The 144,179-nt window shown below is 40.0% G+C and overlaps 3 protein-coding genes and 1 non-coding gene across 4 annotated transcripts; 3 read left to right on the plus strand and 1 right to left on the minus strand.

Moving 5' to 3' along the window:
- The first annotated feature begins 15,806 nt into the window (after positions 1–15,806).
- On the plus strand, positions 15,807–21,028 carry LOC148999116 (glutamate receptor 2.7-like). The gene is given in 6 exon segments (XM_089141456.1): positions 15,807–15,902; positions 16,668–16,854; positions 17,856–19,195; positions 19,286–19,598; positions 20,276–20,682; positions 20,852–21,028. Coding segments are annotated over 6 exon segments (2,478 nt in total). The 3' UTR covers positions 20,987–21,028.
- Positions 21,029–45,305: 24,277 nt separating this feature from the next.
- LOC148999117 (glutamate receptor 2.7-like) lies at positions 45,306–53,148 on the plus strand. Its single transcript, XM_089141460.1, has 6 exons — positions 45,306–45,656; positions 48,373–49,706; positions 49,801–50,113; positions 50,518–50,924; positions 51,039–51,569; positions 51,739–53,148. The coding sequence occupies exons 1-6, from the start codon at positions 45,371–45,373 to the stop codon at positions 52,573–52,575; spliced, it is 3,708 nt and encodes a 1,235-aa protein (XP_088997586.1). The 5' UTR covers positions 45,306–45,370; the 3' UTR covers positions 52,576–53,148.
- Positions 53,149–83,896: 30,748 nt separating this feature from the next.
- On the minus strand, positions 83,897–89,510 carry LOC148999118 (glutamate receptor 2.7-like). The gene is given in 6 exon segments (XM_089141458.1): positions 83,897–84,628; positions 84,730–85,017; positions 85,019–85,137; positions 85,493–85,805; positions 85,915–87,254; positions 89,430–89,510. Coding segments are annotated over 6 exon segments (2,610 nt in total). The 5' UTR covers positions 89,434–89,510; the 3' UTR covers positions 83,897–84,082.
- A 32,766-nt stretch (positions 89,511–122,276) lies between these two features.
- LOC148999119 (small nucleolar RNA R71) lies at positions 122,277–122,382 on the plus strand. Its single transcript, XR_016171018.1, has one exon. It is a non-coding gene; the product is annotated as a small nucleolar RNA R71 (small nucleolar RNA).
- The last annotated feature ends 21,797 nt before the right edge of the window (positions 122,383–144,179 follow it).

Below are 144,179 nucleotides of genomic sequence, written 5' to 3' on the forward strand. Positions count from 1 at the left end.
ACATATAGGGGATCTCAAAACACTAATCAAATCAAGTCATCAAGATACAAATTAGGAAACAAAAAGTTACCATAATTAGATCAATCATGGTTCTTGAAGAATTCAAGATAGAAATCAAAGACAAGAACAATAGGAGAATGAATCATTGATTCAGGTAAAGGTATCATGAGAAGCATACTTAGATCTTCAAGAAAATAGACCTAACAGCATAAATCTAAATAAGGAAAAAAAAACCTACCATATATGTAACTATCATGATTCATGAAGAAAACATGGTATGGTAGAAGAGGAACAACTAGAGATTGATAGATCATGGATCATGAAAAGAAAACACAGCAATTGACTACTAACATGATCAATATAGTAGATCTAAGGAGATCAGAATTCAAATCAAAAGATAAACAAAGACTAGATCATGGTTTGATCATGATTCCTTCAAAAGCTTGCAATGATCATGGTTAAGATCATTGCATTAGCCATTAATCCTTAGGAAGATCATGAGAGACAAGTCCAGAGATGTTTGCAACAGAGAATGCAGCATCTCCTCTACTGTCTCAACTCAAAAAGGAAAGAAAAACAGAGATGGAGAAGAAGAAGAGAGTGTAGACATACCTTTGATGCAAAAGGAAGAGTTTTGACGAAGATCCGTCAAGAAAAACACCAAGGATGCAAGGGAGATGACTTGCAGAGGTCTTTGGTTCGTTCCAAAGAGTTTGGAGGCAGAAAATACGAAGTAGACTCGAGATTGGACTTAAATAGAGCAAGCAAGACCTAATTGCCAAAGACAAGCACCCATTGGTCGAGTGGATTGGTCGACTGGTCCAGTCGACCAATCGACGACCAATCAGTTCAAAGAACTCCTAAACAGGGAATTGAAGACCCAGATCAAATCCAATCCTAAAGGGGTTTTGCACACATATCAAGTGACTTACCTAATAGGTAGAAATGCCTTCAAACCATGATAGAGAGCACTTCAAGTCCATCAACTAATCCGATCTTCACCAAGATTCAGTTTCCATAAATAGAACCTCATCATCAACTCTCATGGATTCAAAGCCAGACACCAAGTCCTCCACTGGGATGGCCCAAAGCTGACTTCTTACTTTACTTCGGGTCACTGGACCTACAAATAACAAGGTTTCCGGGTCAAGGTTAGGGCTGGGTTTTACACTCGGTTATCCTTCCCCTAGCCAACTGCCCTAGTTTTTGATTGATGTTGGCCAATTCCTGACCAGTATGAGTCGAGTGATCTTCAGCATTATGATCACGACCTCGAACAACACGATCTTCACGAGCTATCTGATCATCACGAATGGCCCGTCCGTCACAAATATTCCGCTCATCGCGAACTGCTCGATCATCACGAACGATTCGTCTAACAGTCGGGGAATGAGTTCTCACCCTTGTATCCAACCTTGTATTTGATTCGGTCGTACTTTCCTGTGGTCTGTCGAACCAATCGTCCCGCCTAGGTTTATCATCAATCCTCCTCGGCCCTCGGTCACCTTCACGAAAGTTCTGACCGACATTCCGATCTTCAGTCAATCTTTGATCACGCGGCAATACGCGCCTCCCTGAATCGCGATGATTAGGTTCTTGTGGTAATACCACTCATCTGGTGAGCACGCGGAGTGCTTGACTCACCTCTAAGAGTTGAATCTTTACCTGATTCAATTGATCTTGGAATGTCTCTGGAGGACCATGTCGTCCTTGACCAACATCTACCTCCAGAGGTGCTAAACTTCTCTGGGGAATATATGGGTTATTCTCCCCAGGAATTTGAACACTGGTATCACGTTGTGCAGCGGTTGCTGCCGATCTAGTCACCATGGCTTTACAAGTCGTTCCCACAGACGGCGCCAAATGATGCGTCCAAAATCTGATCAGCCCTTAGATCTCCTTGTGATGACCTGCAAAACGAAAGCGTCAGACGTGGCCCGACCGCTGGGGTCGGGAGTCCACCTCCGAAGGCTAAGTCAGTTGATGAACTTAATCACAAACGGCTCTGCTAGAAGCACAGAGCTAAGGAAAAACGGGGAAAGTGATCTAGATCGTAAGCCTCTGATAGTTTACGTCTACCAGTGTGTATGTGGATCTCAGTCCTCCTCACCTCGTAGGTAAGTAAGGTTTATATAGAGTGTACCTTCGAATCTCCTTCATTGGATGCACTCGAGCCTTCTTCAGGTAGTCATTGGATCTTAACAATTAGATCCGTTGAGCGATAGACTTCTACTAGTTTGAACTAGTAGAGGACTCCTGAGATAACCTCCAGGTTATTTGATGATTATCCCTTCGATAATGATAAGTGACAACCGCCAATTTGTGCCTGCCGTCATTAGGGTAATTAACCTAATCCATAAGTCGGATTAGGGCGTGCCTGTAGCTGATTTAGTTTTCTTCCTCAGCAAGCTATCTTCTGGATCCGGTTCGCTCGGAAGCGAGTCGATTCCCTCCATCTCGACCGGGGTCGAGGGTCAAGCCGTGTATGAACCTTGTTCGATCATATTTCCTCCGTATCAGGAGCCTTCTACTTTTTTTGACTAGTCGAAAGAGTTGCTTCAATTCATAAGCTAGAGCCTCACCAAAAGCAAAAATTGCTTCAATTCATAAGCTAGAGCCTCACCAAGAGAATAAATTGCTTACATAGAGCCTCATACACGATACTAATTGATAAGCATTTGAGTTGTGTTCAAGGTCCCTCCTTTTAAGTGTCTTAATATTAGGTGTCTGAAATCACATTTGTATGTTTTGAAGAGTATTAATGTTGTCAATTGAGAGTTGAGACTAGTGACCAAGGTTTTAAGTTCTGTAGATTGCTAATGGTTTCTCATCATTTCATGTTTGTCGGACAATTTTCAGTTGTTCTCTCAAGTGTGCACTTGATTAATTTTCCATTTAGGCATTGTGGATTTTTGAGTATGACACTGTTGCGTCTCAGTCACACAGGTATCCTAATTCTGAATTTGTAAAGGAAGAAAGCTGTAGATGGTAAGATTTCAGGAATGCTTAGTAGGATTTTATGTTTCTGGTTGAGCAATGTTGGATTCTTTGTATCCATTTTGCTGTATCTGTACTGTTGTTCATGATTATCCGTTCTCTAAAATTCTGATTTGTTTGGCTTCGTTTGATCTTTTGATCTCCTTGTTTTGGTACTGCCACTTGTTTCCTAACTCAAGTCACCATCTAGCCATTGAAAGCTTTGCGAGACTTAGCAAACGAATCCACACCATTCCACTGACAACCATTAAAACGCCAAATGAGGCCAAAACTTCACCTTGAAGAGAAGTGCGACAGTGGCTTCAGGCAGTGTCTGCAAACGAGGCAACAGGCCGGAATCGCATCGAAAGAGATAGCACCATTCCACATCTCCTCTCCGTCAGCATCAGCAGAAGCAATCATGGTAACATCAGGCAACAAAGCCGAAGTTCGACGATAACCTCCACCCTTACGGTGCACATGACTCCTACGCTTCTCACCGTACTTCCTGATATAATGAGGCGAATCGCTTCTGTCCACCGCCTCCTCCTCCTCATCTCCTTGCTCTCATTCAACTGCCTTCGCAAATTCCAGCAACTGAGACAAAGTTTTCCGGTGCATGTAGTAGGTAGACACCGCAACAAACGACGCTCCAACCAGAGCCGCCATAGCAAGATGCAGAGCATAGGCATTCATTTCTCTCCAACTACGAATCCACACTCACTATCTCTCTCTCTCTCTCTCTGTTCAATTCGATTTGTCGCTGTAGAATTGAAACCCTACGATGTTGAAGCCAATGGGATTGAATAAATGAAATCGGAAGCACGCGCGAATGAGAGAAAATTGTTACTGGTTACTCAGGAGAGTTCGAGAGAGAGTGAGAGATTGCAAGAGATTGCGCGAGACAGAGGGATTGCGAGGGACTGAGAGAGTGAGAGAGTCAGAGGGTTGGGCAAGTGAATTAGGCGCGGGGTTGGGCGGGAGAAATAAGGGAATGGAGGGAAGTGAAAGGCACATACAACGAGCGTTTTTGAAATGCCGTTAAACAGTGTTATATCATTTTTCAAAAGCCGCTCTTACAATACCATGGGACATACGACGACGTTTTTGATAAATGCCATTACAAATATATATACAACGGCATTTCTTAAAAATGCCGTTAAAAAGTGTTATATCCTTTTCCACAAAACACCCTTTCAGAGTGCTATACAACACCTTACAACATAAGTGAAGGGAACATACGACGATAAACGCCGTTAAAAGTGTTATATCATTTTCCACAAAACACCCTTTCAGAGTGCTATACAACACCTTACAACATAAGTGAAGGGGACATACGACGATAAACGCCGTTAAAAGTGTTATATCATTTTCCAAAAAACACCTTTACAGAGTGTTATACAATACCTTACAACATAAGTGAAGGGGACTTACGACGGTGTTTTTGATAAACACAGTTACAAAGATGTATAGAACAAGTGTTATATCATTTTCCAAAAAACACCCTTACAGAGTGCTATACAATACCTTACAACGTAAGTGAAGGGGACATGGACGACATTTTTTATAAACGCCGTTACAAAGCTACATACAATGGCATTTCTAGAAAACGCCGTTAAAAGGTGTTATATGACCCTTCCAAAGTGCTACATAATGGGGTAGAAAAGGGGACATATGACGGCATTTTTTAAAAACACCGTTACAAAGCTATATACAAGGGGGTTTCTTGTTAAAAAGTGTTATACGACTGCATTTTTTGGGAAACGTCGCTATAGGTTAACATACAGCGGCGTTTTATGAAAACGCTGCTGCATCCTTATCCAAAGTGCCGCCATATGCCCGTTTTCTTGTAGTGGCATGAGCAACGTGAGAAGATGCTGGTGAACGAAACTACAGATGCAAGTCAGAGAGAATTATGAGAGAAAAAAAATCCGAGGAGGAAAACGAAAGAGGTAGCATTACCACCTCCAGCTCCGGTAATGCTGACGCATCAAAAGCAGAAAGTCCTTGGAGATCATTCACCGCATCTTCTACAAATTCATAATCAGCAAGAATGGCAACCGTCAGAAGCTCCCGCAACAACATCACTGCCAGGATTCGATCCACATCCAATCCTGTTTTAGATGGAAAGTATGCAATGCCAGATTTTGGAAACTTAAGATCTGACAAGATCGTACATCCAACAGATTGGAATTCCAAAGTCAACCTAAATTCCAGTACATACACTGTCTGTGGAACACAAAACTCCTTTTCCCAGTTGATGCAGTTTTGAACCAAATTCCTCAAAAGCAAGAGTCGAGTACCATCTGAAAATCTTAGATCTAATCAAAGTAGGTTGTGGAGAAAGTTCAGATCCACTCTTCGATACACTTCCTTTCGAGTTGGATGATTAAATCTCAATTGGAGAAAATAGAAGAACTCAACCAAGCCAAAGCGAAAAAATCAAAACTCTTGGAAGCAGGAGAGATAGGAAAGAGAAAAAATGAAAATAAGTTTGCAGCTATTCATAGGTCCATGGATCTGAAATTAGTAAGAGATTTTGGATTCTTAATGATCAGATCCGACGACTAGTAAACAAAGAAAATGAAGAAAACATGGAAGAGTCTATAGATTAGAATCCATTTTCAAAGGAGATAATGAAGACTCCATTAACTCACAACTTCAAACTTCCAATGTTCACAATGTATGACGGGAATATTGATCCGCTAGAACATCTAGCTTAGTTCAACTCAGTCATGATGTTAGCTGGAGAGTTAGAAGCTTTGAATTGTAGGTCATTCCCTTCTTCATTAAAAGGACCTGCAATGACCTAATTCTTCAGCCTAAAGCCAAATTCAATTGGATACTTCAAGGAGTTGACCAAAATCTTTCTATCACGCTTCTAGAGCAGCATGAAAAGCAGCAAAACGGCATACAATTGGCAGCAATCTGCCAAAGACTAGGAGAATCAGAATGCAACTACATGAAAAGATTCAATCAGGAGTCAATTCAAATAAAAAAACTAAATGAGGCAATAGCTTATGACGCGATGTTCAGAGGTTTAACTGATGATCACATGAATTTCTAATCATGAATAAACTAGCAAACATTGCGGAGTTAACTTCGTGATGCAATTAGTATGCAAATATGAAGGATATATTACAGGCCAGGAAAGAAACTAATAACGATGGAAGTAAAAGGAAAGAAAGTGGAACGCTACAATCTGACCAAAAGGATCGAAGGAGTAATAGAAATTACTCAAGGAATGATCACAGAAGTAGAAGATGACCAACCATGACTAGATCCAGATCAATACACACCACTGAATTCGGGTTCACCTCGATAAAGTCCACTAAACCTCACAAATTTCATAGGTATAGAGACAAGTATAATGAAAAATACAAGTCTTTTGAACCCTACTAAAAACCCCATAAATACAACTCCAACAACAAATACCGTAAAAATACCCCACCAACAAAAAAAAAAAAAGAACATTCCAAACAAAATACAATTGAATAGAGAAGACCATTTACTGGAAAATGTTTCAAATGCAACAAAGTTGGTCACTTGGCCAAAATATTGCCGAATGGCACAAAAGGTCAATCTGATTACCGATGATGAAAAGATTCGGAATTCAATCCTCCATTTGTTCGCTGAACTAGATAGTTCATCTGATTCCGAACATGAAATCAACAACATCAATACGGATTTGAGCAGTCTTTCAAATGACTCTAAGGCCATTCTCTTCACATGTCCCTATGAAGGATCAGGAATATGTGAATGCTCAACAAATACCATCAATATGATTAGGAATGAAACTATTCCAAGTTTCTTTCTTGATTTTTTTGATCAAATACAATATCCTGAATTAAATAAGCAATATCTTGAACAAGTTAAAGAATCTTTAATTCCTAAACCTATTCCCATACAACATTCCAATTACAATCTTAACAACATTTACAATCGGTTTAAACCGTCATCATCAACACCATCCCTCTCAAACAATGATTTCGAAATTCAAGTTCTTGGGACATTGACCAATGGTCTTAGAAGAGAAGTTACTCAAATAAAACAAGAGTTAAGCCTTCTCCAAGACCAACTCCCCAAAATTTCCACACAAAAAAATACCAACAATGCTGAACTAATCCTTAATCATTTTGTCGCTAACCAGGACTTCACCCAATTAATCAATAGCATCCATTTCCAACAATGGCATGTTCGAGTTCATCTCGTTATCAATGAATCCTTTACCCTATCTACCATTGCCCTAGTAGACACTGGTGCAGCCTCTAACTGCATCAAAGAAGGATAGGTCCCTACCTATACTATGAAAAGACTACCTATAGGCTTTATGGCGCCAATGGCCAAAGTCTAGGTGTCAATTACAAGCTGTCAAATGTTAGCATTTACAACAATCAAATATGTTTCAATACGTCTCCGACAGGTTTTTGTCCAACCCGTGAGAGGACAAGAATCACATTGTGAGGGCCATTCATTGGTAGGGTTGCATGTGGTAGACTTGGGCTCGTGGGCTCTTGAGATTGCGGGAAGCATGAGAGGACATGAGAGCTTCCCGTTTAATATGTGTAGATGACCAATAGGGTTAAGAGTCTACGTAGTCGGGAAGGAGACGGTGACTCTAGTGGGAAAGGTACCAGAAAGGATCGCAGGAAGCAAGGAATGGACGTATCTAACCCTAAGTGGATGTGACTCAGTAGATGACTTGCATTGGGCTAAGATTAACTTTGTACTCGTGCCAGTACTTAGACCAAACGGTGATGTGAGAGAGTGTGAAATCCAGCCCTAGCTTAACCCTAACCTTGACCCAGAATCCTTGATGTTTGTAGGTCCGAAGACCTAAAGTTGAGGCAGGAGAGATCTGTGGGCCCTCTCAGTAGAAGACATGGTGTTTGATTCTGAACCCATGGACATTGATGATGGTGCCCCTTACTTGGATGCATTGTCAGTGTTTGGTAAGAAGCTGCACCTTGATGAGGGGGAGATTAGTTGACGTACCTAATGCACTTCCGGACTTGGTTCAAAGGCAATTCTCTGATCTAAACTTGTTGATTGAGTTATATGAGAAAGCCCAAGTGAATTTCAGCTGATCTGGCCTTCCAATTCCCTATTTGAAGTTGTTGTTCTTGCTTGGTCGACTGCTTGGTCGACTGGGCCAATCGACCAGCTGGTTATTAAATACGAAAATTCTGATTTTTGGATTATTTTATGCCCTACTTAAGGGAACCTCATAGTTAAAACCCTATTCTATTCCTAGAGCCTCCTGAGAACATGGAAAGAGCCTCCTAAGACCTCTCCTTGGTAGTGGTGAAGTATTCTTACAATAATCATAGTCTCTCTTCTCAAATTTCTTCTACAAGGTATGTAATCTCTCATTCTCTCTCTAATCTACTCTCACCTCTTCTCTGTCTTGCTATTGAGACTATGAAGATGGTGTTGCAACCTTGCAACCACCTCTTCTTTGTTTTTCTCCTTGCATTTGTATAAACCCCTCTCATTCTACCCATGCTATGCTCCCCATATTGATTCTCAACCTTGCAGTCTTATGATTTTCTTCATAGCAACATGATTTCATCTCCTAAACTGATTTCTATAGTATACTAAGTTTGATTTTATGTTAGTAATTATTCTAATCTATTGTTCATCATTCCCTTAATTGATTCCCTGATTTTCCTTGCATTTGCAATTGATTTCATTGAAGAACATGATGTTTAGCATTTAGAAGCTAGGGTTTCAAATTGGGGATTCTTAATTTGACCATTGATTGATGTTAAATCTTTGCTAGATAGTCTTCATTTACTGCTCCTAACATTCCTTTCAAATTTCAAAGTGATCCGAGTCCTGGAAGCTAGGTTTCGGATAATAAATCTCATTTCAGCCCCGTTATTGTTCACTTGGTCGACTGAGTCAATCAACCAGCCAGTCGACCAGCTGATTACAGCTTTGTTGCATTTGCCCGATTTGATCCGTCTGACCTCTGATTTGCTTGATTCTTCTTCTGATATTGCATTTATGATTGTCTAAGGTGCAAGTACTAACATTGGGACCATTCTAATTGATTTTTGGATTATGTTCAATTCGATTTAAGGTAAGGACGGTTATTATCATAATTACATAGATTATGTGAATCTTGCCTCTATGTTGGAAACTTAGTAGATTCACTTTCTTTGTTGTATTCTTAACATCATATGACTGTTGTATCAAGACAGTAGTACCATGTTTATATACTCTTTTGTTATCATGATTATTCATTCTTGTTAATTACATATGTGATTGATTATGTTATGATATATCTTTTTATATGATGAAGTATCATTGTGTATGATATGATGGAATTGGGAATGTGATTGGATAGGTATGATTTGGGATTGAGGAATCCTATTGACATTTCTGTCCTTGGACATTAGAGGGAATAGTATGGGATGTTTTCAATGATGCCAATTGACGCTTTTCTAGATTATTGGATGTCATACATAGGACTTGTCTAGTGGTGTTGGCTAGGATGTCCTTGTTGTATCAGACCTGAATTGGAAGGGTATTGAGACAGAATGACCTGTGGTAGCAATGTGGATCTGTGGGCGCTCAAAACCGGTGAGTCATATCCATGAGAGGACATAGATCACATTGCGGATACTCGTGAGCGGCCATTTATTGGTAGGGTTGCAAATAGCTAGACTTGGGCTCACAGGCGCTCAATTCCGGTAACCAATCCGTGAGAGGATGTGAGAGCTTCCCGTCTATTATTTGTGGATGACCAATAGGGTTGATAAGTCCGTAGTCCGAGTTGGTTGTAGCCATAGGATACATGACTTTGGTGTTAAGGATACTGAACCGAGTTGGTTGTAGCCATAGGGGAAGTATCTGGATCTGACTTGATACGACAAAGTAGATGACTTGCATTGGGCTAGGCTTTACCGTGACATGCGCCAACACTTATACTAAATGGTGATGTGAGAGAGCGGTGACTTAAACCCCAGCCATGGATTGTCCCGAGAGATGCATGACCCATTACCTACCGGAGCTGAGTGACTGGACTTACCCAAGAAAGTATGGTGCTATGACTTAAAGCATGTCTGCCATAGAGACTAGCATACATAGAGTTAGATTCATACATGCATCGTTTTTCTTATATCATCTTGCATCATGTTATGTTTTGTATCATGTATTTATGTATTATGGAATGACTTGCCTTGCTGAGTTCTTTTAAACTCACTCCTTTAGTGCAAATGTTTTGTTAGACTATCTTGCAGGAACCGAGGAAATTGATGGCCAATTCTATGAAGCGTCCTTTGATGAAACACACTACCATCAAGGTGTTGGCGATCACGAAGACTACGGTGAAGATCCCTCGTTGGATTATGCTTCGTACCAGGACTAGATCTTCTCGGGAGCGGATTCGGCCATGTCTCGTGTCTGATCTTGTTTATGTTTACGAGGATATTTTGTATAAGATTGAAGAATCATTTGTTTAGATGTTTACCCCTTTATTTTTCTCTTTTGAGACTTGGATTGAAAACCCTTAATTGTTACTTGAACTACTTTCTGCTGCGACTTAGGGAGTGATTTCCACTCACTCTCTTCATTTTGATTATATACACATTAGTATCATTTACTTCCGCACTCTGATTATATTGTCTCTCTTAATCTTGTCTTGATCTCATTGTTTATGTGTTATTACATGGATTATATTTGTTCTTAATTATGTTATCGTGTATATGGGAGGCATGGTTTCCTCGATACTTGATCTTCGGAGCTGTGGATCACATACCCGGGTATGATAGGTAGGGTACCGGCTGGGTGGATGTGACAAAGAGTGTTGACCTGAACCTCAGTCATGGTATGTCCGGGAAGGTTTCAGAACCCATTTACCAAACGGGAACCCAAGATGCCGGGAAGGCTGAGGGAGAGTGATTTGAGACCCACCCAAAGGAGTATGGTGTTATGACTTAAAGCGTGTCTACCAATAGAGACCAGCATACATATACAAAGTTAAAAGCATACTTGCATGATTGTTTCATATCATTGCACTTATGTTTGCCTTTGATTGTGTGAAGATGCTTACTATGATTGGATACTTGCTAAGTTCTTTTTGAGCTTACCCTTCGGGGGACTTGCTTTTAGATGACCTTGCAGGTTCGGAAGAGAACCTTGTGCTCAGTACGGAGGACCCTTCCTTATATGGTGTAGCTCGAAAGTCTCTTGGAGAAGGTTATGACCAGTGGGGCAGCCAACTCATAGGTTTGGACTGTTCTGATGGTTCCTATTGATGGTAACCGGCATCGTCTTGTTCGCCGATGAGATCGTGAGTTAGATGCTGACCTGAAGCTACAAGAGAATGACCCGACGATGAAGAAGATGAAGATTGAAGAAGAAGAAGAAGAGCCAACAGAAGATGTTGATTAGATTTCTCTTGTTTCTTCTAGACCTTTACTTTTATTTGTATTAGACTAGGCTATACTTTAGATTTTGATCTACCTTCCGCGTATTGTTGTGGGGTATATTTCTGCTATACTCTATAGTTGTCTTTTATTTGGTATCGTTATTTCCGCACTCTGACATTCTTTTGTGATCCTTCTGAGATCCTTTCTTGACTTTAGTATTAAATTACTTGAATACAATGATTTGTTCTTGCTTTTGATTATGTAAGTGGATATGATCGCTCCTAAACTTTATCTTCGGGGTTGTGGATCACACACTCGAGTATTCCAGATAGGGCACCGGCTGGGTGGATGTGACAACAACAGTTGGGTTTTTGTGTACAATGGCCAAACCAAGTGGGCAGCGTTCTAGTTCTCCATCAAATGCAGGAGCAATCTAGTACGGCCTAATAGCCATGAAAACCGGTTTAGAGTTTTGTTCGATCGGGAGAAAAGTGGGATAATTTTGTGAATTTGAATTTGAAAATCTTAGGAGTTGATAGTTGTAATATTCAAAAACTCTTTTTGAGGAAAGGGAGCTTTTGTTATAGTAAATTATTTAGGCCAAGTACAATCCTTTTTTTTTTGTGGGGGGTGTTAAGAAGCAATTCTATTCAAATGAACAAGAACACACAGGCCTAGGAGACAACATTTCTTGGATCCATGGATTGGATAAAGGCCACTCTATTTTTCTTGAAACAGCCTTCAAACTCCTCTCTCAGGTCTTTGATATCCTCAACAATGCTTGAAGTCTAGAGACTACATCCAATGTTCACCTGGGAATTCAGCAGCCTTAAAACCTCTTCACAATCAGATTTCACCCTTACCGACGACCACTCAAGCTCCTTTGCCAATGGAAGTGCCTCTTTGATCGCCTCCGCTTCCCCCTGTTGTGCCGATAGCAGAAAAGTAGGAATAAATATCAACCTACAGACCTTTTCATTATCCCATATCACCAAGACTAGCCCACTTTTCAGATCGTCCTCCATATAAGATGCATCGCATTGGATTCTCTTTCTTTGTCTATCTATTTTCACCTACTCTTGCATCTCTTGATTTTTCCTTTCATCTTGACCTCCTATTGCCATACAACCTGCTAGCAACCAGACTTCAGCAAAGGCATTTTGAGCTTTCCTAATCACTTCCTTCGAGCTCCAGACCACCTGGTTGTGCACCAAATCATTTCTTGACAACCATAAAAACCAGCATATGTATGCAGTATGACTAAGAACCTCCCTGCTGTGATGCTTGTTATTGAATCTAATCATCCTCCATTTCTCCAACCAAAAATGAAATGTTGAGTTTTCCTCTTCAGGAATGATGAAGTTGACTTCCAAACCACACCAACTTTGCAAATACAAATCCCATAAGAATATGATCAATTGATTCAACAAGAAATTCACTATGAGTGCAGCTATGTTCGGTTTGGATCTATTCGGTTCAAATATGTCTTGCTAGTAGGTTCTCCCCAGTTGCCAACGCTTGTGCACACGAGCGCCATAAAGTTTTTTTGATCTTGAGTATAGTGTTACTATTCCAGATTAACTTCTGAACCTTTGGCTTCACTTTGTCCCATTTGTGAACTTTAGAGGATGGGGCAGCAGTTTTATTAGCTCTTTCTGTGCAATTTGTAAGAAGATGATAAGCTGATTTTGTTGTAAAGTGACCAATTTTGTTTGCTACCCAAACCAGCTTATCATGCCATGAAAGCATGCTATTCTCATGAGTTGTATCGCCTTCTTATCTTCCTCATTGAAGAATTGCTCCAAAATCTCTGTTCTCCATTGTCTGGTAAGGGGTTTTATAAGCTCAACCACCATTTGCAAAGAACAATTTTTGGGCCCTACTGTAGACACTTAATGATCCTCCTTAGAATTCACCCACCTGCTGCTCCAAATATCCACTTCTTCACCTAAAGCCGCATCCCAAATAAGACCCTCTTCTAGTACTTCTTGACCCATAAGAGCACTCCTCCAAGCCCACGATGGCCTAATATTAAAAATTCTAGCTTTCAAAAATTCGGTCTTCTGGAAGTAGATAGCATTCATGAATTTTTCCCATAAGGAATTGGGATTTTCGAACAACCTCCATACTACAATCTGAAATATTTCCCAATGGAAAGATGAAAATGCAAACAAGATGGCATCAAGGGAAAAGGAAATCTCTTGAGGGCTCTGCATGAACCTTGCAAGAAAATCAGCACACATATTAGTCTCACAAAATACATGCACAACATTACAACTAAGGAAAAGGTACCTAAGTTCCCTAATTTCAAGCACTATGTCAAATGTGCACCAAGAGACAGAGAAGTCATCCAAGATTGCCTAAATGGCCATCATCGAACCAAAACGGAGCTCCATATCTGTGACAACCATGGACAACGCCTTCTCCATACCCCCTTGATGGCACCAAGCTCCACATGGTTGATATTATCATCTACCACAACCCTTGCAATGGCAAAGAAAGGCTTGCCTTTGTGATCATGTGCAATGACACCATACCCCAAAGGCCATCCTTGACAGAGCTGTACAGTATAGAGGAATCCACCTAGCTGCTGGTCGATCCACCTGCAAATAGATAGAACATGGATGGTGAAATGTCACCTTTATGTTCCACTGATTGTATAAATTTGTGAAATCCCACCTAAACCTAATCCGAAAATCCATAATGTAGATCCGAAGACCCAAAGTGAAGGAAGAAGATAGTTGTGGGCCATCCAAATTTGAACTCATTAGGTCTGACCTAGAACCCTTGGAGGTTGATGATGAAGATCTTAGTATGAAAACTCCGAGTGAGTTTGGAAGATGATATGATTAGAATGAATTTTGACTAGAAAGGTGGACCAAGATTTCGGTGTTGACATCTTTGGTAGGTCCTATAAAGTCAGGTAAGACCTTTTCTTAAGTTGGTGAAGGACCCAGGTGAAGCTTGTGGCATTCGGAGATCAAAGACCTGTTTCTAGCCTTACTAACCACTTTGGTTTAGGTCAATTCCTTGGAAATTAGGTTTTTGAAGCCCTATTTAAGTGTTTTTCGTTCTAATTCATCCCATAATGTTCCAAAGCCTCTAGAGAACGTGGGAAGAACCTTAGAACCTCCTTTTAGAAGCTAAAGAAGATCCCCAAGCATCCGTAGAGTTTCTCTGTCGAATCTTCTTCTACAAGGTTAGTAATCAATCTGTATCTCTCTAGATTTACTCTCGAGGAAGGTCTCATGCCATTACTATGACTTTTTCTTCTATCCCCGTGGTTTTAGGGTTAATCCCCATTCACTCTATTACTTTGTGAATCTACACATGATGATTTTGAGGGGAAATTCTAGTGTAACCTTCAAGAATGTGTATCCATTCAAAGGCTTTGACTTCTACTTCTTATTAGATCCTCCCAATGCTAATGTTTGATTATGATCCACTATCGTCTCTTTCCTAGAGTGAATCCCCTTTCTCTCTAGTCTTTTCGTGAGATACACAGACTGATTTTGGTAAAATCCTATTTTATGATTTAGTTGGAATTCCTATCCTTTGACCTTTTGAGATGTCTAGATCATGCTAGATAGTTTTTTTTACTATTAGTAACCTTCCCTTGAAATTCTGAAGTGTTTCAAATCCTGGAAAATGAGTTTCCAATCAAAACCTAGGGTTTTTGTCTGTACAGGAGCACTTTGGTCGCTCCAAGTGACCAAGCCTGACCGATTCTGAAATAATATTAGAACTAGATATATCATAACCTAAACATCAATCAATGCAAAAGAAACAAAAACCTAACGAATCTTAGGTTAGGTCTTTTTCGAAATCAATCCGGAAGAACACGAATGAACTAGAATGAAAATGGGGATCCACTCTAGGGTAAAGAGAAAAGATGAACTAGGTTGATACAATAACTAGAAGCCTTCTAGTAGGTCTATTCAGTAGAGAAAATCAACGACAAAAGAAAGTTAGAAGAATGGGGATGAGTACTAACCTTAGAGAAGATTAATCGCAACATGGAAAGCTTTTCGATAGATCTCCACACTGTTTCTCACCTTCGCAGAGCACTCTCGAAGAGCTCCTGATGTCCTCTGATGGCTGTCGATCATAATGACACATCAATAGAACTCCCAACCCAGCATCATCTCTATCTACTTTCATTGGTTCGGACTCCAATCCAATGGTCTCTACCTGAATGACCCACAGTTGCCTTCTACCCGCACTCTGGGTTCTTAGACCTACAATAAGGATTTATAGAGTAGGATCTTGGGGGATTTCACACAATCTATGGAAGGTGTACTAGGAGTAAAGCCCTACATTCAGAGATCAAAAAAACTTGAGAGATTTAGAGTTTCATGGAAAAAGAGATTCTTACAAAATAACCCACATATGGTCAATGCAAAACTAGGTATTTTTGAACTATGGAGATACGATGCTGCTTGGGCACTAGCGATGGCAGGAGAAAGAGTTGAAGGGTTCAAGGCTAGCTCACAGCAGTCTAAACTTTCCTTAAACATTAGCATTGTAGAATCTCTTTGTGTCTCCCAAGTAGGTGTAGAACTTCGAGAAGCAATTTTGAATACCCAATTTAATGGTTTGAATGGGGAATTTAAACTTGTGGATGGGCAACTACAATCATCAATTTTCCAATTTCGAACCCAACCTCCTTGGATTTGTCTTTTACATAAAAGGACGATTGTGCTAGAAACACATTCACAACTTTTCATACCCAAATTGTGAAAGGTTGAGATTGACCTCTATTAAATGATTTGTTGTCATTACTTCCAATTGTGAGGCAGGCTTCCGTTGAATTTTTTTTTTATTTTTTATTTTTGAAAACTTAACTAGCCAGTTATAGGGCCAGACCTTCTCCTCAAATGTTGTTTGTTGCCATATTTAGTATGAGACAAGCAGAAATCCCTTATTAAATGCTTATATAGACGTATAAAACTAGGGTTATTGAGTGAAAACTGAAAACTGAAAATTTGAAGTTTTCTTCAATAAACAAAGTTTAAAGTTTAATTATCTCTTCACGTTATGAGCTGGTCAATATAAGGAGTAAGAAAGTAGAATGATGTAGTCATGTAACCCAAAAACGCGGAGAAGAAATTTATCCTCTTGTCGTGGCTCTAATTCATCACTCTTATAAGCAGCCATCTTTGGGGTCTTCATAGACGAATGATAGTATAGTCCAGAACTTGACTGTTCTGTTCTGGGTGATTGATGAAGATGAAGAACCCACTCCCATTCTTCTTTCTTTTACTCTCAATACCAAATCTCCTTTTGTTTCCTGGTGAATGGGTTTCCGCTCAGAACAACTCAACTCTGCCCTTCGATGTTGGATTGATTCTTGACTTCATTACGGATGAAGGGAAGAAATCTAATACCTCCATCGCAATGGCACTGGAGGACTTCTACGCAATAAACAATTTCTACAAAACAAGACTAGTTCTTCATACCAGGGATGCACAGCAAGATACTGTTACTGCTTCTTTCATGGGTATTTCTCATCCTCATATTCCTTTCTTCCCTTATCACAAATTTATGTGTTTTAAAGGTTTTCAACTTTCATTCCAATGCATTTTTCTCCACTTTGATTGGAATTGAGGGAACCAGTTATGCTTCTTGCTCATCATGTAATGCTAGGAAAGTTTGATCTTGAAATTCAAAAACTTCGAAATTTTCTTATTTTCTGACTAGGAATCATGATAAACTTAAGAGGGAACAAAGACTTTCTTTTTTGTTTAATAATTTTCTGATGGGGACCGATGACGCTTTGACAAAAACTTGTGATGCATCCCTCTCTGACTATTGACTTCACTTTCAGAATGAGAAATGGAAACATTATTCAAAGAATTGACATTCATTTCTTTACAAGATACTTGCAATTGATTAATTAAAATTTGTAAGCTAGTGAAAAGCCAAAGAAACTTCACTTCAACTAAAAAGTATAGTTGGAGGGATTTTCTAATTGACATCTCATGCGAAATGACGATATTTTTCTTCGTTGGTAGTTAAGTTGGTATTTGGTGCTATGATCTCTCACTTGTGGTGGGAAAGGAATCTTAGAATATGGATGTCCAAATCCAGTTCTTTTGACTTGATTTGGAAAGCAATTGCTTTGTAGTCTCTGCTAGGCTCTAGATGCTCCTCCATCCCCCTGTCCTTGATACTCCAGGAACGAATTAGTTGTTGTCATTTTGTCTCGGTTCTCCATTTTTTCCATTTAATAATAATACTTTTGTTTGCCCCTTGGTTCGTGTTGTATCCCTAGATCCTTGTTGGTTCTTGCCCCAACTGCCTCGTTCCCCTTTGTACGTTTTCTGTCCCCTTCAGGGGTTCTATGGTAACAAAGTCTTCATTCATCCAAAAATATTTGTAATGAGACAATTGCTTTCTTTGTTTACTTTTGCTTGTTCTAATGTTTCTAAGTTAATCCTAAAGTTGTGAAGGAGAATTCATCACTGAATTCTGTACAAATTTGTTTCTATGTACAAACAGCCATGGACCTGATAGAAAATGTACAAGTCCAGGCAATTATAGGACCAGACAGCTCAGGACAGGCCAAGTTCATGGCAGATCTTGGTGACAAAGCTCAAGTGCCTATTGTTTCTTTTGCTGCAACAAGCCCTTCACTTTCTTCTGCTCTGACCCCTTTCTTCATCCGCACGGCATACAATGACTCTTCTCAAGTGAAAGCCATTGCTGCAATTGTTCATACATTTGGTTGGAGGGAAGTTGTACCTATCTACGTAAACAGTGAGTATGGTAATGGAATTATACCATATCTGGTTGATGCTTTCGAATCAATCAATACTCGAATCCCCTATCGAAGTGTTATATCTTCCAATGCATCAGATGATCAAATTCTTGAAGAGCTATACAAATTGATGACAATGCAAACTAGGGTATTTATTGTACACATGCTTTCTCCTCTTGGGTCTCGCTTATTTTTGAAGGCAAAAGAAGTAGGAATGATGACTGAAGGTTATGTCTGGATCATCACTAATGATATGACGAATTCTTTAAATGCATTGCATCGTTCTGTTATCCAATCTATGGAAGGTGTACTGGGAGTAAAGCCCTCTGTTCAGAAATCAAAAAAACTTGAGAGGTTTGAAGTTTCATGGAAAAAGAGATTCTTACAAGAGAATCCAGATATGGTCAATGCAGAGCTAGATATTTATGAACTATGGGGATATGACACTGCTTGGGCATTAGCGATGGCAGCATAAAAAGTTGCAGGGTTGAAATCCAGCTCACAACAGTCTAAACTTTCCCTCAACATTAGCACTGTAGAATCTCTTCGTGTCTCTGAAGTAGGTATAGAACTTCGAGAAGCGATTTCAAATACCCAGTTTAATGGTTTGAGTGGGGAATTTAAACTTGTGGATGGGCAACTACAACCATCAATCTTCCAAATAGTGAATGTGATAGGCAGTGGGAAAAGGGATATTGGGTTTTGGTCACCAATAAATGGACTTTCTAATGAATTGAATGTGACTGACACACCAAAGGATTCAAGCTTAAAGGGTAGGCACCTTCGTTCTATAATATGGCCGGGTGATTCAACTATCGTACCCAAGGGTTGGGAGTCGCCTACAAATGAAAAGAAGTTGAAGGTCGGAGTTCCAGTGGCAAATGTATTTCGAGAATTCGTGAATGTTCAATGGAACAGTACAACCAATGCATCTATAATCAGTGGGTACTGCATTGAAGTGTTCAATGCTGTAATGGAGTCATTACCATATGCAGTTCCTTATGAGTACATTCCATTTGCAAAAGCTGATCACACAAGTGCTGGGACTTATGATGAGCTGGTTTACCAAGTTTATCTTCAGGTAAATAAGATGTGGTACTCTATGGTGGTGGAATTTGTGTTTCATGGTATACAGTGTTCTAACCCTAATGCTAAAACTAATACTGGACAGTAATACTATGCTGTCGTGGGCGATGTAACTATTATTGCAAATAGATCCTTGTATGTAGATTTTACGCTGCCATATACCGAGTCCGGTGTGACAATGGTGGTTCCAGTCAAAGAAAACGATGGGAAGAATGCTTGGATATTCTTGAAGCCTCTCAGTGTAGATCTTTGGGTAACTACTGCAGTTTTCTTTGTTGGAACAGGATTTGTGATCTGGGCCATTGAACAGAGAATAAATAATGAGTTTAGAGGTCCTCTTCATCACCAATTGGGATTGATCTTTTGGTTTTCCTTCTCCACAATGGTTTTTTCACACAGTAAGTTCTCTTTTCTGCTTCTTATTGCTTTTTCTCCGTCTCTTTAATATGAAGAAGTGTCTTCCAATTAGGAAAATCACATTATTCCATGGTGATAAATCCCATGGGAATGTCAATTCACATCGTCTGCTTTATAACTATAATCTTATACCGCTATTTCGATTCAGTGTCCATGAGCTTGAGTTGAGCATGAGAGTTTTACACTTAGATGATAAAAAATCTACTTGCTTACACTAAGATTATCGAAAATCTAGTCTTTTGTACTCTAGGATGTGCAACAGGCATCCCAGTATCCTGTTGTACACTAAGAGCGTATGTAAGTGTTGGAAGGGCAGGTATGAAATGTAAACAGGGTTTGTAAATGTACTCCTGTAAACTCTACCATCCTGGAATACAATTTTTTGTGTTGTTCCCAGTTTCCACCCCACACAAAAAAAATATTAATAAGAAAAAAAATCACTTCGTCTTTATTTTTCACGATATCATTCTAATCAATCATATAACATAGGTTTTACTTTTTAGTTTCTAGTTTATTATGTGTAATCAATTCAGAATGTTCTAGAGTATATATGCGAAAGAACAAAATAGAGAGTGGTTCGACTCTGCAATAATTAAGCATTAAAAATTCCAATTTTGTTTCTGAAAATTAGTAATTGGTGTTTTTTTAATGGGTGCAGAGGAGAAGGTGATTAGCAACCTTGCGAGATTTATACTGATTATATGGCTATTTGTTGTCCTCATCCTCACATCAAGTTATACAGCAAGCTTGACATCAATGCTCACTGTTCAGCAGCTCCAACCGACCGTAACTGATGTACAACAGCTACTAGAAAATGGGGAGGCTGTTGCTTACGAGGGGAACTCATTTGTATATGGGCTCTTGAAACAGATGGGTTTTGAAGATTCGAAAATTAAAGTGTTTTGGAATGCAAAAGATTTGGATGATGGTTTATCCAAAGGCACAGCCAAAGGTGGATATGCCGCAGCTTTTGATGAGATTCCATATCTTAGAATCTTTCTCTCAAAATATTGTTCCAAATACAGCATGGTTGGCCCCACAAACAAGACTAGTGGATTTGGCTTTGTAAGTCTATTTCTATCTTCTGTCATTCACTCCTTTCCCACCACACACACTGATATGTAGTGTTACTGGTCTTTTAAGTTGTATGAATGTCTTCTTCTATAATGTTTTCTTGTTCTATCAAAAAATTGTATGAATGTCTGTTAACTCCTTCGATTCATAACTTTCTTAGGTCTTCCCAATAGGTTCTCCTCTGGTAAGTGATGTTTCAAGGGCCGTCCTAAATGTAACGGAGGGAGACAAAATGAGACAGATTGAGAAAAAGTGGAGTCTAGCACCACTACATCTTCAGGCAGCCTTACGGTAAAGAGCTTTTGGGGCTTATTCCTCATCACTGGAGCCTCTTCATGTATATCATTCCTTGCATTTTTGGTTCATTTCTTCTGGAGCCATAAACATATATGGAGGAATATGGATAAAAAAACTAGACTTTGGCAGAGAATTTGCATCATGGCAGAACAGTTTATCAGTAAGGATACCGAAAGTTTCACATTCAGGAACCATGAACTCCAAAACCGAACTACTCCAAATATCATGGGTGCTAGTAGGAGTCCCTCAAGCATCTCTCTTGATAGAAATGAAAATTTTGATCAAGCAACAACAACCCCTGGAACCTCTCACCCAAGTTTGACTTATCCAATGTGTGAAGAGATATCATCTGGTATTGAGCTTTGCAATCAAGCAAGTAACAAGTCTGAGATCCCTTCTGGTGGCTAATGGAAAATTTAAGATTTGTTTGACATTTTCTTTATCTAACTAAACGAAGTAAACATGTAATATCAATCCTCTTTAACTCTCAACTTTATCTTGGTAATTAGGAGTTGTAATATAATTATTGTACAATGTGTCAGTGATATATCGCCCGAGGCACGGGGGGGCCCCGGGCCCCCGGGGGGAGAAAAATAAAAAAAAATAAAAAAAATATGGGTTTTTTGGGTAAAAAAAAAAAAATGGGGGGGGGAGATAAAAAAAAGAAGGAAGTGGGATTGAATACCTTTTTTTTTTTTTTTTTTTTTAATTTTTTTTGGGTGTGGGGGGGGGGGGGGGGGGGTGAATCAGTGTCTTCAAAAATTCACCACAATGTGGCTGGGTCTACCAGACAGTGTACCACCACTCTGCAATCAAGGCACTCCAATATGTGCAACAAAGAAAAATAAACAAAAACGCAATGCACCAGAGTTTACGTGGTTCGGTCAAATTGCCTACATCCACGGAATAATACCCTACCTAGGGTTTCGTATATTACTCAATACACTCTTAGATATTTTGACTGCTACAACAATCCAGGAACACCAATCCCTGTTATAGTCTAAAATGCAATTCAGACAAGGGCACCAACCCCAACCCCCTAGACAAGCTCCAACTTGCTAGGTCACATTATTTTGACTGCTACAACAGTCCAGGAACACCAATCCCTGTTATAGTCTAAAATGCAATTCAGACAAATGCACCAACCCCAACCCCCTAGACAAGCTCCAACTTGCTAGGTCACAATGTAAACCAATAATTCAAGTTCCCCAAATTACATTCATGAGATAGATTCTTCATCACTAAACATAACCTCGAAAATAATAGACAATCACTTGTGAATACGGGTTACCTCAACTTGTGTAAGATGCATGGTAACAATACTTGTTTCTCTTTTTCTCCAACTCTTTTTTTTTTTTCTCTTTTCAATCTTTTTCAGTTTTCTCTCTTTAAAAAAGCCATACAATCATGTTCCCTTCTTTTCTTCTGTTGCTTCTTTTTTCTTCTCTTTCACTTTCTTTCTTGTTCAGCAAAACAAAAGACTTCTTTTTTACAAGCTTCAGATCTCCATAGCCAACCAATGTCTTCTGGTTCGACCTCCACGCTATTCCCAAGCTCCTCAAAACGTCCTCCTCTTTTGCTCTCCTTTTATAGATTAATTTAACTCAGAGTTTGAATCAAACTCAGAGTTCCTATCTGACTTAAACAATGAGTGTTTTAACGTACAAATCGGACTAACTTCGAGATCTCCAATGAACAATCCCACCGTTGGATTTGAAGATCAAGAAGTCGTGAAGCTCTCCTCCAAAAAGCAGCTCAATCGGACACTGGATTACCATCCGATGAAGAGGTTGATCAAAACTGGACTCAGAGTTTGAGTCAAACTCAGAGTTCCTATCTGACTTAAACAAGGAGTGTTTTGACGTACCAATCGGACTAACTTAGAGATCTCTAATGAACAATCCCACCGTTGGATTTGAAGATCAAGAAGTCATGAAGCTCTCCTCCAAAAATTAGCTCAATCGGACACTGGATGACCATCCGATGAAGAGGTTGATCAAAACTGGACAGAGACCCTCAAAAACGGGATTCTTGAGTTTTCTTTATTTGAATTGGATTCTTTCTCTCGGAACCTTTTTGTGTGTTGCTGTACCATATCAAAACCCACTTAAGTTGCCAACAATGACAACACCTTCATTTTAGGCCAATGGAACAACAATCTCCCCCCTTTGGAATTGTTGGCAACTCAACCTCCTTTTCTCTTTTCTCTCCCCCTTTGACAACAAGTACAAAGGATGCTTTGTGCTCCCCCTACCATAGAGCTCCCCCCTACATAGACTCTTCCATAGGAGTGCCCACCGCACCTTCCTATCCTATGGAGAAATGAGGTTCTATGTATTTTCTCACTTACTCCCCCTTGGAGCCACAACCCCAAGCTTTACTCTTAATCTCAAAACTATGTTTGGACAGTGGTTTTGTGAAGATATCAGCCACTTGATTTTCTGTGAGAACAAACTCCAAACTCACTTCACCTTTTTGACATGGACCACATACATGATTTGAAGGCCTTTTAATCTTTGGAAGATCTCTCACAACTTTCTTTTTACTAAGCTTGGCAAGATTCTTGAGATTTATATGCCCCAATCTCCTATGCCATAACAAGCTTTCATCCTCTTGACTCACCATGCACCTGTCTTCACTAGTGTTTGATAAAACATATAAGTTTCTGGTTGTTCTGGTTCCTAAAGCCACTGCTTTGCCATTTTTTGGCTTCTTGATTTCACAACCTTCTTTAGTAAAAATAACTTCATATCCACCATCACAGATTTAGCTCACACTAAGAAGATTGTGTTTGAGCCCACTCACATATAGAACATTATTGGATTTTAACTTTCCTTCATCCAACTTAACTGAGCCTCTACCTTCAATTTTGGCCTCATCATTGTTGCCAAATCTCACTGAACCACCTTTCACTACATCAAGGCTTGAGAACCTATTCTTGTCACCTGTCATATGTGTGGAACACCCACTATCAAGAATCCAAGGTGTCTCGCTACTATGAGCCTTGAAAGCTGTTTGAACTACCAAGGAATTTATCATTTTCCCTTTTTGTCCTTTCTCAACCCAAACTGCTTTATCTGATACATCAATAGGTTCCCTCGATTTTCTTTGAATTGTTTGTGTATGTCTTTGAGCTAGCTTTTGGGGAAGGTTTATCTCCTTCTGTGAAGGAAGAGCAGTCCAACAATACCTTGCAATATGTCCCAACTTGAAACACCTGAAGCATTCTTTTTTAACCTTATCCAATGGAGCAAATCTGTTTATGTTGTTGAATGCCACAACCTTGTTTTGTCTTCTACAGTTTGCCACTTTATGTCCAAAGTTGTTGCATCCATAACAATACCCATTAAAGCCTTGACCATTAAATGTTTTATGATAAGCTCCAGTATTGCCTACTTTACTAATCTTTGGCTTGGTCTTCCCAATATATGGATTCTTTTGGTGCTCCTCATCAAGACTAATTGGATTTGTTGTATTTCTATTTTCATTGGTCTTATTTACATTTGAACATTCCCCCTTTGAGTATCCAATACCAGTTTTAATATGAGGTGACCTCTGAACACTCAAGATCTCATCTAGTACCTTATCTCTTCCCCAAATATAAGTAAAATGAGTAGTCCCTGTCACTTGATTTTCAACTGTCTTGTCCTTTAAGTTCAATGTAACTGGAGTGGATGATGTGGTAGCTTCTAAATAACTCCTCTTTTGTTCTCCTTCAAGTTCTGATCTTAACCTTCCAACTTCTTTCTCAAGTTCTTCACACTCTATACACTTGAGAGAGAGGCAAGATGATGAGTCATTTATAACATGCTCCAATTCACTAATTGTGACAGTCAACTCCTTGATTTTTGTCTCAGAATTTTCAAGTTGATTCTTCATTTCTCTATTTTTCTTCCTTTCCTTTTTGAGATCAAGCAAGGCAGAGTACAACTCACCAACATAATCAATTTCACCTTCAGTGTCTTCATTATCATCAGACTTTTCTTTAGTTTGAGGTGATTCATCATCTTCAATAGCCATAAATAAAACCTCATCAGTTGAGTCATTGTTTTCATCTGATTCTTCTTCAGAGGAGTAGCATTCATTTCTCTCTTCCTCTTCATCTTCCTCTTCATCTATGTTTCCTCTCTTAGGACATTTAGAGGCAAAGTGTCCTATTCCACCACAACTGAAGCACTTAAAAGGTGTTTTTCCCTTGTGTTTACCTGTTCCTTTCTTAAACTTTCTAGCTAAGTAAGCTATAAGTTCATCATTAGAGTCTTCAGATTCTTTTTCTTCTTTGACCCTTAGCTTCTTCATTGCTTTGAATGCTGCTTCCTTCTCTGTGAACTTTCCCTTTTCAGTTCTCATCTCATAGGTTTTAAGTGTTCCATGTACTTCATCAAGAGTGATTGTATCCAAGTCTTTGGCTTCTTCAATGGTTGAGACTTTGGAGTCATATTTGGGAAGCACAAATCGGAGAATTTTCTGACATATCACAGAATTTTTAATTTTTTCTCCAACTCCTCTGATGGAGTTTACAACCTCATTTACTTTGACCATGTAGCTGTCTATGTCTTCTTCTTCAGTCATCTTAAGACTTTCAAATTGTGCTCTGAAGATTTGCAGTTTGGCTTTCTTAACTTTGATGTCCCCTTCATAGATGCTTATCAACCTGTCCCAGACTTTTTTAGCTGTATCACAGTCCATTACTTTAGCCATGACTTCTTTATTCAGCCCAAACATGATAGCATTTAACGCCCTGAGATTGTGTGCATAAGCCATTTTTGCCTCATTGTCTATAAGCGGAGCTACTGGTTCCTCATAGCCATTAATCACAGACTGCCATACATCATACCCTAGAGATCCGATGTATATCTGCATTCTTCTTTTCCAAAAAACATATTATGTACCATCAAAAATAGGAACTTTCCCAAAGTCTTTGGAGCTGCCTTCATTTGTGGCCATTCTTACAAACTCTCTGATCAAATCCCGAAATGGTTACACTTCTCTTCACGGGAACTTGGCTCTGATACCAATTGTTATTCCCAGATTGACACTGAGAGGGTGGGTGAATCAGTGTCTTCAAAAATTCACCACAATGTGGCTGGGTCTACCAGACAGTGTACCACCACTCTGCAATCAAGGCACTCCAATATGTGCAACAAAGAAAAATAAACAAAAACGCAATGCACCAGAGTTTACGTGGTTCGGTCAAATTGCCTACATCCACGGAATAATACCCTACCTAGGGTTTCGTATATTACTCAATACACTCTTAGATATTTTGACTGCTACAACAATCCAGGAACACCAATCCCTGTTATAGTCTAAAATGCAATTCAGACAAGGGCACCAACCCCAACCCCCTAGACAAGCTCCAACTTGCTAGGTCACATTATTTTGACTGCTACAACAGTCCAGGAACACCAGTCCCTGTTATAGTCTAAAATGCAATTCAGACAAATGCACCAACCCCAACCCCCTAGACAAGCTCCAACTTGCTAGGTCACAATGTAAACCAATAATTCAAGTTCCCCAAATTACATTCATGAGATAGATTCTTCATCACTAAACATAACCTCGAAAATAATAGACAATCACTTGTGAATACGGGTTACCTCAACTTGTGTAAGATGCATGGTAACAATACTTGTTTCTCTTTTTCTCCAACTCTTTTTTTTTTCTCTTTTCAATCTTTTTCAGTTTTCTCTCTTTAAAAAAGCCATACAATCATGTTCCCTTCTTTTCTTCTGCTGCTTCTTTTTTCTTCTCTTTCACTTTCTTTCTTGTTTCACAAAACAAAAGACTTCTTTTTTACAAGCTTCAGATCTCCATAGCCAACCAACGTCTTCTGGTTCGACCTCCACGCTATTCCCAAGCTCCTCAAAACGTCCTCCTCTTTTGCTCTCCTTTTATAGATTAATTTAACTCAGAGTTTGAATCAAACTCGAGTTCCTATCTGACTTAAACAATGAGTGTTTTAACGTACAAATCGGACTAACTTCGAGATCTCCAATGAACAATCCCACCGTTGGATTTGAAGATCAAGAAGTCGTGAAGCTCTCCTCCAAAAAAAAGCTCAATCGAACACTGGATGACCATCCGATGAAGAGGTTGATCAAAACTGGACTCAGAGTTTGAGTCAAACTCAGAGTTCCTATCTGACTTAAACAAGGAGTGTTTTGACGTACCAATCGGACTAACTTAGAGATCTCGAATGAACAATCCCACCGCTGGATTTGAAGATCAAGAAGTCGTGAAGCTCTCCTCCAAAAATCGGCTCAATCGGACACTGGATGACCATCCGATGAAGAGGTTGATCAAAACTGGACAGAGACCCTCAAAAACGGGATTCTTGAGTTTTCTTTATTTGAATTGGATTCTTTCTCTCGGAACCTTTTTGTGTGTTGCTGTACCATATCAAAACCCACTTAAGTTGCCAACAATGACAACACCTTCATTTTAGGCCAATGGAACAACATAATTTATCTCTCCTCTCAAAACTTCTCTAAAGCCTCTCTCTCTTAATTCTTTTTTTTACTGTTTTTTGATCAAATCTTCAACATCTACGAGTACATCTTGCTTCATTATTGCCGGATATCACATTATTTCTATTAATCAGATGGGTTTCACACAGATTTGCAAGTTTTTTTATCTTACAGGTAATCATTATTCTCCAACTAATTTTTTACAAATGCATGCCATAATATTGTTGGATGGTTATGAAATTAAAATATGTTAAGACGGTGAGCTAATCTACGAGTTCACGGAGTAAAAAAAAAAAAAAATGTTCACAAAGTTTTTTTTTTTTTTTTTTTTGAGTAAAAAATTATATTTTTAACACTGAAAATGATTACCTTTTAAGTGACATAAATGTTGTATGATGATAGAAAAAACATATGTGGAATTCTATAAGCTGATCTACGGACTCATGGAGTTAAAATATTTTTTTCACCCAATAAATAATTATTTTATTTTAAAAAAATATTAAACATCAATAAAAATATCAATAATTATGAAAAAAAAAATGGAAAATATGGGGGAAAATGTTTTGAAAATTATGGAATAATTATGTAAGTATTTATCAAGTGTTGATTGTATTGCCCATGTGGCTTCATCGCCGGTTTTGATATGGACAACCTTTTTTTTTTTTGCCAAAAAACTTGTAAATTCATTTTATATTTAAAAGAAAAAAATGAAGAAGTGCTAGTTAATAGTAATACACTTATACAGTTATACACTTATACTTAGGTACATGACATATTCACATCATACATTCAATATTCATACTTGATTGTTTATTTTTGTAGAGAAAATTATTTTGGTGTTGTTCACTTGTTTAGTGACTTATGCAATCATTTTGAATGCACAGTAAATCATATCTGCTGGTGGGAGTTAAAGGGGAGTTGGTTCTTTATAGGGTGGATGTGGACAGCCTGAGAGACTAGTAGCAGGAGACAGGAGGGAGGATTGGCCCAGTATTCCAATATTGTGTGGCTATTAATGGAGATAAGAATAAAACACTATGTAATTTTTGTGGGAAGAGAATCTACTCACGTGGCATCAGTAGGTTTAAGGGTCACATCACCAGGAGTTCAAAGGATGTGACCACATGCACAGATGCCCATCCAGATGTAGTAAAGGCACTTAGGGATTTACAGAAAGCGAAGGGGAAGAAGAAAGATAATCGGAGCAGAGTGAACAAAGCACTAGATGATGCAGTGCGGGGACCGTCATCATACGGAGATGATTCAGATGATGATCAGGATATTGATCCTGTTGATGTGGCGAGAGATCAGGAGGAGAGGGACATGCTGTTGGTGCTATTTCTGCCGATCGCCTTGAACCGTAGTTTCTCGCACCGAACTCCTCAGATCTAATTCGATCTGGTTTGCTCTTCGATCAATCAACCTCTCACTCCTGAAAGAAACTGGATTACAGCAAGAAACTGAGCCGATCGTCTTGATCGGGCGCTCTGCCTCCGACGGTCTAGTCGAGTATGGTGTCGATGGTGTTTACAGAGCTCTATGGAGCTTCTAAAATGCTAGTAATGGAGTTCAATCAGAGTGAGCTTAGAGTTTTGGTTGATTCCAGAGACTTACCTTCCTACGGATCTTCCCTTGCTTTTATATTGGCTTTCCCGCTTATAATTCTCTTTCAATTATGACCATCAGATCATTGTTCCTTTTTGGACGTCTTTGATCATCTTGCCTTTATCTCTCAATCGAACCCGGTTGAGGTTGGTTTGACCGGTATAAATCGGTAATGGATATATTAGTTACAACATAAGCCCCCAAACCTGCTGATCAGGTTGAATCTAAATGAGACTCTGATCAGCAGGTTTTATCCTTTTCATCAAAATCACATAGTATTCCTTGTCCAGCTATTACGCCTTTTCCCCAGGTAATCCTCGGTTTCTTCAAAACCTTGATGACGAGTTATCATATCATATCATCATTATCTTGAAAATCTGCTTATAACCATATCTCTCATGAAATCATGTCCTTTGTATTGGTTGAAATTATATTACTGTACTCAGCCCCCAAGTTATCTTAAAACCGGCTGAAATCACTGTCTTGTCAGATCTTTTCTGAATTTTCAAATATAACTTTTTAACTTCCTTAACGTTACCGCCGCTTGATCACTGACTTCGTCTTTTTCCCATGCATTACCATCATATTGTTCCCTTGCCCTTTCACACATCATCTTCATTCTTTTCAACTGCTGTTTTTCATGCGTTAGCCGATTAATCCCACGCGTCGGTTACGAAAGGTAATGACCATTGATTTTGAACCATCGTGTATTTCCCCCTCCTTTCAAGAAATCCTCTCTCATTCTTTATATATATTTGTCAACTGTCGCCTTTTCCTTTCCGTACTCTGTTCTTCTTCGCGAACATCAACATACCTATCTGCTAACTCCTTTATTACTCCTTTTCAGATTTTACCTTTTCAATTTTCTTCTCCTTCCTTTCTTATCTCCGCCATGGATCCTGCTTCCAATCCTTCAGTACCCAGTACCTCTTCCCAACCTGATATACCTCCAAGCAGAGAGCAAATGAAAAACGTGTCTGGTGCTTCTTCCTTCTCTCAACATAATCCTTCAGACTGGAAACCAGTCCCGTATGCTCATGACGAATCCATCCTTCTTTATACTCCTGTCAACATGTCCAGAGAAAAAATGGACCCAAAGCATGCTGGTCCTAAATGGTATCCCACTAAAATAAAGAAATCCACCTGGATTCTTATTTGGAAAGTTACCATTTTCCTTCTGATGCTAGAGTATGGGTTCCTGACTCCTCCGACCGTCCTTACTCAGTTGATCCTGGTGTTATCACCGTCTACCTTGATCACCTTGATTCAGGTTTTAGAATCCCCCTGATTCCCGTAGTTCAATCTTTATTGGACTATTATCATGTCTGTCCTTCTCAGCTTACTCCAAATAGTTGGAGGTCTGGTTTCATCGTTTTTTTGCGTTTATTCTCCAGATGAATCGTGTCCTGTCTGTTGATCTCTTCAGAAATTATTACACCTTGAAAGTATCCCGCGAACGCGGATATCTTCACTTTGCCAGAAGAACCTACATTTTGGCTGAACTGGGAAGAGAATCCAAAATTTTCATTGATTCTTCCATTCCCCATGACAACAAGCAATGGCGGGAAAAATACTTCTTCTGCTCTATTCCAAATCCAAACTTCCGGTCTCGATGGTGTCTTCATTCCTTGGAATCCTTATCTCCTCTAAAAGTACGTCTTGTGCTTACTGAATATGACCGAATAACCTAGAGTATGATTCCGACCGGAACTCCCATAGATGCGGCCAAGTTGAAGACAGATGTAGGTCTCATTAGTCACGGCCTTTTTCCAGGTAAAGATAATAACTGTTGTATACCTTTCTATCTTTTTGTAATCCTTACTCGTTATCATATATTTTTGCCATCAGAAGTAATTGCTCGTCCCATCCTTGATGTTGCTTACCTACGGAGAAGTGTTTCAGAGGAAAAGAAGTCTGATTCTAGGGTTATTAAACCCTCCAAGAAAAGAAAACACAGTGCCCGTCATCCTTCGAAAAGAAAAACTGCTAAGAGAGATTCCCCTGATCAAGAGAAAACTACCCCGGCTCTAGAAAGTGCCATCAGAGAAGATGCTGATGTGCAAATTGTGAAAACAGTTGCAAGTGAAATCCCTGGTCCCAAGATGAGGACCTCCAGAACCTCCAATACACTGAGATGTAGACTTAGGGTCTACAGTGTCCGATCTCCGACCGGGGCCCGTCTGGCTCAAAGAAGAAGAAGTAAAGAAGAAAAGAAATTCATACTGCCCCCATAGAAGTTCCCACTGTTGAAGATAATCCACGTGAAGAAATTCCTCATGATACTTCCGTCTTCCCAGAAAAAATGGTTGAGGACGAAGGTCAAGGTAAGGATTTATTTGACTATTCTTCTGACCATCTGAAGAAAATTGCTGAAGACATACTAACACATGTTGTAGGTGGTATTATTGAAGAAATAGCCGATCAATTATGTGATGAAAATGTTGATGTTCCTGTCTCTCCCTTGGATGTTGTTGCCGAGGATCGTGTGAATGAAATTTCCGTTTCCGTTTTACCTTTATCCATCCCTGTGTTGGATGTTGCTATCCCAGATACTGATGTTGTTGCTGCCCCAGATACTAATGTTGTTGCTCCTCCAGATATTGATGTTCCCCCTCCTGAGAAAAGTGATCAAGATGTTCCTCCTTTGGAGGAAAATAACCAAAATGTTTCCCATGGAATTCATGAAGTAGCTCTCCCAGAGAATAATCTTGTCCCTCCTGAAGCTCTCATGGTAATTGACCCTCATGTCGGTCATGAAGACCAAGAAAATATCATCATGCAGACTGGTTCAAATGATGCTGCAGTGAATGTTAATCCTGAGAATATTCTTGAGATAGCTGATCTCCAACCAGCCCCTGACCAGGTTGATGATACCATGAGCAATGCTGATTCCGGGAATCCTTTCCACCCTGAGTGGTTTTTAAAAGAAAATCATACAGACCGCCCGTAATTGGGAGGTCGCTAGAGAATGGGGTACAAAAGGCAGAATCCCTCGTGACAAGAAGAATACTGCACGGATGTCTGATTCTGATCTTTATTCTCATGGGTGGGGGTAAGAATTAGACCCTTTTTTTATTTTTTTATTTAGAACTAATTTACTTTTGATCTGATTATTTATATTGTCTTTAATATATATATATATATATATATATATATATATATATATATATATATATATATATATATATATATATATATATATATATATATATATATATATATATATTGATTGATCAACAGATGTTTTGGGGCTGCCTTCAATGCATTTTCTGAAGTGTTGGAGAGAGAAAAAACTTTGTCTCAGGAAAATGATGAATTGATCAAGAAGAACTTCGAATTGGTTAATGAGGTACAGGATCTTCGAAGAAAATTGGGATCTTCAGAGAAAAAATTAACAAGAATTTGAGTTCAGAGAAATAGATTTGATGAATGATCTTGATAGTTTGCATAATGATTATGAAATTTGCTCTGACCATTGTGCTGAATTGCAAGAAAAGTTTCTATGTTGAGAGAAGCCATTTTGAATCATAGGAATGAGCTTTTTCAACTTAAAATGTTAAAGGATGATGCCCTTGACAGGGCCAAAATTGCCACAGATGAAAAAGAAGATTTTAAAGGAAAGCTAACCAGAGCATTGGTCTGGTCACAAAGTATTGAGAAGGAAAAGAATGAACTCCAGGAGAAGTTTGATGAGATTGAGAAGCTAAATACAACTTTAGAGTTGGCACAAGAATATCATGTGAAAGCTTTCAGTTCAATTCTGCTGGAGAAGTCTGCTTTGGAGGATAAGAGTAATGGTTTGGAGTTAAGACTCGATGAGATAACAGCAGAAAAGGATAATCTCGATGCTTCCTTTAATTTGGTTTCTAAAGAGAAAGAAAACCTTCATGCTCTACTGGATGAAACTTTAAAATTCAAAACTTTACTGCATGAAGACTTAGAGGCAGAGAGGAAACAGTTTGAAATTGAAAAGAGAAGAATACAAAGTGAAAACCAGATAGTTTTAAATTCGGTTACCTCCTCTATGAAGGAAGTTGGAGATAATCCAACTTTCCTAGGGTTTTGCAAAAATATGGTAAAGGACTGCTCTGACCAAATTTTTTCAGAGATCATTAAGACTCATCCTGGTTTAGATTTCAAGTTGTTATCCCCAGAATTTCTCCCTTCTAGAACCTTTTTTGATCTTAGGAATTTGAAGCATCCCAGTTCTGATTGTTCATCAGAAGATGATTCTGATAATGATATGAGTGACTCCTCCAGCTCTGGCCCAGATCATTCTGCCAGTGGTTCAGATGATAATGATGATGATAATTTACCTGCTCAAGGAGATGAAGATATTGCTGCTAATGATGCTATTGATGTTGATCCGTCTGGTAATGCTACAGATGTTGATCCATCTACAAAATCACACATATGAAGAAAACACTCTTTTTGCTTTATGAACTCACCTTTTTCTTTCTTGCCTACCTCTTTTGCATATGATTGAAATTTTCTTCCCTCCTTCTATTGTGATTATTTTTATATTATATATACTGCTGAAATACCTCTGATGAAAAAGTATTTGAAAGGAACTTTAATACCTGATCAGATACCTTGAGATGTTGATTTAATACCTGATCTGACCTTTGAACTTCAATTAATAGACCTCAGTGTAACCTGATCCTTGAGTTATTTTACTGATTAATTCCGTCGTACTCGATCTGAATGCTGCCTTAGAAAGATGGCTACTGGAGCCTGACTTCGGAAAGTCGGGATCATTCCTCGGAAGGAACAATCCGGGATCATCCTTGCGAAAGGAATGATCCGTGATCAGCTTCGGAAAGCATGACCAGGCCTCGGAAGGCTGGCTACTTGAGCCTGACTTCGGAAAGTAGGGATCATTCCTCGGAAGGAACAATCCGGGATCACCCTCGCGAAAGGAATGATCCATGATTAGCTTAGCATGACCTGGCTACCTGAGCCTGACTTACGTAAAGTCGGGATCACCCTCGGTACGGAATGATCCATGATCAGCTTCGAAAAGCATGACCAGGCCTCGGAAGGCTGGCTACTTGAGCCTAACTCACGAAGAGTCGGGATCACCCTCAGTATGGAATGATCCGTGATCAGCTTCGGAAAGCATGACCAGGCCTCGGAAGGCTGGCTACTTGAGCCTAACTCACGAAGAGTCGGGATCACCCTCGGTGCACGGAATGATCCGGATCAGCTAGCATAATCACGCCTCGGAAGGTCTGGCTACTTGAGCCTAACTCACGAAGAGTCGGGATCACCCTCGGTGACGGAATGATCCGTGATCAACTTCGGAAAGCATGACCAGGCCTCGGAAGGTCGACCACTTGGGTCCGACTCGGAAAGTCGGGATCATCCTCAAAAAGAATGACCCCGGATCGGTGTTGAAATGGCTTGATCGAAGAAACCGGGTTCGCATAAATGTCTTTTGGATTAATAATGAAGAAGAAACTTTGGATGACCACGTTTAATAAAATGCATTCTCCAAGAATACCAGAAAATTCTTTCTACTGATAATATTTCTTAAGGTGAACTACATTCCACGGTCATTTCAAACAACTTCCATGAGAGTCCTTCAGCCAATATGTGTTTTTGCTCACAGTTTTTGTTATCACATATGGTCCTTCCCAGTTTGCAGAAAGCTTTCCACAGTTCCTTGGATCTGATGCTGATTTTTTCCTTAAAACCAAATCTCCTACTCTGAAAGATTTATGTTTGATTCGAGCATTATAATACGCTGTTGTTATCCTCTGATATTCCATATTACGGTATAAGGCCTTTTCTCTGACTTCATCTAAAAATTTGAGGTTTGCCCGCAGTCCCTCTTCATTAGTTATTGGATCAAATCCTTCATATCTGTTTGATCCCACCATAACTTCCACTGGAGCCAATGCTTCTGACCCATACGCCAGTCTGAAAGGTGTTTCACCTGTTGGGGTCCTGACCGTAGTCCTATACGCCCATAGTACATGAGGTAGTTCATCAATCCACAAACTATGCGCTTCATCCAGTCTCTTTTTTATCCCTTGCAAAAGCGTTCTGTTTGTTACCTCAATTTGGCCATTGCATTGAGGATATGCTACAGATGAGTGTTTGCACTCAATATGATAATCTGCACAGAATTCCTTGAATCTCTCATTGTCAAATTGCGGTCCGTGATCAGTCAGTAGAATCTTTGGTAGGCCATATCTGAATATGACATGATTTCTGAAGAACTTTTCAATTTGACTCGTGGTAGTTGTTGCCAAGGCTTCTGCTTCTACCCATTTCGTAAAATAATCGATTGCAGCCACTTCAAACTTTTTCCCTCCAGCTGCAACAGGAAAAGGTCCCAACAAATCCATACCCCACATAGCAAATGGGAGAGGATTAAGAATTGATGTTAGCTGCTCTCATTGGCTGGCTCGAATTGGTGCATGAATCGGCATTGATGACACCTTCTTACATACTCAATTGCCTCAGATTGCATTCGCGGCCAATAAAATCCTTGTCTTAAAATTTTATACGCCAAAGCTTTCCCACCTAAGTGATTTCCACAAATTCCTTCGTGAACTTCGGATAAGGCATAAAGAGCATCAGAGGGTCCCAAACATTTCAAAAGTGGCCCAGAAACTGTTCTTTTATATAATAACTCATTTTTTAGAATAAACCTGGTAGCCCTTCTTTTCACAGTTCTGGCCTTTTCCCTATCTTCAGGAAGAATACCATCCTTCAGATACTATATAATAGGATCCATCCAAGATATCTCTGCGTCAATTTCCATTATCTCTGGCTCGAATATGCCGGAATATCTAGCTCCTCATAATATACAGTTTGTGGAATAGAAATAGACTTTGCGGATGCCAATTTTGCCAGAGAATCTGCTTCATTATTTTGATTTCGAGATATCCTTGTGACTGAGAATTGTGCGAACCACTCCTTACATTGTGATACTTTTTTAAGATAGTTGACCATTTGATCATCTTTCGCACCATACGCTCCCGTGACTTGACTGACCACCAGCTCTGAATCACTTTTTACTTCGATGCTTTGAACACAGAGAGATCTGGCTAGTCGTAACCCTGCAATAAGAGCTTCATATTCTGCTTCATTGTTTGAAGCATGAAAATAAAACCGAAGTGCATTTTGAATTACAAATCTGAACGGACTTTGTAAAATCACTCCCGTTCCTGATCCCTACGAATGACTTGACCCATCTACATGTAAGGTCCACACAGAAGACACCTTACTAGAATCTTTTTCCTCCTCTGGTGATGAAATACTTTCAGCAATAAAATCAGCCAAAACTTGTGCCTTTATCGCAGCTTCTAGGTTTATAATCTATATCATGTTCCGTTAACTCTATCGCCCATGATACCATTCTCCTCGCCGATCGAGGTTTATGCAGAATTTTCTTTAAAGGCTAGTTAGTAAGAACAATAATTGGATGAGCCTGAAAATAGGGTCGGAGCTTCCTGGCTGCTATTATTAAGGCGAAAGCCTGTTTCTCAAATTCCAGATATCTAGATTCTGCATCTAACAATGTATGGCTTACACAGTAGATAGGATTTTGAACAGTACCTTCCTCCCTGATTAACACCGCGCTTACCGCCGCTTTTGAAGAAGATAGATATATCTGCAAGCTTTCTCCGGGCTTTGGTCGAGATAAAACTGGTGGACTGGTCAACCTCCTCTTCATCTCTTCAAATGAATTCTGACAGTCCTCGACCATTTGAATTCGTTGAGTGCATTTAGATTCTTCAAAGCCTTGAAGAATGGTGCACACTTATCTCCTGATCTGGATATAAATCTACTTAATGCTGCAACTCTTCCTGTTAAGCTTTGAATTTCTTTCATACTGCTGGGAGCCGTCATATTTAAGATAGCCCCGATTTTTTCTGGATTTGCTTCAATGCCCCTCTCGTGTGACCATGAAACCTAGGAATTTACCGGATGAAACTCCAAATGCACACTTCTCGAGATTGAGTCTCATTCCATTTCTCCTTAATACATCAAAACACTCTCTTAAATCGACGAGATGATCAGATTTAAATTGACTTTTTACAAGAAGATCATCTACATAAACCTCCATATTTCTTCCAATCTGATCAGCGAACAGCTTGTTCATTGCCCTTTGGTATGTTGCACCAGCATTTTTTAACCCAAAAGGCATAACTTTATAACAATAGCTTTCCCGATTGGTCATGAATGCCGTGTGAGGTTGATCCTCCTTCTTCATAAGAATTTGATTATAACCTGAATAAGCATCCATAAAACTCAACATTTGCTGACCTGATGTGGCATCGATTAGCTGATCAATTCGCGGCAAAGGATAGCAATCCTTAGGACATGCCTTGTTCAAATCAGTGTAATCTACACACATTCGCCATTTTCCATTATGCTTTTTCACCATTACCACATTTGCTAGCCACCTTGGACACTCGATTTGCTCAATGAACTCAGATCTCCTAAGTTTGTCCACTTCAACCTTAATTGCATCATGCTTTTCTGATGAGAAATTCCTTCGTCTCTGTTTCACTGTTTTGATAGATTTATCTATCCATAAACAATGCTCCGCCACCTCTCTACTTAAATCTGGCATGTCTTGTGCTGACCAGGCAAAGACATCTGCGTTTTGCTGAAGAAATTCTTTCAATTGCTCATTGTCCTGACTATTCTGATCAGCTCCTATCATGGTCCCTTTTTCTGGATTCTCCAAACCAAAACAAATTTTTTCCAACTTTTCTACTGGTTCACCTCTTTGAATTTTTTCCTCATCCCTGTTATCCGTAACTTCAACAGTAAAGGCAAGTGCCTTACCTTGTGCTTTCGAATCCTTCAAAAAAGTTGTATAGCTTTGCCTTGAAGTTTTCTGATCTGATTTGCATTCTCCAATGCCTCCTTCTGTTGGGAATTTGACCTTCAAATGTCTTGTCGAAATTATTGCACCAATAGTATTCAACGTTGGTCTCCCGAGAATTATATTGTATGCTAATAGACTTTTTATTAACAAAAATTTAGTAACTGTAGTTACTGTTTGTGGATGTGTTCCAAGTGTTATCGTTAGCTCCACGGTCCCTCTACCGAAGTAGACTCTCCGAGAAAATCCAAATAGTCTTGTGCTGCAAGGTTTTATCTTGACCGTATCCAACTTCAATTGTTGAAAAGCTTCGTAAGACATGATGTCTACAGATGATCCTGTGTCTATCAGAACTCTATGAATATCTCTGTTTGCCACCTCGATGACCACCACAATGGCGTCATTGTGTGGTTCTTGAATTCCTTCCATTTCTTCCTCCGTGAAGACTATTTCCTTCATCATTTTGATTCTTCTAGGAATAACATGAGATTCGACAGTATTCACATACTTGGCATGAGCCTTAGATTTTGAAATTGAATTTAAGTCCAAACTTCCCAGGATGGTCATGACGGGGGACTGTTTCTGTTGAATCTGCCAATTTTCCTGCTGTTTAGTATTTTCCTCTGGAGAGTTGTACTGAAAATCTCCCTTGGCTTGTTCTTCTCTAGCTGGTGTTCGATTGTTCCACCTTCTCGGCTGATCAGCGGCATTTCTTCTGTTTCCCCCATTTCTCTTTTGAACATATTGGTCCAATCTTCCTTGGTTGATCAGTCGTTCAATTTCATTTTTCAGAATTCTGCAGTCATCAGTATCATGACCATGATCTTTGTGATATCTACAGAACCTATTCGGATTCCTCTCATCCGCCTTTGCTATCATAGGTAGTGGCCATTTCATAAATCCCTGATGCTGAATTTGCATCAGAATTTCCGATCTTCTTGCGTTGAGAGGAGTATAGTTTTCTTGGAATGGTTTGGGAATGTCCCTTCTGTATTGACGATCAGGAATATTTCTTGAAAAGCTTCTGCTATTCCTTCGTTCTCTCTGATCTCTCTGATCAGATTTCACAACTCCATCATCTTTCCTTTTAACTCCACTGCTATCAGTTTCTTTTCTTGCTTGGAGAATGTCTTTCATATTTGCATACTGATTACAGCGAGTCGTCAATTCTGCTATGTTCACTGGCTTGTTCATGATCAGGAATTCCAAAATATGCTCATCTGTTAGGCCTCTGAACATAGCGTCATATGCCACCGCCTCATTCAAATTTTTAATTTGAATTGACTCCTGATTGAATCTCTTCATATAATTTCGAACCGATTCTCCCGATTTTTGACGGATTGCGCTAAGTTATCAACTTTTTTTGCTTTTCATGCTACTTTGGAATCTTGACAAGAATACTTTCGTCAAATCCTTAAAATCCTTAATGGAATATGGTAATAAGCTGAAGAACCAGGTTGTTGCAGATCCTTTCAAGGAAGATGGAAATGAGCGACACTTTAAAATATCTGAGTTACCTGCTAGCATCATAACAGAGTTGAACTGAGCCAGATGTTCCATTGGATCTGTACTTCCATCGTACATCGTGAATGTCTAAAGTTTAAAATTGCGCGGCAGTGGTGCTGACATAATATCTTTAGCAAATGGATTCTGGTTCATTATTTCCTCAGCTTTTTCTCCGCCATCTTTGTTCACCAGTCGTTGGATCTGATCATCGAGGACGCAAAATCTTTTACTGATTTCCGATCCATAAACTTCGGATCTGCAATCTCCTGATTTTCCTGTTTCTCTCTTATCTCTCCAATTCCCAACGCTCCTACTCTTTTTGCTCCAGATATGACTCAATTGATCATCTCTGGACGATTCTCGATCTTCAGTCTCTAGTGGAATATAGTTTGGATCCGCACTTTCTCCTGATCCTTCCTTTAGAAATGATCTCCTTCGGCTTCCTCCTGACTTTTGAATCTGAGAGTTTGGGACAGAGGTCGCTTTTGCTCGGGAAAGAGTTCGAGATCTTCCAGCTGACAAGACTGGAACTCTTTCCTCAGGATGTACTCCGATCTGCTTGATGAAAGTCCTCATCAGATTTTGTGTCTCCAGTATTTGATGCTGCATGCTCTCAAACCGCTCAACGATCAGATTTGGATCTAACTCTGGACGAGATGTCGCCAATGTATCTGCTAATTGTTTCTCTTGCCTTTCAAACTGATCAGTTGGGTGAGGTGGAGAATGATCCTCCAGCATTCTCTGCCTCTGTTGAGTTTGCATCACTGGAATTTGCGGCATTGGAACCACTTCTCTCGTTCTTCTTTTTGGATTTACTCTCCTTGGCTCCCTCTGGCTTGTTTCCGCCATTTCTATCGGTAATTCCTCCTCTCGCTCAGGTGATTGAGCCATAGCTTCTGTTCTGACTTGATTCCCACAGACGGCGCCAAATGTTGGTGCTATTTCTGCCGATCGCCTTGAACCGTAGTTTCTCGCATCGAACTCCTCAGATCTGATTCGATCTGGTTTGCTCTTCAATCAATCAACCTCTCACTCCTGAAAGAAACTAGATTACAGTAAGAAACGGAGCCGATCGTCTTGATCGGCGTCTCGTCTCCGACGGTCTAGTCAGTATGGTGTCGATGGTGTTTACAGAGCTCTATGGAGCTTCTAAAATGCTAGTAATGGAGTTCAATTAGAGTGAGCTTAGAGTTTTGGTTGATTCCAGAGACTTACCTTCCTACGGATCTTCCCTTGCTTTTATACTGGATTTCCCGCTTATAATTCTCTTTCAATTATGACCATCAGATCATCGCTCCTTTTTGGACGTCTTTGATCATCTTGCCTTTATCTCTCAATCGAACCCGGTTGAGGTTGGTTTGACCGGTATAAATCGGTAATGGATATATTAGTTACAACACATGCGGTGGGCCATGGCAGAGAGCAGGCAATTGCACCATTAGGAGCAGGATATGGCTAGAGCTAGAGCTTCAAGAGCTGGTCCCTCTAGGGCTACAGGGGCTAGACTATTTAAATCTTTGGGGAGGGTGGTGTATTTGGCATGTTTGGTAGATCACAGAGTTTGAGGGCCCCTTGTACATTAGGTCCAGCACCATCTGATTATCCATGCTGTGGGTATCTGATCATGGAGCAAGATCCTGATATTTTTGAGAAGAAGGGGATCAAGCAGCCCAAGAGTTTTCGGGCATGGAATGGTATGGCCAAGAAGGTTAAAAAGGCAATATCAAAGTGGATGTATTACAATTCCATTCCAGCAAACACGGTGAAGGGTCCATACTACGGGCACATGATTGATACTATTGCAGATGCAGGCTTTGGATATGAGGGTCCTACCCCTACAGAATTGATGACCACCCTCCTTCAAGAGGAGAAGGAAGAGCTACAGTAGTATATAGACAGTATGAAACCCTCCTGGGATACATATGGATGCACCATCATGTCTGATGGATGGACCAGCCTAATGAGAAAGTCCATCATCAACTTAATGGTATACTGTGACGAGAGAACCATTTTCTTGAAATTAGTGGATGCTACTGGTCATACGAAAGACCATAGATATATCATGGGTCTCCTAGAGGATGTGATAGATGAGGTTGGGAGGAAGAATGTGGTGCAAATTGTCACTGACAATGGCTCCAACTTCAAGAAGGTCGGTGAAGTGTTGATGATTTCACTAGACTATCATCTTTTTTGGACACCTTGTGCAACTCATCTTATCGACCTAATGCTGAAGGACATTGGAAAAATTAGCATTGTCCATAACATAGTTGAAAGGGCTAGATAGGTAACCAACTTCATCTACAATCATAACACTGCTTTGGCCATGATGAGGAGATCATGTGGAGGTGAGTTGGTGTGAGTCAGTCGGACAAGATTCTCGACGAATTTCATCACCTTGAGCAGTATGCAAGAGAAGAAGTTGGGCCTCAGATCCATGTTTGCATCCCAAGAGTGCTTTGATTGGGTTGGATCCAAGTAAGATATATATATATATATATATACTATTTCATCTTACAAATTATTATACTATGAGTCTATGATTATTCTATTGGCTATTGGCTAAATGAGTTTGTGATAATTCAACATGACCAACGGGCGCTAGGCAAAGAACACAATATCATCCGAGGAGTTTTGGAGAAATGTTATTATAGTGTTGCAAACCTTAGAGCCTATTATTAAAGGTCTTGCGTATGGTGAACTCTTCCTTGAGGGGACCCACTATGCCCCCACCTATATGCAGCCCTTGAGCATATGAAGGTAACTATAAAGGCAGCAAAACCTAAAGGGCACTATCGGAAAAAAGTTCTGGCCGATATTCCGATCTTCAGTCAATCTTTGATCCTGTGGTAATACACGCCTCCCTGAATCGCGATGATTAGGTTCTTGTGGTAATACCACTCGTCTGGTTAGCACGCAGAGTGCTTGACTCACCTCCAAAAGTTGAATCTTTACCTGATTCAATTGGTCTTGGAATGTCTCCGGAGGATTATGCCCTCCTTAACCACCATCTACTTCAAGAGGTGGTAAACTTCCCTGGGGAATATCTGGATTATTTTCTCCAGGAATTTGCACACCAGTCTCACGTTGTGCAACGGCTGCTGCCGATCTAGTCACCGTAGCTTTATAAGTCTTTCCCACAGACGGCGCCAAATGATGCGTCCAAAATCTGCTCAGCCCTTAGATCTCCTTGTAATGACCTGCAAAACGAAAGCGTCATATGTGGCCCGACCGCTGGGGTCGAGAGTCCACCTCTGAAGGCTAAGTCAGTTGATGAGCTTAATCACAAACGGCTCTGCTAGACGCACAGAGCTAAGGAATGAAAAACTGGGAATGCGATCTAGATCGTAAGCATATGAGAGTTTATGTCTACAAGTGTGTATATGGATCTGGGTCCTCCTTACCTCGTAGGTAAGTAAGGTTTATATAGAGTGTACCTTCGAATCTTCTTCGTTGGATGCATTTGAGCCTTCTTCGGATAGTCGTTGGATTCTAACGGTTAGATTCGTTGAGCGATAGACTTCTACTAGTTTGAACTAGTAGAGGACTCCTAAGATAACCTCACGGTTATCCGATGATTATCCCTTCAATTGCGATAAGTGACAGCCGCCAAGTTGAGTCTGCCATCATTAGGGTAATTAACCTAATCCATTAGTCGAATTAGGGCGTGCTTGTAGCTAATTTGGTTTCCTTCCTCAGCAAGCTATCTACTGGACCCGGCTCGCTCGGAAGCGAGTCGATTCCCTCCGTCTCGACCGGGGTCGAGGGTCAAACCGAGTATGAACCTGGTTCGATCATATTTCCTCCATATTACCTCTATACTCTGATTTTGTTTTATTTTGCACTCTGATAATTCTTTGTAATATTTCTGAGATTAATTCTTGATTATTTTCTTACTAATGGTTAAATAGTGATTGTTTCTTCGCTCTTGATTATATTATTGTGCTATGTGGGTATATTATTGCCCTGAACTTGATCTTTGGGGCTATGGATCACACCTCCTAGTATTCCAAATAGGGTACTGGCTGGGGGGATGTGACATGCCTAACTCTTTGACATCTTCCAACTGTGACTCCTTTGCACTAGGTATCCACCTGCCCAGACCATCAGGGTTTCAACTAGATCTTCTTCCAATTCCCACAAAGGCAAATTCTTTAGCACCTTCATTTAAATCCATGGGCTATGGGGCCAAAACATGGGCTTCAATTCCGATGGCCCACAGCTTCTTTCGGCCAAAGGCTCAGGTACTCGAACTTGCAATTCGGGTTTCAAGTTAGGATTATGGGGGTGATTACAAAAGTGAAGAGCACTGATATCCACTTCTCCACTCGCACTTCAACACACATACTTGGAGTTCCTTATGTCCACACTGAGAGGAGATGGTTTACCCTAGGGAGTGAGCCAGATGATGTCATCCACTAGGAGCAAAGAGAGCTCATTTTCTCAACTTGATGTGATGATGTGCATGGGGGTTGGCTCAATGGTAAACATGCTTCCTTCGGTCAAGCTCATCTGAAGGATTGTCACCAAGAACCTCATGCCTAAGATGAGGAACCAAAGTGAGATTTCACTGATGCAGATCCTAGTGACATTCGCCATATACATTGGGTATCGCATGGATTTAGCATCGTCTTTCAAAATGCTATGATTTATAAAATGGAGAACCGAGGAGGGGCTAACCTCACCTACAAACATCTACTAACTCGAGTCTTCAAGAACTTTGTTTTCGACTTCACAGGAGAGGAAACAATTCTTGTTGGCTTCAGTAGTACGATCAGACACCAATTAGTCACTCAAATGTATCTTTTGGGAGGAGCTCATTCACCAGAGTTTTGCAGGGATTGTGGAGGCATCTGGAGGTGATGACGCTGAGGAGGATGGAGCCAATGACATGGATGAGGAGGACCAGGGATATGTACTGCCACCATCCCAATTTGAGGTAGGTCGTCCATTTGGGGCTCAGGGTGTATTGGAGGAGACTACACAGACTTACTACACACCAGCCTCTCTTGCACCAGCATGAGCAGGGGATGCACTTCTGGGTGAGCTACTAACTCGTGTCGAGCATATTGAGCTTCGATAGACAGTGATGAGCGAGCAACTAGCAGAGTGTGTCAGCATTCTTCGTCAATTGAGGCCAGCACCACCGCAGGACAAGATTCAATTTCTTTCTCTTTTTGGCCTTTTGATTCCACACCTTAGGTAGTTTGACTTTATCTTCATTTTTGTTTATTTAATGGTTATTGTACAGCGTGAGTTTAGTACGCTCCAACTTATGTATAAAAACTCAATCAAATTAATGAAATTCCAATAATGCTTGTTTCACTAATGTTATTGTCTATTATGCATTGTTGATTGCTGTGTTGTGTATTATGCCTCATTTGTCAAACTTGAGGTGCTGCTGACAGGAAAAACTGTCAACAGCTGTCCCTTCTTAATGAAGGGACACCACTAACCCAAGAGCCAAGGAAGAACTTTCCTTGATACAGTACCATAGGACCCTTCAATGTTAAGAGCTTCGTAACAAAGATGCTCTGACGTGCACTATTTTCTGAGAGAGAGAGATTCTGCAAATCACATTTCAAAGTAATTTTAGATCCCTCATGTACTTAGAACGTTTACACCGGGATATGATGTGGGAGTTTTTAATTAAAAGCCAATCAGTCAATGTGTTTAGATGTGGGAGTTTTTAATTAAAAACCAATCAGTCAATGAGTTTAATAGACTTTGTTTTAGTATCTCTCCACGTTTTGACTTAGCGTGTGGATGAAGAGTAGAAACTTTCAACCCTTAATTTATAGATATTACTTTATTTACAGCTTCAAATCTCTTCTATTCAAATAAAATCTCCACTTGTTCATATTCATATTCCTCTACCCTTATAACTAGTCTTCTGGAATTCTGGGGTCTTTGGAGATCACCTTGTTCTCCAAACGTTGATCGTTCTCAGTGGTTTATGAAGATGAAGAACTCATTCCAATTCCTTTCCTTTCTTTTATTCTCAATATTGCATCTCAGTTATTTTCTTCTTGGTGAACTGGTTTCTGCTCAAAACAATACAAATTTGCCATTTGATGTTGGAGTGGTTCTTGACTTCATTACAGACGACGATGCAAAGAAATCTAATATCTCGATGTCAATGGCTCTGGAGGAATTCTATGCATTGAACAGTTTTTACAGAACAAGAGTCATTTTCCATGCCAGAGACTCAAAGCAAGATAGTGTTACTGCTGCTTTCATGGGTATTTCTCATCATTAATTATATTCCTTTCCCTCCTCATCACTAGTTAATCAATTTTAACTTTTCAGTTTTCATTTCTAATGCAAAACCTGTTTCATGATCATTCTTTCCCTGATAGAGTTGAGGAAAGCAATTCTATTCCTTGAGCATCGCCTAATACAAGGCAATAGCAGGCTTTATTATATTCAACAGTTCAGACTTTTTTTTCCCCTCTCTATTTTCCATTTTCAAAACTCATAAAATTAAAATGGGTATGAACAAGTTCTTTTATGATTTTCTCATCTGGGGAAAGTCCAGCTTGACAAAGACCTAGACTAAGACTAGAATGTGCAACTCCTTTACATCTAGGGTTCATCCGGGCCAGTTTACACACACTGGATTGTATCTTACAGCATAATTTTTACATACAAAGTATGAAGCATTGGTCTTTGGCCTACTGAGCTAACCCTTGAAATTAAATCTATATTTATTTCTTAAAAAGACTTCAATTAGTTAACAAAATTTTTATATTTTGGTCTCAGATTCCTTTTTTCATTCACTATATAAAAAGTAATTTTTTTTATTGGTTTGAGTCACACTTTGACTTCTCTTATTTGATTATTTATGCCAGCTAATATACTTGACAAAAATATTATATTTTTATGGTTCCTATAGAAGAATAATAGTAGGTAGAATCATATGAATACATAACTAGGTTTTATATCAGAAGTTGTTTTTTTTTTTATTTTTTATTTTTTTTTATTTTTTATCCTTCTAGGTATATTCAACAACAAATTAGATTAAGTCACTAGCAATTCAGTCATAGGTTTTCTTTTATAGGTTAGTATAGAACCTTCTGGCTCTTTCTGTATCTTTTCATAAGTTTCTAAATGAGTAAATAGCTTCTGTCATGGATCTACCTAATATAAAATCAAATTGATTAACCAAGTTACGACTCCGTCTTCTCAAACAAGCCTCAAAAATCTTCTTTTTAAGTATCATACTGTGAATCATTAGCTTTGTCACATTTAGGGGACATCATTTTGTGTTTATAATCATGTTAAATAGATTGGTCAACCAATATACCACACAACCACCTATGGTTTCAACTTTTCACATTTCAATTGAAAATGCTCTTTCTTGGACTTGATGGTTGTTTTGACTTCATAGTTCCACCTAAAACTTACAATAAAAAGGTTTCATTTAGACAGTCTTAGGAATGTAAACAGATAGTCAAAAATCCAAATTTAGTTTGTATTCATATCCATTTAAGAGCATCCAAATTCGATTTTTTGGGATTCGATTTCGAATTTGCATGATCTCCCATTAATAATTGGTTTCAAATTTGGATATTGCCAATTTTAAGTCGGATATAATCCAATCAATTATATATTTGACAAATATTATAAATCCAATTAAAGTTTAATTCTAAGGAGTACATCATTATCCCTTCATTAATATTCATAAATAGTAATTAGTTACATTAAACTGCCAATACACCATAACATAACTAGGCCCAACACTCAAGAATGAGATCAAGAGTCAAAAACATGAAATCTCTTTAGACTTTAGGTTTTATGAGTGTATGACTCTTCAGCTCTTTCTAAATTCTACTTCTAGTCTCTTCATCTCCTCCTAGTAAACCTGTTTTTTCAAGTATTCTATCAATCTGTACTTTCAAAAGAATTTGAACTTCGAATCTCCTTGCAATCTAATAGAGAAAGAAGTAAAATTTAAATTATATGAGCACAAAAAATGTATGTAGATTTTTAAGTAACTTAGTCAATCTCAAATTCTTCCTCAATACGACTATATAATATTGTTCACAGTTGGATAACATAAACAATAGATAGATAAAGAGGAGACCGTCAAAAGCTTTCACTTTCCTTCTAATGTCGGAGCTACTTCCTGATCAGTGGCTCCAAAGATGAGAAGGTGTGCTTCGATGATGCAAGCATCTTTCACCAAGTAACATTGATGGATAGAAGATTTTCTATTCGGATTTTAGTACTAAATAGGATATTCTAACTACATTCGAACATTTTTATCTATCTGATTAGTTTGAATTCAGACAGGATATTATTGAAAAAATCTGATTAACTAAACAAATTAGAATTTGGTTATAAATTTTCACATCCAATGGATATCGGATTCGAATTTTGACTACGTGCTTAATAATCGAATTTGAATATGGATAGTACCACATTCGAGCCGAATTTGATCCGTTTACATCCCTAGACAGTCCCATCAATGTATCAACCATTGAATCCCTATATCTATACATATGTTACATGTATCTTCTTAAAGTTCATCTGAACAAAAATTAAGGGATTTTCTTCCCATGCTTATTAAATGAAGTAGAGATAAGACACCACCTGTTCCTAAAATATGATCTTCAGCATGTTCCATATCCTTTTCAACAATTTGCTGCTAGACACTAATGCTCCCTATAATGCTTTGAGGAAGTTAGATCTTGCTAAATAAATTAGGGTTTTTTTACTTTTAATTAATTCAAAATTTTTTTAGGAGCAATGGTTATCTATTCTTTAGATTGGATTTCAAGTATATTGTGTCCTTTTTTTTCTTTTTATTTATTTATTTATTTATTTATTTACTTATTTCTTTTGTTGAGTTGATAAGAAGAAATTTTGATCGAATCTCAAAATTAGGAAGCAGAATTCATAGATGGTAATATAAGAAGGAAAAAAGATTCACAAAGTTTTATTCTGTGATTGCAGGCTTAGACCTTATAGAAAATGTACAAGTTCAAGCCATCATAGGACCAAACGATTCAGGAGAGGCCAAATTTATGGCAGATCTTGGAGACAAATCTCAAGTTCCTATTGTTTCATTTACTGCAACAAGTCCTTCCCTTTCATCACTTCTTACTCCATTCTTCATCCGAACTGCATACAATGACTCTGCTCAGATGAATGCCATTGCTGCAATTGTTCAAGCATTTGGTTGGAGGGAAGCTGTGCCTGTTTATGAAAACAGTGAGTACGGTAATGGAATTATACCATATCTGGTTGATGCTTTTGAAGCAATCAATACTCGAATCCCCTATCGAAGTGTTATATCTCCCAATGCCTCGGATGATCAAATTCTTCAAGAACTATACAAATTGATGACAATGCAGACCAGAGTGTTTATTGTACACATGCTTCCCTCTCTTGGCTCTCGCTTATTTGTGAAAGCAAAAGAAATAGGAATGATGAGTGAAGGTTACGTCTGGATCATCACATTTGATATGACAATTTCCTTAAGTTCTGTGGATCCTTCAGTTGTCCATTCTATGGAAGGTGTTTTGGGAGTAAAGCCCCATGTTAAGAGAACCAAAAGACTAAAGAGGTTTGAAGCTTCATGGGAAAAGAGGATTTTACAAGAGAACCCAGATATGGCCAACGCAAAATTAAATATTTACCAACTATGGGGATATGACACTGCTTGGACATTGGCAATGGCAGCGGAGAAAGTTTCAGGGGTGATTTCTGGTTCACAGCAGACTAAACTTTCGCTGAATATTAGCAATATGGATACTCTTCGAGTCTCCCAAATAGGTTTGAAACTTCGAGAGCAGATATTAAATACCCAGTTTGAAGGTTTGAGTGGGGAATTTAAACTTGTTGATGGGCAACTGCAATCATCAGTCTTCCAAATAGTGAATGTAGTTGGCGGTGGTGAAAAGAATATAGGATTTTGGACACCCATGAATGGACTTCTCCAAGATTTGAATACGACTGAGACACAGACATATTCAAGCTTCAGGGATAACAAGCTTGGTACTATCATATGGCCGGGTGGTTCAACCACTGTACCTAAGGGTTGGAAATTGCCTACCAATGAAGAAAAGTTGAAGATTGGAGTTCCAGTGAAGAAAGGATTTAAAGATTTTGTGAATGTGACATGGAACAAAAACAAATCTGCAGTCACTGGGTACTGCATTGATGTGTTTGATGCAGTAATGGAGGCATTACCATATAACATTCCTTATGAGTACATTCCATTCGCTAAATCTAACCATACAAGTGCAGGGACTTACAATGATATGGTCTACCAAGTTTATCTGCAGGTAATTTAACTGTAGTACTCTGTGGTGGTGTAATTTGTGTTTTATGCTACCTATTGTTTTAACAATGGATATGATACTTTTGATTTCTGAACAGAAATTTGATGCTGTTGTGGGCGATACAAGTATTATTGCAAACAGATCATTGTACATCGACTTTACAATGCCATACACCGAGTCAGGTGTGTCAATGGTGGTGCCAATCAAAGACAACTACGGGAAGAATGCATGGGTATTCTTGAAGCCTCTGAGCAAGGATCTTTGGTTGACAACTGCAGCTTTCTTTGTCTTCACAGGCTTTGTGATCTGGGCCCTTGAACAGCGAATAAATGATGATTTTAGGGGTCCTCTTCATCACCAAATAGGAATGATATTTTGGTTTTCCTTCTCCACCATGGTTTTTTCACACAGTAAGTTCTCTCCTGCTTGTCCGTCATTTTTCGTCTTTTTAATAGAACTGTGGATAATGAAATCATCTCCTATTAACAATTTCAGAAGGGAAAGTCTATCGGTAACTATAGTCATACCCTGCCATTACCATTTGGTTTCTATAAGCTTGTGAATTGAAGATTCGATTTTTCATATATACTACTAGTATGCTGAAACCTCCTAGCTCACAAGTAGACTAATGATCCTTCTGCAATATTAGTTTAATTCTTATACGACTTCGGGGTTTACATTCCGGACATTTGGTATAAAGAGTTTGCCAATGGAAGGAAAAAAGCCGAGTTGTCAGTTCTGAATTAAGGATCATACAATTAAACATCAAAATTTATTTGCTAAATTTCATTAATGGCTGTTTCAATGGGTGCAGAGGAGAAGGTGATTAGCAACCTTGCGAGATTTGTATTGATTATATGGTTATTTGTTGTCCTTATCCTTACGTCAAGTTATACAGCGAGCTTGACATCGATGCTAACAAATCAACAGCTACAACCAACTGTAACTGATTTACAACAACTACTGAAAAATGGCGATAATGTTGGTTACCAAGACGGCTCATTCGTGTTAGGGTTCTTGAAACAGATGCACTTCGATGATTCAAAACTTAAAATTTATAATACTATACAAGAATTGGATGATGGTTTATCCAAAGGCACTGCCAATGGAGGATTTGCTGCTGCATTCGATGAGATTCCATACCTCAAGCTCTTCCTCTCACATTATTGTTCCAAATACAGCATGGTTGGCCCTACATACAAGACTGATGGATTTGGCTTTGTGAGTAACTTTCCTTCTCCCATCTTTCCCCCATTCACACATTATTATGTAATATTACTGGCCTTATGTTGTATGAATTTTGACATTGAATACTTTATTTTGTCACTTCCTTAGGTCTTTCCAAGAGGTTCTCTTCTAGTAAGTGATGTTTCAAGGGCAGTCCTGAATATAACAGAGGGAGACAAAATGACAAAGATTGAGAGGAATTGGTTTGGAGATCCCACTTGCCCAGACTCTAGCACCACTACCTCATCAGCCAGTCTTACATTGAGAAGCTTTTGGGGCCTATTCCTCATCACTGGAACCATTTCATTTATAGGGTTCCTTGCATTTAGTATTAAATTTTTCTTGAGGTATCGAAATGTATGGAGGAATATCGATCACAATGCTACCCTTTCGCAGAGAATTGACATCATTAGAAAACAGTTTATCAAGAGGGATTATGAATGTTTTACATTCAGGGATCTTGGACTCCCAGTCCAAAATTCTGCAGACATCATGGGCACTACTAGGAGTCCCTCTGTCATCTCCCAGAAAACAACTGGAAATTTTGATCAAGCAACAACTTCCACCGGAACTACTCACCCAAGTCCGACTAGTCCACCATCTGAAAAGATAGCATCTACTATTGAGTTTAGCAATCAAGTAAGTAATTACAACGAGATCCACTGATACAATTAATGGAAAAATTTTGAGATTAGTTTGACATTTTCTTTTGTAACTACCAAGGTTACAAACATGTAATGTCATTCCTCTACAACTTTTTTTTGTCTTCGAAATTAAGTCCTACTTACTACACAATGTCAATGTGCAGGCTATCCTTCAAACCTATGAAAGCTCTGAAGGAGAGGAGGATACTCTTAACTGTGGGCTCAAATCGTGGGCATTCAGTAAGTCAGAATATGGTTTGCCTCCTCAAAAGGTATGGGAGGTTATTTCAACCGCAATGCTCCCTCCAAGGGTAAAGAATTTTCTGTGGCGAGCTTGTGAAAATAGATTAGCAGTGAAGGAAAATCTTCTTCGGCTCAACATGGTAGATGATGACTTGTGTCCTCTGTGTGGACTGGAGGCAGAGTCTGTGGCACATGCTCTATTTTATTGCCAAGTGAGTAAAAGGTTATGGTTTGGCTCCTCCCTTTCCATTATAATCCCAGATGAACCTGAGTTACCTGTTCATGAGTGGATTCTTCAATGGTCCAGTTCTCCTAATTTTGCCCACCAAGATGGCCAAATGACCTTTGCATCCAAAGCCTTGATTTGTCGAGAAATTTGGAAATATCGAAATAGGAAGGTGTCCTATAGCCCACAACCACTGGATCAATGGTTTCAAGTGCTTAATAGCAAGATATCTGACATGAACCAAGTCCCCTTCTCAAGTTCAGATTCTACCCTTAATACAACCTACTGCATTGCCTCTGATCAGACCAGAGTGGCTCCACTCCGATTACCTGAGATTTCTTGTGAGAGAAAAGAGAGTGAGGATTGCTCCTATGCAGCATGTCCCACACCCTCACAATTATGCCCCTCTGCTCCATCCCTCTCAGAATTGACCTTCAAGTCACCAGAGGAGATCTACAATTCTAGTGATTCATCTCTCTCTTCCACTCCAAGAGCTCGCTATTCAGTGTCTCTTAAAGAACCAGGAAAGTGAGTAGCAATTTACACTGATAGATCAGTGTTCACAAGTTCAGGTGCCCTAACTGCAGATGTAAACGGTATTGTAGGTAGAGTTTAGCCATGAAAGTAGAAATATTATTCATGGTCCATCCTTGTTGATCAGCAGAAGTTTAACTAGTACTGGACTATATCAGATCGCTTAGAAGTGGAAGAAGAAGAAAATGTAGATACTGCAAAGCATTTCCCTACCATTGTTTGAGGTTTTGGGTTCCCCAACATTTTTTTCTTCTCAGGTTGGCATGAAGGGGAACATTTAATAGATTCATCAGATAAACTTATGCAAGCTTTGGAAGATTTTCAGGAAGGAACATTTAATGTAGATGTTTCTTCTCTATCTAATCAGTCCAATCATACAATCCCATAATGACTTCATAATTGACTGAGAATTGAGTTTCTCATTTGGACTCAATAATCAAAACTGAAAATCTTCCTAATCAAGGAATGATCCTAATTAACAGAGAAATCAAGGATTTAGTCAAACGACCAAGATTGGGTCAATCTTATTTCCTTTGACAGCAATCTCCTCAATCATACCATAAGGTTCAATCTCATTTGAGAAATAGAATTATGATAAATTGCATTATGTAGGTGAGTGGAACCAAAACAGAGAAGGTAGGATCTTAGCATAATTTTACTTAATGCATGCATTAATCCCCTTAAACCCCCCCCCCCCCCCCACACACCCCAAATATATATTTTTTTAACTTAATGCATGCATTATAACTGTCAAACCTTAATGAACCAATATACAATGTCAAAGATTCTACCAACCTTATTAGAGCCAAAGAAAACACATTCTCATAGAGGTTTTAAAATATAAAGAATGGTTTTACATTTCCACATATGTAAAACATTTTATAGAACAAATCATTGGAAAATGGCTTGAGTTCAATCTCATATAGAATGCTCTTTTAAACATATTTCCTATGTTTAGGTTGTGCATAATGTATTAAGCATCTCTTTCAAGTACAATAAGATATTATGAACCCAAAAAATAGATATGTAGTATGAGAGACATTGGTAAACTAAGATGCTCAATATATGAATGCTGCGATAAGGACCCCTTGGTTAAGGGACCGATTATGAACTACTTGACAGACTTCCATTTTCTTATAACCTGATAGTGCACCACATTTGAAATGCTATAAAAAATAAGCACACAAAATTAATGAACCACCATACAGATATGTTTCCAATCTTGTCCCTAGTTATGAACAATTTTGGTAAGCAATCCTAATGAAAAATACATTGAGCACAAAAGCCGATCATTCCAGACAAAATAATTTTTCAACAGCTAAATTTGTACATTAGATCCAATTTCCCACCTTGTACCCATCTTCCCAATATGTTTCTCAAAAACACTATGCGATAATGCTTTCTCGACTGATTAAACATATTACCTGCAAAACCACTGTTAGCTACAGCTATGTTAATTACTGATGCGTCCAAAATCTGCTCAGCCCTTAGATCTCCTCGTGATGACCTGCAAAACGAAAGCGTCAGACGTGGCCCGACCGCCGGGCGGCGGTCGGGAATCCACCTCCGAAGGCTAAGTCAGTTGATGAACTTAATCACAAACGGCTCTGCTAGAAGCACAGAGCTAAGGAATGAAGAACTGGGAAAGGTGATCTAGATCGTAAGCCCCTGATAGTTTACGTCTACCAGTCTATATATGAATCTCTCTCTCACCTCGTATGGCAGTGAGGTTTATATAGAGTGAGCCTTCTTCGGTTAGTCGTTGGATCTTAATAGTTAGATCCGTTGGGCGATAGACTTCTACTAGTTTGTACTAGTAGAGGACTCCTGAGATAACCTCTAGGTTATGCGATGATTATCCCTTCGATAATGATAAGCAGCAGCCGTCAATTTGAGTCTGCCATCATTAGGGTAATTAACCTAATCCATAAGTTGGATTAGGGTGTGCTTGTAGCTGAATAAGTTTTCTTCCTCAGCAAGCCATCTTATTGATCCGGTTCGCTCGGGAGCGAGTCGATTCCTTCTATCTCAACGGGGTCGAGGATCAAACCAAGTATGAACCTGGTTCAATCATATTTTCTCCATATCACGAGCCCCCCAGACCAAGCGTTCGGTCGATCCCGAGGGCTTGGTTTTTAACTGGGTTCTTCGTCAGGCAATAGTCTCTGCGTGTTCCATTAAATGTCATATCACATTTAATGCGGTGGTCACTTTTCCTCGAGCTTTGTGAGGGCAATACCACGTGTCTCCTTGCAGTCGATTTGTCATGGTTCACGTAACCCAAGCGACGGTTTCCAAACGCCTGTTTTGGATTCGTGAGTTCAAACTTTCAAAACGTCTTCTAATCTCGATCGTCGATGTTGAATCAATCTCGATCGTTCAGATTCACTCGTGCGGGTGCTTTAAAAGCAGTTTGTTGTCTTCGTAGGTTTCATTCTTCTTGTCTGGAAGTTGAACCTTCGTTGTCTGCTTCGTGCCTTCCTGCTCTCAAGCTTTTGCCTCACTGAATCAGTAAGTTTACTGGTCTTTTTCTTTTTGTACCTTATTGAAACAAGTAATGGTGGATAATAGGGTTTCTCTGGTACCCAATGCCAGTAATAGTAGTGGTAATGAAGCTTTTGCTTCCCCTCCTTCCGAACAGTCGGATAGTGATAATAAAACCCTAACTATCCTCTGGCGCGAATTTGCTGAAGTTTCTCAAAAAGGTTTGGAGAGAAAAACCAAAACTCCTTCTATCCCTCCTGAGTCTGGATCTTCCAAGACTCCTAGGGTAACTGCCGAGTCTTCTAGGCAGCCTCAAACTTCCAGGTCTGATGGCGGACCTAGCTCTGTTCCCTCCGTTTTCAAGGAGGAAACCCTCCTTTCAGCAATCCAAGATTTTGATTTTCCTTCCTCTTATCAGGTTAGGGCTCCCCATCCTGATGAGAGGGTTGATTCAACCCTTTCGGGTGAGTTTTCTCTGTACATAGATGCACTGGAAAGCGGGGTTCACTTTCCCTTTTTTAATCCTTTGTTTTCAGTTGTTCTGAATCACTGGGATATTTGCCTCGGATGCTCCTTCCCAATAGCTAGCGTCTCATCGTCGGTTTCTTGGGTTTGTGTTTTGAACTTGGCATTACGCCATCTCTTCTCTCTTTGTGCATTTTCATATTCTTTCTATTTCCCATCCTCCCGGCTGGGTTTTTCTGTCCAAACGCAATAAGGCTGAACTTGATTGGAGGGGCAGCATCCTTGTCAAAGGAACTTGCCATTCTAACCACAAAAGATGGCGCGAACGATACTTTTTCTGTCGAGTGCCTCCATCAGATCTTAACTTCCTGACCGTCTGGAGGCGGTGTACTTCTTATTCTGAGAATAACCGGGGCCTTCCCTTATCCAAAGAAGACGAGGCAGCCATCAGGAAGATCAAATCCATTCCATGGTATCAAGAGATACATGGACTTGAGGTGGAGTATAACTCCATCCTTCAGTACTGGGGCTTGGCTCATTGTGAGCTTCTAACCATTATCTTTTAATTTTACTGAAGTGATACGTCTTTAATTCTGACTCTTGTTCTTCTTTGCAGTGCCTCCAAGAATGAACCCCAAGAACTTGCGATTGAAGGCAGCTAGGGCCATTGTAACAGCTGAGCAACGATTGCCTAGAGCCTTAACCGTTGATCAAGAGGCTTCTGTTCCCTCTCCCGACCCTTCTTACAGGGGTATTAGGAATATCAGGCCTGTGGCTGATGCTTCGGGTAAAGGGAAGAAGCCAATGGTGGAGAGGTCAAATGTCTCCTCCTCCGCCCGAACCAAAAGGAGGCATGATACAGTTGATGCTTCCTCCCATAAAAAATCCAAATATTCTGAGGATTGTGAGGAGGTCTTCACCCCCCAGTGTACCCTGAAGTTGACCGACAGGGTGACACAAGATCCTGAGAAAGTTGCAGAGTGGAGCTCCCTTAGTCTTATACCTTCCGATCGTTGGGAATTTGAAGCCCTGGAAGACGTTGCCCTTGTTAGTCAGTCCTGTCACGCCCTCCCAGCCGGTACCCTATCTGGCATACCCGAGAGTGTGATCCACAGCCCGAAGATCAGGTATCGAGTGATCAACCTCCCACATAAACAATAACATAATCATGAACAATCATAATAAAAGTGCGGAAGATAAATCATAGATCCAATAAAGAAAGAATGAATCATAAATGAATCAGAATAATAGATATAATCAGAGTATCAAACAGATAAGTAAAGTGAGGCAAAAATCCCACTTTACAACCAGCGGAAAAGTAGCTCTAAAGAGAATAAACTAAATAAAATCTAATCCCAGTAGCTAGTACATTGGGTAACTAAATTGTTCTCCACTTTATAGACAACATCCTTGTAAGTGTAAATCTCATAAATGGCACAAGGACGCTTCCACTCAATGGTCGGACTAAGCATCGTACGGAGCATAACCACTCGCGGGATCTTCGAGTAATTGTGGTAACCGCAATCACCTTCCCTGGAGATATGCCTCTTCGCCTTGCGCTTCTTCATAGGGACCGTCATAGTACTCGGTACTGCAGGATAGTCTAACAACATTGTACAATAAAGGAATGAGTTTCAAAGAAACTCGGTAAAGGCGATTAAAAATCCATAATAACATAAATGGCGAGGATTCCGAACAAACATAAATGCAATATGATATGAGACAAGCAATGAATGAATGAATCTAACTCTATGTATGCTGGTCTCTATTGGCAGACATGCTTTAAGTCATAGCACCGTACTTCTTTAGGAAGGTCCACTCACATCCTCAACCATTAAAGATATCTTGGATTCTCTCACGGATCATTTCACCGGTCTTGAGCAGCCGATTGGTAATGGGTCCTTCATCCCTCGGGACAAACCATGGCGGGGGTTAAGTCAACACACTCTCTCACAACCATTTGGTATAAGTCTTGGCGCATGTCGGGGGTAAAACCTAGCCAAATGCAAGTCTTCTACTTAGTTACATCAAGTCAGATCCAGATACTTCCATTCCTCGTCCCTGACGATCCTTTCCGGTATCCTTCACACTAGAGTCCTCATAGTCCCTGACTACGGACTCATCAACCCTATTGATCATCCACATATGGTAAACGGGAAGCTCTCACGTCCTCTCACGGGTTGGTTACCGGTCTTAAGCGCCCGTGAGCCCAAGTCTAACCATATGCAACCCTACCAATAAATGGCCCCCACAATGTGATTCCTGTCCTCTCACGGGTTGGTTACCGGTCTTGAGCGCCCATGAATCCCCATTGCTACCACGGGTCGTTCGGTCTCAATACCCCTCCGATTAGGGTCGACATAACAGGACATCCTAGCCAAACACTACTAGACAATCCTAGATATGTCATCCAACAGTTTAGGAAGGTGTCCAGAGGGCATCTCCGGAAACATCCCATAATATTCCCGTAGTAGTCCAAGAACAGAAGTGTCAAAAGGACACCTCTCCTTTCCAAACCATACTTAAGCATACACATGCATCAATTCATATCATCACATATATGGTAACTTCATATATGGAAAGAAATCAATAATTACAATCACTTTTATAACATTGGTAAGTAAATCATACATGAATCAATTTAATATGAATAAGTAATGCTATTGTAATCAAAGTTATGCAACAGTAGTATATCATTGTAAGAATCTAATTTAGGAATCATATCTATGATATTCAAATATAGAAACTAGATTCATGCTATCTATGTAATTAAGGAAATAACCATCCTTACCTTTTATAACTCGCAAAGGAATCCTAAGAAGTCAAGTAAGATCTCGGCAAACTTGAGAAGAAGGTCCTAAACAAGTATATACAACATATTAGGAAAGATCCCTAACAGAAAAGATACCAAAACATCCAACACAGACCAATTCTTGAGTTGCTGTACTCATTGGTCGAGTGGATTGGTCGACTGGTCCAGTCGACCAATCAGTCGACCAATGCAGACAATAGCCTATAAAATCAGAGTTTTAAGATATGAAATCCGAATTTGGTGGTTCAAAAGGGTACTAATCAAGGGGTAGACTACATCAGTAGTATTCTAACATATAGGGGACCTCAAAACACCAATCAAATCATGATATCAAGATCCAAATTAGGAAACAAAAAGTTACCATAATTAAATCAACCATGGATCTTGATGAATTTGAAATAGAAAACAAAGACAAGAACAATAGGAGGATGGATCATTGCTTCAGGTAAAGGTATCATGAAAACATACTTAGATCTTCAAGGAACAAGGCTTAGAAGCATAAATCTAAATAAGGAAATAAAACCTACCATATATGTAACTACCATGCATCATGAAGAACACATAGTAAGGTAGAAGAGAACACTAGAGATCTATAGATTATGGATCATGGAAGGAAAACACAGTAATTAACTACTAACATGATCAACATAGAAGATCCAAAGAGATCAGAATTCAGATTAGAAGTTTAACAAAGATTAGATCATGGTTTGATCATGATTCCTTCAAAAGCTTGCAATGATCATGGTTAAGATCATTGTTCTAGCCTCAAATCCTTAGGATGATCATGAGAACATGTTCAGAGATGTTTGCAACAGAGAATGCAGCATCTCTTCTACTGTCTCAACTCAAAAAGGAAAGAAAAACAAAGATGGAGGAGAAGAAGAGAGAGTAGACATACCTTTTTATGCAAAAAGAAGAGTTTCGACGAAGATCCGTCAAGAAAACACCAAGGATGCAAGAGAGATGACTTGCAGAGGTCTTTGGTTCGTTCCAGAGAGTTTGGAGGCAGCAAATACGAAGTGGACTCGAGATTGGACTTAAATAGAGCAAGAACAACCTAATTGCCAAAGGCAGCACTCATTGGTCGAGTGGATTGGTCGACTGGCCCAGTCGACCAATCAGTCGACCAATGCTCGACAAACAAGACCAAAAACAGGGAATTGAAGGTCCAGATCAAATCCAATCCTAAAGGGGTTTTGCACAAAAGTCAAGTGACTTACCTAATAGGTAGAAATGCCTTCAAACCAAGATAGAGAGCACTCCAAGTCCATCAACTAATTAGATCTTCATCAGGATTCAGTTTCCAAAAATAGAACCTCATCATCAACTTTCATGGATTCAAAGCCAGACACCAAGTCCTCCACTGGGATGGCCCAAAGCTGACTTCTTACTTTACTTCGGGTCATCGGACCTACAAATAACAAGGTTTCCGGGTCAAGGTTAGGGCTGGGTTTTACAAGTCCACAAGGTACCAGTCTTCCTACTTGTTTATTTTTTCATAATCTCTTATGACTTCTTCTGATAATCTCCGCTTTCGCAGGAATGCTGTGTTGAGCTTCTATCAGCACATGGAAGCATTGAGCCGGGTTGGCCGCAACGGCTCCTTGCTGCAGACCTGTGAAGAGAATTTGGCCAAAGCCAATTCTGAGATAGACCGGCTAACGGCAGCTGCTATGGAGCTGCAAAGAAAGCATGAAGAGGAGATGAACTCTCTTAAGGAGGCCTTCAATTCTTCAACGGCTCGCGCTGTTGCTGCCGAGCGCGAGGCCGAGAAGCAGAAAGAAGCTGCCACGTTGTTCGGTGACAGACTGGAATTTCAGTGTGTGGAGAACGAAAGATACTTGAACTGGGCGATTCCTAGCAAGCCCGAGCACATCAAACTCGAGCTTCGAAAGGATTGTGTTTGAAAATATTTGAACAGCGTACCTTTCTCCAAATTGCTGGGTGCCTACAACATCCAAGCTTATCGTTTGGGGAAAAATGACGTTTGGGAAAGAATTCTTGAATCAATCCCTTCCTTCGATACTGCTCCCTTTCGTGAGGTATGCCACAAAGAAGTCTTCGGGAAATTAGGCATGGATCTCCCAGATTGGGCTCAGGAAGAGGATGATCCTTTTCCAGCTGACCCACAATATGAGGAATATCTTGCTGCGAACCACCACTTCAAGAGGAAAAGTCACAAGCTGCTGCTAAAGAGGACTCTCCTCGGGCAACAATGAGGAAGAGGCTTAGGGAGTTATCTTTTTTCTTTTTTGTAAAGATTGACCTCCGTGCTAATGAATAGACACTTCTTCCATATTTGCCTTACTATTTCCTCGTCTCCTATCGAAATCCTGTCTTGAATATCAAAATATAAATGATAATCTATCACTTAACTTCATATTCCTCGACAAATGATAATCTTGTAAAGATATTATGAAGATATGTTTTGGAAAGATGCCTTAATCGTCCCCACTCATTTATTGCAAAGTCCACACGTTTCCCTTCTGGTACCTGCGAAGTCCAAACGTTTTCTTGCTTTGGTATACCATTGGATGTTTCCAATAAATTGGTAATACATCCATTATCACAATGGTGGTGCGACGATTGGAGGTATTCTTGCATCGGGTGCTCGCTTCCACATGTTTCCATGTGGCCTCCCTCTGACAGTTGATCTTGCTTGTTGTGGATTTTGAAACGTCTTTTTGATCTGGGCCATTGGTTGTCTTTAGCTCTCAACCGTCGTCTCAATACCTGAGGCTATTTAAAGCCTTCGTGGGTACTCTCCATCTATCTTTCTATCTGCAAGCTACATTTGCAAAATCAACATTCCGTCCTCCTGCTTGCTTCCGTATTTCTCGTACTTCAACAATAACTCTATCAGCTTCCGAACAAGTGAGCTTTTTGCTATTACTCATCTTTTTCCCTTTCCCCCTGAGTAAACTGCACAATAGTAAATACTTGGGGTTTATTTAATCGGTATTTCATATCTGACAGAGAACTAGGGTTTTCCCTCGTTTCTTTTGTTGTTGGATTTCTGTACTGATACAGTTTTTTCTGTGTATACAGTGGCTCCCAAGATCGACCCGAACTTTATCAGAGCGAAATCTTATAAGAAAATCATTCCATCGGCGGTGGTTGGGGCCAGTGAGGTGGTTTCAGCTAGTGAATCCTCTAAGCGTAAGGCGACTGCTGTTGGTGATTCTTCAAGTCAGATTCCCACAGTTTCTATTGATGCCACCCCTACGCCTCTTCTTCCTGAAGTGATCGCTCGTTCTTCCCAGGAAGATCTTGATCACTCCGTTGTTGATGGTGCTGCTGACGCCCCTGCTGCAGAGACCGTTCATGCACCCCCAAAGGAGACTCTTCGGGCATCTAAGGCAACTATGTTGGCATCTGATGAAGGTGCAGTCCTAGCAGGTGCTGCTTCTATTTCCAATTCTAGAGCTTGTTTGGCATCCTCTTCCTCTCCTTTGGAGTTGGAGGATTTTGCCACCAGGAAGCGTCGTCGGTTGGCAAGTGATGCAGCTCATCCTTCTCATCCTTCTCATCCTTCACCCGAATTAGTGTCAAACGAGTTTGACAGAGCATTGGAATGGTGCACTGCTGCTCGAATGACTTCTGAGAGCGCAGTTCTTTCCAAACTTCTAGATGAGGTCTTTATTAAGTCAATGGTGATGTAAGTCTTTCTTCATTGTCTTTTGATTCTGAATATTACTCTTCTGCTCCTTTTTAACTCTGAAGTTGTTTGCAGGAGTCTTACTGGTAACTTCCACAACCAAGTGGAAGCAGCCTCTAGGCTCAATAGGTTGAGCAATGAAGTTTCCAGGCTTCGGGAGATCTCTGAAGCTAAAGATGCTGAGATTGCTCACCTTAGGAAATTAGCTTGGGAGGTTGCAGGAGAAAAGAATTCGGTGATCGATCGTCTCCGGTCAGACTTGGATGATGCCAGGGAGAAGATCTGGCAACTAGAGCGAGGAGTTGGAAAGTCAGGAGCCAAAGGATCTGAAGCGTTACCTCAAAGGCAAGCTGTAGTTCCTTTGCCCGAATCCCTTCCAACTGATGTTCGCAGAGCCTGCGTCTTCAAGTATTTACAGAATAAGCCCTTTGTTGATATGCTGAATGCTTATAACTTACAGGCGTACCGGGATGGTGAGAACGAAATATGGGAATCAATACTAAGGAAGGATCCTCATTTTGATACGACTCCCTACAGTGTTGTTTGCCATCCTGAAGTATTTACCAACCTGGGCCTTCCTTCTCCTGACTGGACCAAAAATAAGATTGATCATCCGCCTTCTGATCTAGATATTATGCATTATCTGGAAGATTCTCCTGTTTATTCTCCCTTGGAAGGATTCAATTATGACGAGCTCGCCTTGAATGCAAGTTTGGTCGAGGACCATACTTCTCCTGGACAAGCTGGACAAAGAATATGAAATTGCGGAGGATTTTATACATACTGAAATGTTTTTTGTAATCCTCATTTCTCCTCTTCTTTTCCTTGAATCCATACAAGGATTGATCATGTGTTTGTTGTAGCAAAGTTGTACCAATCTTGTATGACTTCTTAATGATCATCGATGATGACTTTCTTTTTTGACCGAAGATTGTATCCAGCTCTTGTAATCTTATGTTTGTTGTTGAGACCGGCCTCTTCTGGTCTTTTTGAAGAAATAAGAAATTAACTTCATCTTGAACTTTGCTAGTCACTTGAATCATTGTTGCACTAGGTCTTAGTTGTTTAGAACAATGCCTTTACTTAAAGATTTCCGAAGAAATACAATAAGTCTGAGAAGGAACTCACTCGGGTTTTAAACCGATGCCTTTACTTAAGGATTTTCGGAGAAATACAATAAGTCTGAGAAGGAACACACTCGGGTTTTAAACTGATGCCTTGTAGAAGGAACTCACTCGGGTTTTAAACCGATGCCTTTACTTAAGGATATTTCAAAAATTCAATAAGTCTTAAAGGAACTTACTCGGGTTTTAAACCGACGCCTTGTGAAAGGAACTCACTCGGATTTTCATCCGATGCCTCGACTTAAGAAGTTCCGAAAAAATTCCATAAGTGTTGAAGGACCCACACGGATTTTCATCCGATGCCTTATAGTTGGATCTTGTTCTTGAATATGGTGTATGATGCCCCCCAATCAAAAGATAATTTGTTGAAAGCCAATAATTGCATTGATTGAGTTGAAAATGTTTACATCACGAACAAAATTGAAACCATCATCAATGATAAAATTTTTTGAGATGCCTGGCATTCCACGAACGATCCAACTCTTTCTGGGTGTTGATGTTCTTCAACCTGTAAGCTCCTGAACCGACTGGTTTTACAACCATATAAGGTCCTTCCCAGGAAGGGTCCAATTTTCTTTGGTGGCGTGGGTCTGAAGCTAAGGTGTTTCTCAACAACAAATCTCCGACTAAATACCGAGGATTCTTCACTCGGGTATTATAATGAGACGCTATCCTTCTTTGATAATGTTGAGTTCATGCTATTGCCTTTGTCCGAACTTCGTCCAACAGGTCAAGACTATCAAGAAGTCCTTGCTCGTTCGCTTTTTCCTCGAACCCTCGATCCTCTATTGTCCCCGCCATTACCTCCACAGGTGCCAATGCTTTGGACCCATATGCTAACCTGAATGGAGTTTCTCCTGTGGGTGTTCGAGCCGTAGTTCTATAGGCCCACAGTACATTATGAAGTTCTTCGACCCATAAAGCCTTGTCAGCTTCGAGTCTTCTCTTTATCCCTTCCAGTAGCGTTCGGTTAGTAACTTCTACTTGTCCATTGCTCTGGGGGTATGCCACTGAGGATATACGATGCTCGATCATATATGTTCCGTAAAATTGCTCGAATTGCGGACAGTCGAACTGAGTACCATGGTCAGTGACGATAATCTTTGGAATCCCAAAGCGATATATGATTGACTCAAGCACGAATTTCTCCACTTTTTTCTCAGTAATTGTGGCTAGGGCGCTAGCTTCAACCCATTTCGTGAAGTAATCAATTGCTACTATCAGATATTCCCATCCGCCCGACGCCTTGGTGAATTTGCCCATGATATCAATTCCCCACATCGCAAAGGGAATGGGATCTAGAATTGAAGTCATGTTTTCCGCTGGGCGCTTCGATACTGTAGCATGAATTTGACAGTTGCTACATCGGCGAACATACTCCATAGCAGCCTCTTGGATCTTAGGCCTATATAAACCAAGCCTTAGAATTTTGTGTGTCATGGCTCGTCCACCCATGTGAGCACCACAAATCCCTTCATGAACTTCAGCCAAAGCTGATTTTGCTCCTTCAGGACCTATACATCTAATAAGGGGTCCTGAATAAGATCTTTTGTATAGTCTCCCATTCTGGATGACAAATCTTGCTGATCGTATCTTGACCAATCTTGCCTCTTTTGGATTCTCAGGTAATTTGTCATCTCTTAGATACTCAATTATCTGATCCATCCAGCAACGCTCTGCTTCAATATAAGAAATTTCTTTCTCATGATAACTTGGAAATGTTATCTCTTCAATGTAGACCGAAGGGTCTGGATTTTTTTCTTTGGCATTGGCTAATCGGGATAGCTCATCTGCCACTGTATTTTCAGTCCTCGGAATCTGAGATGAGATATCTTCAGATTCCGAAATTGCTTTCGAAATGCCTGCACAATCTCTTGATATTTCTGCAAGCGTGGTTCTTTAATACCATACTCCCCCTGGACTTGGTTGACTATAAATTGAGAGTCACTATAAATAGTAACATCTGCAATGGACAATGCTTTTGACAACCGAAGTCCAGCTATTAGGGCTTCATATTCTGCTTCGTTATTACTTTCTTCGAATGCAAATCTTAAAGCATATCGAATAATAAATCCTGTTGGACTTTTCAATAGAATTCCAGCTCCTGCTCCATCTTTATTACTCGAACCATCCACATATACCTCCCAAGTGATTGGTATAATGGGATCTTTAATGGTGGACTCCACTGGTGCAGTAGTTTCTACTACAAAATCGGCTAGTGCCTGAGCTTTGATTGCGGTTCTGGGCTTAAAGCTCACTTGGAACTCACTGAGTTCAACCGACCAGGTCACCATCCTTCCAGACAAATCAGGTTTATTAAGAACTTTACTGAGAGGAAAAGTTGTAAATACCTCAATTGGATGAGCCTAGAAATATGGCTTAGCTTCCTAGCGGCCATCATGAGAGCCAGAGCCTGCTTCTCAATCTGCGAATATCGTGTCTCTGCATCAAGTAATACGTGACTCACATAGTAAATCGGCCACTGTTTTTTTATCTTTTTCACGAACAAGCACTGCACTAACCGCTGAAAGGGACGTCGCTAGATATAGCTGTAATATTTCCCCCTTCTTTGGTCGGGACAAAATCGGTGGTTGTCCCAGTGCCTCTTTTAACTCCTCGAAAGCTTTCTGGCATTCTTTGGTCCATTTTTCTTCCTTGCTGCCCCTCAAATCTTTGAGTGCCTTGAAGAACGGCAAACACTTTTCTCCAGACTTGGAGATGAAACGATTCAAAGCGGCAACTCTCCCTGTTAAACACTACACATCACAAACAATTTTGGGAGCCTCCATGTCAACTAGAGCATGTATTTTGGCAGGTTAGCCTCAATACCTCTCTGTGACACCATGAAGCCCAAAAATTTGCCTAAAGAAACTCCAAAGGCGCACTTTTCTGGATTCAGTTTCATTTGATATTTTCGTAGTACTGAGAATACCTCAGTTAAATCTGCAATATGATTCGCTTTTGTAAAGCTCTTCACAAGCATGTCGTCAACATAAGCTTCAACATTCTTCCCTATCAAATCTTTGAAAATCTTGTTGACGGCCCTGTGATATGTAGCTCCTGCATTCTTCACACCAAATGGCATGACTTTGTAACAGTAGCTTTCACGATCAGTCATGAAAGCTGTGAACTTCTCAGCCTCCTTATTCATAAGGATCTGATTATACCCTGAGTAGGCATCCGTGAAACTTAGAGTTTCATATCATGCTGTCGCATCTATCAAGAGGTCAATCCGAGGTAATGGATAACAATCTTTAGGGCAAGCCTTGTTAGATCTGTGTAGTTTGTACACATCCTCCACTTCCCATTTGCCTTTTTTACCATTACCACGTTAGCTAACCAAGTTGGGCATTCAATTGGTTCTATGAAACCAGAATTTTTCAGTTTTTCAACTTCGCCCCGAACGGCTTCATACTTTTCAATGGAGAAATTTCTCCTTTTCTGTATCACTGGTTTCACCTTCGGATCTATCCAAAGTTTGTGCTCTGTGACGGCCCGATCGATTCCTGGCATGTCTTCGGTAGACCATGCGAATATGTCATTATTCTGTTGAAGAAATAACTTCAACTCATCCATGAATTCCTCCAGCTGCTCAGACCCGATATAATTAATCTTTTTCTCATCCTCGGTACACAGTTGGATTTGTTCCAGCTTTTCCACTGGCTCAGGCCTTTGCATTTCTGCTTCTTCCTGATCATCTCGAACTTCTATAGGTAGGGCAGTCACCTTCCTCGGGCCCTCCTTGTCTTTTAAATAGGCAATGTAACATTGCCAAGAGATCCTCTAGTTAGAGGAAACTTGACCAATTCCCATATCAGTCTGGAGTTTTATCTTCAGGTGTTTTGTCGAAACAATAACACCTATCTTGGATAAAGATGGTCGTCCGAGGATAACATTTTAAGCTGGCAGTTCCCGAACCACCAAAAAATTGATTCGGACAGTTGTTTCCTTAGGAAAACTTCCAATAGATAAGTCCAACTGGACAGATCCTTCCGCCACCGCAGATGATCCTGCAAAACCATATAAATGCGTGGATGAAGGCTCCATCAAGTCCTCATCCACCTTCAGCTTTTGATACACTTCATAAGAAATTAGGTCAGTTGTAGACCCTGTATCAACCAAAACTCTATGCACTTCTCGGCGTGCAATCTCTACCTTGATGACTACGGCATCATCATGAGGTAGACAAACGCCCCTTTCATCCTCGTCGCCAAAGGTGATAGAATCTTCACTGTTTGGCTTCTTCCGCTTCTGCATCTCTCCGGTTCCGACAAATTTGGATTTTGTCTTCAAACTCCGGAGTGATTCGGGCTCTAATCCTCCGAAAATTGTAAGGATCGGTGACCGAGTAGCTTTAATCACCTCCTTGCCCTTCTTAGACTTCGAAGCCTCCCTTGATCGTTCTGAACTAACCGAACGATCCCTTTTTGGGGCAGCCGCGCGTGGCTCAGGTGGCTTCTCCCTTCTTCTACTAACAAAATTGGACAAGTGTCCCTGAGATATTAATCTCTCAATATCTGCATTTAGATGACGACAGTCATTTGTATAATGACCATAGTCTTTGTGGAATCGGCAATACTTTTCTCGATCCTGCTGCTCTCCAGGCTTCAAAGGAATTTTAGATGGCCACTTCAAAATATTTTGCCTTTTGATGATATTTAAAATATCAGCCCGAGGAGCATTCAATGGAGTATACTCACTTTTAATGGGAGACCTCTGGCGCCAAGCCTGAGATTTTCCAACCCGATCGCGAACATTCTTCTTTGGCTTTCGTCGCTCAGAGCCTCTCGTTCCTTAGTGGAGGCTTTATTGTCTCCTTGGCGCGCATCTAAGATCTCCATGACTTCGGCCTGCTTCTGGCATCTCTGTACCAACTCAGTATAAGTTGTAGGCATATCCTGTAGTAATAACTCCAGGAGTTTCCGGTTAGTGAGTCCAGTGAATAGAGCAGTTTTGGCTACTTGCTCATCCAAATTTTCTATCTCCATCGTTACTTTGTTGAATCTTTTCAGAAACTCTCTGATCGATTCACTCTTTCCTTGTCTGACAATAAATAAGGTTTCTTCCGTTTTCTTGACCTGTATTCCACTCTGGAATCGCCCTATAAATTTGCGCGCCAACTCATCAAAGTTTATGATCCTTCCAGATGGGAGGTTCGAAAACCACTTTTGTGCTACTCTGGTTAAAGATGAACCAAAACACCGCATAAGATTTCATCAGAATTACCTGAAACTGCCATGGTCTGTTGGTAATAGCCAATGTGGGCCGTTGGATCTCCGGAGCCATCGAATGTAGAAAAGGTAGGCAAACGGAAGTTATGGGGAAACTGATATCCCGCAATTGGCTCGGCAAAGGGGGTCTTCCGAATAACTGAGTAAATATCTTCAGTTATCCTTCCCTTAGCCAACTGCCCTAATTTCTGATTGATGTTGGCCAATTCCTGACCAATCTGGTCGGGTGATCTTCAACAACATGATCACGACCTCGAAAAACACGATCTTCACGAGCTATTCGATCATCACGAACGGCCCGTCCATCACGAACATTCCGCTCATCGCGAACTGCTCGATCATCACGAACGGTTCTTCTAACAGTTGGTGAGTGAGTCCTCACCCCCGTATCCAACCTTGTATTTGAATCGGTTGTACTTTCTTGCGGTCTGTCGAACCGATCGTCTCGCCTAGGTTGGTCGTCAACTCTCCTAGGTCCTCGGTCACCTTCACGAAAGTTCTGACTGATATTCCGATCTTCAGCCAATCTTTGATCAAGGGGTAATGCACGCCTCCCTGAATCGCGATGATCGGGTTCTTGTGGTAATACCACTCGTCTGGTGAGCATGCGGAGTGCTTGGTTCACCTCCAACAGTTGAATCTTCACCTGATTCAATTGATCTTGGAATGTATCTAGAGGATTATATCCTCCCTGACCACCATCTACTTCAATAGGATGTTGGCTTCCTTGGGGAACGTCTGGATTATTCACTCCAGGGATTTGAACACCGGAATCGCGCTGTGCAGTGGCTGCCGATCTAGTCACCATGGCTTTACAAGTCTTTCCCACAGATGGCGCCAAATGATGCATCCAGAATCTACTCAGCCCTTAGATCTCCTCGTGATGACTTGCAAAATGAAAGCGTCAGACGTGGCCTGACCGTGGGGGTCGGGAATCCACCTCCGAAGGCTAAGTTAGTTGATGAACTTAATCACAAATGGCTCTGCTAGAAGCACAGAGCTAAGGAATGAAGAACTGGGAAAGGTGATCTAGATCGTAAGCCCCTGATAGTTTACGTCTACCAGTCTATATATGAATCTCTCTCTCACCTCGTATGGCAGTGAGGTTTATATAGAGTGTACTTTCGAATCTCCTACGTTGGATGCACTTGAGCCTTCTTCGGGTAGTCGTTGGATCTTAACAGTTAGATCCGTTGGGTGATAGACTTCTACTAGTTTGGACTAGTAGAGGACTCCTGAGATAACCTCTAGGTTATGCGATGATTATCCCTTCGATAATGATAAGCAGCAGCCGTCAATTTGAGTCTGCCATCATTAGGGTAATTAACCTAATCCATAAGTTGGATTAGGGCGTGCTTGTAGCTGAATAAGTTTTCTTCCTCAGCAAGCCATCTTACGGATCCGGTTCGCTCGGGAGTGAGTCGATTCCTTCTGTCTTGACCGGGGTCGAGGATCAAACCAAGTATGAACCTGATTCAATCATTTTCTCCATATCAATTACCATTCTAGATGATTCCACAAATCAAGTGATATTTCTACCCCAGTGCTTGTTCCTCTAGTGAGCTCTTGATTTCTTTACCTATGAATAACTCCTCTATTTTCATATAACAACAGTAAAGGTTGCTCTTGATGTAGCCACCACCCTTTGTTGCTTCACTAGTTGCCAATTAGTCAACTTAAATTGTGGAACCTACTGTTAACATTTGTTTAGCACTCTTCCGAATCATTACCCATTATAAAATTAATCCCACAGGTAGATTTTCTACCATTTCTATCAGTTTGAAAGTCAGAATCTATGTATCCGTCACTGACAACAGATCAAACAATAATTTAACAAGTAATATTTTGTCCTTCTTAAGTATTTGATGATCCCTTTGGAGGACATGTATTGTATATCCTCTTGTCACACGCTAGATTAATACCAGCTTACCATAGATACAACATCACAAAAATCTAGCCTTGTACACAAGATGGCATGCATTACACTTCATACTGTTGAAGGATAAGGAACTCTCTCCATAGCCCCAACATCTTCAAGATTTTGAAGACCCTGTGATTTAAAAAGACTAAATCCATGCCTTGGAGGAACATTGCCTTACTTGGAATCCAACATGTTGCACCTGCCTTGCATTTTGTTGATGTTGGTGGAGTGATATCCCCCCATCATCCTATTCTTATGATCTCCCACAAAGCTTAATACCACTGATGTAATTAACCTTACCTAGATCTTTCATTGAGAATGTCTTGGATAAACACATCTTTAAAAATGAAAGCATCTTCTAGTCATTCCCAAGTGAGGAGTATATCATCCAAATATAAGACAAAGAAACAAATGAGATCCCTACTATTCATCAATGTTTTTCTCAAACTCAAAATCCTTGAGTGTTTGATCAAAATGGAGTTTCCAACTTCATGAAGCATGTTTTGTTCCTTAAATAGACATCATCAGCAATCTGTGATATGGAGAAAATATGATCGAACCGGGTTCATACCTGGTTCGACCCTCGACCCCGGTCGAGACAGAGGGAATCGACTCGCTCCCGAGCGAACCGGATCCAGAAGATGGCTTGCTGAGGAAGAAAACTTATTCAGCTACAAGCACGCCCTAATTCAACTTATGAATTAGGTTAATTACCCTAATGATGGCAAACTCAAATTGACGGCTGCGGCTAATCATTATCGAAGGGATAATCATCGCATAACCTAAAGGTTATCTCAGGAGTCCTCTACTAGTCCAAATTAGTAGAAGTTTATCGCTCAACGGATCTAACTGTTAAGATCCAACGACTACCCGAAGAAGGCTCAAGTGCATCCAACGAAGGAGATTCGAAGGTACACTCTATATAAACCTCACTACCATACGAGGTGAGGGGGACAGATTCAAATACATACTGGTAGACGTAAACTATTAGAGGCTTACGATCTAGATCACTTTTCCCAGTTCTTTATTCCTTAGCTCTGTGCTTCTAGTAGAGCCGTTTGTGATTAAGTTCATCAAATGACTTAGCCTTTGGAGGTGGACTCCCGACCCCCGCGGTCGGGCCACATCTGACGCTTTCGTTTTGCAGGTCATCACGAGGAGATCTAAGGGCTGAGCAGATTTTGGACGCATCATTTGGCGCCGTCTGTGGGAAAGACTTGTAAAGCCATGGTGACTAGATCAGCAGCAGCCGCAGCAGCCGCTGCACAGCACGATTCCGGTGTTCAGATCCCTGGAGTGAATAATCCAGATGTTCCCCAGGGAAGCCAAAATCCTATCGAAGTAGATGGTGGTCAGGGAGGACGTAATCCTCCTGATACATTCCAAGATCAATTGAATAAAGTAAAGATTCAACTCTTGGAGGTGAGCCAAGCACTCTGCATGCTCACCAGACGAGTGGTGTTGCCACAAGAGCTTGACCATCGCGATCCAGGGAGGTGCGCGTTACCACGTGATCAACCGCGTGATCAAAGATTGGTTGAAGACCGGAATATCGGTCAGAACTTTCGTGAAGGTGACCGAGGACCTAGGAGAATTGACAATCAACCTAGGCGGGACGATCGGTTCGACAGACCGCAGGAAAGTGCAACCGATTCAAATACAAGGTTGGACACAGGGGTGAGAACTCACTCACCAACTGTCAGAAGAACCGGTCCCGATGATCGAGCAGTTCGCGACGAGCGGAATGTTCGGGAAGGACGGGCTGTTCGTGATGATCGAATAGCATGTGATGATCATGTTAATCGAGGTCGTGATCATATCGTTGAAGATCACCCGACCCAGATTGGTCAGGAATTGGCCAACATCAATCAGAAGTTAGGGCTGTTGGCTAATGGAAGGATAACTGAGGATATTTACTCAGTCATTCGGAAGACCACCTTTGCCGAGCCAATTGCGGGATATCAGTTTCCCCATAACTTTCGTTTGCCTACCTTTTCTACATTCGATGGCTCCGGAGAACCAACGGCCCACATTGGCTATTATCAGCAGACCATGGCGGTTTCGGAGTAATTCTGACGAAATTTTATGCAGGGTTTTTGGTTCATCTTTAACCGGAGCAGCAAAAAAGTGGTTTTCGAACCTCCCCTCTGGAACGATCGTAAACTTTGATGAATTGGCGCGCAAATTCATAGGGCAATTCCAGAGTGGGATACAGGTCAAGAAAACGGAAGAAACCTTGTTTACTATCAGACAAGGAAAAAGCGAATCGATCAGAGAGTTTCTGAAAAGATTCAACAAAGTAACGATGGAGATAGAAAATTTGGATGAGCAAGTAGCCAAAACTGCTCTATTCACTGGACTCACTAACCAAAAACTCTTGGAGTTATTACTACAGGATATGCCTGCAACTTATGCTGAGTTGGTACAGAGATGCCAGAAGCAGGCCGAAGTCATGGAGATCCTAGATGCGCGCCAAGGAGATAACAAAGTCTCCAATAAGGAACAGAAGGCTCCTGAGTAGAAGCAGAAGCCAAAGAAAAATGTCCGTGATCTGGTTGGAAAATCTCAGGCTTGGCGCCAGAGGTCTCCCGATAAAAGTGAATATACTCCATTGAATGTTCCTCGAGCTGATATTCTAAATATCATCAAAAGGAAAAATATTTTGAAGTGGCCACCTAAAATTCTTTTGAAACCTAGGGAGCAGCAGGATCGAGAAAAGTATTGCCGATTCCACAAGGACTATGGTCATCATACAAATGACTGTCGTTATCTGAAAGCAGATATTGAGAGATTAATATCTCAGGGACACTTGTCCAATTTTGTTAGCAGAAGGAGGGAGGAGCCACGTGAGCCACGCGCGGCTGCTCCTAAAAGGGATCGTTCGGTTAGTTCAGAACCATCAAGGGAGGCTCCGAAGTCTAAAAAGGGCAAGGAGGTGACTGAAGCTACTCGGTCACCTATCCTTACCATTTTCAGAGGACCAGAGCCCGAATCACTCCACAGTTTGAAGACAAAATCCAAATTTGTCGGAACCGGAGAGACGCAGAAGCAAAAGAAGCTGAATGGTGAAGATTCTATCACCTTTGGCGAGGAGGATGAAAGAGGCGTTTGTTTACCTCATGATGATGCCATAGTCATCAAGGTAGAGATTGCACGTCAGGAAGTGCATAGAGTTTTGGTTGATACAGAGTCTACTGCTGACCTAATTTCTTATGAAGTGTATCAAAAACTGAAAGTGGATGAGGACTTGATGGAGCCTTCATCCACGCATCTATATGGTTTTGAAGGGTCGTCTGCGGTGGCGGAAGGATCTGTCTAGTTGGACTTATCTATTGGAAGTTTTCCTAAGGAAACAACCGTCCAAATCAATTTTTTGGTGGTTCGGGAGTTGCCAGCTTACAATGTTATCCTCGGGCGACTATCTTTATCCAAGATAGGTGCTATTGTTTCGACAAAACACCTGAAGATAAAATTCCCGACTAATATGGGAATTGGTCAAGTTTCCTCTGACCAGAGGATCTCTCGGCAATGTTACATTGCCTATTTAAAAGACAAGGAGGGCCCGAGGAAGGTGACTGCCCTACCTATAGAAGTTCGAGACAATCGGGAAGAAGCAGAGATGCAAAGGCCCGAACCAGTGGAGAAGCTGGAGCAAATCCAACTGTGTACTGAAGATAAGAAGAAGATTACTTATATCGGGTCTGAACAGCTAGAGGAATTCAAAGATGAGTTGAAGTTATTTCTTCAACAGAATAAAGACATATTTGCATGGTCTGCTGAAGACATGCCAGGAATCGATCGGGCTGTCGCAGAGCATAAACTCTGGATAGATCTGAAGGTGAAACCAGTGATACAAAAAAGGAGAAATTTCCCCATTGAAAAGTATGAAGTCGTTCGGAGCGAAGTTGAAAAACTGAAGAATTCTGGTTTCATAGAACCAATTGAATGCCCAACCTGGTTAGCTAACGTGGTAATGGTAAAAAAGGCGAATGGGAAGTGGAGAATGTGTACAGATTACATAGATCTCAACAAAGCTTGCCCTAAAGATTGCTATCCGTTGCCTCGGATTGACGTCTTGATAGATGCGACTACAGGATATGAAACTCTTAAGTTTCATGGATGCCTACTCAGGGTATAATCAGATCCTTATGAATAAGGAAGATGAGAAGTTTACGGCTTTCATGACTGATCGTGAAAGCTACTACTATAAAGTCATGCCATTTGGCCTGAAGAACGCAGGAGCTACATATCAGAGGGCCGTCAACAAGATTTTTAAAGATCTGATAGGAAAGAATGTTGAAGCTTATGTTGACGACATGCTAGTGAAGAGCTTTACAAAAGCAAATCATGTTGCAGATTTGACTGAGGTATTCTCAGTACTGCGAAAATATCAAATGAAGCTGAATCCAGAAAAGTGCGCCTTTGGAGTTTCCTCGGGCAAATTTTTGGGCTTCATGGTGTCACAGAGAGGTATTGAGGCTAATCCTACCAAAATACAGGCTCTGATTGATATGGAGGCTCCCAAAACTATTCGTGATGTGCAGTGTTTAACAGGGAGAGTTGCCGCTTTGAATCTATTCATCTCCAAGTCTGGAGAAAAGTGTTTGCCATTCTTCAAGGCACTCAAAGATTTGAGGGGCAACAAGGAGGCAAAATGGACCGAAGAATGCCAGAAAGCTTTCAAGGAGTTAAAAGAAGCACTCGGACAACCGCCGATCTTGTCCCGACCAGAGAAGGGGGAAATATTACAGCTATATCTAGCGACGTCCCTTTCAGCGGTCATTGCAGTACTTGTTCGTGAGAAAGATAAAAAACAGTGGCCGATTTACTATGTGAGCCATGTATTGCTAGATGCGGAGACACGATATTCGCAGATTGAGAAGCAGGCTCTGGCTCTCATGATGGCCGCTAGGAAGCTAAAGCCATACTTTCAGGCTCATCCAATTGAGGTATTTACAACTTTTCCTCTCAGTAAAGTTCTTAATAAACCTGATTTATCTGGAAGGATGGTGTCATGGTCAGTTGAACTCAGCGAGTTCCAGGTGAGCTTTCAGCCCAGAACGACAATCAAGGCTCAGGCGTTAGCCGATTTTGTAGTAGAAACTACTGCACCAGTGGAGTCCACCATTGAGGATCCCATTATACCAACCACTTGGGAGGTATATGTGGATGGTTCGAGTAATAAAGATGGAGTAGGAGCTGGAATTCTATTGAAAAGTCCAGCAGGATTTATTATTCGGTATGCTTTGAGGTTTGCATTCGGAGCAAGTAATAACAAAGCAGAATATGAGGCTCTGATAGCTGGACTTCGGTTGTCAAAAGCATTGTCTATAGTAGATGTTACTATTTATAGTGACTCTCAACTTATAGTCAACCAAGTCCAGGGGGAGTATGGTATTAAAGAACCACGCTTGCAGAAATATCAAGAGATAGTGCAGGCATTTCAAAACCAATTTCGGAATTTGAAGATATCTCAGATTTCGAGGACTGAAAATCTAGTGGCAGATGAGCTATCCCAACTAGCCAATGCCAAAGAAAAAAATCTAGACCCTTTGGTCTATATTGAAGAGATAACATTTCCAAGTTATCATGAGAAAGAAATTTCTTATATTGAAGCACAGCATTGCTGGATGGATCCAATAATTGAGTATCTGAGAGATGACAAATTACCTGAGGATCCGAAAGAGGCAAGGCTGATCAAGATACGATCGGCGAGATTTGTCATTCAGAATGGGAGACTATACAAAAGATCTTATTCTAGACCCCTTATGAGATGTATAGGCCCCGAAGGAGCAAAGTCAGCTTTGGCTGAGGTTAATGAAGGAATTTGTGGGGCTCACATGGGTGGACGAGCCCTGGCCCACAAAATTCTAAGACTTGGGTTATATTGGCCTAAGATCCAAGAGGCTGCTATGGAGTATGTTCGTCGATGTGGCAACTGTCAAATTCATGCTACAGTATCGAAGCGCCCGGCGGAAACCATGATTTCAATTCTAGATCCCATTCCCTTTGCGATGTGGGGAATTGATATCATAGGCAAATTCACCAAGGCGTCAGGCGGACGGGAATATCTGATAGTAGCAATTGATTACTTCACGAAATGGGTTGAAGCCAGTGCACTGGCAGCAATTACTGAGAAAAAAGTGGAGAAATTTGTGCTTGAGTCAATCATATATCACTTTGGGATTCCAAAGATTATCGTCACTGACCATGGTACTCAGTTTGACTGTCCGCAATTTGAGCAATTTTGCGGAACATATATGATCGAGCATTGTATGTCCTCAGTGGCATACCCCCAGAGCAATGGACAAGTAGAGGTTACCAACCGAACGCTACTGGAAGGAATAAAGAGAAGACTCGAAGTTGACAAGGCTTCTTGGGTCGAAGAACTTCATAATGTACTGTGGGCCTATAGAACTACGGTTCGAACACCCACAAGAGAAACTCCATTCAGGTTAGCATATGGGTCCGAAGCATTGGCACTGGTGGAGATAATGTCGGGGACATTACGGGATCGAGAGTTCGAGGAAAAAGCAAACGAGCAAGAACTGCTTGATAGTCTTGATTTGTTGGACGAAGTTCGGGCAAAGGCAATAGCACGAACTCAACATTATCAAAGAAGGATAGCGTCTCATTATAATACTCAAGTGAAGAATCGTCGGTATTTAGCCGGAGATTTGGTATTGAGAAACACCTTAGCTTCTGACCCGCGCCACCAAAGAAAATTGGACCCTTCCTGGGAAGGACCTTATATGGTTGTAAAACCAGTTGGTTCAGGAGATTACAAGCTGAAGAACATCAACACCCAGAAAGAGTTGGATCGTTCGTGGAATGCCAGGCATCTCAAAAATTTTTATCCTTGATGATGATTTCAATTTTGTTCGTGATGTAAACATCTTCAACTCAATCAATGCAATTTTTGGCTTTCAACAAATTATCTTTTGATTGAGGGGCATCATACACCACATTCAAGAACAAGATTCAACTATAAGGCATCGGATGAAAATCCGTGTGGGTCCTTCAACACTTATGGAATTTTTTCAGAGTCTCTTAAGTCGAGGCATCGGATGAAAATCCGAGTGAGTTCCTTCTGCAAGGCGTCGGTTTGAAACCCGAGTAAGTTCCTTCAAGACTTATTGAATTTTTGAATTATCCTTAAGTAAAGGCATCGGTTTAAAACCCGAGTGAGTTCCTTCTTAGATTATTGTATTTCCCCGGAAATCCTTAAGTAAAGGCATCGGTTTAAAACCCGAGTGAGTTCCTTCTTAGGCTTATTGTATTTCTCCGGAAATCTTTAAGTAAAGGCATTGTTCTAAACAACTAAGACCTAGTACAACAGCGATTCAAGTGGCTAGCAAAGTTCAAGATGAAGTTAATTTCTTATTTCTTCAAAAGACCAGAAGAGGCCGGTCTCAACATCAAACATAAGATTACAAGAGCTGGAAACAATCTTCGGTCCAAAAAGAAAGTCATGATCGATGATCATTAAAGAAGTCATACAAGATCGGCACAACTTTGCTAGAACAAACACATGAGTCAATCATTGGTATGGATTCAAGGAAAAGAAGAGGAGAAATGAGGATTACAAAAAACATTTCAGTATGTATAAAATCCTCCGCAATTTCATACTCTTTATCCAGCTTGTCCAGGAGAAGTATGGTCTTCGACCAAACATGCATTCAAGGCGAGCTCGTCATAATTGAATCCTTCCAAGGGAGAATAAACAGGAGAATCTTCTAGATAATGCATAATATATGGATCAGAAGGCGAAGGATCAATCTTATTTTTGGTCCAGTCAGGAGGAGGAAGGCCCAGTTTGGTAAATACTTCAGGATGGCAAACAACACTGTAGGGAGTCATATCAAAATGAGGATCTTTCCTTAATATTGATTCCCATACTTCGTTCTCACCATCCCGGTACACCTGCAAGTTATAAGCATTCAGCATATCAATAAAGGGCTTACTGTGTAAATACTTGAAGACGCAGGCTCTACGAACATCAGTTGGAAGGGATTCGGGCAAAGGAACGACAACTTCCCTTTGGGGTAACGTTTCAGATCCTTTGGCTCCTGACTTTCCAACTCCTTGCTCCAGGTGCCGAATCTTCTCCCTGGCATCATCCAAGTCTGACCGAAGACGATCAATCACCGAATTCTTTTCTCCTGCAAACTCCCAAGCTAGTTTCCTAAGGCGAGCAATCTCAGCATCTTTAGCTTCAGAGATTTCCGGAAGCCTGGAAACTTCATTGCTCAACCTATTAAGCCTAGAGGCTGCTTCCACTTGGTTGTGGAAGTTACCAGTAAGACTCCTGCAAACAACTTCCGAGTTAAAAATGAGCAGAAGAGTAATATTCAGAATCAAAAGATAATGAAGAAAGACTTACATCACCAGTGACTTCATAAAGACTTCATCTAGAAGTTTGGAAAGAACTGCGCTCTCAGAAGTCATTCGAGCAGCAGTGCACCATTCCAACGCTCTGTCAAACTCGTTTGACACTAATTCGGGTGAAGGATGAGAAGGATGAGCTACACCAAGAGAAGGATGAGCTGCATCACTTGTCATCCGACGGCGCTTCCTGGTGGCAAAATCCTCCAACTCCAAAGGAGAGGAGGAGGATGCCAAACAAGCACTAGAATTGGAAATAGGAGCAGCATCTGCTAGGACCACACCTTCATCAGATGCCAACATAGTTGCCTCAGATGCTCGAAGAGTCTCCTTCGGGGGTGCACCAAAGGTCTCTGTAGCAGGGGCGTCAGCAGCGCCATGAACAACGAAGTGATCAAGATCTTCCTGGGAAGAACGAGTGATCACTTCAGGCAAAAGAGGCGTAGGGGCGGCATCAATAGAAACTATGGGAATCTGACTTGAAGATTCATCAACAGCAGTCGCCTTATGCTTGGAGGATTCACTAGTTGAAACCACCTCACTGGCCCCAACCACCGCCGATGGAACAATTTTCTTACAAGATTTCGCTCTGATAAAGTTTGGGTTGATCCTGGGAGCCACTATATAAACAGAAAAACCGTATCAGTACAGATATCCAACAACAACAGCAACAAGGGAAAACCCTAATTCTCTGTCAAATGCCCAAACCCGATTAACTAAACCCCAAGTACTACTACTGTGCAGTTTACTCAGGGGGAAAGGGGGAAAGAGATGAGTAATCAAAAAACTCACTTGTTCAGAAGTTGATAAAGTTATTGTTGGAGTCCGAGGAATACGGAAGCAAGCAAGAGGACGGAATGTCGCTTTAGCAAATCTAACTTGCAGATAGCAGGATAGATGGAGAGTACCCACGAAGGCTTTAAATAGCCTCAAGTATTAAGACGACGGTTGAGAGCTAAAGACAACCAATGGCCCAGATCGAAATGACGCTTCGAAATCCGTAACAAGCAAGATCAACGGTCGTAGGGAGGCCACATGGAAACATGTGGAGGCGAGCACCTGATGCAGGGATACCTCCAATCGTCGCACCGCCATGGTGATAATGGATGTATTACCGATTCATTGGAAACAGTGAGTGGTATACCAAAGCAAGGAAACGTTTGGACTTCGCAGATACTAGAAGGGAAACGTGCGGACTTTGCAGTAAATGAAGGAGTGGGGAAGATTAATGCATCTTTCCAAAACGTATCTTCATAATATCTCTACAAGATTATTATTCGTCGAGGAATGTGAAGTTAAGTGATAAGTTTTATCATTTATATTTTATTCAAGACAAGATTTCAGCAGGAGATGACGAAATAGTAAGGCCAACATGAAAAAGAAGTATCTATTCATTAGCAAGGAGGTCAATCTTTACAAAAAAAAAAATAACTCCCTAAGCCTCTTCTTCATTGTTGCCCGAGGAGCCTTGGTCAAGAGGACTTTTCTCAGGATCCTGAGAAGAGCCTTCCTCAAGATTATCGTTGTCAGAGTCCTCTTTAGCAGCAGCTTGTGACTCGGCTTGTGACTTTTCCTCTGGAAGTGCCGGCTCGTCAGCCAGATATGCCTCATATTGTGGGTCAGCTGGAAAAGGATCATCTTCTTCCCGAGCCCAATCTGGGAGATCCATGCCTAATTTCCCGAAGACCTCTTTATGGCACACCTCACGAAAGGGAGCAGTATCGAAGGAAGGGATTGATGCGAGAATTTGCTCCCAAACGTCATTCTGCCCCAAGCGATAAGCTTGGAAGTTGTAAGCACCCAATAGCTGGGAGAAAGGTTCGCTGTTCAGGTATTTCCGAACACAATCCTTCCGAAGCTCTGGCTTGATGTGCTCAGGCTTGCTGGGAATCACCAACTTCAAGTATTCTTCGTTCTCTATACATTTAAATTCAAGTCTGTCACCAAACAACGTGGCAGCTTCTTTTTGCTTTTTGGCCTCGCGCTCGGCAGTAACAGCACGAGCCTTTGAAGTATCAAGGGCCTCCTTGAGGGAGATCACTTCTTCCTCATGCTTTCTTTGCAGCTCCTCGGCAGCTGCAGTCAGCCGGTCTATCCCAGAATTGGCTTTGGCCAAATTCTCTTCATAGGTCTGCAGCAAGGAGCTGTTGCGGCCAACCCGGCTCAATGCTTCCATGTGTTGATAGAAGCTCAATGCAGCATTCCTGGGAAGGCGGAAATTATCAAAAGAAGTCATAAGAAATTGTGAAAAAATAAGTAAGCAAGAAGACTGGTACCTTGTGGATTGACTAACAAGGGCAACGTCATCCAGGGTTTCAAATTCCTGGCGATCAGAAGGAACAAAACTGAGGGAGCTCCACTCTGCAGCTTTCTCAGGATCCTATGTCACCCTGTCGGTCAACTTCAGGGTCCACTAGGGGGTGAAGACCTCCTCACAATCAGCAGAATTTTTGGATTTTTTATGGGAGGAAGCATCAACTGTATCATGCCTCCTTTTGGTTCGGGTGGAGGAGGAGACATTAGTCCTCTCCACCATCGGCTTCTTCCCTTTAGCCGAAGCATCAGCCACGGGCCTGATATTCCTGATACCCCTATAAGAGGGGGCAGGAGAGGGAACAGAAGCCTCTTGATCAACGGTCAAGGCTCTAGGCAATAGTTGCTCGGCTGTCACAACGGCCCTAGCGGCCTTCACTCACAGGTTCTCGGGGTTCATTCTTGGAGGCACTACAAAGAAGAGAAAAAGTCAGAATTGAAGATGTATCACTTTAGTAAAATTAAAAGATGATGGTTAGAAGCTCACAATGAGCCAAGCCCCAGTACTGAAGAATGGAGTTATACTCCACCTCAAGTCCATGTATCTCTTGATACCATGGAATGGATTTGATCTTCCTGATGGCCACCTCGTCTTCTTTGGATAAGGGTAGGCCTCAGTTATTCTCAGAAGAAGAAGTACACCGCCTCCAGACTGTCAGGAAGTTAAGATCCGATGGAGGCGCTCGACAGAAAAAGTATCATTCGCGCCATCTTTTGTGGTTAGAAGGGCAAGTTCCTTTGACAAGGATGCTGCCCCTCCAATCAAGTTCAGCCTTATTGCGTTTGGACAGAAAAACCCATCCGGGAGGATGGGAGATAGAAAGAACATGAAAATGCACAAAGAGAGAAAGAGATGGCATAATGCCAAGTTCAAAACACAAACCCAAGAAGCTGACGATGAGACGCCAGCTATTGGGAAGGAGCATTCCGGGACAAATGTCCCAATGATTCAGAACTGCGGAGAACAAAGGATTAAAAAAGGGAAAGCGAACCCCGCTTTCCAGTGCATCTATGTACAGAGAAAATTCACCCGAAAGGGTTGAATCAACCCTCTCATCAGGATGGGGAGCCCTAACCTGAAAAGAGGAAGGAAAATCAAAATCTTGGATCGCTGAAAGAAGGTTTTCCTCCTTGAAAATGGAGGGAACAGAGCCAGGCCCGCCATCAGACCTGGAAGTTTGAGGCTACCTAGAAGACTCGGCAGTTATCCTAGAAGTCTTGGAAGATCCAGACTCAAGAAGGACAGAAGGAGTTTCGGTTTTTCTCTCTAAACCTTTTTGAGAAACTTCAGCAAACTCGCGCCAGAGGATAGTTAGGGTTTTGTTATCACTATCCGACTGTTCGGAAAGAGGAGAAGCAAAAGCTTTATTACCACTATTATTACTAAAACTGGATACCAGAGAAACCCTATTATCCGCCATTACTTGTTTCAGTAAGGTACAAAAAGAAAAAGATCAGTAAACTTACTGATTCAGTGAGGCAAAAGCTTGAGAGCAGGAAGGCGCGAAGCAGACGACAAAGGTTCAAATTCCGGACAGGAAGAATGAAAACCTACGAAGACAACGAACCGCTTTTAAAAGCACCCGCACGAATGTTCGGGAATTTGAACGATCGAGATTGATTCAAAATCAACGATCGAGATTAGAAGACGTTTTGAAAGTTTGAACTCACGAATCCGAAACAGGCGTTCGGAAACCGTCGCTTTGATTACGTGAGCCACGACAGATCGACTGCAAGGAGACACGTGGCCTTACCCTCACAATGCTCGAGAAAAAGTGACCACCGCATTAAATGTGATATGACATTTAATGGAACACGCAGAGACTATTGTCTGACGAAGAACCCAGTTAAAAAACAAGCCCTCGGGATCGACCGAACGCTTGGTCTCGGGGGCTCGTGATATGGAGAAAATATGATCGAACCGGGTTCATACCTGGTTCGACCCTCGACCCCGGTTGAGACAGAGGGAATCGACTCGTTCCCGAGCGAACCGGATCCAGAAGATGGCTTGCTGAGGAAGAAAACTTATTCAGCTACAAGCACGCCATAATTCAACTTATGAATTAGGTTAATTACTCTAATGATGGCAGACTCAAATTGACGGCTGCGGCTAATCATTATCGAAGGGATAATCATCGCATAACCTAAAGGTTATCTCAGGAGTCCTCTACTAGTCCAAATTAGTAGAAGTCTATCGCTCAACGGATCTAGCTGTTAAGATCCAAAAACTACCCGAAGAAGGCTCAAGTGCATCCAACGAAGGAGATTCGAAGGTACACTCTATATAAACCTCACTGCCATACGAGGTGAGGGGGACAGATTCAGATACATACTGGTAGATGTAAACTATCAGAGGCTTACGATCTAGATCACCTTTCCCAGTTCTTTATTCCTTAGCTCTGTGCTTCTAGCAGAGCCGTTTTTGATTAAGTTCATCAACTGACTTAGCCTTCGGAGGTGGACTCCCGAACCCGCGGTCGGGTCACATCTGACGCTTTCGTTTTGCAGGTCATCACGAGGAGATCTAAGGGCTGAGCAGATTTTGGATGCATCAATCTGTATACCTCATTTGATTCCCTATTAGAAGCATAATCCTCAATATTTTATGCCCTAGTTCCTCACTCAGTAAGCTATTAAAGCTTATCCCTTGTTTCTAACTTTCCATGATGGAAATTTTTGATGTTTTGCTCGATTTCAGTTATTGAAAAACTGTTCTTTTGAAATGGAACCAATCAAGCTTTTCATCATCAACCATATTCACCTGAAGAAGATTTCCATTCACTATTAACCTATTCGCACTAGCTCTCCATAGAAATTTTTTTTACTCATGGAGCAGTGCCATAAAAAAAAAGCTCTAATATTCCTTAAGCAAACCGTATTCCAACTTCAGAGTGAATGCATTCAAGGGTTTAAAAGATAGCCGACACATTAGGAGTGAACTAATAAATAAAACATAATTTCTGATACATAAAGGTACAACTCACATAGGAATTATAATACATGTTTATCGACAGAAATTTAATATTGACGAATGCTTCAAAAATTCTCTTTTGATGAATGAATGCAAGTATTTGTTCACATGTTAGTTAAAGAAGAAAATGTCGAACAAATCTCAAAATTTTCCATTAGTCTCCTCAGGGGATCTTGGACTCGTTTCTTCAGTTATTAGACTAGTAGGACTTTGCTGAGCAGCTCCAATTGATGTTGTTGCTTGATCGAAATTTCCATTTGTATGTTGGGACATGACTGACGAGGGACTCCCACCAGCACCTATGTCATCTGGAGTATTTTGGATTCGGGATTCATGATTCCTGAAAGTAAAACATTCAAAATCCCTCCCAAGAAACTGTTGTACCATGATGTCAATTCTCTGCCATAAGGTAGCTTTTTTATCAATATTCCTCCATATATTTTGATATCTCCATAAGAAATGAATCAGATATGCGAGGAATGCTGTAAATGAAGCCGTTCCAGTGATGAGGAATAAACCCCAAAAGCTTTTTACTGTAAGACTACCAGTAGTCATAGTTGTGCTAGTGTCTGGACAATTCGTATCTCCAAACCACATTTTCTCAATCAGTTTCATTTTGTCTCCTTCTGTTACATTCAGGATTGCTCTTGAAACATCACCAACTAGGGGAGAACCTATTGGGAAGACCTATTGAAGTTACAAATCAAGGAATCATCAGAGACATGCATACAACTTAAAGGCTAGTAACATTGCATATAGATGAGTAGTGGGAGGAAGAAAGAACTTACAAATCCAAATCCATCAGTCTTGTATGTAGGGCCAACCATGCTGTATTTAGAACAATTTTTTGAGAGAAAGAGTTTGAGGTAGGGAATCTCATCAAAATAGGCAGCAATTCCACCATTCGAAGTGCCTCTGGATAAACCATCATCAAAATCTTCCACATTTTCATACCCTTTAAGCTGTGGATCCGTGAAATTCATTCGTCTCAAGAACTGATACATGAATGAGTCTTTTTGGTAACCAACATTCTCCCTGTTTTTTAGCAGCTGTTGTATGTCAGTTATGGTCGGCTGGAAGCTTCTGAACTGTGAGCATTGATGTGAAGCTTGCTGTGTAACTTGATGTGAGGATAAGGACAACAAATAGCCATACAATCAATATAATTCTTCCAAGGTTGCTAACCACCCTCTCCTCTGCACTCATTAAAACATTCATAGTTTATTTTCGGCACTCAAAAGATGGAACACTTACTGGAACTAACCACTCTGTTTATATCAAAAGTTTGGATTCTTTTGAATAGACAATGTTTTAAAAAAATGGAAACCAGAAAGCAAATAAAGATATATCAAGATCAAACTCTATTTCTCAATCCAAGCACATATGCTAAATTAAAATAGCCAGTATAAGAATATAGTTATGAAGCCAATGGTGTTGAGGGACTTCCATTTCTGAAATTCTCAGAAAAAATAGATGTCATTTTCCTAATTGAATGACAGTTCTTCATATCATCTAAAAAATGCTGGGAAGAAGACTTAAGAGAAACCTTACTATGTGAAAAAACCATTGTGGAGAAGGAAAACCAAAAGATCGTTCCCACTTGGTGATGAAGAGGCCCCCTAAACTCATCATTTATTTGATGTTCAAGAACCCAGATCACAAAGCCTGTGATGACAAAAAAAGCTGCAGCTGTTATCCAAAGTTCTGCTCTGAGAGGTTTAAAGAATACCCATGCATTCATCCTAGGATTCTCTTTGAATGGCACCACCATTGTCACACCAGACTCAGTGTATGGCAATGTGAAGTCTACATACAAGGATCTGTTTGCAATTATAGTTACATCGCCCACAACAGCATCGTATTGCTGTTCAGCATTCAAAATGTATCGTTTATCAATCATTTTAGAATTTGGAAAAGAGAAATTACCATGAAACTCAAATTATATACAACACCACCACAGGCTACTAAATTACCTGAAAATAAACTTGGTCGACCAGCTCATTGTAAGTCCCAGCACTTGTGCGATCGGCTTTTGCAAATGGGATGTACTCATAAGGGACCGCATATGGTAATGCCTCCATTACAGCATTAAACACATCAATGCAGTACCCAGTGACGCTGGTTGCATTTGTTGTATTGTCCCATTGCACTTTCACAAAATCTGGATATCCATGCGTGACAGGAACTCCAATCTTCAACTTCTTTTCATTTGTAGGCATCTCAAAACCCTTGGGCACACTAGTTGAGTCACCCGGCCACATGATAGTACGAAGCTTGTTATTCTTTGGGCTCGAATGTGTCTGTGTCTTATTCAATTTTAACTCACTGAAAAGTCCATTTCTGGGTGTCCAAAACCCAATATCCTTTTCTCCCCTTCCTACTACATTAACTATTTGGAAGATTGATGATTGTAGTTCCCCATCAACAAGTTTAAATTCCCCAGTCAAACCTTCAAAATGGGTATTTAAGATTGCTTCTCGCAGTCCCGATCCTGTTTGAGAGACACGAAGAGATTCTACACTGCTAATATTCAGGGAAAATTTGGACTGCTGCGAGCTTGATGTCACCCCTGCAACTGTCTCTGCTGCCATTGCCAATGCCCAAGCAGTGTCATATCCCCATAGTTCATAGATACTAAGTTCTGCGTTGATTTTATCTGGGTTCTCTTGTAAGAATTTCTTCTTCCATGAAACTTCAAAATTCTCAAGTTTTTTTGATCTCTGAACATAGGGTTTTACTCCCAGTACACCTTCCATTGATTGAATAACAGAACGATCCATGGCATTTAAAGAATTTGTCATATCATGAGTGATGATCCAGACATAACCTTCACTCATCATTCCTATTTCTTTAGCCTTCAAAAATAAGCGAGACCCAAGAGGGGGAAGCATGTGTACAATAAAAACCCTAGTTTGCATTGTCATCAATTTGTATAGCTCTTCAAGAATTTGATCATCAGATGCATTAGGAGAAATAACACTTCTGTAGGGGACAAGAACATCAATTGCTTCCAAGACATCAACCAGATATGGTACAATTCCATTACCATACTCACTGTCTACATAGACAGGAACAGCTTCTCGCCAACCAAATGCTTGGATAATTGCAGCAATTGGTTTCACCTGAGCCGAGTCATTTAATGCAGTGCGGATGAAGAAAGGAGTAAGAGCTGAAGAAAGGGAAGGACTTGTTGCAGCAAAAGAAACAATAGGCACCAGAGCTTTGTCACCAAGATCTGCCACGAACTTGGCCTGTCCTGAGCTGCCTGGTCCTACGATGGCTTCAACTTGTACATTTTCTATTAGGTCTATAGCTGTATTCATAGAAACCAAAACTTAAATTTAGCTACTACTTTATCTTCATATTTCAATCCTACTTCTGGGTTTCAAAAATCATATTAGAAGTTATTCTAATAGAATTAAACAAAGCAACTGTACTGGAATTCCAATTAGTATTTAAGAACACAAGAACCCTATTCGATAGCATACCAATACTCAAGTTATCATTAGTTTTAAATTTAACAAGAAAAAAAAATAACACAAATTTATTTTTGAAATCTCTTTGGTCTTCATAAGCATTGCCAAGAAAATCCTGAAGTTTTGTTCTTATGAAATTAAAATCAATAGGTTTTTATTTGTTTTGAAACATTCTTTAATCTGCTAGATAAGAAACAAAATCATGAAGGTTGCAACTTGCAAACAATGTAATTGTATTCATTAGGACCGGTATCAAACTGATGATGATCTATCAATTTAGTTCAAATCGTTCAGGAAAAAGAAGAAAAAGAATACACTGAGAAATTAGGGTTCCCAAATGCCCTTATTGGGTTTTACCAAAAACAAAAATGCCCTTATTGGGTCATTATAGGCTTATAGCCTTCGTTGTCTTTTCTTGCTTTGCCCAAACTCTAACCTTCATTCCCTTGTATTCTCCTCCTCTCCTCTCCACCTCTCCTCTCCCACCTTCCATTTTAATTCTTTTTTAAGTTGAGATTCATTTGAGCTAGTTTGAGCACCTCAATTAAATACTTAAGGTAGCTTTAATATATAATTGAATATATAATATAGTTTTACCCCTGACTCCAAGAAAATTCAAACTCTTGATATTATATTGGGAGAGGTTGATCTTCTTTTCTTAATTAATTGCATGTATAGGCTGTCAATTGATACCTATGATTTTATTTTTATTCTTCCACCACTATGATAAGCATTAATAATGTTATTAAATACATTATGGGGAAAATAATCAAAAGTCAAAGATGGACCCGAACCAATCATTCACAAAGTACTTGCCACATATTATTATTATTATTTTATAACATTGCTACACATTATATTTGACTATTGCTTAAATAAACTCAGAATTTTTACTATTATAACAAGATTGCTTGTCACTTCCATTTGTAGATTAAAATCATACCTTTTTATTTATTTTATAATTTATTTTTTTTGTACTGGTGCCTTTTTAATATTGGAAATGTAATATTCTCTACAAGGGTTGAATCCAAGACCTCTCCACTAAAAAGTATAGATCTTTACCACTCAACCAACCCTGCATTGTCTCTTCCATTTATAGATTAAAATCATACTCATATTACACCCTAATATCAGAATGCACTCGTAGACCAATCAATAAACGGAAAAATAGCTGATAGGCCCATTAACAAAACCATCCATTGGGTTTATTGGGAGCTTATGGATTATTGATATATTTGGTTTGACTTAGATTGATTTTGGTTCATGGTTCAAATTGATTTAGGCTTATTAGTCTTCTCTACTAAGCACACTACTTATCAATTGGATTATATTGAACTAAAACCAAAAACAAAATATTTACCGTAAACCGGAGAAAAACCAAACCAATAAGAGGTTGTATGGTAATGTTCATATTTCTTGTTTCTTGTGTGTGTGCGTGTGTTTTTGGAATAAAAACAACCCAAATCATGAATGCATAATCTGTTATAATTGTTTTTATTTTTCATTTTTTCTCCCATTTTTGAAATAAGTTATGTTTTGACGGTTTTGAACCTATTTTGAGAAAAACTCTCAACAAAAAAGAGAGGAAAAAAATAGCAAAACAACACCACTTTTTGAGGGGGACATTCTCGTGTTTGGACGTAAACACACAACCTCCTACTTTGAAGCCCATAAAACTCAAAATTTATTTGCGCTTCATTTATTTTTTCATTTTTATTTTTTTTTGTCACAAAAAAGTTTTACTTATGTAATCATTCATAATTTTAACACCTAGAAACGAAATAACAAAAACCATTTCTCACCTACAAACACAAACAGGAAAACAAAACAAAAATTTATCGTACAACCCCTAAAATTCAGTTTATTCAGGTCAGGTTTTTCGATTGCTTCTGTCTGATATTCTTTGTTCAAGATTCAAGATTAACACTCCTAATATTATAATTGATCCACAGAAAATTAGGAATGAAAATGGAAATGGAAATAGAAACTGAATGAGGATTATGAAATTGTACCCATGAAAGCAGCAGTAACAATATCTTCATTTGAGTCTCTGGTATGGAGAACCACCCTTGTTTTGTAGAAACTGTTCACTGAATAGAATGTAAGAATATTTCTATCCAAGATCTCATAGATCGATTAAAAACACCTTAGTATGATAATGACACAAGAGATGATGAGCATACCTTTCTATGGTCTATTTGAGGAAGCGGAATACTCTTATGCTCCCACTAGGAACAAACTTTGGTGGAAGTTGATTCTATGATCAACTGATGTTGGATCTCTCCTCAGACCCTCCCTATCACGGCTGATGGTATACCTCCCGACGCGATGTGATTGTGATTATGATTAGGGTTAGAGGAGGGACCTAGCATCCTTTATATAGGCAAACCGTAGATCGCCATCAAGATCTAACGGTCCTAAGCCCACACTAGCACCATATAAGAGTTCTAGTAACCGATAACCCAACGACCAATAAGAAACCAAACAAAGTGAACACAATCAATGAAGCCCACCATGTGGAATATTCAATTAATATCAACACTCCCACTGGGCTATATGATTGTGACAGAGTAAACAAAACACCCTTGTTTAGAAAACATTGAAAAGATACATTGAAAACATTGACCTTATGTGCACAACTTATATTGGCGAGGATAACCTGAGCTCAATCCCTCATAGAGCCAAGTACGAATCATGGGGGCATCATGCAACACAGACCACCATGGCACAAAACCGAAATGGATGCAAATGGTAGTGTGGCAACAAGACACTTTATAGAAACCTCATGTGTCATTCATTGTCACGAACCCGACCAAGCCCGAGAGAATATACATGGCCCCCCCGGACTCAATGCCACAAAAATATACACGGTCCACGAACGTGACCAATGCCACGAAAGCATGTACATTATGGGAACGGACTCAATGCCACAAAAAGAGATATATGACATTATGGTTCCCACGAACGTGTCATCTTTATAACTCGAGTTTTAACTTATGTGTACATGACACACCAAAGCTAATACATGAATGCCTTAGCTTGCTAAAGTTAACACATACTAAGACTTCATTACAGCAACATGATAATAATGTGAAGATTAATATGTCACCAAAGAACTTTATTGAATTCAAAAAATTATCGGGCATACAAGAGACAAGTAGATGGAATACCTATTACACAATAGAGCAAAATCTCAAACCCCACAAACAACCGACAAGGTCCTCCAAACCCAAGTACCGCATGCATCAAAGACGCGGGACCCTGTTGGGGATCTATAACCATATATGTACAAATATGCCTGGGTGTACATCTTTAACCTTTTCTTTAATAGTCAAATACTTAATTTCCATGTGTTTAGACCGTGATACCCTTATTGTTGTCCCAATGTTATCACGAACGGATAGATCTATCCACAATAAAAAAAGCAACGCTAATGAGGTTCCTTAACAAAAGTTTTCTTTGTGGTCAAAACGACACAGATTAGACCCTATGATCACACACTGTTGTTAATAAACAACACAAGAATTGTGATCATAGTACAACGGATGGATCTATGCAAAATGTTAAAATAGACAATTACCGATGAGATTCTTTATCAAACAATTGAGTAACTACCCCATAACATGTAGCAAACTCAACCTTATGATGAAATAAGTAATACCTATTTACACCAAATATTATCCCTCATGCCATCAGGAAAACAACCAAGTAGACCATTATCGGACAATAGCAAGGTCAAAATATATACCTTAATGCATAGGTGGAACAAGCTTGTAGATTATCTTATCATCAATGCCCTCAAGTATCCAAGATAAGATACCCAATTGTTCTCTCACAAAAAAAAAAAAAAAAAAAAAAAAAAACAAAAAAAAAAAAAAACAAAAAAGAAAAAAAAAAAAAAGAAAAAACAAAATACAAAAAAAAAAAACAAAAACAAAACAAAAAAAAACAAAAAAAACACAAAAAAAAAAAAAAACAAACAAAAAAAACAAACAACCAGAAAAAAATAAAAAAAAAATAACCAAAAGGGAAAAAAAAAACAAATAAAAAAACAAAGAAGAATAAAGGAAACAAAAATAAACAGGCATACTAAAGAAGTAAGAAGTGGTTTGATTGTGGAGGGAAAAAGTTGAGGACGGTTGGGACTTATAGAAGTCTTCCAGTGCCATTGACATGGAGATATTAGATTTCTTGGCATCATCTTCAATGAAGTCAAGAACCAGTCCGACGTCAAATTGGAAAGTAGTGTTGTTTTGAGCCGAAACGGGTTCACCCAGAAACAAACTGAGATGCGATACTGAGAAGAAGAGAAAGAGAAGCAATTGGAACGAGTTCTTCATCTTCTTCATCAGCATCAACACTGAAGGTGAATTGTGATCTCCAAAAGTCCCCAGCAGACCATTTACAATGGTGGATCGAGGGATTTAAATAAGAACCAGAGAAGATTATAATAGAACACAACGGAGTTGAAAATATGAATTAAGTAATATCCATCACTTTAAGTATTACGCAGGTTTCTAGTAATTTCTGATGTCGATATATACATGAATATACCTTAAAACCAGGTGAGATTTTCAAACTTAACTCTTTAAATAAAACATCATTTGTTAGTTAAAAGTCACAACTAGTTTGAACTTGATTTGCAGAATCTCTTTCTCTCTCTTCTTTGAACTTCGTTGTGACAGCTTTATGGGTCAACCCCAAGTTATGATAAGATAATGACGAGTTGACGACCTCCATGTTTCAAATGACATGGAGAGGTGACGTTTCTGAGTACATGAATCCATACTTTTGAACAAAAAATAAAAAAAAAAAAATTCTATACTTTTGACCACCGGGGGTGGTGGTCTGATGGTCAAACCGGTAATCCTTATGTAAAAAATAATCTATACTTTTTGGTCCGATGGTCAAACCAAAAATTTCAAGGGCATTCCAAAATAAATAGTGAAAATAAAAAATACCCCAAAATATATTCAATTGGTAAATACACCTCAAAATGTTTCTTAAATTGGCACAATAGTACAATCCATTGGTAAATTCCCTTAAGTCATGGTTAGATAATTTATAATTCCCAAATTGCCCTTAATATCTTGTGACTTTACAATATTACCCTTAATCACTTCCCTCTAATTTTGCGCCAATACTGGTTGGTCTCCTGGGGCAACCAAGGCAGGCTACCAACTGTACCTTTTTGGTCAAATCGTATTTTGGTCCTCTGAAAGCTCTATCTTCCTCTTGGGTCATTTTCCAAGTTATAGAAGGGTCTTACTTGATTTTCCGAGACCTCCCACTTGTATCATTATTATACTCTTGGTCCATCTACCAAGTCCATCATCATTCAAGCTAGATCTTCTTCCGAAATCCAACAAGGTTTTTATCTTAGCATCATCTCCATCTACTTCCATTGGTTCTTAGTTAGATCCAATGGGTTCAATTTAGATGGCTCACAATTGTCTTCTTTCTGCACTTACGGTTTTTGAACCTACAATGTCGATTTCTAGATTAGGGTTTTGTAGGTTTTCACATTTACTTTCTAGTCAACTCCATCTTTAGTTGGCAGGACATGGAAGTCAAGTTCCATGCACAGTTTTTTTGTGGCCGAACCAATAGTTCACATAAGTGACTTAAAAAACCTTCAACATGCACTTGATAAGCTTGTGGAAAGGTCTTCTCATGCTTCAAAGTGTTGAGGTGTAGATGCATCCTGGCATTGCCTAATAGCTAATTCGTGGTGATAGCCTTGGACGGCTTGACCCTAGATATTAGGGAAAGGTTTGCAAGCCAATGGTGTACATACTTAGGGTATTTGTTGTCTCAAGCAATGAGTTATGAGTACCTATTAAGGGAGGAAAGAGTAGAGAAAAGCCTCCTCCATGGGTACTTACTATCGTAGTCAGAGCTGAGAGAATTGTTAAGATCTTAAACTCAAAATCCCTTGTATTATGCTGATTGCCATGACTATAAAGTCAATCTGGCCAGCATTGTGAGTGAAGCACCTTTCACTTGCAAGTACATGCTCCCCCCATTAAGAGAAGGAAGGATGTTGATGTAAATAAGTCCTTAGATTGAAAGTTCTCCTTTGATACCTCCAAAACATAGTTGATCTTTGATCATCTATTGAAGGAAGGACATATTAAGTTAAGCGATAGGCATAAGATCCCTCTAGCCTCAGATTGAAAGGAAAATGTTATTGTAAGTGGCATAATTTTTATAGACATATTACAAATCAATGTTTTGTGTTATAGAATGCTTTGTAAAAAGCAATCAAGGGTGGTAAGTTAATATTGCCTGAGAAGAAAAGGAGTCAGGTTGGTGGATGATGAGCCCAATCCTTGAGGTGAATATGGTGAGTGCCCGTCTCAAAAGAAGCATGAGACCCCCAACACAGAATAGGGTGATGGCCGCCAAGCTAGCAAGACGAACAGAGAAATAGTAGGACTATTAGACCAAAGGGAACTCAAGAAACATAATTTTTGGGATGGTCTCATGATATGTGAAATCCTGCACCAACCCCAATTCGGAAATCTATGTTGTAGGTTCGAAGACCCGAAGTCAAGGTAGAAGACAATTGTGGACCCTCTCTGTTGCACCCATTGACTTTGACCTAGAACCAATGGAGATTGATAGTGAAGATCCCATTATGGAAACCTTGTATGATTTTGAGAGAAGATGTAGCCTAATTGATGATGGACTTGGCAAGTGGACTTTAAGTACAGGTGTTAACACCTTCGAAGGTACTATGAAGTTAGGTAAGACCCTTCCTTAAGTTAGTTGAGGATCCAACTAGTGATTTTGGCTTTTGGGAAACAAAATTCAGCAGTTTGACCTAATGCACTGCCTTGGTCGATTGCTTTAGTCGATCCAATCGACCAAGGCAATTGACCAAAGCAAGCCTAGGGACAAAATTGTCTGTTTTGAGGAGTTTTAGGTTTAGAAGACCTATATATATGTAACTTTGGACCAAATCACACCACTTTGCCTCTTAGCCTCTGGAAATGTGATAAGAACTTTAGAGCCTCCTCCTCAAGCCCAAGGTTGATTCCAAGCATCCAAGCGAAGTTCCTCCGTTGAATCTTCTTCTACAAGGTTAGTATTCGATTCTATTCTCCATTGATCTATTCTCTCCACTGTTTCTACTCTTTGTTTTGATTGTGAGGAAGGTCTTGCACTACTATAATGATCTAATATCTGATCCTAATAGTCTTAGAGTGAATTCCCATTCACTCTATTCTTTCTGTAGACAATACAATGTTTTCCGTGTTTAACCTAGCATGAAGACCATGATCTATTCATACTGGAGTTATTTGATTCTAATCTATGTTAGATCTATTCCTAGGTTGTTTTCTATGCATGATCTACTCTTTTCATATCTTTAGAATGAATCCCCATTCATTCTAGTCTTTCCGTGAGAATCTGCAAATCAAGCCTCTTAGGTGATTTATTAGATTTATACTCCAATGGCCTAGTTGATGTTTAGATTATCATAGATAGTCTTAATATGTTATTTTAGAATATTTCCTATTAATTTCAGAGTGTTGTGATGTCATTCGAAGAGTTTCTAACCAAAGTTTGAAGTTTTTGTCCGTACAACATAGCTTTGGTTGATCCGAATCGACCAAAGTCCAATAGACCAAAGGGGTCTGTGACAACAACTTTTCTCCGTTTTACTCCATTTCATCTAAAATCATTAAGGTTTGTTCCTTATATTCTCTACATGTTTGTTTAGGGTTATTTTGGTGATTTTGGACTTTCTCTTTGACCTCTTACTTGGAGTTTACGAAGTTGAATATAAGGTGAGTACGTTCACTCACAATTTGCACAAATACATGCTTTGATATGTTAGGACTTATATGCATGTGTTAGCTACTATAGTTATACTTTTGTAATTATAGTAGGCTATTCATAACATGATTTATATACTGTTATTGAATATGAATGATGTGATTGTGAGTTGGACTCCATTGTGATATTTATGGAATCATGATGTGTTGTGATTGCCTAAGAGTGGTTGTGGAATGCCCTTTTGGCATTTCTGTCATTGGACATCAGTGGAGGTGGAATGGGACGCTTTCCTTTCCTTAACTACTGGATGACATACCTAGGATTGGTCTAGATAAGTTTGTTGAGGGAAACCCTGTCATATCTGACCCTATCAAAAGGGGTATTGAGACCGAGTGATATGTGGCAGCAATGGGCATTTCTCAAAAGATGTGCATTAGAGCCATGAGAGGATGTAAATCACATTGTGGGGGGCCATTCATTGGTAGGGTTGCATATAGTAAGCCTGGGCTCATGGGAGCTTAAGACCAGTAACCAACCCATGAGAGGACATGAGAGCTTCCCATTTATTATATGTGGATGACCAATAGGCTTAAGAGTCTACGTATCCAAGAGGGAGATGGTGACTCTAGGGTGGGAGATACCTGACGAACTGCCTAAGCACGGAAGGGAGGCTATCATACTGGAACGAACTATCTAGTGTACGGAATGGAGGTATCCGACTCCAAGTAGATGTGACTCAGTAGATGACTTGCATTGGGCAAGGTATTAACCCTGACACGTGCCAATACTCAGACCAATGGTGGTGAGCAATAGTGTTGCCCAAAAGCCCAGCCATGGAATGTTCAAGAGGGATGCAGGACCCAATTATCACCGGAGAACCCAAAAAATGTGCATCAGAGCCGTGAGGGAGAGTGATTTGAGTCCTATCCAGAGGAGTATGCTGTTCTATCTTAATGCGTGTTTGCCACTAGAGATTAGCATATGTAGAGTTAGAAGCATAGTTACATTCATTGTCTCATATCATTAGTGACTTTGTCTAATTGGTACCATTTTATTCCGCACTTTGATTATACTTTAAGATTATTTCTTTGATTAGTTTCTTAAAAAAGTTAAACATTGATTATCTTTTGCTCATGATTGTGTTATCTTGCTATGTGGGTATATGATTTCCCTAAACATGACCATGGGACTTGTGGATCACACCTCCAGGTATCGCGGATAAGGTACTAGTTGGGGGGATGTGACATGATAGATGGACATGAGTTGGGTAGGATTTGTGACATCTCTGAAAGAAGGTTCTCCATAAAATGAAAATTCTCTTGAGGAGTCTATTCGAGTTGTGAACATTTACTAAAGAAGGAACTTCCTCTTTTGTTGTCCAAAGTCTTACACAATAGAGGATGAAGGAAGGCAAGGTTTAGTAGATTGAGTTAGGGGCAATGAAGGTCAGAAGTCCCCAGATCGAAAGCACCCCAAGAAAAGGTGGCAGTCTTGGAAGAGAAATTTTTTTCCCATAGGACTATACGTGAAGAATGAAGTTTCTTGCCCTAAAAGAGAAGCCCTCAACACTTGAAGCTGAACAAGTTGGGACTCAAATGAGAGACAAGGAAAAGGTGCATGGTACGACCCAAGGACATACAAGATAAGAAATGGTGTCACCTGCACCACGGAAAATTCCCTATGATGGTAACAGAATGACTAAAGCTAAGAAGTACAAACTGCGCAAAAAGAAAAGGATGGGTTATCTTTAGCCCGAGCGAGGGGCAAAACTGTAAGAACCCCCGCATTCCTAACCTAAAACCTGGATTGCAGGTCCAAGTACCCGAAGCTGTTGTCTATCTGGATTGAGGCCCATTTTTGTCCCCAGAGCCCATGGATCTAGATATTGTTGGTGAAGAACTTGCTTTACTGGGAACTAGAAGGAGATCCAACAAAAATCTGAATGGACTGGGCAGATGGATATCCAGCACGAGAAAGGTCGAGTTGGAAAATGTCTGTGAACAAGGCACATGTTGGTTAAGGTTGCAACAGAGTTAGGGGTCAACCGGGAGTGCAAACACCCACATATTGAAAAGTACTAAGGGGAGTTGCTTGAGGCGGCAATTGACCAAGCGACCAACTAACCTAGCGGTCGATTGGAAAACCTTGCCTAAAAACCCTAATTTCACTTTATTGTCTCCGTGGAGGTTGTTGTGAATTGAGTAAAGGCACAACACACATGGTGGGTGGAGAGGAACCTCCTTTCACAGTGAATTTGCGAGTTTGGTTTAACTTTTAGATCCAAGTGGAGGTAAGTCTAACCACTCTCTTATTCTACTGAATTTTATCTTGTTAGAGAGTAGTTCTTCTTCTTCTAAATTATGTGGTAGTGATTTGGATTAGTTTAATCCTTTTTTCATCGACGATCTTGATTGGATCATGCTAAGATGATGAATTTTATATCCAATTTAATGGCGGATCTCATCGAAGAAGATGATGTGGATATAAATTATTCCCTTCTGTGATCTGTAGTCTAAGTGACCTCCTTGCAATTCTAAAGACGTGATTTAGACTTAGATTAACCAAAAATCAGATCGAGGATGGGTGATCAAAAGTTTGAATTTCAGACTTGGAATTTTGCCTAAGAGCGGGGCGGTCACTTAGGGCGGTCAATCAATTGACCAACCCCCTAAACCTACCGGCCTACTTTTAGAGGTTGTGTTGATGTTGTTTTTGGCTAGTTTGACCCTAAGACCTTAATGTAATCTTATAATCTTAATTTAAGGGTTTTCTAGGATTTGTTAGTGTATTTGCTTGGGAGATCTAGACGTTTTTCAATACTTTTTCTACTAAAATAGGTAAGGACATAGTTGCATGTATGACTGAATTGATGTTATGATGAACTGCTTACTTTTCTGTAGCTAGTCAATGAGGGATCGAGTAATGAGACCTACCTAGAGGAGGGCTGGTGTTGCATCTTAAAGCATGTATACCTGAATAGAGACTCACATCGTTTGGTTACTAGATGCATTTCATAACTTTGGATTTCATCATTTCATCTACTATGCACTATATGATTTTAGTACATATATGGAATTGTTGCCTTACTGAGTTTGTTAGAACTCATCCTTGTGAATTATCTCTATTTTCTTTAGAGGTCTATACAGAAATAGGAGAAATTCCACATTCGTGGGAGAACACCTCTAAAGAGGTACTGGAGGCATCAATGGGATCTGGAACTAATCAACACAAAGCATCTTGCGGGTGCATGGAATTGTCTTATGGACCCTATTGATGAGAAGAGATCCCAAGTTGTCCAACACTTGGACAAGTCCATGAAGGAAGGTCTCATGACTCCGTGGATCAAGAAATACTAGATAGAGTACCCTAAGAAGTTGCAGGACAATAATAAAACATCATGAAACATTCTTTAGATAATTCTTGCTTCCACAGTTACATACTTTGTTACCTACTTTTGATACACTCCTTTGAGACATTCTCTTGATATCATTCAATGTTATTTCCTTGAATTTTGGAACCATTTATTCCTTAACTTATTATTAAATTGTTCTTTGCTATTGATTATGGCATTTTGGATATTTATTATTACTAATGATGTAACTGAGGATCTTGTGGCTGTGGATCACATCCACAAGTTGTTGAACGGGTCCGATACAGGGGGGAGGGGTGTGACAAAAATACTCTCAATCTATGGTGGATAGTGATAGGCACAAGCCCCTAACCTATGCAAAGGTAGCCAAGACACCTCCAAGGGTAACTATTCAAGATCTCTAGAAGTCAAGAGGATGAATGATAATTCTTGGCAGGAAACATAAGGTCTCTCAATCTAAGTCCAAAAATAGTTACCCTAAGTAGAAAATTGAGCCCAAGGTAGACCGTAGCAGAAGCAGTGAAGGTTCAAGGAAACAAAAGTCACAGCCTAGTGTCAGCAACCAAAAGTAGGGTGCTGCACTTAGCACAGCCAACAATATGGCATTTAGGAACAGGGAATCCATAATTAAACCGGTGGCTCATATTCAAAGTAGAAGGAGGGTTCGACGTCACCAAAAGGTTACCAACGTCCTAGGTTGTCTAACACTGAGTACAATAGTAGTTTATGTGATTTTTTATAGGAGGTATTTGGGCTAAAAGAAGCTCCTACAGTCAATATCATGTACATTTTACCCTCTGTTGTCTAGTTCCAGTTTGATTGGGAAGCAAAGATAAGTAATGTGGATGAAGAGTTCCAAGAACTGATTCTAGGACATTCACCCATGCCTATGGTGCAACTGAAGGAAAAGGAAGTGTTGTCCATTGCCACAGTTAGTCAAGTCATTGCAGTCTTGCTTGTTCTTCAAAGAAAATGACTAGGCACCTATAGTCTCTATACATCAAGGCTGGACTTAACTGAAAGCCTATTGCAAGGGTCTTGATTGAAAATGGTGTAGAAGTTAACACCCTACCAATTCGTATGTTGCCTAAGTTAGATAAGGAAGCTAGAGACTTGGTTCCTACAAATGTGGAAGTTACCAACTTCCTAGGGAGCTCTTCCACCCCAAGGGGGGGGGGTTATTGATGTCAGTGTTGAAGGCCAAACAAGTACGATAGCATTCTTTATTATGAAAGCTAGTGTTACATAAAATGCCTTGTTGGGGAGAGACTGGATCCATGCTAACAAGTGTGTGCCTTCCACCCTTCCCCAAACTCTAATTATGTGGAAGGATGGTGGAGCAATTAAAGAAGTTAAAGCATATTCATGTCCTTTCTTGGTGAATGCAAATCATGTGATGCATGTCTACTATGATGGAGATGTGGAGCCAATTCAGTTTGGAGAAGTTCAGTGAATAGCTGTGCCATGAGTTAGGCCATCCATAACTTTGCTAGCTGAAACTTGGCCGTTCCTCCAACTAGACCCATAGATATGGATATGTTCAGTGAAAGATCACAAGAATTTGAGTCATGAGTGCAGAGCAAGTAAGACAGGTTGACACATCCACCCAGCCGGTACCCTATCTGGCATACCGGAGTGTGTGATCCACAACCCCGAAGATCAGTATCGAGGACACCAACCTCCCACATTTACAATAACATAATCAAGAACAAGACTAAATCAATGTTATATTACATTAACAGAGAGAATCAAGATAAGATTCAAAGAATAACAATATTATTAGAGTGCGGAAAATGATACCAATTTAATAATCAAATGTAAAGTGTTGCGGAAAAATCACTCCACAGCACAGTGGAAAAGTAGATCAAAAGTCAAAAGAAAGATTACAACCGATTCCAAAAATAAAAGGAATAGAAAAGAAGTAATCAAAACTAAACTAGTGTCACTTCAAGCCTATAGAGAACACTTCTAAAAGTAAAAGTCTCAGAATCCAAATAATGCGTAACAAGCACATGGATACTACTAATCCTGACACGATACGTCTTCACCCAAGAATTCTTCACTTTCGTAATCACCGTAGCCAACACCTTGGGAGAAGTATGCATCATCCGCTTGTGCTTCATAACACTGGCCTTCATAGTCGTCAGTACTTGTAGGATAGTCTAACCAAGATATTTGCAAAAAGGAGTGAGTTCAAAAGAACTCAGCAAGGCAGTTCATTTCATAACAACGTTGTAAACGTGATAGCATAAAATAACATATGCAATATGATATGAGACAAACATGCATGTATGATTCTGGCTCTATGTATGTTGGTCTCTATTGGCAGACATGCTTGAAGTCATAGCACCATACTCCTCAAGGTAGGTCTCAAATCACTCTCCCTCAACCACCTCGTTATGTTGGGTTCTCTGGTGGTAATTGGGTTCTGCATCCCTCTCGGACATTCCTTGGTTGGGGTTTAGGTCACCGCTCTCTCATGCCACCATTTGATCTGAGTATTGGTGCATGTCAAGGTTAAGCCTAGCCCAATGCAAGTCTTCTACTTAGTTATATGAAGTCAGAGTCAGATACTTTTATTCCTCGCTCTCGTGATCCTTTTCAATATCTTTCTCACTAGAGTTGGCCTATCCTATGGCTACAACCAACTCGGACTACAGACTCATCAACCCTATTGGTCATCCTCAACTAGTAAACGGGAAGCTCTCATGTCCTCTCACGCGTTGGACACTAGTCTTGAGCGCGCATGAGCCCAAGTCTACTACCACAACCCTACTAATGAATGGCCCCCACAATGTGATCCATGTCCTCTCACAGGTTGATTACCGGTCTTGAATGCCCACAAACCCACATTGCTGCCACGGGTTACTCGGTCTCAATACCCTTCCGAATCGGGTCTGATATAATAGGGACATCCTAGCCAAACACCGCTAGACAAGCCCTAGGTATGACAACCAATAATCCGTGAAAGAGTCAAAGGGAACCATAGGAAATGTCCCATACCACTTCCACTAATGTCCAAGGGCAAAAATGTCAAAAGGACATTCCCCACTCCCAAATCATACCTATACAATCACATTCCCAATTTAGTCACAATATACACAACTGATATTTCAATATATACTAGAATAAGTATTCATACATGATCAATGTAATAAGAGAAATACATGAACAAGGTGCTACTGTACTTACAACAGTAATATCATGATAATAAACTATAAGAACATCAGTGATCTCATGAAATTCCCAAATTAAAAACTCAGATCATGCAATGTAGGTTATTATGGAAATAACTATCCTTACCTTAAATAGCTTCGAGGAAAATTGTAACATCCAGCCCAAACCTAGCCCGGACAACCTATTTATTTTGAGATAAAAAAAGACTTGTTCAATGTTAGACCTTAAAAGTTGGACTTTAATTTCAATATTATTATCTTTGAAAACCTTAGGAAGCCATGTCAGACCTTTCCCTTAAGGTAGATCTGTAATGTCTGACCTTATCCTAACCTTGACCCGGCCCGGGACCTGTTATGTTTGTAGGTCCGAAAACCCGGAGTGGGGGAAATGAGACTTGTGGACCCTTTAGGTTGAAGACATGGTGTTTGACCCGAACCCATGGGTATTGACGATGATACCCCTGGTTTAAATACATTGTCGTGATTAAGGAAAGGTCTGCGCATCGGAGAAGATTAATTTAGTTGAAGTACCTAATGACCTCCTGTGCACAATCTGAGGTATTTCCCGAAACTAGACTTCTTGATGGACTTGTAGGAGAAAACCCCACTCAATTTGACCCCATATAGCCCTCCAAATCCCTGTCCGAAGTTGCTGAACTATGTCTGGCAAATCCTGCTTGCGCATCAAAGAAGGTGAGCTTATTTGGTGGACCTAATGAACTCCCATGCTTGATCCAAAAGTATTTCTGGAAACTAGACTTCTTATTTGAATTGTAGAAGAAAACCTCACTCAAATTGACCTTGTTTATCCTATCAAAACCCTACTTGAAGTTGCTGAACTAAACCTGTTTTTCTGCTGAGAAACATTTTGGTCGATCCTTTTGGTCGATATCATCGACCAAAACCATCGACCAAAGTTTCCTAGTCTGCCAAGTTAATGATTCCATGAAATATTCCCATTATATTTATTATAACCTCGAGCCTTGAACCCTATTGCAATCATTTTCTCACCTGAAAACGTGGGGGGAGCTTCCCAAAGCAACTCCTTGGCTAATGTGAAGGGTACTCCACCAAAAACTCCTTGTTTATCATTGATTCTTGTCTACATCTTCAACACCAAGGTATGAATCACCATTCCACTCTCTATCCTACCATTTTCTATCCTTTTCTATTTCTATCTTGCTGATGAGACATTGGAGATGGTGCTGCAACCTTGCAACCACCACTCCAAGTGTCTACTCATGCTCAATCCATGATTTTCTTAGCCATTCATTGATGCTATGCCTCCATCTCATGCCTAGCATATGTATTTCTTGATTTTCCTCTCAACATCATGCCATTTTGTACAAAACTGAGTTGTAGGGTATGCTATGTTCATGTTTATCACTATTATATGATTCCAATCGAATTTCTATTAGTTCCCCTAACTATTACATGCCATTTCCATGTCAATGCAACCAATTCCAACTCATGCCATGATGTTTGTCACTTGAACTTGTTAGCTCAATTTGGGGCTTTTTGTTTGGACCATTGGATTGGGTTAATTTCTTGACCTATAGTGTCCTACTACTGTTGTTAAGCATTCCTCCAAGTTTCAGATTGATCCGAACATCGGGAAACCAATTTCAGATGAAAACCCCCCAAAATCCACTATTCTGTCCCGAAGAGAATTTTGGTCGATTCCATCGACCAAAATTGTTGCTGACAGCAACCTTGGCCAGTTTTGATCCAATTGACATCCGATCTTCCCGACTTCTTCTCTAACTTATTATTGATGTTTGTTTAGGGTCTTAACAATTCATTTGGACTATTTCTTGGTATTCTCAATTCATCATCAATTCAACCTAAGGTAAGGATGGTTATCTCCATAAACATATAGATCATCAACTTATGATTCATGTTCTTATTTATGAATAGAATCTCTTGATTACTTTTAAATCTTTATAAGACTGCTATATATGTGTTGGAACAGTAGTATTGAAATCTTTATACTCTTGTCATGTACATTACTATTCTTGTTTACTTATGTCTATGATGATTCATTTCAATATCATGATTTAACTTGTATTATGAAGATGTATTGGATGTATGAGAAGTGATGAACTTGAATATGTGATTGCCTACGTATAACTTGGGATTGGGGAGTGTCCTATCGACGCTTCTGTCCTTAGGCACCGGAAGGAATAGTATGGGATGTTCTCCGAAGGTGCCTATCGACTCTTTCCCGGGTTATTGGATGACATACATAGGACTGTCTAGTGGTTTGGCTAGGATGTCCCTGTCGTATCAGACCCGAATAGGAAGGGCATTGAGACCGAACGACCCGTGGTAGCAGTGGGGATTTGTGGGCACTCAAGACCGGTAACCAACCCGTGAGAGGTCATAAATCTCATTGTGGGAGCCATTTATTGGTAGGGTTGCAAATAGATAGACTTGGGCTCACGGGCACTCAAGACCGGTAACCAATCCATGAGAGGACGTGAGAGCTTCCCGTTTACTATTTGTGGATGACCAATAGGGTTGATGAGTTTGTAATCCGGGATTACACTGACTCTAGTGTGAAGGATACCGGAAAGGATCGCCGGGGGCGAGGAATGGACGTATCTGGATCTGAGATGATATGACTGAGTAGATGACATGCATTGGGCTAGGCTTTACTGTGACATGCGCCAATACTTATACCAAATGGTGATGTGAGAGAGCGGTGACCGATCCCCTTACCATGGTTTTTGAGATGACTTTACCGATATTCCCCTGGCATTCCCAAGATATGGAATGGGAGAGTGACAGACGACCCAAAGAAGTATGGTGCTATGACTTAAAGCATGTCTACCTTAGTGACCAGCATTCATAGAGTTAAAACCATACTTGCATCATGTGTTCCATATCATATTGCATCATATTATGGCTTGTATCATATGGTTTATATTTTATGGAATGACTACCTTGCTGAGTTCTTCTGAACTCACTCCTTTTTGCAACATATTTTGTTAAACTTTTCTACAGGTACTACCACTGTTGACTGTGGTAGTCAATCCTCTGGAGGCCGAGTTGAAGACTTGTATCATACTGGTGGCGATGAACCAGTTGATAAAGACGAGTAGACCGAGATCGGGACTTGTTTGTAGCAGTTCAGTTTTATATTTGTGTGTTAGGGATGGGATGTCGCCTCATTCCCTTTTTAACCTTTTATTTGAATTGTCGGGACTATAGCTTAGTTGTTTCACTTGTTATTTGGTGAATCGGTTGTAACCTTTACTTTTAGTCGTTTCATCTTCCGCTAATATTATAGGATGGGTTTCCTCCATCCTTTTCACACTTGATTGTTTATACTAATGAAATCCTTTCCGCACTCTGATGTTATTTGTGAATCCTTCTGAGGTACTTTCTCGAATTTTATTATTAAATTATTTGGATACAAGGAATTGTTCTTTCTTTTAATTATATTATTGTGCTAAGTGACTATGATCGTTCCTAAACTTGATCGGCGGGACTGTAATTCACTCCTCGAGTAATCCAGATAGGGTATCCCCTTGGTGGATTTAGGGCGGGATGTGACAAAAATCCGGAGGAACAAGAGAACAAGTCCAAAGGTTAGCAAACAAACCCTAAACAAGCATAAATACATCATTAGGAATAAGCCCTAGAAGATTAGAGGTCAAACGGATCAAATCGGATGAAGAAATCCATTACTGTCAACTTGGGTAGCTTGATGGACAGCTTGGTCCAACCAACCCACCAATCGACCCAGTGAACAGTACGTAGCAGAAATCAAAATTTTTGATTCGAAACTCATCTTCTAGGATTCAAAACACTCCAAAAATTCAAAGGATTATTAGGAACAGTAATCTAAGACTAACTAGCATAGATTAGACAACAACAATGATCAAAATCAAGACTTTCTAATTTGAAAACATGACTTTCTAAATTGATCAAAATCAAGGTTTTCATAGCATATAGTCCATAGAGTCAATGGAGAAGCTAGAGAAAATAAGCACTCTAGATGAATGTCATCAATAGATCAGAGATAAGAACTAACATGAGAATGGATCTAACATGCTAGAGAAATCAAAATAAGAAGATTAATCATACATTCATGAAGATATCAATGATCTCTTCTATATTCAATTGTAGAGATCATAGAAACATTGGAACAAATGGAGATCATTTACAACTGTAGAGATTAAAGAAGAGGTGTTTGCAAGGATGCATAGCCATTCTTCACAATCATAGATATGGGAGGAGATCACAATTAGAGTAAATCAAAAGAGTAGATGAGAGAGTACAATACCTAAATTGAAGAGCGATCAATGAAGAACTTGAGAAATTGCAAGAGTTCTTCAACAACACCAATGAGAGGCTTTGAGAGAGGCTTCCCAGGTTTACTAGAGGTTTTAGAAACTAAAGAGGCTGAAAACCACGTAGTCCTCATTAAATAGAGCATCAAAACCCTAAACAGAAGATCTTAGCCAGATTCTGTCACTGTGGGTTGATTGATTGGTCCAACCTTCTCAAGAATTTTGTAAGGACCGAAGAAGTGAGGGCTAAGCTTTCCTTTAACATTGAATCTCATCACACCTTTCATAGGTGACACTTTCAGGAAAACTTTCTCCTCAACTTGAAATTCCAAGTCGTCCTTCTCTTATCCGCATAAGATTTCTGCCTTGACTGGGCAGATTTAATCCTTTCTCTTATCAGATCCACCATTGCACTTGTAGCTTCAATCATTTCCAGACCTAACATTTTTCTTTCACCAGTTTCAATCCAATACAAAGGTGTCCTACAAGTGTTTCCATACAAAGCCTTGAATGGACCCATGCCTACTTTTGCTTGATAACTATTGTTATAGGAAAACTCAACCAAAGCTAAGTGTTCATACCAGTTGCCACCCATATCCACAATACAAGATCTAAGCATATCTTCCAAAATCTGAATTGTCCGCTCAGATTGTCTATCAGACTGTGGATAATGAGTAGTACTCAAGTTTAACTGGGTTCCCAAGGCTTTCTGCAAACTATTCCAAAACCTTAAGGTGAACCTAGGATCTCTATCAGAAACAATAGTCACAAACACTCCGTGCAGACAAACCACATTAAAGCCTAGCTAGCTTATCCATTGTATGAGTGATCTTCATAGGAATAAAATGGGCTGATTTGGTCAACCTATCAACGATTACCCATACTGCCTATCAACGATTACCCATACTGTATCATTGCCTTTACTTATCCGAGGCAAGCTAGTCACAAAGTCCATAGTAATGTCTTCCCACTTCCAACTAGGAACAGGAAGGGGCTGCAGAAGTCCAGATGGCGGTTGTCGAACGACCTTCACACGTTGACAAGTTTCATATTTGGCCACAAAATCTTCCACATCGGCCTTCAAACCAATCCACCAAAAATGTTCTCTTAGATCCTCGTACATCTTAGTACTTCCTAGGTGTACTTTAAAAATTGACTGGTGTGCTTCCTTCAAAATATCCTTCTTAATTTCATCAACAACAGGCACACAAACTCTTCCTTTAAAGAACAAAGCACCATCCGTAGACATACCAAAATCAGGATCTGACTCAAGATTTGAAGAAATCTTCTCAATTATCTCCTTCAATTCTTGATCAAAAACTTGTAGAGCAACAATTTTATCTCTAAGGGTGGATCTTGCCGTATGGCAGAAAGAACAAATTTTGAACCTCCAGGAACAATTTCCAATCCTAGTTCCAAAATCGAAAACAACAATGGTTGACTCAAAGCATTCAAATCCAACTCTTTTTTCTTACTTTTCCTACTAAGAGCATCAGTAACCACATTCACTTTACTAGGGTGATACTGAATATCACAGTCATAATCATAGACCAATTCTAACCATCTTCTTTGTCTAATATTCAACTCTTTTTAGTAAAGAAGTACTTCAAACTTTTATGATCTATAAAGATAGCAATTTTCTCACTATACAAGTAATGTCTCCAAATCTTCAAAGCGAAGACAACAGTGGCAAGCTCTAAATCATGAATGGGATAATTCTGCTGGTATTCTTTCAATTTTCGAGAGGCATAAGCTACCACTTTGCCATGTTGCATCAAACGCAACCCAAACAAATCTTCGACGCATCAGTGTAGACTATCAAACCACTAGAGTCATCAAGTATAGTCAAAACCGGGGCCCTTGTCAATCTATCCTTCAACACTTGAAAATTCTTCACACAAACATCGGTCCAAACAAACTTCTCTTCTTTTCTAGTTAGCTTAGTCATAGGGGCAGCCAAGCTAGAAAAGTTCTCAATAAATCTCCTGTAGTAACCCGCCATTCCCAAAAAACTTCTTATAATTTTTTCACGGTCTTTAGTCTCTCCCAATTGGCAACTGCTTTCACCTTCTCAGGATCAACACGAATACCTTCAACTGAAACCACATGGCCGAGGAATACTACCCATGAGAGCCAAAAGTCACACTTGCTAAACTTAGCATAAAGCTTCTTTTCTCTCAACCTTTGCAAGGTGAAAAAAAGATGTCTCACATGCTCTTCTTCACTCTGCGACTAAATCAAGATGTCATCAATAAAGACGATCACAAACTTGTCAAGCACATCATGAAAAACTCGGTTCATAAGATCCATAAAAACAGCAGGAGCATTAGTCAAACCAAAGGGCATAACTCTAAATTCATAATGACCATATCTCGTTCTAAAAGTTGTCTTGAAAATATCACTAGACTTCACCTTAAGTTGGTGATATCCAGATCTCAAGTCAATCTTCGAGAACACGTCTGCACCTTTCAACTGATCGAAGAGGTCATCAATCTTGGGCAGTGGATATCTATTCTTAATGGTCAACTTGTTCAACTCCAGTAATCAATGCACAGACGCATGCTACCATCTTTCTTCTTTACAAACAAGACCGGATCTCCCCAAGGTGATACACTTTGTTGTATAAAAGCTCTATCTAAGAGCTCATTCAGATGGTTCTATAGTTCCTTCAATTCGTTAGGTGCCATTCTATACGGGGCTTTAGATACCAGAGCAGCTCCTGGAATCCAATCAATTGAAAACTCAACATCTCTATTAGGAGGCAATCCTGACAAATCATCCGAGAAAACATCTGCGAAGTCACAAACAACCTTGACTTCCTCAAGCTTCTTCTCTTCCTTGACCTTGCTTCCAGGTGAAGCACTTTCCACTAATGCATAAACTTGAATCAATGCGGTCAAAGTCTTCTTACTAACTTTTCCTTGGTCACCTTCAAATTCAAAAACTGAATTTCCACCAATCTGAAACTAAATCTTCCTTGAAGAACAAATAATTACAGCTTTATGGACTGTTAACCAATCTATTCCCAAAATAGCATCAAAGTCCTTCATATGAAGGAGCACTAAATTCGTTTCAGATTCTTCTCACAGATAAAAACAGGACATTCTTCTAACACTTTATCTAGTTTCACAACAGATCTAGTAGGAGTACTAATCATCAAACAACTAGATAGATTCTTTGGTGTTAGGACAGTCTTTCTAACAAATGTAAATGAAATGAACAAATGAGATGCACTCGTATCAAATAGTACAAATGCAGGTATAAAAGCGACTAACAATGTACCTATTACAACTTCAATATTTGCATCATGTTCAGTACCAGATATACTGAACACTCTTCCAGACGGAGGGGCAGGAGCAATCTTCACTATAGGGGCAAATGGCTGATTCGTCTTCCAAGGGCAAGCACGACTGAAATGTCCGGTTTGCTTACAGTAAAAGCAAACAGGATCCCTTGGTACAACTGGAGTTGCTGCCACTGGAGGCTTTTGAATCATCAGTCTAGAATTAACATTCATTGGCCTATTAGCTAGAACATTTGCTGCTGGTCTGTTCCCGCTAAACTGATTATACTGGCCGGTTTGTGTATGTCCAAAACTCTGGCCTACACTCCTAGGATGAAAAGCAGTAGGATAGGGTGTAGGTTTAGTGGATCTCCTTTTTGTACGATCAACTAAACTGGGATTCCTTTGTTGCCATGGCCTCTGTACTCGAGCACTATCCTTTTCAGTCTCTTCCAGCTTCTTTGCATTCTGAACAATCTAGGCATAGCTTTCAATAGGGTGAACAATAAGATAAGCCTTGATTGTAGGTCACAATCCCTTAAAAAACTTCCTTGCCTTCGCACGATCAAGTCTCAAAGAATCAGGGGCAATGAAAAAGAATTCTTCAAACTTCTGCTGGTAATCCAGCACAGATAGAGGTCCTTGAGCAAGAGCCATAAACTTGGCTTCCTTAGTATCCTTTATTGCTTCAGGGAAATAGTTCTTACAAAAAGCTTCTTTAAAAATTTCCCAAGTAACTACACCAACATGTAAGTCTTCAAGAATCGGACGGTTGGAGGTCCACCAGGCATCGGCTTCATGATGGAGCTTATGCTCAGTAAACAAAATCTTTGAGCTTCAGAACACTGCAGGTGGCGAAAATCCTTCTCTACTTCCCGCAGTTACTTGTTTGGAAATAGAGTGAATTTCGAAACACCAGTAAAGGTAGGCACTTGCAACTTCAGAAAACTCTCCATCAGTCGGGTATGGGGAGTTCCAGCAAACCTTTTCACATTAGGGACAGCAGCATGTGGATTTCCATTAACAGCAGTACGGGTCTCATTATGAAGAGTCATAAAACCCGTAATCATTTAATTGAACTGAGTGGCTTACTGCTGCATGATATTGCTCATGATATTGGCAATATCCCGGAAACTTCCCACTTATGGAGCACCAGGTAGATCAATAGCAGTCTGGTTGTTCACATGAGTTTGCTGGCCAGGGGTACCACCAGGTATAGTCCCATTAAAAACACCATCATTCTCATTACTGTCAGTACCTACATTGTGATTCCTCAAGGTAACCATTTTGCAAAAACCAAAAGAAATCAAAGCACCAAAAAATCGAATATTCATTAATATCCATTGGATCAAATGATTGGAAAACTCAAATCAGGCTTAGAAGCATCAATTGTCACATCCTCCCAGCCGATACCCTATCTGGCATACCCGAGAGTGTGATCCACAACCCGAAGATCAGGTATCGAGTAATCAACCTCCCACATAAACAATAACATAATCATGAACAATAAATAATAAAAGTGCGGAAGATAAACCATAGATCCAAATAAGAAAAAGATGAATCATATATAACTCAGAGTACTAGATATAATCAGAGTGTCTAAATCAGATAAGTAAAGTGAGGCGAAATCCCACTCTACAACCAGCGGAAAAGTAGTTCTAAAAGAGAATAAGCAAGATAGAATCTAATCCCAATAGCAGGTACAATAGGTAACTAAATTGTTCTCAATCTTATAGACAACATCCCTATAAGTATAAATCTCATAAACGGCACAAGGGCGCTTCCACTCTATGGTCGGACTAAGCATCGTACGGAGCATAACCACTCGCGGGATCTTCAGTGTAATTGTTGTAACCACAATCACCTTCCTGGAGATATGCCTCTTCTCCTTGCGCTTCTTCATACTTGGCCGTCATGATATTCGAACACTGTAGAATAGTCTAACAAACATTGTACAATAAAGGAATAAGTTTCAAAGAAACTCAGTAAGGCAGTTAAATCCATAATAACATAAATGGCAGGATTTCAGAACAAACATAAATGCAATATGGAATGAAACAAACAATGAATGTATGAATCTAACTCTACATATGCTGGTCTCTATTGGCAGACATGCTTTAAGTCATAGCACCGTACTTCTTTAGGAAAGTCTCAATCACTCATCATCAGTTGGCAATGGGTCCGGCATCCCTCGGGACATTCCATGGCTGGGGGTATAGGTCACCGCTCTCTCACATCACCATTGGTCTAAGTACTGGCGCATGTCAGGGTAAAGCCTAGCCAAATGCAAGTCTTCTACTTAGTTACATCAAGTCAGATCCAGATACGTCCATTCCTCGTCCCTGACGATCCTTTCCGGTATCCTTCACACTAGAGTCCTCATAGTCCCTGACTACGGACTCATCAACCCTATTGGTCATCCACATATGGTAAACGGGAAGCTCTCACGTCCCCTCACGGGTTGGTTACCGGTCTTGAGCGCCCGTGAGCCCAAGTCTATCCATATGCAACCCTACCAATAAATGGCCCCCACAATGTGATTCCTGTCCTCTCATGGGTTGGTTACCGGTCTTGAGCGCCCATGAATCCCCATTGCTACCACGGGTCGTTCGGTCTCAATACCCCTCCGATTAGGGTCTGACATAACGGGACATCCTAGCCAAACACTACTAGACAGTCCTAAATATGTCATCCAACAGTTTAGGAACGTGTCCAGAGGGCATCTCCGGAAACATCCCATAATATTCCCGTAGTTGTCCAAGGACAGAAGTGTCAAAAGGACACCTCTCCTTTCCAAACCATACTTAAGCATACACAAGCATCAATTCATAACATCACATATATAGTAACTTCATATATGGAAAGAAATCAATAATTACAATTAACTTGTATATAACTGGTAAGTAAATCATACATGAGTCAATTCAATATAAATAAGTAATGCTACTGATATCAAGACTGTACCACAGTAGTATAACATTATAAGAATCTAATTAAAGAAATAAATTAACAAGATTCAAATATAGAAACTAAGATATGCAATTTATGTTGTTAAAGAAGTAACCATCCTTACCTTTTATAACTTGCAAAGGAATCCTAAGAAATCAAGTAAGATCTTGACAAACTTGAGAAGAAGGTCCTAAACAAGTGTATACAACATATTAGGAAAGATCCCTAACAGAAAAGATACCAAAACATCCAAAACAGACCAATTCTGGAGTTGCTGTACTCATTGGTCGATTGGATTGGTCTACTGTCCCAGTCGACCAATCAGTCGACCAATGCAGACAGTAGCCTATAAAATCAGAGTTTTGAGATATAAAATCCGAATTTGGTGGTTCAAAAGGGTACTAATCAAGGGGTAAACTACATTAGTAGTATCCTAACATATAGAGGATCTCAAAACACTAATCAAATCAAGTCATCAAGATACAAATTAGGAAACAAAAAGTTACCATAATTAGATCAATCATGGTTCTTGAAGAATTCAAGATAGAAATCAAAGGCAAGAACAATAGGAGAATGAATCATTGATTCAGGTAAAGGTATCATGAAAAGCATACTTAGATCTTCAAGAAAATAGACCTAAGAGCATAAATCTAAATAAGGAAACAAAACCTACCATATATGTAATTATCATGATTCATGAAGAAAACATGGTATGGTAGAAGAGAAACAACTAGAGATTGATAGATCATGGATCATGAAAAGAAAACACAGCAATTGACTACTAACATGATCAATATAGTAGATCTACGGAGATCAGAATTCAAATCAAAAGATAAACAAAGACTAGATCATGATTTGATCATGATTCCTTCAAAAGCTTGCAATGATCATGGTTAAGATCATTGCTTTAGCCATTAATCCTTAGGAAGATCATGAGAGACAAGTCCAGAGATGTTTGCGACAGAAAATGCAGCATCTCCTCTACTGTCTCAACTCAAAAAGGAAAGAAAAACAGAGATGGAGGAGGAGAAGAGAGTGTAGACATACCTTTGATGCAAAAGGAAGAGTTTTGACGAAGATCCGTCAAGAAAAACACCAAGGATGCAAGGGAGATGACTTGCAGAGGTCTTTGGTTCGTTCCAAAGAGTTTGGAGGCAGAAAATACGAAGTAGACTCGAGATTGGACTTAAATAGAGCAAGCAAGACCTAATTGCCAAAGACAGCACTCATTGGTCGAGTGGATTGGTCGACTGGTCCAGTCGACCAATCAGTCGACCAATGCAGACAGCAATTCCTAAACAGGGAATTGAAGACCCAGATCAAATCCAATCCTAAAGGGGTTTTGCACACATATCAAGTGACTTACCTAATAGGTAGAAATGCCTTCAAACCATGATAGAGAGCACTCCAAGTCCATCAACTGATCCGATCTTCATCAAGATTCAGTTTCCATAAATAGAACTTCATCATCAACTCTCATGGATTCAAAGCCAGACACCAAGTCCTCCACTAGGATGGCCCAAAGCTGACTTCTTACTTTACTTCGGGTCACTGGACCTACAAATAACAAGGTTTCCGGGTCAAGGTTAGGGCTGGGTTTTACATCAATATTGTCATCAAACAATCATTCATGGGTCAAAAATCCAATTTTTCCAAAATTCAACAGAAACTGAGCATTTCGTGACCTTGGGTCGATTGGTTGGTCGATTGACCTAGTCGACCCATGCACACAAGTGCGCAAAAATTAGCTTTTAAGTCACATTTCTTTATACCAAACTCATTTCAAACACTCAAGGCTTGAGAGAGGGCTCTGGAGAAAAGGTTTCCAAGGTCTCCCAAAGTGATTCAAGGTAGTTTAGTGCTTCTACATCAACATCACATCACACTTTGATCGTCAACACAAGTAAGCAACTTCACACTTCTCTTATATCATGTTCTTCACCTTGATTTCTTTCAAAACTATGCAATGCTTGTTGTTCTTGGTTAGAAACATGTTTAGGGATACTTAGAAACATGCTCCAACTATTTTCCATACAATGTCATGCCTTAACAAGAAGTTTTATAAATAACAAGCTCACTTTCACTATTCACACAACCGAAAATCCCTTTTTTAAAAAATTTAATTATTTTCAAACCACAAGGAATTTTAACACCAAATCAATTTCTACATGTTTGATATGATATGGTAGAGGTTTGTTCGCAATTTGATTGAACCAAATTCAAAAATTCCAAAAATCCAATTTTGACTTAAAATGCAAAAATCTCTTTTTCCTTCTTGCTGAATTTTTACTTTTAGACCATGAATTTGATGGATTTTTGTCAAACAAACATTCCTAGCATGTTATTCCAAGTATTATGCACATGCTAGTATATTCAAATTGCAATTTTGCCAAAATCAAAAATTTTCAAAATTACGAAAAATGCCCTTCTTGTTGAATGTTTTCTTCAAAAACACAAACGTCAATCTTCTTTTGTCTTTTCAATAGATATCTACACTATGCCACCATGAGGATGACAAATAGGCAACATGAGAGGTAGCGGTAGAGGTAGAGTACCACCTCTTGAGCCACGAGAAGATGTCATTTGCAGGGATCAATTTGTCACACCTCAGGCAGAGTTCCTGTATGAGGTATATTTCAAGCATTGTTGTATAGAGTACGGTCGGGTACTGCGCGCTCAGGACTTTTCGGATCTGCCAGAGGTTCGATGTTATGCAGTGGACACATCTATTCACTATGGATCTTCCCGTATATCCTGAGTTAGTGAGGTTGTTCTTCAGCAACGTATCATCTTTTACCGAGAGTAACATTAGGGATCATCTTCAGCTGGTCATAGAGAGTCGGGTTCAAGAAACATGGATTAGATTCTCCACTGGTACACTGGCAGAGATTTTCCAGGTACCTTACTATCCGCATGAGTGCGTATGGATTCCCATGGGTGCTGATATCGATTCCTTTCTACTACCCTACGAGCTTTACAAGATCTGCGCCACACTTCGGGATGACATGAGGTGTCATAGTCCACGGACTAGTGCTAGGATGACTTCTTCTGCTAGAGTCATTGGTCGTATTGTGGGCCGGAACATCATGCCAAAAGCCGGACAACACCATCGAGTATCAATGATGGAGGCTTTGCTGATTAACCACATCTACATGGGGTCGAGATAGATTTGTCCTACATCATTCCGAACACCATGATAGAGATAGTAGAGAATCCAAGTAAGTGGAACCTTTGCTTCAGGTGGCTTCTGACACTAGTCTTCAAGCACTTCGGAATGAGACTGGAGGACACAGAGGAGTGTATTAGATTGGTCAGATGCAGCTCAGTCATGCTAAGAGATCCCCGGGTTAGAAAACTAATATCAAAGTAAAGAAATTGTTGTAAATAAAACTAGATTTACTTATACACTACTATCAATGACAAAATTCCCGGCAACGACGCCCAAAAACTTGTTGCTTGTGTCTCAAGATGTTACGCAAGTGCACGTGTCACAATCAAGTAGTAAATAATAAGTAAAGTATCGATCCCTCGGAAAATTTTATCTTTAACTTTCAATGAAAAAGTAAAATTGATTTAAACAAGATTAACAAGATTGATTTGTGATTGACGAACAAAATAACCAAATGACAGGTAATTAAACTAAAAAACAGAAATGGAGAATGAGCAATAGAAGGAACTTAATGAGTGAAATGAGTGTTGGGAATCAATTTCCCTTCCCCTGAATTTTTAATGAAACTACTATAGTAATACTACAGCCCAAAATATATCAAGAACCTGGAATGAAATGGCAATAATGGTATTTTCCAATACACATGCTTTAGCACCCTAATTCAAAATTTGGATATTCCTATGAAGAAATAAAATACGAATGCAGTTTATACCCAATCCCAATCATGGCAATGTTAGGTAATTGAGTATTCCTACCCAACCTACTAATTAACTAAATCTAATTAAAGATTAAGCTAACTCACACCATTCAGCAAGCATCTAGATTCAATTAACTTTCCAATTAACTAAATCATAGCAATCGTTCATGAAAGATCAATCAAGAAACGAAATTAATCAATATCTAACATGCTGAATTCATTGACAATAAATTGTATTGCAGTAAAACTAAAGAACACTTGATAGTTACATATCAAAATTCAGGTTTAGGTACTATTATCATCCCAACACAACACAAATTTAGCCCATAGCAGAAATCAAATACACAGATATATATAGTTATCATTAAGCTAGAGTATCAGAAGATAGAGTTATAAAACTGAAAATAAACTAGGAGCTACAATGCTTCCACACGAACTCCAGTCTTCTCTATAGCAACTCTCCTTCTCCAGCAGCTCTTGCTCCTTCAGCCCGAGTCCAGCTCCCCCTTTTCAGTGTATTATGTTCTGCCTCTCTTCCTTTCTCTTTCGTATTCTAATCCGCCTCCTTTCTCCACTTCTCATGCAGCCCTCTCTCTCTTTCTTCTATTAATGCTTTCAAGCATTAGGGTAGAACCTGGCCGTAGGATTAGAACATTCCTCCTGAGATCCAGGGCTGAGAACAATCATGTATTTACAAGAATAACGTCCCCTTTAGTTAGCCCCTTTTGGTCATTTCCACATGAATTAATTCTGGGAATATTCTGCTTCATAATGCTACAACAATCTTTACAACAAAGTTAGAGGACAGGTTCTTCTTCTATTATGGATCTTCACCTATATTGCCAAGAGAAAGAGGGTTAATCAAATTCATCCATTAATCTGAAGAGAAATTCATGCAAGAGTGACAATAATGACCTTTACAAGATGCAACATGTTAAGACTCATTAAAACAACATCTAATGACTATTAACACTAAAACAAAGATAAAATACTCCTAAATCAAGCCATCTCAAGTATAAAATTACAAAGCCTAAATCTATTTCATAGAGTTTTCACACCCCCAAACTTAAGACATGGCTTGACCTCGAGCAATTAAGAAAAATGAAAACACAAACTAACTGCTAAGGAAAGCATTAAGAGAACAAAAGAAAAGAAAAGCAAATAACCTGGCTTAATCATGCAATAGGATGGGTGTTAGACAGAAGTTGCCTCTCAATCTTTTTCTAATTTTTCAGATCCAACACATCTTGCCAATTACACTTAGATGTCATACTTTACTCATAAGGATGCCCTTAAGTGTGTGTGAAAGTTAAGAATCTTGCCCCAGATTACCCTAGTCCAGCTAAATCATGGTCATCAAGTTTAGTTCATTGATCTCATATGTTGACCAAATGATTACCTCTCCACTAATTAGGGACCCATATCCTTTTACACTCCAAAAACTTGTTTGACACTATTTTGAGCATTTGACCCCCAAACTTATTCTTTATGAACCATCTCTTTTTTTTTTAATATGCAACTGTTGTCATCCTGCCTTTTTACGCGAATATCACTCATTTGTGATGAAGATACCTGGTTACTCAACAAGATCACAAACAAGAGTGCCTTTGGATGTGCATATTTTGGGCCACTGTTGACATCAAAAGTATACATAGGTTACATGCATAGTCCTGGTTATTAGGCAGCCCAAATCAGCGGAGCCTTATTCTTTTCTTCTTCTTCTTCTCTTTTATTTTTTATTTTTTATTTTTTATTATGCTCATATTCCAGGCCACTGTTGACATTAAAAATACACATGGGTTACATGCATATTCCTGGTTACTAGGTGGCCCAAAATAGCGGAGCATTATTCTTGTGGGGTAAGGGAGGGGGTCAAACCTCAGGCAACTTATAATGCAAAAAATTCTTGGAAACACCCAAATGGGGACCCCTAATGTGGAAGTCTCAAAGCTCTCATTCAACCAATTCTAAAATCCTAAACTTTCACATTGGTCCAACTTTTCCCAGGTTCTCCAAAGCTTAAAACCTCACTTGGTGTTCAATGATAAGACACCACAAAAATGAGTAAATGCAGACATCAGACCAATATAACAGACTTGTGCTAAGATCTCCAACAAAATCAGATTAAGAAGCACTGACATTCTCATTGACTAACAACCATCCAAATCACATACTAGCACATATTGAATACACAAAACATTTTCAAAACAAATATCTACAGACATTGCTTCAGCCTTAAACAACAAAACAAATAGCAAATAAAATGACTCAACAATAAACAATCTAACAAGACCCTGACTCTAGAATGCTGGACAACAACTCAGAAATTAGCAACTAGATCAAAAGATTCAACATCTAAAGTGAACCACAACAGAAAGTTAAAAACAATTAAGAAACTAAGAACATCTATAAGAGAAAGATGACAAGATGACAAATGCAATGACTGGAATTAGGGTAGAGCATACCCCCAAACTTAAAATGAATAGTGTCCTCACAGCAAAAGAAAGAAAAATAAAGTAAGGAAAGAAAAACAGAGGAAAAGAAGAAGGAGAACAGAACTTCCCTGAATGAGCTATTCAGCGGCATTATTATCATTAGCATCATCTGCATCTTCATCATCATCATTTTCATCATTGGGAATGTAGTGTCCTCAGTGGGTTTTGGCTCCAAAGATCAGAAGAAAAATTGCATAGAGCCTAACGAAAACAAACAAACAAGCTAAGACAAAACAAAACAAAAACAAACACACTAACCACAGAAAAAAAAAATGAATAGAGAAGAATAAACAAACACAGCAAACACAAATTTAAAAAATAGGGAATGAATGAAAAGAGATGGGGAGAACACTTAGCAAATGTGGTGTAGCAAAGATGGAGTGCAGCTGGCGCGACCCTAAACACACAAAACTTGCACAAAGCCTGGTACAGCAAGGGTAGACCACTAAGAGGTGAATCGACGGTGGAATGTGGGAAAAAGTTAGGGCTTTGGTGGGATAGGGACGAGAGGTGAAGAAGGAACCACAGGGGTGGGTGAATGTAGGTAAAAGTGTGCAAATGGAGGTGGAAAATTGTTGGAGAAAGCAGAGGATGAAAGATGCGATACAAAGGAGTTGCAATAGTGGAGAAGACGAAGGTTCCGTTAGGTTTTTGGTGTTTTGGTTTTTGGTGGGTTTTGGTTTTGAAAAAGATGGGTTTAATGGGTTTGGGTCAGTATGGGTCAGCAGTGGTTTTAGATGGATCTAGAAGTGTGGAAACTATGGGTTGGTTGGGTTTGTAGTCAAACTAGGTCGGGTTAGTGTTTTTATCCTTGCTGTGGAGTTGCTGCAGCATTGTTGTGGCAACGAACACAGAATGCAATTTGTAACAGAGAATGCAAGACTCGTAGCTGGTTAATAAAACTTTGCTGTGACGTTGCTGCAGCATTTCTATGACAACGAACACAAAATGCAATTTTTATCAGAGAATGCAAGACCCGTAGCTATTGAACAAAACTTTGTTGCAGCAAGGCTGTAGCAAAGATAGTGAATTCTCCTGGGTACTGACACATGCTCTGTTCAGCAGTTGGGTTTATTGCTCAATATGGCAAAACAACCACTCAATCTCTTTGTGCTCCCCACACTCCCTGCACATCAAAAATGCATGTCATCAAGTCATCTTCCAATTTTATTATCAAGTGAAGAGCAAGAAAAAAAATTTGTAAACTACCCACAATCTCTTTGTGTTCCCCACACTCCCTGCACATAAAAAATGCATGTCATCAAGTCATCTTCCAATTTTATTATCGAGTGAAGAGCAAGAAGAAAAAAATTGTAAACTACCCACAAACTTTATTAAACACCTACTTAACTAATAACCAACAAATTTACTAAAAATATGAAATTGGGTGGCCTCCCTTTTTTAAGCATCTTGAAGGATGATTGAAGATTTGTCAGACTCCAATGGTGCACCCCAATAATGCTTGATCCACTGCATGCTATAGTTCCCAAGGCCATTTAATGATTTCTTCTTGTGCACCTTCCATAATCAGACTCAAACTCCTTTGCTGCTTCACGTACCTGTTGCAACATTCCTCCAACCAAATTTTAAGCTTGTACACTGAAGGATTGATCCCTTTGATCTCTACTATACTCCATCCTAATGCTCTTCTATACTTCTTTAGCACTTCAAGTAGCATATCTTCCTGCTCCTCTGTTAGCACTGCTGAAACAATAACAGGGAGTGTCTTGGCTTCAACCAAATAGGCATACTGAAGGTGTTCTGAAAGAGGTGTGAACTCTAACACGGGTGGCTCTTCAATTGATGGTTTAGGGGGTTTAGTCTCACATTTAGCTAACCCAAGAGGCTTGAATGCACTCCCTCTAAATGCCTTAGTTGGTCTTGCCTTTAACCAAGCCATATATCTACTTGCTTTATCATCCACTTGTTCAATTTCTATTGCCAATGAAAGCTCTAATGGGTTTTTAATACACTCTATCTCCAACTCTTCAAAAACCAACTCTTCAATGACATCCACAACAAAGCACTCTTCTATTGCATCTGGAGATCTCATTGCCTTCAAAACATTGAGTGTGACTTGTTCTTCATTAACCCTCATTGTCAATTCTCCTCTCTCTACATCAATTAACGTTCTCCTAGTTGCTAAGAATGGCCTTCCTAGAATTATGGGCACATCTCTATCCGCTTCAAAGTCCAAAACAATGAAATCAGCAGGAAAGATAAATTTATCTACTTTTACCAAAACATTCTCAATTTTTCCTTCTGGTAAGCAAGAGATCTATTAGCTAATTGTAAGGTCACTGTTGTTGGCCATGCTTCTCCAACTCCAAGCTTCTTGAAAATTGACATTGGCATAAGGTTGATACTTGCTCCAAGATCACAAAGGGCTCTTCCAATGTAATTATCTCCAATAGCACAAGGAATGGTGAAACTTCCAAGATCTTTTAATTTTGGAGGAAGCTTGTTCAGCAAGAAGGCACTACTCTTTTGTGTCATTGCTACTGTCTCAAACTCTCCAATTCTCTTTTTCTTGGAAAGGATGTCTTTCATGAATTTCACATAATTTGGCATTTGTTCAAGTGCTTCTACCAATGGTATATTGATGTGGAGCTGCTTCGGAACATCCAAGAATTTTTTGAATTGATGGTCTTGCTGCTGCTTATGAAATCTTTGAGGAAAAGGGGGTGGTTTATAATTCAATTTTTCTGGAGAACTCTGTTGCAATGGTGATGTAGCCATGGGTTCAGCACTCTATTTTGCAAAATTAGCTTGTTCCTTTTGAACAACAACTGGATCTTCCTTCTCCCCTTCTTCTTGGATAGAAATAGGTCCCTTCTGTTGGCTAGACTTTGAATGAGGTGGCTCTAGAAGTTTTCCACTCCTTAATGAAATAACTTTGCAATGCTCTTTGCGTTCACACCTAGGATTTTCTGTATCACTTGGCAATGATCCTTGAGGTTGATTATTTAAAGCATTAGCCAGCTGTTCTACTTGATTCTCCAGATTCGTCAATGACGATGCATGACTCTGAATAATTGCATCATTCTTTGCCATATACTCCTTCAATAGAAGCTCTATTGATGAAGAAGGTTCCATAGTGAGTCTTCACTTGCTGTTGAGCACTTGGAAGTTGATAAGGTCAAGTTGGGATAGAAGATGGGCCTACATTCTGTCCTTGAGCATTCCAAGAGAAGTTAGGGTGCTGCCTCCAACCGGGATTATAGGTGTTGGAATATGGGTTATTAGCTTTGCTGAAATTACCAACATAGTAGGTTGATTTTGGATTAGATGGACAACTATCAAAGACATGCTCCCTACCACAATATGTACACGAGACTGCTGTATTTTGTTGAGTTTGTACAGCTGCAGCCAGGTTTATGGACTTTAACACACTAGTTAGGGATGACACTTGTGCAATTAAAGTTGTACTGCACCCAACGCATAAATCCCTGCCACTCTCTTATTTGCAGCACCTCTCTCAGCTGGCCATTGGTAGTTGTTGTTGGCCATTCTCTCCAAAATCTCATAAGCTTCATTTTAAGACTTTGCCAATATAGCCCCATTTGCTGATGCATCCACTATGGACCGAATTTGTCCACTTAAACCATTGTAGAAAGTCTCCATTTGAATCGAATGAGGAATGCGATGGTGAGGACATTTACGTAAGAGCTCCTTAATCTTTCCCATGCCTTATACAAAGATTCACTATCCAGTTGTTGAAAACCAGTGATATCATTCCTGAGCTTGGCATTCTTTGTTGGAGGGAAGTACTTCATCAAGAACTTCTCTACTAAATCATTCCATGTGGTCTACTGATTGTGGAGGTAAGGAGTTCAACCATGCTCTTGCCCTATCCCGCAATGAGTAAGGGAATAGCTTCAATCTCAAGGCTTCTTCGGTTGCTCCGGGTATCTTGAAAGAATCACATACTTCCATGAAGAGTCTAAGATGGAGATGAGGATCTTCTGTTGGCATCCCACTGAACTGTCCTACAGTTTGAAGCATTTGGAACATCACAGGCTTAAGTTAAAAATGTAATGCTTGGATTTCTAGCCTTACTATACTTGGATTCAGCTCATGCAACATTGGGACAGCATATGCTCTAATGGCCCTATCTCTATCATCACCCTCAGCTGCCATATTATTCTCATTATTATTCTACCCATTTCTCACTGCTTCAGCCATTGTTTGACTTGCTGCTAAACCTCGCTACTCCTTTCTTCTAGCCCAAAATGACCTTTCAATTTCAAAGTCAAAGGGTATCAACTCTAGATTAGGCAGTGGATTCATAAAGGGTAAAAGCACATAGGAATAAAAGAAAACTAATATCAAAGTAAAGAAATTGTTGTAAATAAAACTAGATATTACTTCTACACTAATTATCAATGACAAAATTCCCCGGCAACGGTGCCAAAAACTTGTTGCTTGTGTCTCAAGATGTTACGCAAGTGCACGTGTGCAATCAACTAGTAAATAATAAGTGAAGTGTCGATCCCTCGGAGAATTTTATCTTTAACTTTCAATGTAAAAGTAAAACTGATTTAAACAAAATTAACAATATTGATTTGTGATTGACGAACTAAATAACCAAATGACAGGTAATTAAACTAAAGAACAGAAATGCAGAATGAGCAATAGAAGGAACTTAATGAGTGAAATGAGTGTTGGGAATCAATTTTCCTTCCCCTGAATTTATAATGAAACTAATATAGTAATACTACAGCCCAAAATATATCAAGAACCTGGAATGAAATGGCAATAATGGTATTTTCCAATACACATATGCTTTAGCACCCTAATTCAAAATTTGCATATTCCTATGAAGAAATAAAATACGAATGCAGTTTATACCCAATCCCAATCATGGCAATGTTAGGTAATTGAGTACTCCTACCCAACCTACTAATTAACTAAATCTAATTAAAGATTAAGCTAACTCACACCATTCAACAAGCATCTAGATTCAATTAACTTTCCAATTAACTAAATCATAGCAATCGTTCATGAAAGATCAATCAAGAAACGAAATTAATCAATATTTAACATGTTGAATTCATTGACAATAAATTGTATTGCAGTAAAACTAAAGAACACTTGATAGTTACATATCAAAATTCAGGTTTAGGTACTATTATCATCCCAACACAGCACAAATTTAGCCCATAGCAGAAATCAAATACACAGATATATATAGTTATCATTAAGCTAGAGTATCAGAAGATAGAGTTATAAAACTGAAAATAAACTAGGAGCTACAATGCTTCCACACGAACTCCAGTCTTCTCTACAGCAACTCTCCTTCTCCAGTAGCTCTCGCTCCTTCAGCCCGAGTCTAGCTCCCCCTTTTCAGCGTATTATGTTCTGCCTCTCTTCCTTTCTCTTTCGTATTCTGATCCGCCTCCTTTCTTCTCTTCTCATGCAGCCCTCTCTCTCTTTCTTCTATTAATGTCTTCAAGCATTAGGGTAGAACCTGGCCGTAGGATTAAAATATTCCTCCTGAGATCCAGGGCTGAGAACAATCGTGTATTTACAAGAATAACGTCCCCTTTAGTTAGCCCCTTTTGGTCATTTCCACATGAATTAATTCTGGGAATATTATGCTCCATAATGCTACAACAATCTTTACAACAAAGTTAGAGGACAGGTTCTTCTTCTATTATGGATCTTCACCTATATTGCCAAGAGAAAGAGGGTTAATCAAATTCATCCATTAATCTGAAGAGAAATTCATGCAAGAGTGACAATAATGACCTTTACAAGATGCAACATGTTAAGACTCATTAAAACAACATCTAATAACTACTGACACCAAAACAAAGATAAAATACTCCTAAATCAAGCCATCTCAAGTATAAAATTACAAAGCCTAACTCTATTTCATAGAGTTATCAATCCCCGAGTGAGGATAATGATGAGGATGAGCATGATGAGGAGGACACAGAGGATGAGGGAGATGCTGGTCTAGATACTGATGACCAGGCAGGATGTGAAACCCAACCCTAACCTTAACCCAGATACTCTATTGTTTGTAGGTCCAAAGATCCGAAGTAGAAGTGAAAGTCAACTATGGGACATATCAGTAGAAGACATGGTATTTGACTCCGAACCCATGGAGATCGATGATGATGCCCCATACTTGAAGACCTCGTTGGATTTGGAAAAGAGACTGCACCTTGATGAAGAGAAGATTGGTTGATGACCATAGAGCTTGGTTGGATATGATTCAAAGGCATTTCCCAATGCTAGGTGAGTTATAGTTCATGTTGTGAAATGCTCGTTTGATTCCAATTTGAGATAGGCCCTCAAATCCCTGATTCTGGCTTTGCTGTCAGCCTGGGTCGACTGGGCCAATCGACCCAAGGAGACAGAATATGTGCAAGATCTTCTGTTTAGGTCTGTGTTGCTATATTTATATAGGACTTCGTATTTTTAGTTTCCCTAGCCTCCAAAACACTTAGAGAACGAAAGGAACTCCTCTCCAAGCCTCCAAGAGTGTGGAAGAAGATCAACTCTTGCAACTTTCAAGTTTCCTCTCTTGTTCTTCAATCAAAGGTTAGTAATCACTCTAATATGGTATTGATCTACTCTTACTATGATTCATTCTCTATACTGAGATTATGAAGAAGATGTTGCATCCTTGCAAACATCTCTTTTACAATCTCCATTCATTCTTTCATGCTATGATCTTTATATTCATTCTCAACCATGATTCTTATGAATTCTTCATGAATCTATGATCATACTCTTATTATGATTTCTCTAGCATTATAGATGCATCTTCATAGTTTTTCATACTCTTGATTTACTGTGTTAATCTACTAGAATGAGATCTCATCATCTCTAGTTCTTCTCTTTCATTCATAGCTTGTTTTCATTGAAAACTATGTTTTCTACCAAATTAGAAAGTATGATTCTAAATTAGTATGTATTGGTTTTTATCGTTGTTTGATGTCTAAATATGCTAGATAGTCTTAGATTACTATGTTAGACATTCCCTCCAAGTTTCGTAGCATTCCGGATCATGTAGAATAGGTTTCGGACCAAAAATCTGATTTTGGATGCGTACTGTTCACTGAGTAGACTGCCTGGGTCGATTGGACCAATAAACCAAGCCAATCTACCCAGCATGACAGCAAGGGATTTCTTCGTCCGTTTTGATTCGTTTGATGCTTATTCTTTTAGGACTGCTTCCTAATGATTGTATGATGCTATACTACGGTTTGTTTGCTACCTTGGATCCGTTCTCTTGTCCGTCTGGAATATCTTTGAATCTATTATTTAAGGTAAGGACAGTTGTTACCATATTAACATAGATTGCGTGAATCTCAGTTTCTAAATTGGGAATCACCTAGATTTATTACTGATGTTGTAGTTTCTATTATGATATGAATGTTGTAAGTACAATAGGATCTTATTTTCTTATTTCCTTTATGTACTTGATGAGATATCAGTTGTGTGTGATATGACTAAATTGGGAATGTCATTGATTAGGTATGATTTGGGATTGGGGAATGTTCTTTTGATATTTTTGTCCTTGGACATCTGTGGGGAAAAGTATGGGATATTTCCGATGGTGCCCTTTGACGCTTTCCCGTATTATTGGTTGTCATACCTAGGACTTGTCTAGCAGTGTTTGGCTAGGGTTCCCTATTATATCAGACCCAATTCGGAAGGGTATTGGACCGAGTAACCCGTGGTAGCAATGGGGGTTTATGGGCGCTAAAGACCGGTAACCAATCCATGAGAGGACATAAATCGCATTGTGGATACTTGTGAGAGGCCATTCATAGGTAGGGTCGCATTTAGTAGACCTGGGCTCATGAGCGTTCAAGACCGATAGCCAACTCGTGAGAAGACATGAGAGCTTCCTGTCTATTATTTGTGGATGACCAATAGGGTCAATGAGTCCGTAGTCTGGGACTATGCTGAATCTAGTGTGAAGGATACTGGAAAGGATCACCTAGGGCGAGGAATGAACATATCTGGATTTGAGATGATATAACCAAGTAGATGACTTGCATTTGGCTAAGCCTTACCCTGACATGCGCCAATACTTGGACCAATGGCGATGTGAGAGAGAGGTGACCTAAACCCCAACCATGGAATGTCCAAGAGGGATGCAAGACCCAACTACCACCGGCAGAGCCCAAGATACCAAGATGGTTAAGGGAGAGTGAATGACCTTCCCAAAGAAGTATGGTGCTATGACTTAAAACATGTTTACCTTTAGAGACCAGCATACATAGAGTTTGACTCATACATCCATTGTTTGTCTTATATCATACTTCTCCATGCTATGTATCTGTTATCATGTTATTTATGTTGTTATGAAATGACTTGACTTGCTGAGTTCTCTTGAACTCACTCCTTTTGTACAAATATATTTTGTTAGATTATCCTATAGGTATAGAAGACTATGAAGGCCAATATAAGGAACCGCAAGTTGAAGAAGCGTACTACACGCAAGGTGTTGGTAGTTATGAAGATCTCCGTGATGATCCCTCGAGTGATCATGTTACGTACCATGATTAACCCTACCGTGGAGTGGGAGCATCCGAGCTTAATTTCTGAAGTCTATGTCTATGAAGACGTTCTTTATAAAGTAGAATAGATTCTAGCTTAGTTTGATTATTCTTTTCTTTCTTTCCTTTTGGAACCGGCCTTTTGGAACCGGTTGTAATCTTCTTTTGACATTCGAGCTACATTTCGTTGTATTCGTGGAGTGAGATTCTGCCTCACTCTACATTTTGATTATACATATATATTGGTATCATTTCCGCACTTTGATGTTATTTCGTTACTTTTCTTTGATCTATTAATTAATATTGATAACCTTGATTTAGTCTTGTTCTTGATTATATTATTGTGAATGTGGGAGGTTGATTTCCTCGATACTGATCTTCAGGGCTGTGGATCACACACTTGGGTAAGTAGGTAGGGTACCGGCTGGGTAGATGTGACAGAGTGGTATCATAGCCCACATTTCAAGGAAAATCCTAACCACAGAAACAAAGATAGAACATTCCTGAGTCATAAATCCAGAAGTGACTCAAGTATTCTTAGAAGTGAATAATAGAACACTTGAATTAAAAACGTAATAAGTGAAGCATGATGTATCTTTGAATAATACACAATAAGTATAATTTAACAAACATCACATAATGCAATAAAGGAAAATGCATAATACATAATAAGATGGTGAAACAAAAGTGAACTTCATTAATTCTAGGAAAGTTCTACAATGAGTTACATTTGATAAACATAAAAGGAAATCCTAGTACAATCTACTATACTCTGTCTCTGCTCTCTCAGTGCTCTAACATCCTCTACAACATGAGTCAACGATGACTCCATCCTCTCTTGACTCCACTCTATCCTCTCTTGCCTCGACTCTATCCTCTCTAGGATGGAAGCCATAGAGCGCATTTGTAATATCCAGCCCTATTCTAACCCTGACCCTAACCCGGATCCATTGTTGTATTCAGGTCCAAAGACCCGAAGCGGTGGTAGAAGAGACCTATGGACCATTCTGATTGACGATCATGATTTGGAGACTGAGCCTATGGACATTGATGATGATACCCCTTGCTTAAATCATTATCAATGTTAAAGGAAAGTCTGCACATCGGAGAAGATTAATCTCGTTGATGTACCTAATAACCTCGTATGCACAATCCAAAGGTATTCCCCGAAACTAGACTTCTTGATTGATTTGTGGAAGAAAACCTCACTCAAATTGACCTTGTATAGCCTTTCAAATCCCTACTTGAAGTTGCTGAACTAAACCTGTTTTTCTGCTGAGAAACTTTTTAGTCGATCCTTTTGGTCGATGCCATCGACCAAAGTTTCCCAGTCTGCCAAGTTAAAGATTCCATGGAATATTCCTATTCTATTTATTATGACCTCGAGCCTTGAGCCTTGTGCAATCATTTTTCTCACCTGAAATCGTGGGGAGAGCTTCCCAAGGCACCTCCTTGGCTAATGTGAAGGGCACCTCATCAAAAACTCATTGTTTACTATTGATTCTTGTCTACTTCTTCCACACTAAGGTATGAATCACCATTCCACTCTCTATCCTACCATTTTCTATTATTTTCCTTTCTTGCTTGTGAGACATTGGAAATGGTGCTGCAACCTTGCAACCACTACTCCAAGTGTCTACACATGATTAACCTATGAATTTCTTAGCCACCCATTGATGCTATGCCTCCACCTCATGCCTAGCATATGTATTCCTTCATTTTTCTTTTAACATCATGTCATTTTGTATCAAACTGAGTTGTAGGGCATGCTATGTTCATGTTTATCACTTCTATATGATTCCAATTGACATCCTATTAGTTCCCCTCGCTATTACATGCCCTTTCCATGACAATGCAATCAATCCCAACTCATGCCATGATGTTTGTCACTTGAACTTGTTAGCTCAATTTGGGGCTTTTTGTATGGACCATTGGATTGGGTAAGTTTCTTGATCTATAGTGTCCTACTACTGTTGTTAAGTGTTCCTCCAAGTTTCAGATTGATCCGAACACCGGAAAACCAATTTAGGATGAAAACACCCAAAATCCATCATTTTGTCCCGAAGGAAATTTTGGTCGATCCTTTTGGTCGATACCATCGACCAAAACCATCGACCAAAGTTGTTGCTGACAGCAACCTTGGCCAGTTTTGATCCAATTGATATCCAATTTTCCTAATTTCTTCTCTAACTTATTATTGATGTTTGTTTAGGGCCTTAACAATTATTTTGGACTATTTCTTGGTACTCTCAATTCATCATCAATTCAACCCAAGGTAAGGATGATTATCTCCATAAACATATAGATCACCAACTTATAATTTATGTTCTTGTTTATGACTAGGACCTTTTGATTACTTTTAGATCTTTATAAGACTGTTATATATGTGTTAGAATAGTAGTAATGACATCTTTATACTCTTGCCGTGTTACACTACTATTCTTGTTTAGTTATGTCTATGATGATTCATTTCAATATCATGTTTTTAACTTTTATGATAAGATGTATTGGATGCATGAAAGATGATGAACTTGAATATGTGATTGCTTACGTATTGACTTGGGATTGGGGAGTGTTCTATTGACACTTCTGTCCTTAGGCATCGGATGGAATAGTATGGGATGTTCTCCGATGGTGCCTATCGACACTCTCCCGGGTTATTGGCTGACATACATAGGACTGTCTAGTTGGTTGGCTAGGTTTATCCTTGTCGTGTCAGACCCAAATCGGAAGGGCATTGAGACCGAACAACCCGTGGTAGTGTATGGTTGCATGGGCGCCCTAGGCCGGTAACCAATCCGGTAGGGGACATAAACCAAGCTACGGATACCCGAAAGGGGCCATTTATTGGTAGGGTTGCAAATGGCTAGACTTGGGCTCACGGGCGCTCAAGACCGGTAACCAATCCGTGAGAGGACGTGAGAGCTTCCCGTTTACTATTTGTGGATGACCAATAGGGTTGATGAGTCAGAAATACGGGATTTCGCTAACTCTAGTGTGAAGGATACCGGAAAGGATCGCCGGGGGCGAGGAATGGATGTATCTGGATCTGACTTGACCGACTGAGTAGACGACTTGCATTGGGCTAGGCTTTACTGTGACATGCACCAGTACTTATACCAAATGGTGATGTGAGAGAGTGGTGACCTATTTCCTTACCATGCTTTTTGAGATGACTTTATCGAACTTCCCTGGCAGACCCAAGATATCTTGTATGATTGAGGGGGAGTGACTGACCACCCAAAGAAGTATGGTGCTATGACTTAAAGCATGTCTACCCTAGAGACTAGCATTTATAGAGTTAGAATCATACTGCATCATATGTTCCATATCACATTGCATTATGTATGTTCTGGATGTGTATGATTTCTAATTATGGAATAACTGCCTTGCTGAGTTCTTCGAACTCATTCCTTTTGTACAAATGTTTTTAGATTATCCTACAGGTACCGAAGACTACGATGGCACCCCCTTCGAGACAGACTATGATTCCGCATACTACCCTTCGGGTAGTGGCATCTGTGAAGATCCGAGTGTTGGTGCCGAGGAGGATTATTATCCGCACCAGGGTTAGCCCCACGGTTGTGAGGGAGCGGCGAAGCTGGGTTTACTTCATCCGTACCATTGAGGAGACTGTTATTAGTGTAGAGGAAACCCTAGCTTAGTGCCCCATTTCTCTAGTGTATTTATGGAACCTTTGGTCATGTAACTAACTTATTTTTGGGATTATCTTTTGACACTTGAACTTGTAATTAACTTAATCACACTTCTTTTCCGCTGCTCTGAGAGAGTGGTTATCATACCTTCCTCACCTTTATGATTATGTTCATACTTTACTGTTATTGTCTTCCGCACTCTGATTTATTTAATCTTATCTTATTCATGATACTTAATATTAAATGTTTTTACTTTGATTATCTTTGTTCATGATTATGTCATTGTGTATGTGGGAGGCATGGACCTACGAATCTTGATCCTTGGACTGTGAATCACATTCCCGGGTATTCCAAATGGTGTACCGGCTGGGTGGATGTGACAGATTGGTATCAGAGCCCAAGATCAAGTGGAACCCCGACCACAAAAACGATGACGGAACATTCCGAGTCTCAGATCAGAAAGTGACTCAAGTACTCTTAGAAGCGAATAATAGATAACCTGGATTAAAAACCAAAATATTGGAGCACAATTCGATTCATGAATAAGACACAATAATATAAACAAAATAACTGATCTTCATTAATTACATAGGAGAATTTTACAAGTCTGAAAAAGAGATACATCCAAGATAGCATAAAAGAAAATTCCTAGTACTATCTATATAGGTGATCGACTCCGACGATCTGTCTGACCCCTCCTAGATCTGAACTCCTCCTCCAGTCGTGCAAACCTCTCACCAAGGGTGCACATGTGTAATTCTATCCTCTCTTGTCGAGCCTCGATCCTCTCAAGTATGGAGTAAATAGACGGCTGATGAGAAGCCACATCTGGAGCCTCAGAAGTCGCATGAGATGGACCTCCGACCTCAGTGAATCGTGGAGTGGGAACCTCCTCATGTCTCGGAGCCTCATCATGACCATGATCATCATCCTCACCATGCTTATCATCGTCACCACCACCATCATCATCATCAATACTATCATCCTTTGAGTCATCATCTCCTGATGCATCATCGGTGTCATCCTCATCCTCTGATCTGACGGCATCATGGAGCCCCATCTTCCTGATCGACCATGAGCCGATGTTCTCACCTAAGTCTCGACCCTAAATCATGGGTGTATGCTCCAAGTCCACATCAAAGTGCTCAAAAACACGAGTCAAGAGTCGACCGAAAGCCAAGTTCCTATCCTCAGGAAACTCAACCCGATCAATCATAACATTCTGCATGATGTAAGCTAAATCGATCTGCACTCCAATATACATGCTATAGATAACCAGTGCCTCCATCGCTGACACCTTGCTATGGTGCCCTGCCTTTGGAAGGATGTTTCGCCCGACGATACGAGCGATAACCTGAGCTGAAGGACTCATTGCGGTACCACACCGGGGCGTATAGCAGTTAATGTCATCCCATAGAGTCATGCATACCTCGTATACCTCATAGGGAAGAAGAACATCAGTGATGTCTGTACCAGAGGAACCCACCAACGGGAATCTCGTACAATCGGGACATCGAAGATGTGAGCCAATGTTCTGGTAGTGAAGCTGATCTCCCTGCCTCCAACCATAGAATCCATGACAATCCTAGAACCATCCCGTGGATCATCCTCTATATGGTAAGTCAGATTACTATAGAAGTACCTGACAAGAGCTGGATAGACTGGCTGTGCCGTAGTGTATAAGTGAAGCCAATCCATAGCCTCTAATCTCTCTCGGATGCAGAATACCTCTAAATCATCCACATCAACCAATCGTCCATGCTCGATCGGTATATCATGAAAATAGTGCTCGTGTAGAAACTTCGCCATAGGAGTAGTAAAATGCTCCTCATCTGTAACCTCAGCCCGGGGAACAAGTCCTCGACCTCTATCCACTCGTCTACCTCCTCTAGGCATAGTGAATCTGTTGAAACAAAGAAAGAAACCCATTTGGATTAGTCCCAATGTATGATTGTTAGATGAAGGGCATTTTCGTAAATTTTCAGAAAATTTTGATCTTGGTAAAATTTTGATTTGATTATTCTAACATATGCATAAGACCTGTACAAGCATGCTAGAATACTTCATTTGGTGAAAATCCATCTTTTGGCATATTCAAAGTGAAAATTCAGCAAGTAGGAGAGAGAAAATCCCTCCTTTGGCTTGCATTTGTGATATTTGAAAATTTTGAATTTGATCAAATGGAGAGTGGGAACACCTTCCCCATAGTAAATCAGTATTGTAGAAGTTTATTTCATGATAAAATTCCTTTTGGTTTGAAAATGAGACAAGTTTTTGTAAAGTTGGATTTTTGTGAAATAAATAGTGTTGTGATAACCAAAATGAATGCAAACTTGTGTTTGGAACTTAGATTTGCTTGAAAAATCATGGAAACATGTTTCTAATCACTTACATGCATGATTCTAACCATTAGCAACATGTATTATTCAGTTTTGATGGAAAACACATCTATGGTAAAAGAAGTTTTCAAGAAAAGAGAAAGAGAAGGAGAACCTACTTGTGTTGATGATCAAATGAGAATCTCAAGAATGGTTGAAGCCTTGAATCAAGTCCTAGCACCTTTGAAAACCCTAGAAAATCGTCTTCCCCAGAGCTAAACTCGAAATGGTTGAGTGAGAAATGAAAATGAAATGAGAAGTGGGCCCTTTAAATCTGAATTTTCGCGCAGAAACTTTTTGGTCGATCATTTTGGTCGATACCATCGACCAAAGTTGGTCAGTTTCCTGCTTTGGGCTATTTTTGGGAATTTCTAATTTTTGACTTAACTCCTTTGGATTTTGTGCAATATTGATTTATTTGACTGCTAGATTGATGATTCTAACCATGATTTGGTTATCCTATTCGTTGATCAAGTTGTCTTTGTCAGATTTGAAATCTTCGTATCCTTATCATTGATTCTTGCAGAATGGTCTTACTTAGAAACCATTTTGTCGGATCCGGCAGCAACCGAAACAAGGAAACCCCTGCTGGGGGCTTCGATCAGCAGACACAGGATGATAGCCACACCACGAATGGCATCCCTGGTGCCCCCGATATCGGAAGCTTTAGAGATATCGCCAGCATCATGACCAACATGATGCATCAGCAAGCTGCCCAATTTAATCAAATGATGGCTGGTTTTGCTACCCTTCGCAATGAGAACCGTGCCAGAGTTGGAACTTCTGAAGCCGCAGCCCCTCTTGTGGAAAGATTCACCGGGACACCCCACACCCGTTTGATGGAAAGTTTCCTAAAGTTACAAGTACCTTCTTTTACTGGTGTGACAAAGGACACCCTCTTTCCGAACAAGTGGCTTCGAGAATTGGAGAAGGCCTTCAGACATTTGCAATGTTTTGATGCTCAGAAAGTGTTGTTTGCCGAGCAGAAGCTTCAGCAAGAAGCCAATGCATGGTGGGCTTCCACTAGGCCTATCCTGGAGACCTTGAATGCCGGTGTTGTCACCTGGGAGAATTTTAAGGAAGCTTTTTGCAAGAACTACTTTCCGGAAGCTGTAAAAGATGCTAAGGAGGCCGAGTTCATGGCTTTAGTACAGGGTACCTTGTCTGTGCTTGAGTATCAGCAAAAATTTGAAGAACTCTTTTTCTTCGCCCCCGAATCCTTTAAGTCTGATGAAGCCAAAGCGAAAAAGCTTTTAAAGGGTTTGTGGCCTTCTATCAAGGCATACCTCACTGTCTTGCCTCTTGAAGGATATGCTCAGGTGGTTCAAAGCTCGAAGAAGCTTGAAGAAAATGAAAAGGAAAATGCCCGAGTTCAGAAACCCTGGCAGTCTAGGCCCCCTGGCTTTGTAGACCGCACTAATCGGCGTTTTGCTAGACCTGCTCCTTACCCTGCTCCCGCCTTTCAGCCGAGAAACCTTGGCCATAATCCTAATTCCCTTCCTGTGAGCTATCATGGTCAATCCAGTGGAGTCAGACCTCAGGGAGCTACTTATCCTCCTAGACCTGGGATGGTGAATCCTAGGCCAGCATATCAGAGACCTCCCCCTGCTGCAGCTCCTATTGGACCAAGAGACTCCACTTGCTTCCTCTGCAAGCAAGCAGGCCATTATGCTCGTTTCGGCCCCAAGAAGTCAGTGCAACCTCAAGCTCTTGTCGTGAAGAGTACTCCTGCTGCTACTTCTGCCCCTCCCTCTGGCAGAGTGTTTAGCATATCTGGTGTCGAGCAAGATCCCTATCACGATGTTGTCACGGGTACTCTGTTAGTTGCTTCTCTTCCCACATTTGTATTATTTGATACGGGTGCATCACATTCATTCATATCATCTACTTTTGCCTTGAAGACTAACTTGACACCTCGATGTTTATCTAGTTATTTGTCTATTTGTACCCCGGTTGGGTCTGCTGTTAAACTAGATAAAGTGTTAGAAGATTGTTCTATTTTGATTTGTGGAAGGAATCTGAAGGCAAATCTTGTATTGTTTGACATGAGAGATTTTGATGTAATCTTGGGAATCGACTGGTTGACCTTCTACAATGCCGTGATCTTATGCTCCTCGAACAAGATCCAATTCGGTGTAGAAGAGAATTCGGTTTTCAAATTTCAAGGAGAGAAGGGAAGATTTCTCCTTTTCATTTTCTTCCAACTTTTTCGTGTTCTACACCACTTGGGCATAGCTCTCTATAGGCTGGACAGTGAGATAGCCTTTAATGGCAGGGCGCAATCCCTTAAAGAACTTCTTCGCCTTAGCAATATCAGGCTTCAGAGAATCAGGAGCAAAGAAATGAAGTTCCTCAAACTTCTGTTGGTACTCGACACCAGACAAGGATCCTTGTGCGAGAACCATGAACTCAGATTCCTTCGCATCCTTCACCGCCTAAGGGAAATAATTCATGCAAAAAGCCTCTTTGAACAAATCCCAAGTTACAACACCTGCATGCAAACCTTCCAAAACAGGCCGAGTGGAAGTCCACCAAGCATCGGCTTCATGCTGCAACTTCTTTTTAGCAAAAAAAATCTTTTGAGCTTCAGAGCATTACAGATGATGAAAAGTCTTCTCCAACTCACAAATCCACTTGTTAGGGAACAAGAGATCCTTGGTAACACCAGTAAAGCTGGGCACTTGCATCTTCAGAAAACTCTCCATCAGGCAAGTATGAGGAGTTCCAGCAAGGCCACCTGCATTCAGAACTGCGGCATGAGGATTCACATTAACACCAGCACGAGTCTCATTATGCAGTCTCATGAAACCCGTCAACATCTAATTAAACTGGGCTGCTTGCTGTTGCATCATATTGCCCATGATGTTGGCAATATCATGAAAGCTTCCGACATTCGGGACACCTGGTATGTCATGGGTACCTTGGTCACCAGTCTGCTGATCATGACCACCTTCAGGTATCTCACCACGACCACTTCCATGACCAATGGATTCACCACGCCCACTTCTCAGAGTAACCATTCTGCAAGAACCGGAAACGTCAAAATACCAAATTTTGAAGTTTCAATAAAATCAACATGTCCAAATGATTTGAAAATTTTAAATCATGCTCAAATACATCCATTTAGTCATCCAACAATAATTCATAGGACAAAAATCACATTTTCCAACATTTCAACCAAAACTAGAGTTACTGGGTCCATTGGTCGGTTGATTGGTCGATTGACCCAATCGACCAATGAGTCAACCAATGCTCACAGAATACGAAAATTCGCATTATAAGCTTCATTTTCACATCCAAACTTCATTTTAACTTCTTCCACAAGTGAGTGAGCTCTGGAGAAACATCTTCTAAGGTTCTTCCAAGCATCCTTGGGTGATTCAAGTGCTTCAACAACAACACCACAACTCACATTCATCAAACACAAGGTAAAACTAACATTTTCTCTTTCACTTTCATCTTCTCATGCTTGCATTTCAATCAAATCCATGTTTTACTTGTATCCATTGTTAGAAATCATGTTTAGGAATACTTAGAAACATATTCCCTAGGTTTTAAACACAATGTCATGCATAGACAACAAGTTCTAACATCTTCTTGCACTTCTCTCAAGGTTTTCGTACCGAAATCGTTAACTTTAGAAAAAATTCGTTTTCTCACAAACCGCTAGGAGTTTTTGCATGAAATCAATTGCTACATGCTCAAAATGATAATGTAGATATGTCCATATAGTTTGATTTAACCAATTTCAACTTTTCAAAAAATCCAATTTTGACCTAGAATGCAAAATCCCCAAATTCCTTCTTGCTGAATTTTTCGCTTTAGATCAAGTTTTCGATCGAATTTCATCAAATAAATTTCATACACATGCAATTCCAAGTATCATGCACATGCTAGTATCTTCAAATCAAATTTCCCCCAAATTTGAAATTTTCCAAAAAATTACGAAAATACCCTTTTGGTTTAAATCTTGAAATAGTACTTAACCAACAATGTCATTGTCTCTTCCACAGATATTCACTATGCCGAGAGGAGTACGCGGATGAGGTAGAGGTCGCATGGTAGGGGCACTCAGAGGTAGAGATCAGGTTCCTTCAGAGCCTAGACAGTATGTCCGGAGACTAGAGCGCTTCGACACTCCACAGGCCCAGTTCCTATATGAGGCCTACTTTAGCTACTGCCAGATCGATCTAGGACGTCTATTACACCTTCGCCAGCTCCGAGTCTTTAGGATACAGCAGAGGTTCAACACCTTGCAGTGGACTCATCTCTTCACAGAGGATCTGCCTGTATATCCTGAGCTAGTGAGGTTGTTCTTCAGCAACCTTACATACACCGAGGAGGCTAGAGGTCCAGCGCATCCACTTAGACTTGTCCTCAGGAGCAGGGTCTTTCAGACTCAGATTCGCTTTTCCACCAGATCACTAGCTGAGATCTTGCGGGTCCCTCACTACCCAGATCAGTGCGTATGGATACGTGCAAGAGCAGATATAGATAGCTACTTGATGCCATACGATTTGCGCGAGATATGCAACACACTGTGGGACAACCACCATGCTTCACTCCTAGAACAACGGATAGATGACAGATTCTGCACGAGTTATCAATCGCATCGTCGGTCAAAACATCATGCCGAAGGCTGGACATCACCATCGGGTCACAGTGATGGAGGCCATAGTCATCTACCGGATCTACATGGGCTTCGAGATCAACCTTTCCTACATCATACAGCAGGTCATGTTGGATATGGTTCTGCGGCCTAGCATGCGGAATCTTTGCTATGGGAGGTTACTGACTTTGATCTTCAGGCATTTCGGGGTCAGTTTCGAGGATACACCAATGGACACTGGTCCACGAGGATACGTCATGGGGACTAGGATGGTACGTCAGATGGGGCTGACACAGATAGTGATATCTCCTGGTCCAGAGGGTGAGGAGGATGATGAAACAGAGGATGAGCAGGAGTCAAAGGATGGTGGAGAGGATATCGGTCCTGACAGTGATGATGATCAGGCCGGAGATGATACTGAGATGCACGAGACTGTGTCGGAGCATCACGATTTCCCGTCCTCGCACGTCGAGACAGGTGGTCCTTCTCATGCGGTTCCAGAGACTTCGGATCTCAGTGCACAGATGAGATCGATGACTTCCATGCTGGAGAGGATGGAGGTCAGACAGGAGCAGCTATATGAGAGGATGGAGTCACGACAGGATAGGATAGAGTATCAGGTGACTCAGCTTTCAGAGGAGTTCCGAGCTTACAAAGATCAAAGGAGATCACCTAGATAGACTGTACTAGGATTTTCATTTATGCTTTTCAGATGTAATCGTTGTAAAACTTTTCTTAAAGTTAATGAAGTTCTCTTTGTTTCACTTTATTATTGTGTATTATGCACTTTTCTTTTATTGCATTAAGTGACAATTGTTTAAGTATAATTATTCTGCATTATTCAGAAGTATTCAGTTATACTTCATTAATAGTTTCTAGTCCAAGTGTTCTATTATTCACTTCTAAGAGTAGATGAGTCACTTCTAGATCTATGACTCAGGAATGTTTTGTTACTGTTTTCTGTGGTTAGGATTTCTTTGAACTTTGGGCTCTTATACCAATCTATCACATCCTCCCAGCCGGTACCCTAACTGGCATACCCGAGAGTGTGATCCACAACCCCGAAGATCAAGTATCGAGGAAATCATCCTCCCACATATACAATAACATAATCATAAACAAGAAATAATCAAGGTTTAATATTATAAACAAAGGTTCAAAACAATAATGAATAATCAGTATAATCAGAGTGCGGAAAAGATACCAGATATCCAATGATATCAAAAAGAGTAATGTGAGGCGGAAACTCACTCCACCAATATAGCGGAACACAGTATGAAAGTCAAAAGGAAATACAACTGAAACAAATGTACTAAGAAATAAACTAAGATCAAGCGTCTTCTAGTTTATAGATAACGTCTTCATAAGTGTGGACTTCGTCAATCCAATGAATTTGTTCTAACTCTATGCTGTTTTCAAAAGTAGTACGTAGCTTGATCTGCCGGGGGATCATCAAAGTAATCTTGATCGTCGCCAGCACATTGCGTGTAATACGCTTCATCGGCTTGCGCTTCACTGTACTGCCCGTCATAATAATCTGTACCTGCAGGATAATCTAAACAAAGAATATACAAAAAGGAATGAGTTTCGAAGAAACTCAGTAAGGTAGTTAATCCATAACATCATAGATAACATGTGGCAAAACATAACATGATGCAATGCAGTATGAAACAGATAAAGTATGAATGCATCTAACTCTATGTATGCTGCTCTCTAGGTAGACATGCTTTAAGTCATAGCACCATACTTCTCTGAGTAGGTCATGCATACGGCTCCTGTTGGTAGTGGGTCCGGCATCCCTCAGAACAAACCATGGCAGGGGGTTAAGTCAACACACTCTCTCACAACCATTTGGCATAAGAACCGGCGCATGTCAGGGAAAAGCCTAGCCCAATGCAAGTCATCTATTCAGTTACATCAACTTAGGTCCAGATACTTCCATTCCTCGCCCCGGGCGATCCTTTCCGGTATCCTTCACACTAGAGTCACGGATATTACTCACCAGACTCATCAACCCTATTGGTTATCCACAAATGGTAAACGGGAAGCTCTCATGTCCTCTCACAGATATAACTCACCGGTCTCGAGCGCCCATGAGCCCAACTCCAACCATATGCAACCCTCCAATAAATGGCCCCCACAATGTGATTCCCGTTCTCTCACGGATATAACTCACCGGTCTTCAGTGCCCGTGAATCCCCATTGCTACGACGGGTCGTTCGGTCTCAATACCCTTCCGAATCGGGTCTGATATAACAGGGGAATATCCTAGCCAAACACTGCTAGACATCCCTAGGTATGACAACCAATGATTCGGGAAAGCGTCGATGGGCATCTTCGGAGAACATCCCATACTATTCCCTCTGATGTCCAAGGACAGAAGCATCAAAGGGATACTCCCCAATCCCAAACCAAACTTAAGCAAACACATTCTCAGAACAATCATGACATACACAACCAGCAGTTCAGCATATACAAGAGAATGTAAAACAAAAATCAGATTAGGCAATAATAAGTAATTTGTATATCATGAATAATAAAAAGACAATATAAACAAGTGCTACTGTTCCCACAGTAGGAGATCAGAATTAAAGTACAACAACAGTAGGTAATCTCATAGTTTCATAAAGTAGAAACCAGAGAACAAGCAATCTATGTAGTTAAGGAATTAACTGTCCTTACCTTCTAACTTGGATAGGATCTTAAAGAATCAAGTATGATCTTGACTAAACCTGAGAAGACAGTCCTAAACAAGTGCATAAAACATGTTAGGAAAGATGCATAAAGGAAAAGATCATAAATCAATCGAAACAGACCAAAAATGAGGTTGTTGTACTCATTGGTCATTTGATTGGTCTGCTTGACCAGTCGACCAATGAATCAACCAATGGGGACAGTGGCCTACAAGAATCCGAATTTTGAGAATCAAGAACCGAATTTGATGGTTCAAAAGGGTACAAATCAGAGGGAAATTATCATGGTAGTATTCTAGGGTATAGAGGATATCAATTCATAAATCAAATCAAGTTCCCAAGTTGTAACCTAGGAACAAAAATGTTAACCTACTAGGTTAAACATAGATTATGAGGGAAAAATATTATAATCAAAGATAAAAGAACTAGGATATGAAGATTATAGATATAGTAAGAAAAACACATTGATTGGGTTACCATGATCAAACTACGGGTTCTTGGTTTGATTCCAGAAAACTAGGGTTTCACCCTTTTTGGTTCCCTTTGGAAAAAGTTGAGAGCTCTGGATGAAGGGAGATAAATTGTTAGCCAAAAATAACAAGAAGGGTCATTCAATGATGAAGTTTTAGGTTAACACAAATGTCACCCAAGAGGTTTTCTTTCACAAGGGAGGTTATCAAAAGTTCTCCAGATGATCACACATGTTAGGGTTTCAAAGGATTAGGGTTAGGGTTTCGAAGATTTCACTGGCTGAGATTAAGATCATGATGATGATCATGGATCTTAAAGAACATGATGAGATCATTGAATAGATAGTGCATCATCTTCTTCCTAATCTCAACGAAGAACTGAATTAAAGAAAGAAAATCAGAGATAGAAGAAAGAGTGAGTGAAATCATACCTTTGCTATAGGAGGATGAAGAATTCTTCAAGTCTTTGTGAGAGATCACAAAAGAATGCAAGGGAATGGGTTAGATTACGGTTCTAACTCATTCCAATGGCTTAGGAGGCAGATGAGGCGGAGTATTCCCGAGATTAGACTTAAATAGAAGAGACAGGATTCAAATTTCAAAAACAGAATCAATTGGTCGATTGATTGGTCGATTGGTCCAATCGACCAATGAGTCGACCAATCAAGACAGCAACTTCAAAACAGGGAATTGAAGGCTCAGATCAAGTCCAAACATCAAGGGGTTTTGCACACACCTAGAGTGACATACTTAGGAGTTAGAAATGCCTTTGAATCAATATAAAGACCACTCCAAGACCATCAACTAATCCAATCTTCATCAGGGTGCAGTTTCCACCATTGGAACACTGGCATCAACACTCATGGATTCCCATCTAGCCATCAAGTCTTCAACAGAAATGGCCCAAAGATGACTTCTTGCCTTACTTCGGGTCATTGGACCTACAATAACAAAGTTTCCGGATTAGGGTCAGGGCTGGGTTTCACAATGGATGATTTCCACCGTCACATGGAATCTATGCACAGGATTGGGCTTCTTAGTGCTCTATCAAAATATTTTGGGGAAGAAATGGAATTCAGAGGTTCTGAGATTACTCAATTAAAGGAGGACAATCTCAAACTCAAAGAGGAAAACATGAAGGTGGGTTGGCTGGGCAAAGATTACGAGTCGCCCATAGGGAGAATTGGTGATCTTTCAAGGGAGGTAAAAAGCCTTGGAGTGGTGTTCGATGCAGAGAAAAGGATAGAGAGATTGACCAAGGAGAAAGAAAATCTCCAGGATCGAGTAACCCCATCCAAGCCCAAACACCTTTTTGATAAAGTCAAGAAGGCTTGCATTCGGAAATATTTGAATAGCAAGCCTTTTAGTGACTTTATGATTCCTTACAACACTCAGGCCTATAGAGATGAGCAAAATGATGTGTGGAAAGCCATCTTGGACTTTGACCTTGCCTTCGACACCAACCCTTTTCAAAAAGCTTGTCATCCGAAGGTTTTTGACTCTTTGAAGCTGCCTCTTCCTGACTGGGCCCGAACTAAGGATGATCCTCCCGCAGCTAATCCCAACATAGAGTTTTATCTAAGTGATTCTCCTCCTCTTTCTCCCGGGGATGAAGTGGTTCAAGAAAACCAAGTTCCTCAAGAACAAACTCCAGCAGCAGACCCCTGAAGTGGCGCCCAATCCTGAACCAGCTCAACAATGAATGTAGTTGTCCTTTGTATCAACATCCTTCGGAAATTCTTTTTTTGTAATCTTTCCTTTTTCTTCATTTTGTAAGGGTTGGCTCCCTCTGGCTGTTTTAATCATCAACAAAGAAAACTCCTTTTTACTCAATTGTCTTCAGAATGGATCTTGTTTGGGTATCAACAATAATCTCATTGAGTGTCGTTTGACTATTTCTTTCGGTTTACATTTATTTTCCCATCATCATTTCGAAGGTCTCACTCGGGTTTTAAACCGAAGCATTATGCTTAGGAATTTCCTTAGAATTCCCTGTCTTTCAAAGATCCCAAAACTGAATCCTCTTTTCGTTCGGGTATGTTGAATAGTCTATCAGCATTCTCGATTCTTGAATCGATCGATCTTTGGAAATCAAACGTCTTATAGTATTTATTGCTTCGGTTGTGACTGTTCACTTCTCGAGCCGTCTGCTTCCTCGTTCTTTGCGCAGGGGCACCACGTGGACTCTTTCAGCAAGTGTTATTATTGCTTTGTGAAATCCGAACCATCATTGATTACTAGCCGTCGATCTTCATTTAATCTTGTTCGTTGATGACCGGTACTTGAACCATCGCTTATCCTCATCCATTGATTGGAATGGATCTCAACTGCACGTTCGTTCCTTAGGGCTATTTAAACCCACTTCTTCCTGGTTCTTCTCTTTCATTTCCTCATTTCATTATCTTATCTACATTTGAAGTTTCCAGAGCTTTTCTTTTCAACTCCCTGAGTGTCTTGCCTTCATTTTTAGAGCCTTACTTAGTTGAAGATTCTCCAAGTAAGTACTTTTACTCAGTCCCTTGCTCTCTTCATTGTTCTGTTGTTGTTTAGGACTTCTGCTTTTCTTTAGCTTTTCTTTCTTATACAATGGTTAGTGATAGAACCTCGAAAGATGACTCTGTTAATCATGAGTCTAAAGGTGAGGGTTCTTCTAATCAAGCGAGTCCCTCTGTTTCAGTAGAACTATCAGGTGACGAGGGTGAGAGGATCATTAACAAATGGTATGCCTCTATCCCTTCAAACTCAAAAGACCAACCTGAGAACGTTTTAAGGAAGAAGAAAGGTGTTTCTCTCCAGTCTTCTCGTGAACCAGAAACTTGTGCTACAACTTCTCGACTATCAAGAAGACCATCCCAAGGGCCTGAATACTTTGTATCCCATGTTCGTCCAGAGGAAGTTTCCTCTACCTCTAGTTAGTATTCCATTCCTTTTGATTATCTTCTTCATCTCCTAAACTCAAATGAGAGAGTCAATTCGGTTCTTAATGATGAATTCTCTATATACACCGACACCCTAAAAAGCAGGGTTCGGTTCCCTTTTTCTCCCCTCTTTTCTCTAAGATTCTCAATCATTGGAAGATATGCCTAGGCATGCTTCTTCCTAATAGCTAGAGGTCAATTATCGGGCTCCTCGGTCTTTGTCGTCAGTTAGAAATAGTTCCTTCCCTTGCAATTTTTTCTCATTTCTTCAATCTGAGCAAATCCACCCCCTGGTTG

The sequence above is a fragment of the Hakea prostrata genome, unplaced genomic scaffold (assembly GCF_041222555.1).
Source record: "Hakea prostrata isolate BN-2017 unplaced genomic scaffold, UWA_Hpros_2 contig_39, whole genome shotgun sequence".
Classification (NCBI taxonomy): domain Eukaryota; kingdom Viridiplantae; phylum Streptophyta; class Magnoliopsida; order Proteales; family Proteaceae; genus Hakea; species Hakea prostrata.

What these genes read in the sequence shown, in the direction of transcription:
- LOC148999117 (XM_089141460.1), top strand. Translation starts at nt 45,371, where the DNA reads ATGAAGATGAAGAACTCATTCCAATTCCTTTCCTTTCTTTTATTCTCA. An exon ending in TCTACCAAGTTTATCTGCAG is followed by an intron (nt 49,707 to 49,800) that starts GTAATTTAACTG and finishes ATTTCTGAACAG; the next exon opens with AAATTTGATGCTGTTGTGGG. An exon ending in AGACTGATGGATTTGGCTTT is followed by an intron (nt 50,925 to 51,038) that starts GTGAGTAACTTT and finishes TCACTTCCTTAG; the next exon opens with GTCTTTCCAAGAGGTTCTCT.